The 142,238-nt window shown below is 43.4% G+C and overlaps 5 protein-coding genes across 12 annotated transcripts in view; 4 read left to right on the top strand and 1 right to left on the bottom strand.

The window, feature by feature from the left end:
• Window positions 1-33,205, top strand: part of Shld1 (shieldin complex subunit 1) — a 69,063-nt gene extending 35,858 nt beyond the window's left edge. For all 4 annotated transcript variants that reach the window (XM_050134417.1, XM_050134416.1, XM_050134415.1 and 1 more), the window contains exon 3: window positions 32,389-33,205. In XM_050134417.1, coding sequence (XP_049990374.1) covers window positions 32,389-32,831 — 443 coding nt within the window. In that variant the 3' untranslated portion in view covers window positions 32,832-33,205. The remainder of the gene's footprint in view (window positions 1-32,388) is intronic.
• An 18,707-nt stretch (window positions 33,206-51,912) lies between these two features.
• Window positions 51,913-63,758, top strand: Chgb (chromogranin B). Its single transcript, XM_050134188.1, has 5 exons — window positions 51,913-52,025; window positions 55,532-55,578; window positions 56,017-56,110; window positions 61,085-62,838; window positions 63,504-63,758. The coding sequence occupies exons 1-5, from the start codon at window positions 51,977-51,979 to the stop codon at window positions 63,579-63,581; spliced, it is 2,022 nt and encodes a 673-aa protein (XP_049990145.1). The 5' UTR covers window positions 51,913-51,976; the 3' UTR covers window positions 63,582-63,758.
• A 4,742-nt stretch (window positions 63,759-68,500) lies between these two features.
• Trmt6 (tRNA methyltransferase 6 non-catalytic subunit) lies at window positions 68,501-80,512 on the bottom strand. 3 transcript variants are annotated; one of them, XM_050132961.1, is made up of 11 exons: window positions 80,291-80,512; window positions 76,586-76,713; window positions 75,457-75,566; window positions 74,882-74,973; window positions 74,687-74,770; window positions 74,307-74,431; window positions 73,433-73,788; window positions 72,971-73,056; window positions 71,521-71,623; window positions 71,336-71,422; window positions 68,501-69,866 (listed from the first exon to the last, which is right to left on the bottom strand). In XM_050132961.1, exons 1-11 carry the CDS (start codon window positions 80,413-80,415, stop codon window positions 69,675-69,677), a joined length of 1,488 nt encoding a protein of 495 aa, XP_049988918.1. In that variant the 5' UTR covers window positions 80,416-80,512; the 3' UTR covers window positions 68,501-69,674. The 3 variants fall into 3 exon arrangements, with proteins under 3 accessions (XP_049988918.1, XP_049988924.1, XP_049988930.1); XM_050132967.1 differs by lacking the exon at window positions 75,457-75,566 and having other exon boundaries at window positions 80,291-80,439; XM_050132973.1 differs by lacking the exons at window positions 74,882-74,973; window positions 75,457-75,566; window positions 76,586-76,713; window positions 80,291-80,512 and having other exon boundaries at window positions 74,567-74,711.
• A 114-nt stretch (window positions 80,513-80,626) lies between these two features.
• On the top strand, window positions 80,627-112,554 carry Mcm8 (minichromosome maintenance 8 homologous recombination repair factor). Of its 3 annotated transcripts, XM_050132933.1 has the most exons (19): window positions 80,627-80,925; window positions 81,704-81,875; window positions 82,239-82,322; window positions 84,227-84,309; window positions 84,684-84,833; window positions 86,015-86,118; window positions 89,031-89,229; window positions 90,190-90,275; window positions 92,264-92,415; window positions 92,726-92,921; window positions 95,183-95,213; window positions 95,894-96,034; window positions 98,256-98,397; window positions 102,894-103,089; window positions 105,060-105,279; window positions 105,811-106,020; window positions 107,310-107,386; window positions 111,360-111,549; window positions 112,102-112,554. In XM_050132933.1, exons 2-19 carry the CDS (start codon window positions 81,728-81,730, stop codon window positions 112,192-112,194), a joined length of 2,502 nt encoding a protein of 833 aa, XP_049988890.1. In that variant the 5' UTR covers window positions 80,627-80,925; window positions 81,704-81,727; the 3' UTR covers window positions 112,195-112,554. The 3 variants fall into 3 exon arrangements, with proteins under 3 accessions (XP_049988890.1, XP_049988897.1, XP_049988907.1); XM_050132940.1 differs by lacking the exon at window positions 82,239-82,322; XM_050132950.1 differs by lacking the exons at window positions 80,627-80,925; window positions 81,704-81,875; window positions 82,239-82,322 and adding an exon at window positions 82,348-82,472.
• A 9,744-nt stretch (window positions 112,555-122,298) lies between these two features.
• Window positions 122,299-142,238, top strand: part of Crls1 (cardiolipin synthase 1) — a 24,374-nt gene continuing 4,434 nt past the window's right edge. Inside the window, exons 1-5 of the mRNA XM_050132980.1 lie at window positions 122,299-122,809; window positions 125,706-125,843; window positions 131,084-131,213; window positions 137,037-137,122; window positions 137,952-138,020. Of these exons, the coding sequence (XP_049988937.1) occupies window positions 122,501-122,809; window positions 125,706-125,843; window positions 131,084-131,213; window positions 137,037-137,122; window positions 137,952-138,020 (732 nt within the window). The 5' untranslated portion in view covers window positions 122,299-122,500. The remainder of the gene's footprint in view (window positions 122,810-125,705; window positions 125,844-131,083; window positions 131,214-137,036; window positions 137,123-137,951; window positions 138,021-142,238) is intronic.

The following is a 142,238-nucleotide window of genomic DNA, read 5'->3' as shown; positions in this document are numbered from 1 at the left end:
TGAGCCTACCGGGCCGGTCTGTACGCAGGGGCGCGGGCCGGGGGGGTGAGGGGGAGGGATATGGGGGGGGTGCGGGCAGTACTTGCTAGAGAAGTTATTTCTGATATTAATAAGCATGCTGGCTGGGCTCAAAGGCAGCCAGGGTTAAGATGGAAAGATGCCATTTAAAACAAATAGCAGGATATGCCATGGGGCTGGTACATCATGAGGAGTCCTCATGGAACAGAAGCTGTTTTCATGATCTTATCTGCTGCAAGAGGCCTTAAACACGTTACCAGTTAACATTTCAGGTATTTGCATTGGAGCAGTGGCGACTATGAGTGGATTGAGTGGGGGCTTCTTGTACCCTTAGGGCTTGAAGGGGACCCAGCGGGAGCCTGGGCCTGGAGAGAGGAAGTGCTGCTCGTGGCCTGGGCACACCTAGGAGGATGAGGAGGGCAACCACAGGTAACTGGCAGCAAGGAGGATTTTCTTTGCTATCTGTGGCTGTGAATTGGTTGTGGGTTACTTTTTCCTGCTGTCTAGGTTTTTGTTTGGATTCTCTTCTTGGTCTGGGGTCAAGCCATTTATTTTATGTAGCTACTGACAAAATCCAACTCTTCATTGTTGAGCTTCTCCAGGAAAAATCACCCAGTTGTTTTGTTTTTTTTTTTTTTTTTTTCAGTATTTTGAAGCTGAAATACCCAGTTTTTATCTACAGCCTCAGCTGGCTTTTTCCATGTTGAGTAGCTATTTTTAATGTTTCTTAATATTGTGAGGTTCCTTGGGACCGTAACCATGGTTTATAGCAGAGCTAATCATAATTTGTTTATATGTCTGTTTTGAGAGAGGCTGGCTTTGAGTGCTCTGTGTAGCTGAGGATGACGTTGAATCCCTGTCCTCCTATCTCCAGCAATTTTCATGGACACGGCCATTAGTTGAGCCTTACTGCTACTCAGCTGCCTGGGGACAGTTATTTCTTGTCTCTGAGGATAGTGAGGTTTTTCCAGGAGACTTCACTTGAACAGTCTGCTCAGGTAGCAGGTAGTCAGACTGTTTGGGGGACCCTTGAGTCTGTCCTTCCACAACTCTGCTAGTCTGTGGGCTGCTCACCTACTGAGTCATGACCTCTGCATCTCTTTCACCTTTCATACCTGTTTCCGTTCCCAGAATTCCCTACCTGTCTAGTTTGGAGAAATGGTGAGAATAACCACCCCAACTAGTCTCATTTCTGTAGTTTCCCCTGCCTCCAGTCGGGTATCATGATAGCCAGATGACTGTTTACGACCTCACTAGGTGTAGTTCTTGTGTTGACCATGCTGGTCCTTCTGAGAACTGCCACCCTATAGTAGATCATCCACTTATGGGCAGACAACAACATATTCTTTACATTTCTTTATGGTGCTCCAAAGTTGTCTGAATAAATGGGCAGGTGGACTCCCAAACGTAGAGGTTAGGAGTAAAATAACACTGAGGTATATAGCAAGAGCTCTTTGCCTAGCTAAGGACGGGACTGATGCTCAGGAACAATGGAGGCCCCTGCGTTTTCATTACTTACAACTGTGTGATGTGTCCTGTGTAGCAGGCTGTTCTTCACAGCCCTTCCTAATGCTCACATTTCATTTCTACCATGTCCTCACCTGATCTTTCCAGAGGGCATGGGGGGCAGAAGCCAATTTTGTGTTGCTTGTCATGGAATCTCCAGGTCTTAGAACAGCATATGGACCAAAACAAGTCATTCATAAATATTTTGTTTGTTTGTTTGTTTTTCGAGACAGGGTTTCTCTGTGGTTTTGGAGCCTGTCCTGGAACTAGCTCTTGTAGACCAGGCTGGTCTCGAACTCACAGAGATCCGCCTGCCTCTGCCTCCCGAGTGCTGGGATTAAAGGCGTGTGCCACCACCGGCCAGCATTCATAAATATTTTCACTTATATTTCCTATTTGTCCTTTTGAAAAATTATTTTCTTTGGTGTGTGTGTGTGTGTGTGTGTGTGTGTGTGTGAGAGAGAGAGAGAGAGAGAGAGAGAGAGAGAGAGAGAGAGAGAGAGAGAGAGAGAGAGAGATACATGTGGGGGTCAGAGGACAACTTTTGGAACTGGTCCTATCTCAGTTCCAGGAATCGAACTTTGGTCATCAGGCTTTTCCAACAAGCACTGCTATCCTCTGAGCCATCTTGCCAGTCCTCGTCCTCATGTATTTATTGTAATTAGTTTTTTTTTTTTTGTGACAGAGCTTCTCTGTGTAGCCCTGTTTGTCCTGAAACTTACTCTGTAGAACAGGCCGGCCTGGAACTCAGAGGTTCACTTGCCTCTACCTCCCAAGTGCTGAAATTAAAGCCGCATGTCACCATACCTAGTTTTATTGTAGTTTTTAAATTTGTGATGCAAGTAAAATATATTCAGCTATAATTTGGACTACTTCAAGCCTACTTAGTAATTTTGAATATATGTAAATAAGCTTTAGGTCTTATTGAAAATTGACATTGTTTTTTATATTACTATTATGACATATTTTATTATTAATGACTAAGGGCAAGGCTTTTTAAAGGTCACAAGTGATGTTTAATAACCTGAAAAAAAGATTACCTTGGGAAACAGGAAGCAGCAACATAGCCTCGAATTCTTGATTTATTTAAGCCCAGCATGGCCCAGTAATCTTTTCATCTGCCATTTCCCCAGGCCTAATATTCTGAAAAAAGCTCTGAGAAGGAAATTGAACATGAACTTTGAGATAGCAGAGCCCTATGAAGCTCATAAACCGAGCATATTAGGAAAAGATACTGATCAAATAGAAAAGCAGAAGGCAATTAGCTTGAAGGGACTAAGGAGGATTATATAAAGTGAAAATCTGGAAAAATAAAGTGAGCAGATGGTCCTAATGAGCCGGGAAGATTGGCTCTGCTGCCCCGTTGCAGCAGCTTTCACTGGCACATCTGCCACAGACTAATTGCCTCTTGTCTGCCTGGTCACCTAAGCCGAGATGTGTGGCGTTTGTAGCAGACGCTATTAAAAGCTCAACCTGGCTAATTTTTTCCCATTAATTTGCCAGTGAGTGGTCAGGTTTATGTGGATCATTTGATTTACTTTGAGTTAACTGTAATTATGTGTTGCATTTTGCTCAACAGTGTGTCCTTTGTAATATAATTTGCTCTTAACTGCAGTATTATTTCTTCTGCCTTTCTTGATCAATAACCTCTTCTTTAGGGGGAAAAAATAAGCGTAAGGAATATCTGTGAAGGGAACTGTTGTTATTTGTTTTGTAATCTGCTTCTGTATTTTGACTGCCTTAGCTGATATTGACCTGGAACTCACTATAGTCCGAGCTGGCCATGGACTCTTGGTGGTCCTTGTGTGTGCTGCCATTACAGGCATGAGCCACTGTGTGTGTGTGTGTGTGTGTGTGTGTGTGTGTGTGAAAGTAGGAGGTGGGGGAGCACACGTGTGGCACACAACATGCTTGTGGAGGTCAGAGGACAAGTGTGGAGTCCTAACTTTTCTACTTTCACGCGGGTCCCAAAGAAGGAAGTCAGGTTATCTCACTGACTCTTCTAGGTGATACTTTTAAGTTAGATGGGCTGCGTGCTTCTAATCCTGGATGATGAAAAATCAGATTTGTCTAAATCCTGGCGTGAGATAGCCTGCATCTTAACAATGCAGAAGAGCCAGTCCTTGCTCACATAGAAGCTACCCTTCTTGTGTGCAGTATCCCTAAAAGCTGAGCATGTATGGTCACCGGGGCACAGCCCTTCTACTGCTAGGTACACCCTAACACGGACACACCCGTATGTTCAGAGAGAAACTCCACTGACAGCCAGCAGCACTGATGGTGCTGATAACTGGAAACCGCCCAGAGGCTGCCACAGCTGAAGTGGATCATCCTGGGGCTTCCTCACAGTATAGAGTCACCATTGAAAACGCACACGTTGTCACAGCACACAACCTGAATGACTGTCACAATCCAGTGATAGGTGAAAGAAGCCAGACCCTACAGTCCTGTGTGACTTCCTGTTTGTAAGTCAGAAAGACAGCAATCTGGAGTGGTTGATGCAGAGGACCCAGGTTCCTTTCTAAGCACCCACATCAGGACAGGAGGCTCACACCCACCCATTACTCCAGCTCCAGTGACTCTGGTGACCTCTTCTGGCCTCTTTGGGCACCCCTCCACATACACATACACACATACACACATGTGGCATACAAATACACCCAAGTAAATGAAAATAAAAATACTTTCTAAAAAGACAAAGTGATGTGGGTGCTGGGAGTCAGAGTGGCTGTAACCACCAATAAGATCATAGATGGAAGGTGCAGTATGACAGTCTGGGGTTCTGGAGCCCTCGACCTCTGGGCTGATCATTCCAGTGTGTTTAGTTTGTGGAAACCAATAGAGTCGTGATGATTCTGTGTATATATAATGTATATGTGTACATATCTATATGTATGTGTGCATGTATGTTATAATTTAAGTGAAGTTTTAAAAAAATGTGGCGGTGCGGTCCCTTAAAGAAGGGCTGTGCTTGGCTCCAGGCGCTTTGAGCCACTTCATGAGGTAAAGCCGGTCTCCGCAGCTCAGTGACCATTTAAGATTTGCTTATCTAACATTAAGGGCTTGCACTGTCTCCAGATGCAACTTCATTCTCTGCCAAGAGTGAAGGAGGCCGTGCAACTCTTAGAATCCCGGGAACTTGTCCAAGTCCTTATTTCATTTGACTAGCTCCAGAGTCTTGGTTTAGTGTTTTGTTTTTCACTTTATTTTATTTTATTTTTTTAAAAAAGAAAACAGACTTCTCTTTTTTTTCATTTTACATACCAATCCCAGTTCCCACTCTGTCCCCTCCTCCCATTCCCTTCATATTTCCTCCCTCCCTACTCCCCATCCACTCCTCAGAGAGGGTAAGACACATTTCTTTGAGGACGGACCAAGGCCCTCCCTACTATATCTAGGCTGAGCAAGGAATCCATCCAAAGAAAATGGGTTCCAAAAAACCAGTACAACCAGTAGGGATAAATTCTGGTGCCACTGCCAATGGCTCCACAGTCTGCCCCAGCCATACAACTGTCACCCACATTCAGAGGGTCTAGTTTGGACTATGCTGGTTCCTTCCCTGTCCAGCCGGAGTTGGTGAGCTCCCATTAGCTCAGGTAAACTATTTCAGTGGGTATCCCCATCATGGTCTTTGCTTTAGTGTTTAAGCCAGGGTCTCATGTAGTCCAGGCTGACCTCAAACTTGCTTTATAGTCAAGGAGACCTTGACCTCATAATCCTCCTGTCTCCCTTCCCAAGTGCTGGGATTACAGGCCTGTGTTCACACCATCTTGGTCCTGTGAATTCTCCCTGGTACCTCTGACTCCTGGCGCTGCAGTCTGTGATTAGGGCCTCTGTAAAAGAACAAGGTTGAGCAGTTAGCAGTGCGCTGGCTTTTTTCATCTCCTTTGGTTATTTTGTGATGGTGAGTTTGTTGAAGCCAGCTCCCTCACCTGTCGTTTCTCCACCCAAGGTCAGGCAGTGTGGGCAGGCCCTGGACGTCTGACAAGACTGACTGTTGACTTGAAGAAAGAGGCAGTGGCTCTATTGCTGCCCTGTCTGTCTCCATTTGATTAATCCCTTTGACACCTCTCTCTGTGAGTCAGTCAGTCACTCTCTCTCTTTCAAAGTTTTCTGGTTCGCATGCCGGTTTGCAGTCCTGGGGTTGTGACTGCTCCTCTTACAAAGGCAGTGGTGCCTTCGGTTTCCCAGAGCACAGGCCTCTCACTTCAGGAGCCGCTTCCTGCAGGAAGGAGGTGGAAGGGGAGTTTCTACAGCAGAGGAGGAGCTCTGCCTCTGAGTCTTTCTCTCCAGATCTTTTTTAAAGGCAGTCCGAGTGTGTATATATTGGTTCATGTACATGAGTGTGTGTGCATACGCATGTGCACACACACTTGGAGGTCAGAGGAGGATATCAGTGGCTCTACCGCTGTCCACCTTCTTGCCTTGAAACAGGGTCTCTCGATGGACCTGAGGCTCACTGATGCCTCCCAGTGCTCAAGGCACAGGCATGTGAAGCCATGCTCAACTGTCTTTTTGTTTTGTTTTCTACGTGGTGCTGGGGATTCAAACTCAGTTTCTTCCTTATGCTTGCCTAGGAAGAGCCTGCCACCTTCTCAGCCGTAGTTATTGTCAGTTTATTGTTTATTTGTTAGCACTTTGGAACTTTCATCAGAGAACTGGGATAGGGACCATCTGTCTAGTGATACAGGCACAAAGCATCCCAAGGTCACTGGCTTGGTTCCATTCTAATTTGTCTAATATTTTGAGTGAAATAGCTTTCTTTCTTTAAAAAGTTGATGAGAAACATCTACAGAGTGTGATAGGACGGATGATGGTAATTAAGACAACAAAAGCAAAAAACCCCACAGATCAAAGCTGGAGTGATAAATGCCTGTAATCCCAGCAGGAAGGTCAGGAGTTGAGGGCCAGTCTGGACTGTATGAGACTGTGCCTCAATAAAACAAGAAGAACAAAATCCCTAGAGTCCAGCTAGGCAGCACTTCTCTTCGTCACTCCAGCCCGAGTTCTAACCCTGTGGGTAGAAGTCTGCGTAAATAGAGCAGCTCACTGTGTTCCACAGTCTGCCTTGCTCTGTTTGGGTGGCTATAGTAAACTAATTAGCATATAAATAAAAGAAGTCTGTTGCTTACAGTTCTGGAGGCCGGCAAGTCCGAGGCCAAGGGGCCAGCAGATTTGGTATATGATGAGGACCTGGTCTCTGGCTCAGAGCTGTGTCCTTAAGCAGTGGAAAGGGCTGTCTGAGCTCTCCTTTATAAGTCACTAATATGTCACAACTAATAAAGGCTCCTCCACTATGCCTCAGTCACTTCCCAAAGGCCCCACTTCCAACAGTATCACCTGGATGGGATTTCATCATATGAACCCGAGGAGACGCACACCTGCAGACTCAAGCATCCTGCTGTTTATTCTCAAACTTAGAAACCCGAAATCACCTTTTGTGTGTGAGAGAGAAAATGCAGGTGGAGGAGGTGGGCTCAGAAGCCAAAGCACTAGCTAGGGACTGAGCTGGGACCCGACATTTGCCTCCTACCCAACTACCATCTTTCCACGGCGATGGTTTTGATGTGTCAATGGTTATTTGGGATTGTCCTTTAGCATTAGAAACCAGGGTGGTGGCCCATTCAGTCTTTCTCACTTTCTAAAACACTGTAGCTAGGACAGGGTCCCTGTTTCCAGAAAGGACAAGCTGAGGAATACAGACAGAATAACCTGCTGAGTGTGTGCACTGAGTGCATTGGGACCTGGGGGGGGCACCAGCTAGCTCTGTTGGTGAGTTGAGAATGACTACCCAGGGCATGGGTACTGGCCATGGTGCTCTCAGGTAGCACCCGAGGCCTCAGGTAGAGAATGAGGAATGGCAGCATAGGGAACATGTCCAGCAGTGTGCAGTTCCTGGGCCTCTCAGCACGGTGGCTGGTGGAGAAAGGGCACAAATGGCTCCTAGAGCCAATTCAGGGCAGAGGCTTTGGAGTCCCTCTGGTCTCTCTAACTTCAGTGTGGAGCTGACGGAAGGAAGCTCCCTGCGGTACCGTGCAGGCAAAGCTGCAGAGTCCTGTCTGAATAGAGTAGTTCTCATCCCGAGCTTGTCAACTGCAGGACTCACTCCTCTTCTGTGCTTTCTAGTAAAGCATGTGACCCACCCGCAGTGTGTTTATCCCACATGCTAAAGTGGGGGTTACATGAAAAAGAAACCGGTTCCAGACCTTACAGGGGCCTGAGTTGAAAACTTGATTCATTATCGACCCCAGCCCTTAATCCAACTACTACTGGTTTAGGAGGTTTTGTTTTTGCTTTTAAGACAGTCTCACTTTTAGCCTTGGCTAGCCTGGAGGTTGCCATATAGCCCAGGCTGGCCTCAAGCTCACAGCCTGCCTCTGCCTCTGTTACTTTGCTTCTCTTTCAGCACTATGAGCTGCTTTTGTAGCTTAGCCAATGTTGTAATTGGAGCGGCGGGGCTGAGTCCCCAGTGCCCAGGCCGCCCACATGGCTAGCTTATGCCCGAAATGACAACACACAAACTGTATTCATTTAAGCACTGCTTGGCCCATTTCTATCTAGCCTCTTCTAGGCTAATTCTCGCACCTGGACTAGCCCATTTCTAATAATGTGTGTAAGCACCCCAAGGTGCGCTTACCGGGAGGATTCTAACCTACGTCCATCCTGGGTTGGAGCTTCATCGCATATGCCCAGGAGAGCGAAGCAGGGCCTCTGCTCCAGAGAGCAGAGCTGTCAAGTCTGAGCTCACTTCCTCTTCCTCCCAGCATCCTATTCTGTTTACTCCTCCCACCTATGTTTTAACCTATCAGGGCCAAGGAGTTTCTTTATTGCTTAACCAATGAAATCAACAGATTGATATATGACACTCCCACATCAAGCCGAGGCATGCCCGTGGAAACTTACTCAGGGACTTTCTAGTATGTTTATAAAGTATCATTTTTTTTCCAGGCTCTTCATAAGGTTGCATGAACACTGTAGAAAATTCCATGTAATTGTTACCCTGCCTGATTAACCAGAAGGAAATCAGAGGTGATTTTCTATGTCTGATGTAAAATATTGTAAAAATAAATTGGATTCCTTTGATAGAGTATTACAGAATATTTTAAGTTTTGACTTTGTAAATGCCCCTGACAAGAACTATAAAAAATTGCATTTCATAATCTAGAGCTGCCCTCCCTCCCACCTGCTGGTCCCGGTTCTCAGGGCTCTGGCTGCAGAGGCTGCTTCCCATCTTTGCTCACCTGTTACGTTTCAGAACCGTTTCCTTCCCTGTGCCTGTGATTGCTCTCCCTTGTTGTACTTTGGTCTCTGGTTAACTGCTCTCTCCAGAAAGAGGACCCTGAAGCTTCCTATCTGGCTGGTCAGGTGGTGGGAGGACCTTTCTACAAGCTCTGTCCATGTGAGAGCTTCCTGTTAACTTTTTAATACTCCCCCAATACAGACTCAACCATTCAAGGAGTCCTCCAGTAGGAAATGTGGAGCTATGGTCACCAGGAGTGTAGTGAGAATGAGGACCGAGACAACTAAGGAGACGGAGAAATCTGCAAACAGAAACAAAACACCAAAACCAGAATGGGCAGAGAATCAAGCAGGTTGGAGCAAGGAGGTAGAAGGTTCTGGACTGGGAGCATGGGCTGAGAAAGTGCAGTTTTATCCCAGTTGCTTAACAGAGGAAAACTGTCCTGAGAGGTTAGCACAGGATCGGGGCAGTTTAGTTAGCTATACACATGGCGGATAAACTGGGCACATATGCCTTTAATCTCAGGATTTGGGAGGCAGAGGCAGGTGGATCTATGTGGGTTCCAGGCCAGCCTGGTCTACACAGTGTTTTCCAGGTTAGCTGGGCCTATATAGTGAGACCCTGTCTAAAATCACAGCAAACAAATACAAAATAGAAATAAGAATGTACAAGTGATCAGTTTTATATAAACACTAAATACTGCTTTAATGAAATTGATGTGACCATTCTTAGAGAATGGAAAAGGGACGCCGTGCCCTCTACCCGAGAAGGGGATGAACAGGTGGTGTCCAGAACTGCTGTGTGGCCTTGAGAACATCCATAGACACAAAGATCTGACAAACTGAAGCAGTAAGTTGAAGTGGTGACTTTGGGGGATGCAGAAGGGATGGGAAGCCATTGCTTTTCAGTGTAAGATCCAGTCTTCTTTCAAAATTACAAGCAACTACTATGTCAATAAAACTAAAAATTAGTCATTAATTAAAATAAGCCTTTTGATGACCCTTCTTATGGACACGTGTCCGTAGAACAGTTGGATGCATGTTTGGTTACTAGGAAGTTTCTCCAGCATGTGGAAATGAATGTGTAGATCAGGCTCGTTACTAAGCCAAGTCTGTGTCTTCTTACTTTGGGAGTTATTAACTAGGCTTGCCTCACTGGAAGTCATGCTAAAGACGTTTGTCATTTCCCTCTGCACCATGGAGACAGATTGGACTGTGGTTCATAGTTGTTGATGCTGTAGCTTTATTAAAATTGAGTAAGGCTGTCATATGAAATTGGGTTTTTTGATTACTTTAGACTTGATGACGTATCTTTTCCATGCCTGTAATCTTCAGCAAACATTTACCTTTCCCAACTGGCAGACTTATAATTTATAACTTTTCATGTCTAATCAAACATTTTCTCTTTCCTCTGCCTTCATAGGGATCTCTGTTCACAGCTGTCTTTCAGAATAGTTGACATGTCCCCTGTGCGCAGAGCATTTGACATTTCCATTTCTCTACCCTTCGCAAACTCGCCCTTCTCATTCCTCCCGCTTGTGTTGGTCACATTCCTGTTCCAGTGACACAAACACCATGGCCAAAAGCAATGTATAAAAGGGCTTGTTTTGGCTTGTGCTTCCAGAGGGACACCGTGTCTGTCATGGCGGGGAAGTGTGATATGGCAATGGGAGTAAGAAATTGGGATGGAAGCTCACATCTGCAGTGGCCAGGAGGAAGCGGAGAGGGACCTTGTTTTTAGTCTCAAAGCCAGTGACATACTTCCTCTAGCAAGCTGCACCACCTAAACCTCCCAAAGAGTGTCACCAACTGGGGACCAAACATTCAAATGTCTGAGACTATGGGAAACATTTTGCTTTCAAACCAACACACAACCTTAGTCTATAGTCAGTGGTGTTTGTCTAAACAGTTTAATGTTTTAGTCTGATACTTTTTCCCACAAAGTCAGGGTAGTATGGACAGATGATTGCAGGTAGGCAGATAGGTGGATGTTGAGGACTGGCCTCTACAAAAATCACCTCTTACCAGGGTAGGGGTGTGGGAATTTTAGAAATATAAGTAAAGAATATGAAGGTGCATAAAAATAGTAAGACAGAAATAATACCGGGAGGGTATTCCAGTGAGAACTGAAGTCCTGAAATCACCCGTGTTTATTTTTCCACAGCTTTTATACCCAATGTAAATGGGGCATGCAAGACGGGGTGGAGGGGATGTAACAAAAGACTTTAACTCACACAGTCAATTGCTTTATCACTCTGAGACATCAAATCATTAGTATTCTATTGTCTAGGTAGCTAAGCTGCTCTAGATCTTGTATGCTGAAAGCGACCCCTCCCCAGGTGACCTCATAGTTACAAAAGAAAGAACAGAAGTAGGTTTGCACATGCTGACCATCTGTCAGGATTGAATGGAGTTATCTTAATGTCAAAAGAACCAAGAACCACCTCCCAAGTTGGGACTTGCAACTATGCTTGTCAACCTCCAACTTCTCTGACCATCAGGCAAGGTGGAAATTAGGCTCACATTTTGGGCCTCCACGGATGGATAGAGACGGAGATGGAGAGAGCAGACTGAGAACACTCAAGAGCAAACAGTAGTAGGGCTGTTGAGAAGCAGCTCCAGGTAACAGAGCTGCACAGCAAGCCTTAGCCTCTCAAGGTTCCCCATCTGTAAACTCTACATGTGACTATCTTTCCAAACAGAACCTAAATAATGATATTTCTTTTATATCCAGCATAGTTCACCAAACTAATTGGCAAATGTATACTCAGTAATGTGCCCTGTTAGAAAGGCCTGGAATAAGAGGGTGGGCCATGGCTTGGTAAAACATCTACCTAGCATTTTGAAGGCCCAGAGTTCACTCATTAGCACTACCTTCCTGCCCTGCACACTGCACGCCCCCCCCCCAAAAGAAAAAACTTCTGTGGTAATTTTGATTTGTACTGAACGTAGTCTTGGTGTGGTATTAATCCCCGAGTGTTTTAGCACTTCCACCCACTCCCTATCTGTTTCCCCAAGACATTTGAGAACACTTTTAGACCAAACCAAATATGGTCAAGAAAATTAATATTTTTAAGTTTGAAGATGAGAAACTGCAAGACTGAGTTCCTAGAGGTAATACCAGTATTGCGAACAGTGAAGACAGTTGGGGTCTAAGAGCAGAATTCTGTGTGTCATGCTGGAGAGCGACCTGTGAGCTTACCTACACACTACAGTATTGCTGTCTTACCTGCTTCTTACCATCTCTTCAGTAAGTGTACACCTAGCTGTGCAACTTGCAAATGCCTTCAAACAAGTGCATGTGTGCTTGTTTGTGGTGTTGGTGGTGGTGGGGGGGGGGGTTAACTCACCCAAGACCTTGTATTTGCATGCAAGCGATCCACCACTGAGTTGCTCTCTTATTTGGGTTTCTGTTGCTGTGACGAGACACCATGAGCACAGCAAATCTTACAAAGGAAAATATTCAATTTGGACTGACTTACAGTTCAGAGGTTTATTGTTAGTGGAGACTGCTAATTCATTCCTGGCAGCTTAGACCTGAAATAATCACACAGAAACTATATTATTTGCAATACTATTTGGCCAATAAGCGTATTTCTAGCTAGCTCTTATATCCTAAACTAATCTATCTCTATTAATCTGTGCATCACCATGAGGCTGTGGCCTACCGGCAAAGTTTTGGTGGGCTCTGATGGAGGTGTCTGTCTCCTGTGCCAACTACATGGCTTCTCCTTGACTCTGCCTACTCTATGTATCTTTTCTAGCCTGGCTATATTCTGTTAAGACATCGGCCAAAAGGAGCTTCTTTATTAACCAATGGTATTTACAAATACAGAGGGAAATCCCACATCACCTCCCCTTTTCTGTCTAAATGAAAAGGAAGGTTTTAAGATTAGCATAGTAAAATTACATATAATAAAACAGGTATTAAGCAAGAATTAGTTACAATATTTATATCTACTTTATCTTTTATTATAACTAAAGAAAACTATAATTATAACTATTCTTTAACTCCATCACAGGCTGGGTGGTGGTGGCGCACGCCTTTAATCCCAGCACTCGGGAGGCAGAGGCAGGCGGATCTCTGTGAGTTCGAGGCCAGCCTGGTCTACAAGAGCTAGTTCCAGGACAGGCTCCAAAGCTACAGAGAAACCCTGTCTCGAAAAACTAAAAAAAAAAAAAAAACTCCATCACAGACTCCAGAAGGCTATAATATTGCTTAAGTTAACAGGACTCTAAAATTGACAAAGACATCTCACTGACTGGACAGTTACCCAAAGTTTTTCTGTAATGTTGGGGTACTCATCTTCTGCCTACAGGCCCATAATATCTGGCAGACTCTTTCATGAAGCAGGAACTTCGAAGGACCATCTCACCTTTAGGCAAGTTCAGCAGTCATTTTTCTGTGGGCCCTGCATGTCAGGTTCATACAGCATAACATAAAGCAGTCCAGACAAGAACAATTTCTTGCCCAAATGCCTAACAAACTCCATAAGGAACCTCTTTGATGTCCATCGTCCTCTTGAATTAGATTGGTGCTGCCAGGAGCAGATGTGTCTCATTGTCATGAAAAGTTCTAGGTTCTTAAAACATTTTAAATGCCATTTTCTGTAGGTCTTTGAAAGAAGTGAAGATTATCTAACTGAAATATATCTTTATATATTTAGAAAACCTAACTAACATGACTACAAGTTTGACTATTATAAATGACTACCTATTAACTTGCATTTCTTAATTATACATTACATTTTTAAATGAGCTGCACAAACAGAATACCTTAATCAAGAGCAGAAATATACATATAACAAGATTGAACTTAAATTTGTACCAATAAACCAAGATCCATACCAATGCAAATCTCTATAGCATATTCCCCTTTAAATGTAAACAAACACTTATAAATAATATTTGGGGAATTTGGATGTAGTTCTCTCCAAACTGCTTCTTGCTTTTTGTTGGGCAAAATTTTTGAGGGTGTTCACGGCAACCTTTCAGGAGCTCTTGGTCTATCAAACCACATTAGTCTGGAAGGATTCCACAGGTTCTCATCTGTGGAAACAAAAGAAGCACCTTTTTTCCAAAAACAACAAATCCTTAGACCCAAATTCTGAAGACATGGTACCTTTAAAATATCTATGCTAGTTTAGCTTAGCAGCCTGTACAATGAAATGTCTCTCTGTACTTAGCTCTTTTACAGTCAAAAATTCAAAGAAAACACAATAATATACATAATCCAGACTCTCTATGTATATTCCATCTTTATGGCTTATTTTTCTCACTCTATTATTTTTTTACAAGTTTAATATTTATTTTGTTATCTTAACTACTGTAATCTATAGCTGTCTGTACTCTTTTATATTATAACTGTCTTTACTCTCTTTCTCTCTCTTTCTCAAGCCTAAATACATTTATCCAACACTGTGACCCATTTAGAGGTCTTTTTAATCTGGATTTGTCTTTATTGTGTAAGTATCTGTAATTATTTTTTGACCAGGAGCTTTTTATTTTTAAATGCTAAGCAGGCATGACTAGGACCAACTCCACAGTCCTGCCTGCTTGCTCTGTCCAGTCCAACATGGCAGAGGCATGTTCACTGCCTCTGAGACTGCTGGGTGGGAGCCGTCCTCACCACCTCAACTCTGAGAAGCAGTCATACAGCATATAAACCCTTTTTATCTGAGTAAAATCTAAATCTGCCATGCAGCGCACTGCGTAGCCTGGAGATATCTCTTTGTAGCTGTGGGAGTCTGCCATTGCTCCCCTTTCTGTTTACTCCTAGCACACCTGATTCTGCTGCCTGCCCAGGCAGGAAGCACTGAGCTGTGGGCACAAAAGCATCCGGACCCGAAGTGGGTGGCAGGCATCAGCTCCAAACATTTCAGACCATGTTGGCATGGTGCGCCAATCTGTTGGCAGAGTCTGCCCGTTTGTTCTTGGCTTTGTAGACCTGAAATAAATCACATAGAAACTATATTATTTGCAATACTGTTTGGCCAATAGCTCAACCGTATTTCTAGCTAGCTCTAAAGACTTTGAGGGCCATCATCTAATCTATTAAGTATGCCTGATTAAAAAGTCTTTACTGTTTTTAGTTACTTGCTTCTGGCATAACCTTGAAGACATATACAGAAGGCTAATGCTTGTCTCTGTAATGAAAGACTTTTGTACTTACTTGACTACAAGCACAGTTCCAAGGACATTAAAGAACTGACCTAGCCAGGCAGTGGTAACACACGCCTTTAAATTCCAGTACTCAGGAGACAGAGGCAAGTGAGACAGAGCAAGTTCCAGAACAGCTAGAGCTACACAGAGAGACTCTGTATTTTTTTTACTTTTATTTTTATTTTTGGTTTTTCAAGACAGGGTTTCTCTGTAGCTTTGGAGCCTTTCCTAGAACTAGCTCTTGTAGACCAGGCTGACCTCAAACTCACAGAGATCCGCCTGCCTCTGCCTCCCAAGTGCTGGGATTAAAGGTGTGCACCACCGCCTCCTGGCCCACATAACTTTCTTATGTCACCAAAATCTGGCCCTTACATAGCACAAATTTTAGGCTAAAAAAAAATTAATACAATTTAATTAGCCTGCCTCTGCCTCCCGAGTGCTGGGATTAAAGGTGTGCGCCACCTCCGCCCATCGAGACTGTGTTTTGAAAACAAAACAAAAAACCATTAACTTGCACGTCTTAATTATCTATAACAGTTTACAAATTAGTAGCTTTTATAAGATTAGGATTTTATAGTTTTATTTCTGTTTTGACCCTAAAATTTTGAATTGAAGATTTAATTGACTATCCTTTATCATCAAAATCAAACTTTAAATCATAAGTGCAGTCCACAGAGAGACGGGAACTTTCTGATTCTTTCATAGTGTCCTTTTACAGTTTCTTGTATGACTCAGTTTATGTAAATAGCTGAAGCTTAACAAAGTTAGCAAAGACTAAGTGGTTAGACATACAGCTATGAGTCAGTTTCATTAACCTGAGTAGACCTTAGCTAAGGAGAGACAGTCTATAACAGTGGCTCTCCACCTGTGGGTCACGTATCAGATATATTTACATTACGATTGGTAACAGTAGCAAATTTACAGTTATGAAGTAGCAACAAAATAATTGTATGGTTGGGGTCCCCACAACATCAGGAGCTATATTAAATGGTCACAGCATTGGGAAAGTTGAGAACCACTGCTCTATAGACTCTCTGCCAGACAGCGTGGGCCACTGGTTTGCTGCACCAGAAAACAGGAATATTCTGTTTTCTACTACATCTCCCTCAGTTAAAACAATTGGTGTCTCAGTTTCCGATGCCCACAGCTGTGACCCTAACTCTTTAGTCTCTCACACACACCCCACATTCCTAACTCCTCTTTTATCCCTTCTCATCCTAGAACATTTTCCTACTGCTTGAGTCTCTGTTGTCCTTCACCTAGAGTAATCCTGATGTCTGCCATCTCAGTCTGTCCAAAACCCTGACCAGATCCTGTCTCATGAAATTAAACCTCTGCTGCTCTTCCCTAAGTCGTATGTTCAGTCAGAAGACTCTCCCAGGGATACCAGTCCCTGCTAATAACTGCCAGGGTGGCATCGAAACCTGGCCAGAGGCGAGCAGCCCTAAGCCAGGAGGTGATATTGTCTCATCTGAGGCCTTTCCCGTTCCTACGAGAAAAGCTTTGTCTGATGCATAAAAGAAGAAAAAGGAAGGAGGGTGGGGAGAGGGAAGGAGGAACAGTTTTTTTGTTTTCTTTTTTTTTCTTTTTAAAATAAAGCTGTTAAACTCAAGAGTCTCTATTTTCTGTTCTCTGTTCGCCTAATGGCACAGAGACACCTGTGAATGGCCAGGAATCCATCTGGCTAGATTAGTTTCTGCTTCTGCTTTAAACAGTGTGGAGGTGGAGGCCTGCAACACAAGGGCCCCAGAGATGCAGCTCCAAGACAGCAGATCCAGGCTCTCAGTGGGTCAATGTGGGTACTGCAAGCATATTTTGTTCCCCCAGGAAATACAGAGGAGCCAAGCTGGAGTCCTCTGAATTTTCCAATCATGAGATAAGCCTGTCCCTCTTCCTGGAGGAGACCTGGGCTGACTTCTCCAAGAGAGCTCCTTTCGTCCCCTCTTCCACTTGGTTCTGCTTCTGCTAGCACTTTCTGCCTTGACCTTTTTTATATGGGTTTTTGGGGCCGAGTTCTCTGGGTCCTAAGCTGGTGCATTCTGTTAGCTCAGAGATATATCCGGCCACAACCCTCTACTTATAGCAAAAACTAGAATTGGCAAAATTACTAGAATTGCTGCATATATCAAACCAGTGCCGTTTGCAGACTCTTCAGTTGAGGACATTCAAGGACAAACATTCTAGTTCCATCCATGATACTATTCTGAGATAAAGCTGACGTCCAGAAGATCTGTTGTTCACACTGGCATTTCCAAGGACAGTAATAATTTTTCCTGCTGAGAAACCATTCATTGCCCTAGATAGATTTACTAAATATTTCCACAATTACATAACTATTTACATAAATATTTTCTTTGCTTCCTTAAAAGACTTTTTTTTTTTTAGATTTCTGTGCTTCCCTCAGTAACTCAGCCTTTTTCAAAAGAGCGAAGAATTACTAAGCAAAGTAAACGAAGCTTCATTTATGCTGCCCGGACTGCAGAATAGAAATCACTGAAAGCTTCCACTGGCGTCTCTAATCACCATAGCCTCTTCAGTGCTGGCCCCAAGCTTTTCTGTTTGCTCAGGTCTCATAGCGAAGAACACTACAGAGGTAAAGAGTTCCTGCATTTCCCCACCTGCTAAGTATTCTATTTCCAATCCTTGCATATAAATGTGTGTGGGTGCAGCTTTAATACCGTATTCATCAAGCTTATGTTGTTTTTAACTCCTATTTCTCATAAACCTTGTTCATGGTTTGATCCTCCTCTGTTATTTTTACTCTCAGGACAAAAATCATCATACAAAAACCCATTCTAATTCAAAATATCTTGGAGACCTGCTATTGCCTCCTTAGTCTAAAAAGGAGATACAATGATAAGCAGAGGGCTCAGGGGGACAGAAAAGTTTTATGGATGTTGCTTTAATTGGTTTATACCACGTGGTCATCTTAAGATGGTGGTAAAATCACAAGGCAGGTTCTCTCTTTAAACTTAGTAAAGATGGCTGCCAGCCACATGGCTGCTTCCATCCTGATGAGGTCATCGACCAAGATGGAGGCAATCCACATGCCTGCTGTTTACTGCAAGGTGAGCCCATCAGGTCCACACACCCTCAGGAAGGCTGAGAAAAGCAGCAGGCTCGAGCAGGCCAATGAGAGGGACAGAGACAGAGCAGAAGGCTCCTGGGGGAGAAGGGGAGACAAGTAGTTAGCCTGGGTTAGAGACAGAGTAAGCTACAGGAGGGAGCTAAGAGACAAGAGCTAACTAGCTACAAGGTCGCCAGGAGCAGAGTAAGAGGGACGGGCAGGCTCCACGAGGGACCGGGAGACAGACAGAGCGAGCTATGGGGGAGGCAGCCAGGAGCAGCTGAGAGGCCCAGAAGGGTGTAAAGAAGTTGCCCGCTATGACGTTTGTAGCAGCAGCAGGTTCTAGGAGCCAACAGAGCAGGCAACTCCGTGGTGACACAGGAAAGAGCAACAGCAAGGTACCCCGTCTGCCTGCAACTGGGAAAGATTAATGGGAGCCCCAAAAGGGACAGATACAGTGACAACAAATCCAGGACACAAATCGGTGACCACCAAGACCAACCAGATCCTGAGGATGCCTGGTGCTGTCCTGGCCACAGCCAGACTCTGGAATTCTCACACTGCATCCTTTTCTGCATGAATCCCCCATGATACCCCAGACAGAACAGAAACCTGAAACAGGCTTATCTTTAACCTGAATCCTAGGTTTATCTTACCTCTGGAGGTCCTGAAGGAGGCAAGTTGGTGAGGGGTATCCAATTCCTGGAGCTGAGGAATGATGACATCACGGTGGCCTCTGCTAGGACTGGCAACCAACTCTTTGCCTAGGAGTAGTTCCACCCCCAGACTCAGAGTCTTCTTATCAGGAATTTCAGTAGGACTCTCAGAAGGCCTGAATAAGTCAAATGGAGTCTTCATTTGCCAATAGTGGGGCTATTCTAAGCAGAGCAGTGGAAAGCAGTCTTGACCTCCAATTTGTTTGAGTTTTTAAAAGGCAAAACTGTGTCTGTGACAGATGTACAGAAAGGCCACTCTGGACATCTGCAGCAAGCAATCCTTGCTTACAGAAGCAGAAAGAAAGCAGTTAAGCAGTCAGGCTGTCCTTATAACCTTGAAGTCAGGGACACATTGTGTAGGAATTTAGGGCTGCTCTAAGTGACCAGGGACCAGTTTGTCCAAGATGGCTTTGGCATTTAAAGTTTTCTTAGGAATACTTCCACAAGATGTCAAAACTATAGTTCAGTTGCCCACTACAGATTGGCAAGCAGGAGGAAGAGAGGATTACCTGGGAAGGGTGGGAATCTTTTGAAACCTCAGGTCTGCCCCCAGTGGCACACCTCTTCCAACAAGGCCAGCCCTCCTAATCCTTCCCAAACAGTTCCACCAACTCAAATACTTAGTTCCTGGGGCTTTTTCTGAAGCCAAAGCCCGTGATACTCCTGCAGCAAAGACACTCATTTGTTGGTTCATTTGCTCATCTACTCACTCAGCCCCTAAGGAAATGAACATTTCTGAATATGTGTTTCAGTTCAGGCATGCTCTGGTTGCTGTAGCTGAACAGAAGCACAGTTGATAACTCTTGAATACACTTAATTTCTGTAGTGTGCCTGAGACAGCTCTGGCTCTGTTTATCTATCTCTATCTCTGTTTATATCTATATCTGTATCTCCCCAGACCCTCTAAGTACGCTCAACATTTATTCTGAGGAAAGGTTGCTCTGTGTGTGTGGGGGGGGGTAGATATTTCAAATTGAGATACAATTTACCTAATAGTAAAGTACACAAATGTTAAGCATTTCAGTTTAATATTTGTATAGACCCATGTATCGATGACCCTGAGCAAGATACAGAAAAATGGAACTATTAATAAAAATGGACTGCCTGCCTAGGTTTGGGTGCTCTTCTTAGGAGCTAAGGTTTCACTAGAAGTTTTACTATTTCAGGTTTTTGTTGTTGTGATCCAGAATAGTCAGTATAATTGAGTCATTTTTTTCTCCTTTATTGTCTTCTTTAAGTTTTGTTATTGTTTTGGGGTTTAGGTTGTGCTTTTATATATGAAATACAATTAATTTAACTAGGACCTTATGTTATAGGATGCTCACTCAGACATAATTTATAGCCAATTGAACATCTTTATTTCAGCTGGGACTACACCCAAGTGTTTTGGAACCTGGGTGTAGCCTCAAGTATCCAGAACACTTTTTTTTTTTTTTAAGGCAGAAACCATGTTCTGGCTGTGGGGGCTTCACAGAAGGAAGCAAGCAGGGTTTTTTTTTTTTTAAAGATTTATTTATTTATTGTGTATACAGTATTCTGTCTACATGTATGCCTGCAGGCCAGAAGAGAACACCAGATCTCATTACAGATGGTTGTAAGCCACCATATGGTTGCTGGGAATTGAACTCAGGACCTTTAGGAAAGCAGGCAGTGCTCTTAACCACTGAGCCTCTCTCCAGCCCCTGAAACAAGCAGTTTTAACAGAAACTAAGTTAGCTAGGACATCCTGACCTTTGTTCCTAGAACAGAGTTGGGTGATTTTCCATGGGATTCTCCATGACATGTTCTTTGTTCTTTTTTGTTTCTTTTTCTTGTTTACCTAGTCACTACTAACATTATTTATTTATTTTGTGTGTGCAAGCACACATTCACACACATCTGCCACGATGCACATGTGGAGGTCAGAGGACAACTTTAGAAAGGAGTTGATTCTCTCCTTCCAGTCAAGCAGGAGGACCTGAGTGTCACGAATCATTTCCCCCCTAAAAATCATTACAGGAACCATCACTCTGGGGAGTCTGCAGAGAACCCCACACCCATAATTATGTTCTATTGAAAGAACCTGTCCCACACCCAATTAACTTATCTGTTAGCAGAACACGCCTCACACTCCAGCTATCCAGGGAACCAGGTGTGGCAACTTGTGACTTCTTGGCCTACCTGTCCGTATGTAACCTCTTGGCCTACGTGACGAACCTGGCCTACGTGACCGGGACCACGCGGTGAGATCCCGTGCCCTGCCCACCAAGTCCTCATGCAGGGCCTATATAAGCAGCAACCATGATCCTAATAAACGGGGGCTTTGACAAATTTGCTTGGCCTCATTTTTCTGTCCTAGCTCATTCCCTTCCAGGTAGCGCCCCTCCGTGACCCTGGAATAACTGATTGCAGGGTGGGTTACAAACAGCATCCATGTCTAGGTATAGTGGTGCCTGTCACCCCTGCCCGGTGTGGGGAGGAGAACGAAGACGGGCAGATCCCTCCAGATTGTCATCCCGCAGGCCTGGCGAAAGCAATAGTTCCATATTCAGTGAGTGACTCTGCATCATAAAATAAGGTATAGAGTGATCAAGTAAGACCCTTGACATCAACCTACACACACACACACACACACACACACACACACACTGACATTTAGTCAGTCTTGGCTTGCACTTACTTCTCTGCTGCCTACAATGCTTTCTTCTTAGGTTGCATTATATAAGTTTTAATTCTGTTTGGGGCTTTTCAGCAGCTCCTATGGCACAGAAGGGAGAGCTAGAAGTTTCCTCAGATTTGCAGGTGAGTGGAGGAGGAGGGCCCGAGGAGTCTCTATTTCCCACTCTCATTGAGCTTGTTTAAATTTAACTCTCCACACAGTTCTGACTCATCAGCAGTCCTGTGACCGCTAGAGCTTTTTTGCCTCCTAGGGGAGGCAGAGGGGGCAGGGGCCACTCGGGGAACAGAACATGCCCAATGCCTGCTGCCCCCGGTTACTTTCCCATTGCTGTGGTAGTCTGCGCTAACAAAAGCGCCTCAAAGGAAGGGGGGGGTTTCTGGGATACAGCCCATCACAACAAGGACTTAAAACAGCTGCTCCCATTGTGCCCGTGGTCAGGAAGATGCCAGCCATGTTGGCATTCAGGTAGCATCCTCCTTAAGAGGTCCAGGGCCTGGTCCAGGAAATCCTGCGACCTAATCCCTCCTATATCCCTCCCCGGTCTGGAGAGATGACTCGGCTTACTGCTCTTGGAGAGGACTCAGGTTCAGATCCCAGCACCCACACGTGGTTCGTAACCATCTGTAACTCCCATGTCAGGGACTCTGATGCCCTACTCTAACCTCCATAGACACCAGGCACACCTGCAGTGCGTATCTATAAATGCAGGCATAACACTCATGCACATAAAAATTTATCTTTAATTTTTTTTTTAAAGATAACCTCCCACAGTGTGTCCAGGGGCTTGCTTCCTTGGCCCTGTCAATTGTCAGTATTAACTATAGTGATATTTTATTTATGTTTTATAAATAAAGCTTGCCTGAAGACCAGAAAGTAAAACTAGACTAGAGGCCAGGCAGTGGTGGTACACACTTATAATCCCAGGATTTGGGAGACAGAGGCAGATGGATCTCTGAGTTCAAGGCCACCCTGGGCTGCACAAGTTCAATGCAGAAACAGATCCAGGTGGTAGTGGCTCACACTATTTATTTATTTATTTATTTATTTATTTATTTATTTATTTATTAAAGATTTCTGTCTCTTCCCCACAGCCGCTTCCCCTTTCCCTCCCCCTCCCCCAATCAAATCCCCCTCCCTCGTCAGCCCAAAAAGCAATCATGGTTCTCTGCCCTGTGGGAAGTCCAAGGACCACCCACCTCCATCCAGGTCTAGTAAGGTGAGCATCCACGAAACTGCCTAGGCTCCCACGAAACCAATAGGTCCAGTAGAATCAAAAACCCATTGCCATTGTTCTTGAGGTCTCAGTAGTCCTCATTGTCCACTATGTTCACCGAGACCAGTTTTGACCCAGGCTTTTTCAGACCCAGGCCAGCTGGCCTTGGTGTGGCTCACACTTTTAATCCCAGCACTAAAGAGGAATAAAACCTGGATAAGACTGGAACTAGTTCTTTTTCAGTCTGAGGATTTCTTAGAGGTAAGAACTCTTTAGTGGCTTGACTAATTTGCTTTTCTGATGTTTGGGTTGAACCCCAATATCTGTCTCTGAGTTTTATTATTCGTGCTACAATTAACCATCACAACTACCAAGATGGAGGCTGTTGGTCTCTCTGCTCAACCCACCTTTTTATGTATGTATGTATGTATGTATGTATGTATGTATGTATGTATTTATTTATTTCAGTCATTCAGGGTGTGTGCATGTTTGTGTGTGTTCATCTGTCTGCTGCTCTCTGAGGCCAGAAGAAGGCATCAGGTCCTCTGGAGCTGGAGCACAAACTGCTGTGATCTGCTCAAATGGGTACAAGGAACAGAATTCAGCTCCTCTGCAAAAACCGCAGGCGCTTTTATCCACATAGCCTCTCTCCAGGCCGCTCTCTTTCTAACGAGTGTATCTTGCTTCCTGGCTGGCTCTAATTAAATTCCTAACTGCCTGGACTGTTACTCTACCCCATATGAATTCTTGGGAACACAAAAACAGAAATTGCTGCTGGGGTTGATACAGAGGAAACTTCCCCATGGTCCTCCTGGGGTCTCATGGGGGAAGTGACTCTCGGACAGCTGGAGGGCTCCACCAGCCTGGGTGAGTGTGACTCTCCCACACTCTAAGGCACCTGCTGTTTCCACCCACACTGGGATCACGATTGCTTTGCTGTGGGTGCTCTTGAGACCCGTCAGTCGCCGTAGTCCTCCTGCGGGAGCCGGGGGACGTTCCCATGACTCATCCCTTCATGGCACGGCCAGCAGCTACAGGGCTGCCTTTTCTTACCATAGCATCTGTCTGCCGAGGAGACATACACGGGCTTGTGCAGCTTACCTGTTAAGGTCCCAGATGTTAAATGACAGCCCCCCTGATTTTCAGTTGTAGCAACTCTGCTGTGGGTTCTGCTCTTGTTACTATGGCAATAATCACAAAGGATCTTTTATTCCTGGAGCACTTGATATGTCCTAGGCTTTATGTTAATGGTTCACTCAGTGCTTGCAGCTGTCCTGTTGCCTAGGTGATAGCCGGTACCGCATAGGTGGAAACATGAGATTCAGAGACCTCAGGTAACTTGCCCAAGGTCACATGGCCCGTCTCCTAAATCCGCAAGCATCTCTTCTGTCAGGACAGAGACATCCCAGTTCCAGACCTTTGACCATGAGCGTTTACAAGGCCAGAGCTGAAATCCACCTTGCAAGGCAACTGTTTAGAGATCTGTCCATATTGTTGCCTGGTGCTGCCCAGAACTGGTTTGGGGATTCTTCTGTGAGGGCTGCTTTTTAAATTAGTTCGTGAAACAAAGGAATCCGTCCCTTTCTGTGGCCAACCTGGCTTTTGCCCTTGACCACTTTGCCTTCCTGATGCCCTACAGTGCTTACCAGATTTCAGCACCGATGCCTCACGACACTTTCTAAAAGGGTGATGCCATCCTCTGGGGTCAAGATGTGTCACTAGTGGGGAACACTCAGAGGACTCTAGGATTGAAGACAGTTTCTGGCATTTCTGAGCAGGGTCAGAATTTTACAAAACAAAGCATTGGTCCCTGGGTACTGACTTTGGGGGGGACAGAACTCTTTAAGTGCTTTGTAGCATATTTGTTTACAGTTAAATCTGTCCCTGTAGATTTGAACCAAGATGGAAAGACAGGAAAATTATGGGGACATGGGAGAGACAAAGAGCCGCTTACCCTAGTCTGGATGAGCCTCTGACTAACTGGGAAGCATGGATTCCAGCACAATTAACATGGGCTGTGAAGGCTGCTGGCCCTTCGGAGATGAGTATTTTATGTTCAGACAGCCATCACCCAGGCTGGTGGTCTGAGTGTATATGATGACAGACAGGGCCTTATTCCTTTCCCCAGACATCACCTGAGACTCTCAAACTGGACTGAACTTGGCTTCAGAGATGTCCAACGTCCCTGCACCCTGGGCAGTGTATCAACTGTAATCTTTGGTTGGCAGTCATCCTGTGACCCTATATAGGTTTCTTAGCAACTGTTTAAAGACAGTAACTTTAAACCCCACAAATCCTATATATGACAACTGTAAAAATAATTTTTTTTATTTTTATATTATTTTTTTATTGTAACCGTTTTTTTATTTTTTATTGAAAAAAAATTTCCGCCTCCTCCCCGCCTCCCATTTCCCTCCCCGTCTCCCTTTTCCCCCACCTCCCTCTCCTCTCCCCCTCCCCCCACTCCTCTCCCCCTCCCTCTCCAGTCTGAGGGGCAGTCAGGGTTCCCTGCCCTGCGGAAAGTCCAAAGTCCTCCCCGCTCCATCCTGGTCTAGGAAGGTGGACCTCCAAACTGGCTCCCACAAAGCCAGAACATGAAGTAGGATCAAAACCCAGTGCCATTGTCCTTGGCTTCTCAGCAGCCCTCATTGTCCGCCATATTCAGAGAGTCCGCTTTTATCCCATGCTTTTTCAGTCGCAGTCCAGCTGGCCTTGGTGAGCTCACAATAGATCAGCCACTGTCTCCGTGGGTGGGTGCACCTCTCGTGGTCCTGACTTCTTTGCTCATATTTTCCCTCCTTCTGCTCCTCCTTGGGACATTGGGAGCTCAGTCCAGTGCTCCAGTGTGGGTCTCTGTCTCTATCTCCATCCATCTCCAGATGAAGGTTCTATGGTGATATGCAAGATATTCATCAGTATGGCTATAGGATAGGGTCATTTCAGGTTCTCTGTCCTCAGCTGCTCCAGGAACTAACTTGGGACATCGCCCTGGGCACCTGGGAGCACCAAATCTCTTGCCAACCCTAAGATGGCTCCCTTAATTAAGATGTGTACTTCCCTGCTCCCCTATCCAACCTTCGTTTATCCCAAACAACCCATTTCCCAAGTTCCCCCCAACCTCCCCTTCTCACTTTTCTCTCCCCATCTCCCCTTACCTCCCTCCCACCCCACCCCCAAGATTTAAACAAAGATGATCTGAGACTGTCCATGTGAAGACCCCATCCCACACTTGGCTGCATCTCACCATCTAGAACTCTTCTCTGGGAAGCCATACCCCTTGATTTGGTCTGTCTTGCTTTCTTCTGAGTGCCTCTCTTTCTCTTGATCTTGTGCTAAACCCTATATACGCCTTTATTAAACCCAATTCTTCTGGCTCTCACAGTCATCTGTACTCATGTGCACGTACATGCACACACACATTCACACACATATGTGCATGTGAATAAAAATAAATCTTTTTAAAATACTTGTTTTATAATTAAGATTAAAACTTTAAGCATCATCTTAATTAGCAGTTCGCATTTAACCTGATTCTGCTGAAGAGAAGTCGTCTCAGAGTAGCCGTGCTGGAGCTGGGGGATGGCTGTCAGTAGAGTGCTTGCCTAGCATTGGAGGTCCTGGATTCAATCCTGAGGACGCATAAACTGGCCATGGTGGTGCATGATTATGCAGCATGGGAACATGCCTCACAAAACAAAACTAAAAAATCTAGGATCCCAGTCACTTGCTTTTCTTCCTGCTCACAATGGTCCTTACTGCCCAAGCCAGGGTTTGAGCTCTTCACTGAGATGAAAGTTTGAAGATGTGCTTTTATTTTGTGTGTATGGTTGTTCTGTCTGCATGTATGTATATATATATAGTGCCTGCAGTGCCGGCAGAGGCCAGAAGAGGGTGTCAAATCCTCTAGAGCTAAGTTACGGATAGTTGGGAGCTGTTGTATGGGTGCTGGGAGCTGAACTAGGGGCCTCTAGAAGAGCAGCTGTGCTTTTAACTGCTAAGCCATCGCTCCAGCCCCTGAAAGGAAAGTTTAAAAGCTATGTGGGAGAACTTTTTTTTTTTTTGGATAGGGTTTCAGTGAAGCTTTAAATAGGGCTTCAGCTAAGGTTGCATTTTTCAGGGATTCCTTTCCGGGATAACTATATTTGAAAAAAACAAACAAACAAACAAACAGAACCCACTTCTCACAGGAACAAACATGCATATGAGTGTGTGTGTGTGTGTGTGTGAACATGCATACACATATGTACATCCCTGTGGAGTTCAGAGGATAGGGATCAAAATCAGGTCATAGGTTTATACAGCAAGCGCCTGTAGCCACTGAGCCGTCTCTCCAGTCCTAGGACATTTTAGTTTCTTAGGATTGATACTTAATTTTCCCAGATAGTTTACTATTCAGAACACGGTGGGATTCAGTTGCCTTAGCCCCGATGTGAGGCTTTATCTGCACACCTAGATTTTTTCCAGCTTTCACTGTCCTCCTCAGCAGTGACCTGTCACAGGGCTCTGTCCTTTGAGCATCTGCTTGTCATTAAGATGAAGGTGGCAGCATTTGCCGTTTCCCTCTGGATGATTCTTCCAGCTTTGGCTGTCAGATATAAACAAGCACCCACAGGGACGGCCTGGCTTCAAAAGCGCTGACCCAGAGGCAGCCATTCTCCCTGTGAAATGTTAATTTGGATTCAGTATCTTGATACCCACACACTTGCTTTGCGATTTCAATATCTTGATCTCCACACACCCTCTTTGTGATTCTGTCTCTGAAAGGAACTGTTGCAAATCCTAGAACGTATAAACTGTGGGTGGCGGGGTTGCTAGGCATGAAGGCGGCTCAGGCTTATCCATGTTTTTTTTGATTCATTTTATTAATATGGTAGAATATAAGTTTCTTAAAATTCCAGTGCAGCTGTTGTTATAGGGGGGAAGGGAGAACAAACCAGAAAGAGGACTCAAGATGCTGAGAGAGTGCCTAAGGGCCAATCCTTCCAGCAGTTTCCAGAAGCAGGGGAGCAGAAGAGCTGCCCACTGTGAAAAGGGGGAAAGAAGGACAAGTGGGATTCAGCGAGACAGGCCCAAACCCAACAAGCTTCAGCAAAGAGCCGTCTGAGGGCGCCATCCGTGCACACGGTCTTAACTAGGGTCTCTGTTGCTATGATGAAACACCACAACCAAAAAGCAAGTTGGGGTGGGGGAGGGTTTGCTCAGCTCACACTTTGACACCACTGTTCATCACCAAAGGAAGCCAGGACAGGAACTCAAACAGGCAGGGCCCATGGAGGAGTGCTGCTTACTGGCTTGCTTCCCATGGCTTACTCAGTTTTACTTCTTATAAAACCCAGGACCAGGAGCCCAGGGATGGCACCACCCACCATGGGCTGGGCCCTCCCTCACTGATCACTAATTGAGAGAATTTTTTATTTTTAGAACTCATAGAGGCATTTCCTCAACTGAGGCTCCTTCATATCTGATGACTCTAGTTTGTGTCAAGTTGACACACAAAACCAGGTGTATGTATGCATATGTACATACATCTTAACAAGCCTTATGTATGCAACTAACAAAATCACATTCCTTCTCTGTATTATGACAGCCTGTAAACAATCCTTGCCTTGAAACTGTAGGAGTGGGTAGGAATAGAATGAGTTAAAGTTTTACTTCTGAAATAGTTAAGAGGGAGGAGAGCCCCTGCATCAAGTACCTTTTGTTTGCGATGAGTGTGAGTGCCCAGCAGACCTTCCTCATGGCTTGTAGGGCTCCACTGGGGACAGCACCCAGTTTTGTACATTCAGTGATCCTGGTCACTCTTCCAGGAGGTGGCTAGTAAGAGGAACAAAGAAAGGAAACGGGTTCACGGTCTAGAACAGAGAGGTGTGGCACCACAGAGTGGGGTCCCTCATTTACAGGCAGTAACATCTAATATACTTCACATGATGAAGTTATCCACAGAAACAGTGAGTTCAGTTCTGTTCTGGCACATAAACACACACACACACACACAAATAAATAAATCAATAAACATAATCTTAAAAACTTTAAAATAAGAAAAGTTCCACTTAATTTAAATAGTAGAATCATTTGTTCCTGCTAAGGCTACTAGCAGTAATAAAAATCCCTAGCTCATTGCCTGAGAAAGGAAAACACACCGTATGCCTGGGTACCAACAGGAAGGGGGATTCATACTAAAGGTCCCATGGGGTGTTTAAGGCAAATCCACGTGCTGTTGTGCAGTGTGTCCATTCATCCTATAATCCATCCTTTGAGACAGTATTTCTCTTCTGGAAGGAGCAGGCTACTGGGGACATCACTGGCATCTTTGTCATCTCAGTCCAGGATGCTTATATCCTAGACCCTACTCAGTATCAGGGTTAAATATCATACAGGTAAATATTATATTTAAGTAATATAGACATAACCATTTAGTATAAGTAGCCTTTTGTAATTACTCCCAGACTCTTTGTAGAGCAGAGATTACTGTTCCCGGTTGAGAGCCCTATAAATCTGGGCTAGATCCACAAGCAGACGGGGGTGGTGTTTGGACATAATGGTAAGGGTACCGCAGTGAGTGGAGCTTTGAAGATCCACTGTTGTCCCAGGGTATCAGGAGAGGAGAAGGGACAACTTCACTTGCTGCCAAGGAATCAGTGACATCCCAAAGGCCACAGCAGCTGCATGCTGAGAGAGAAGCGTGTGGTTTGCAGCAAAGCACATTTGAGAGAATTGGAGACTGGGCGGCCTGGAGGCAGCATTCACTTAGAACTGAGGAGCTGAGTATACTCGGGCCATATGTCTTTGTTCCTTTGCAAGAGGAGGGATTGTTTCTTTGAAGATAAGTTACAGTCTGCTTGACATTTGCATGAAAAACACAGGAGATGAGCCAGTTTTTAGGCTCTTTTGTAAACACCTCATAGTCCCAGGCTGGAGAGATGGCTCAGCAGTTAAGAACACTGGCTGCCCTTGCAGAGGGCTCAGGTTCAGTTCCTAGCACCCACATACTGGTTCATGAGCATCTGCAACCCCAGATTTCCAGGGTTTCCAATGCCTTCTGACCTCATCAGGCAGCAAACACACACAAGTACGCAGACGGTATGTGCACTCAAACACCCATACATGTAACGAGTGAAATGCACATGAAAACATGAGCCCTGTGTGTCTGGTGTGTGTCTGCAGTTATTGAGAGAATGTGAGAGCATGCGCCATGTTCTTGGAGCTCTGGGTGAAAACCTCAGGTGGGAAGTTTCAGGAATTCCTCAGCTTCCCCACTGTCTTCTGGAAATTTCCATGTTCCGCCATCCTTCCCACTAAGACTTCTCTGCATCTTCTGCCTTTCCAGTGAGCAGCAGATTATCTGTAGGGGACACATCAAGGGGCTTTTCGTCCAACCATTGTGGCTCCCACTTCTCCCTTCTCTAGTTTTTAGCAGCAAAACCATCTATAGGACATGTACTTACTACTATCTGGGCTTTGTTTTTGTTGTTGTTTAAAGTGGGAAGAGGTAGCAGTTTTCTCTCAGGGTTTGCCTTAAAACGTTCTTGTCATGGTCTCAGACACCACCAGCAAAGACAGCACAGAACTTTTGTCATGCGTTATTTATGGTGGGGGTTCTTGTTTGTTTTATTTTTGTTGCTATTGCTGTTTTTGATTTTTCTACAATAGGGTGTCTCTTATTCCAGACTGACCCCAAACTGACTATGAAGCTGAGGATGACCTTGAATTTATGATCTTCCTGCCTCAGCCTCTAAGTGCTGGGATTACGTGGTGTACCATCAGACCAGGGTGGTGGAGGACAGAACCCAGGGCTTGGTCCACGCTAGGCAAGCACTCCTCCAGCTAAGCTACATCCCTAGCCCTCGTGAATTACTTGCGAGTAAACTCTGACCTGATCCCATCACTCCTAGTTATCCTATGAACTGAGACATTCTCCTATGTGCTAAAAAAAAGCTGTTATTATCAGGAAATTGGCAGCCACGCCTTAACAACCATCTACCCCACAGCCCTCATCCACAAAGCTCCAGCTGTCCAGTAATGTGCTTTATGTCCCAAAGATCCAGTTGAAAACTTCCTGATGCTATTAGCTGGCTTGTCTCCTGGAGGTATCAGTCTTTTATTTTTGGTTCGCATGAACTTGGCTGGAAAGTCATCCCCCTGTGTTCCTCCAACACTTGGACTAGAGAGGCCATGCCTCCCTCCATTTCTAGCCACCCAAGAGTTTCTGCCCATGAGGTTGATGGCAGGAACTCAGGGAGGATGGCTGGCCAAAGTCCTGGCCCTGTGAGTGAATGGATGTTTCCTTAGCTTTCTATTTTTGTCTTTCTTCCTCCTCCCTTCCTTCCCTGTGAGGAACACAGGATATAAAGAGTTATTTGTGCATAATATTTCCTAAATTCACTAATAGGAAAGAGAACTTGTAACCAAGCCTGACAACCTGAGTTCGATCCCTGGGTCCCACGTGGTAGAAGGAGAAGACTAATTTCTGTGGGCCGTCCTCTGACCTCCACATGCATGCCCACGTGCACACACACACACCAATGACTACTATATAAGATGTATAAGAGAGCAAATGAATGGTGAAATATACATCTAAATAAATGCAGAGACAACATCTGGTGTGGGATTAGTAGCTGGAATTGTCAAAGCAGTGTGCCTCGCTCTGTTCAGGATGCTGTGAAGTGCCATAATTAAGTGCAGTAGACAGTGGTATTGAAGGCTAAGAGCCCACGGTCTTCAGCAGTCCCCACTGCCTTGTCCACAGAGGCTGCTGCCAATTTCATCAGAGAAGGAAATGCTAAATTTCAGGTGGAAGGTAATAATGGTAGGATTTTTTTTTTCAGTCTCCATGAATCTACACACAGGACCCCCAGGCTAAGAGCTCTTGATCCAAGCTGGAAAGATGGCTCCGTGGTTAAGAGCACTGGCCGGTTTTCCAGAGGACTCAGGTTCAGTTTTTAGCACCCACATGGCAGCTCATAGCCATCTGTAACTCCATGTCTTAGTTAGGGTTTCCATTTCTGTGAAGAGACACCATGGTTTGTAAAGGAAAGCATATAACTGGGACTGTCTTCCAAGTTCAGAGATTTAGTCCATTATTGCCATGCAGGGAAGCGTGGCAGCACACAGGCAGACATGGTGCCAGAGAGGAGGCTGAGAGTTCTACATCTGGATCAGCTGGCAGCAGCGAGAAAGAGAGATTGGGTCTGGCTTGAGCGTCTGAAACCTCAAAGTCCACCCCCAGTGACTTACTTCCTCCAATAAGGCCACACCTACTCCACCAAAGCCACGCCTCCTAATAATGCCACTCCCTATGAGCCTATGGGATCCATTTTCATTCCAGGCCCTGGGGAGCTGACACCCCCTCTGGCCTCATTAGGCACTGCATGCTGGCGGTGCACAAACACACAGGCAAAACTCCCATACACATATAAGAAAAGGGACTCCTGACCCACATGGGCATAACCTGAGGACGCTGGGAAGGCTTCTGAATCAGATGATTCTGCCTGTCGTTAGCGTCCCGGGAGTAGTAAGTGTGCTGAGCTGAAGAGAGACATTTGTGCTTTTGGTTGCTTTCTGGTCTTAAAAATTTACCATTATTGTGCATGCTGCTGTAGGAAGTCTGTGCCACCATGTGCAAGTGGAGGTAAGAGAGTGACTTGAAGGAGTCCGTTCTCTCCTTCCACCTTTACTTTGGTTCTGGGGATCCACCTCAGATCATTAGGTTTGTGTAGCAGAGACCCTTACCCACTGAGCCACCTCACCAGCCCAGTTTCTCATGGTGTTGACTGCCTGTTTGAGGACTGGAATGTGTTGTGTCTTGCAGAGAGCAGTTCTCTAAACCCTGAACAAAAGGGCTCCTGGGACTCCGAGAACTTCTGGCTTGATCCTTCCGCGAAAGGCCAGTTGGAGACCAGTGAAGAGGACGATGGACTCCGGAAATCACTGGACAGATTCTATGAAGCATTTGCCCATCCACTGCCGGGCTCCGGGGATCAGCTCTCTGCCCCAGTGTGTCGGTGTCTGTCTCGGGCAATCTCTGAACTCGAGGGCCAGGAGAGCCAGAAGTACACTCTCCGCAGTTTCCAGATGGCGCGAGTTGTCTTCAGTCGGGATGGCTGCTCCATCTTACAGCGGCATTCCAGGGAAACCCGCTTCTACCCTCTGGAACAAGGAGGCAACTCTTTGGAGGACGAAGAGCCCACCCCAGGACTGTCTAGAGAGATCGTTCATTTCCTCTTGGAGCAGAACATAATGAAGGACTCCTAGCTGGAGCTGGTGTGAAAGTGGGCAGTGCTGGAGGGGAAGTGCTGTATCTTGGCCCTCAGAATCCCTGAGGGGTCTCCTGGTAGCTTCCTGTTTCCAGCCGTTAGCTACAAGCTTTGCAGGTAGAGGCTGGCACCAGCGATCAGGTGATGGAGCTAGTAAGTCTCTAGGTGTGCCACCCCACCACTCACGTGGGCGAAGGCTGCTACGGACTCAGCTAGGGTTCCTTGCCTTAGTCTGTGTTCCAGACTGTTCTGCTGGGCTCCAGACCAGGGCTGGGACTTTGGCGGGAAATCACTTCCTTGCTTGGTTCATCCCTCCTCCCACCCACCTCCTGGTGTCTCGAGGCCTTTTCTTAATAAACTTTTATATCCGCATCCTTGACTCAGTCTACTCCTGGGAGAACCGGCTTCTGGGAGGTGAGTGTTTTGAGGATATACATTTCTGAGCTGAATTAAGGGTAACAACTATGCAGAGTTGTCAATGGAGACCAATCGATTGGCCTGAAGCAATGGGAAGATTTAAAAACTCTTCCAGCTACCACATCACGTCCTAATCATACCTTTGGCTCCTCCCCAAAGCCAGAATTCCCTGTTCTATATTGACGGTGGGGAAGGGACATTTGGACCATCTACAAAGCTAAAATTCACACACGAAGAGGCTTCTTCAGGTCCACTGATTGCAGTGTGCAAGGTGAGGAGACAGCACTGGACCATCCACTCGGGATGTGGGAACACAGGTCTAATGTGTAAGGGAGGCACTGCGTGACCCTGCCAGTTTGTGCTTAAAGGGAGTAAGGAATCCTTTGCCAGCCAGCTTTTCCCTCTCCTTGTTACTTTTGCCCTCTGTTCACTGCCAGCATCCCCTGTCCTCCTCTGAAGGGTTGCCCCTCATTCCTGCCCTGTTCTCGCCCCCAGCACCCTGAGCTCCAGGCATATGCTTGCCCTGAGCAGGGCTTTGCTGTCACCTGTGCCTGGCCTCCAGGCAGGTGCACAGCCTGACAGGGAGCTCTTTAAATAGCTGGTTCAGGCTTGCACTGGCAGATGCTCCACTCTGCGGGTTGCGTCCTGAGCCCCAGTTTGAGAATTACGTCAGCTGGCACCAGGAACTCTGAAACAGTAATTGGAAGCCTCATAGAGCTCTGCAAGCAAATTACATCAGTAGAAAGGCCCATTTCCCTCGCTTGGAGGAATAGCAAAAGCTGGTAACACTGCACAGTTGGATTTTGTGAAACTTGAGGTGAAGTTTAATTGGCATGAGACGCCAAAGCTTTTCAGAAAGTGGATTATGCAAATTGGGCAGCCGACAAGTGCACCCTAAAAGTCAGTACATTGCAGAGTCTCTTGGGGATTCTTGTGTGGAAAGAAGCCTAAAAGGAAGTAGGGGTGTGAGCAGGCTTCCAGTTCAGGGAAGGTCTGAGGTGAAACACTTCCACACGGAAGCGTCGAGGGACAAGTAGAAGGGGTTCCATGTGGTAGGAATCCACCTTGAGGGGTGCTCACAAATGGGGCTCCAGCTCTCCCTCTTACAGGCAGTCTTCTGCTGCTTCTTCCTTTCAACAGCCCATTCAGTAATCATGAAACCCGTGCAATTTCAACCCTGCAGGTCAGATGTGAAGGCTGTTGGTCTTATTGTTTTCACTTGAAGCATAATACCAGGAGACACCCGTGAAGAATGGTGAAAATAATCCAACCAAGGGCACGCTCACAGTTCGTCTCCAGGGCTGTCAGTGGAGGGAATCTGGGTTATTCTATGCTTGTTTTTAAAGGACAACAGAAAAGGTATTTGACTCTTCAGGTTAGGAGGTGGTGGTTTCTATTTTGAAGGGAGTTTTTAATATCAAAGCCTGCCTACGCTTCCCTGAGGTCAGCACTGAAGGGGTTCAGCAGGAGGAAGCCTCTGATGGTACAGCACGGGAAAGTAAAAGCCAGGGTTGCCCTGGGGGAGCACAGTGAATGGTGTGTGTTCACTTAAATCTGCGTAAGTGTTTGTGACAGGCCAGCACAAGATACTTGATTCCCTGGGGTCCTGCCCCTTAACTCAATCTCTGGGAGGATAGAGTGGCTTTTTCCATTTGTCTCTGTGAACCTTTAATAAAGACTAAGATAAGACACTGCAGCCCAGGCCTTTGGCAGGATTGCCCATTTCAGCACCGAGGGTAAGTTCACGACACCCTATCAGCTCCTGAACACTGAGGGGACTTAGGATAGCATCTGTGATGTTTTCCAGAACCACAGAGCCTTTGTGAGGGTCACTTTGTTCCAGAAAAGTCAAAATCCTGAAGATGAGAACTGCTGGCCGAATCTGAGGTTCGTGTCCTGGGCTCGGGTCATTAGCCTGTTTCTCCAGATGACTCGTGCTCAGGACTGGAGCCCGGGACCTTGCACTAGCTCAGCCTGCAGTCCTCTATTGAGTTCTACCTGAACCACACTGATTGCTCTTTGGGAACATGTGACCGATCATATTATCAGTAATTTCAAAGCAGTACAACAGCAGCCGTTCTCTTTAAATTGGAAAGGGTTTTAAAAATGCTGTATTGGAAAAAAAAGGAAAGGGTTTTAAATACACACAAAAAAGTGTTGTATTGGATTCACAGTTACACACAGAAGTGCATGCATTCTATATGTGGATGTCAGTAATTCTCACAGGCTGAACCTATCTGTGCAACCCGAATCTTCCTTGAGCGATAAGACCCAGTGCCGCCCCTACGGGAAGGGTTCCTTCTGCAGAACTGATGAGAGCAGTGGGCACTGCCCTGTTTTCTCGGGGTGCTGGCAGCACACAAACAGAGCAAACACGGACAGTGTTTCATTGCCAACCTGTTCTATTCAACATGCTAGGAAAATATGAGTACTGCATGTAATCCATGGTTTTAGATGACTGTTCATCTGAATATAAGTTTAATATAAATTTAAAATGTAAAGGGCTAATTTAATAAAATTTAATCATAGAGTAGGTGACACCAGATGCTCAAAAGTGAGAACTATGGTGTGCCCCCAAATCGCTGAAATCCAAGATACAGTAGAATAGATTATTCTCTGGGCTTGTGGCTAACTACAGGGGGGAATAGTGCAAACACATCCATGTTCAAAGCTACCTTTGCCTCTCTTTGCCACAGTGAAAGTTATTTAAAAAAGAAGAGCATTCATGGATGATCAGGCAATATAAAAGACTAGTGATATCAAAATAGGAAAATAGTTTCTGTCTAGTAATTGAAGCAGTACCAATGTAAAAATGGATACATCAAAGGAAAGGGTTGAGTCCATAAAGCAGTGTGGTGGTTTGAAAGAAAATGGCCCCCACAGGGAGTGGCATTATTAGGAGGTGAGGCCTTATTGGACGAAGTGTGTCACTGTGGAGGTGAACTTTGAGGTCTCATGTATGCCCAAGCCACACCCAGTGAGTCAGCCCACTTCCTGTTGCCTTCTGATCAAGATGTAGCCAGCACCATGTCTGCCTGCAAGGCACCGTGCTCCCCACCATGATGATCACGAACTGGACCTCTGAACTGTAAACTGCCACCTCAATTAAATGCTTTTCTTTGTAAAGTTGCTGTGGTCATGGTGTCTCTTCACAGCAACAGAAACCCCAACTAAGACAAGCAGATATGCAACTTGGTTACCTAATGAAGGTGGCATTTCAAATTAGGCATGGCTGGGGATGTCGCTTGGTGTAGACCTATGTAACATGCACGTGGTCCTAGGTTCATCACCAACACAGGAAGAAGAAAAGAAAATGTAAGACAATGACAGCTGTCAGCCGTGGTTCTGGAATGACAGACTCCCAGCTTTGGGAGAGGGAGAGTCAAAATAGAAAGCTGGGTTCCCCATCTCATTTCTTATATCCAAATGTCTTCTAGATGGGTTTCGGGGTAAAAAAAAAATCTATATAGTAAAAGTGTAAGAGATATATATGTTTTATATATATAATACATATACACAGGCATATGGGGAGAAAAGGATATCCTGGATTGGGGGAATCTTTCTAAGAATTGCTTTAAAAAAGCAAATCCTTAAAATTTCAAAGAAATTTTGATGAAATTGTCTAAAAACATACCTTCTGGTTGGCAACAATGATTCAACAGGTGTTTGCTGCCGAATGCGGTGATCTACCTGGGTTTGATCCCAGGTCCCCATAGCAGGAGGAGAGGAGAGAGCTGACTCTAGCGAGTTGTCCTCTGACCTCTGAAGTTGTCCTGGTGCACACATGCGATTTCTTTCTTTCTCTCTCTCTCTTTTTTTTTTTTTTTTTTTTTTTTTTGTCAACTTGACACAATCCTAGCCATATGTAGGAAGAGGGAATCTCAACTGAGGCATTGCTCCATCGGGTCAGCCTGTGCACATGTCTGTGGGGCATTTTCTTGATTATTGATTGATATGGTAGGGCCTAGCCCACTGTGGACGATGCCATCTGTGGGCCTGGCTTGCTTTCTTTTACAGCCAAGACCCACCTGCCCACAGATGGGCTTCTTGCCACCGCTCTCTTATCCTCCTTCTGTCTTTGTCCAACCCATACAGGACCTTTCCAAATATTCCCCCACAGAGGCTCCCAAGTTCCCGAATGTCCACAAGGTGAAGGCCATGCTGGTTTCCAACCCAGTTATTCTGTCTTTTTTTTTTTTTTTGGACCTGAACTTCCAAAGCCATCCTGTTCTGCCCCCGTCATCAGGGTTCCACCTAACTACTCAGCTACAATAATCTACACAGCAGAACCTCGTTCAGCTCTTAGCTCCTGCACATTCCTTCCCTAGTTTACCCCACCAGTGCCCGGCAGGGACCGGAGACAGCAAAAGCTAATCAGGACATGAATTTTATATTCGTGTCTCTTGTTCAGCATCAGGGAGAAGCATTACAACAGCTCAGTTCTATTCTTAGCTGGAACCACAGACATTTAAAGCTAAGAGCAGCAGCTACAGTAGGAGGTAGGTTTGCGCCTTCTGAACACCAACATGGCAGAAGGAATTGTCCAACTCCAGGCGTGAGGTAGTGACACTCTGTTAACAGGCAGGGTGTCCCTCTAAACCCTCCGGCCCTCTTTTCTGCCTCTGCCAAGTGAGGTTATTAGCACAGCTCCAAATCCTCTCAAGCTCAAACACTGATGCATCTCCAAAGAGGTTGGATCTGGGAGCCTGGTTTTCCAGATTGATTGAGCAGCATGGAGCTAAGTGCATGGAAAATTAAACTGCTCTTCATAACAATTCATTGCCTGAGTTTAGTCCATTAGCCCGCATTTATTAAACATCACTTACTCTGCAGCCCTGGGTCGAATGCTACGGAGACAGGAGGAGCATCTCACAGGATCCAGGGCCTAAAGCAGTTCGTTATGTAATCGGAGTTGTTTATATAATACAGACTTATCAAGCTCATTCTCCAGCTTATTTACCCAGAACTTCTTTTGTCAAACCCAGTGACTTGACTTCAGTCATTGCATACAATCCCTGTGTCAGCTGTGGGCTCTATGTGGCACTTCTATGCTATTTTAATGATATATTGATGTGTATATATACATAGACATGTGTGTGTACTCTAGATGTAAACATATGCATTTCATAAAATGTTTACATTTGAAATGTATTTGTTTAAAATATATTTATTGACAAATTGGGGTTTTTGGGTTTTTTTTGGTTTGTTTGTTTTGTGTTTTGATACAAAGTCACTATATAGCCTCAGCTGCCCTGGAGCTCCCTATGAAGCCCAGGCTAGCCCCAGCTGGTTATGTGGACCTGGAGTCAGGTAGGTACTCTACCAAGATACAATGCAGCCTTTCACTAGGGTGCTTTGTAACAAATCCCAGATGTTGCTCTATTGCATAAGTAAGTTTAGCAGAATATATCCTATGGGTGAAGCTTTTGGAGATGGAGGATAGGGTCTCATATAGCCCAGGCTAGCCTCAAACTAGGTATGTAGCTGACGATATCCTTGAACTTCTGACCTCCCTACCTCCAGTGCTCTGATTACCTGTATGCACCACCACACCCAGCTTCTTTCTCTTTTTCAGTCACAACACCACTAATATTCCCGAGGAAACAGTCCATTCCTTGACATCAGTCAATCCTCTGTGTCCAATTTCCCCCAATTCTCTCAAGAATACCTTCTCGCTACTGAAATAAGGATCCAAATAAGGATTAGTGTTTCCATGTCGTTGATGTACTCCAGAAGCATCTTTTGAACTGTGGTCGTCTTCCTTTCTTTTCGGCACTGTACTGAGGGCTGTCACCCTATGCAGATACACAGTGACTTAGGACACTATAAGGTTTGACATGGACCGAATCTCTAGTTTTTACATAGGACATTTCTTTCCCAATCTTCCCATCACCACTGACTATGATAGCTGTGAATCTCAGCTGGCCAGCGCAGCACGTGAAATCAGGGAACTTTAGAACAGGAGCATAGCCTGGTTAGTACTTGGATGGGAGACCGCCTGGGAATACCGGGTGCTGTAGGCTTTTAAAATAAATAAATAAATAAATAAATAAATAAATAAATAAAATTTAAAAAAAATAAAAAAGTAGAACAGGAGCATAAACTAAGCATTAAGCAGAAGGGACCCCTAAAGGAATGAGCAAAGGACCCCACCATGACCTTCATCCTCCCTGCACAAGACCCTGGAAGAAGCTGTATTCTCGGATATCAAGTTCCCTGCCAGTCGACGTTCTGGGTTTCGTCAGGGAGAAATGAACTCGGACCGACTTTAACAGAGGGGCCATGAGTTGCTAAAGGAATTAGTCAGAAGGATGGATACCAGGTTTCTAAGGCACACCTCAGAGACACTCCAGGTAGGATGTCCCTAACTCTTGCCCTCCTCTGTGGAGCAGTAAATGAAACGAAAAGTCCTGCCACTTGAATTTGGCTAGCAGAGCCTTCAGTCGCGACCAATCAGGGCATTTCTTACCCTCTGTCTGATGCATTCTGTCTCCAGACAAGCAGTGATACTTTGAGCTTGCAAAGGCTTTAACCTCATTAAATAGGAAGCAATTTCTTTTTGTGTATTGGTGGCACCTTTACTGTCACCTGGCCCGATTCTAAAGAGAAACCAAGCACAATGGATCTACCTGATGTTGCGCTAACCTCAATGTGACCATTCAAATCTCTTCTCCGCGGTTCCGTCAGCGCTTGAGTTGCCCGTGAAAGTGTGCCAGGCTACTAGCCCGCAGGCTGGGCGGGGCAGACGTGGACCTTAGATTTGCTGCCCTCTGCACTTCGGTGTACTTCTGACGACTCTCGGATTCCATAATGGAAGATGGGGCTGTGTGGTTTAGTAACACGAGGCCGCAGCTGACACTGTGACCGCAGTTCCCTGAGGCTCAGAGCTTGGCTGTTGCTGGGAAAAGGTGCCCTTGACTTTCCTGGCTTGGCAGACACGGTCTCCTCTGCTTTTGGATTGCCTCAGTGCACGGCACGGTGTAAAATAACGAGCTGGAAAGACCTCCAGCGCCTCTGAGTCCAGTTTAGGTTCCTCTCAGAAACAGATCCTGGGGAGCAAACGCAAATGAAAGCAGTTTTTCTTCCGACAGAGATGAGGCGCTGGGACTGAGACTGGAAGCCAGGAAGATGTTACCACGTGAGTGGGCACTAGAGGGGAATCCAGCTGGGAGAGGCTGGCAGCCAGGGCAGAAAGTAAGCGCATGGAGTGGGGGTGGGAGATAGTTGGGTTCTTTGTTTTTACTCTTTGGGAGCCCACCACCCAGCTCCCAAATAAATACACAGAGACTTATTCTTACTTAATGGATGCCCAACCTTAGTGAGGCTTGTTTCTTGCTAGCTTTTGTAACTAAATTATCCTGATTCCCTTTAACTACGTTTTGCCTCTGGGCTTTTTACCTTTCTTTATCTTTTCTTCTTACTCCTTAGCTGGTTGTGTGACTGGGTGGCTGGCCCTGGTATCCTCGTCCTCCTTCTCCTTTTCTTTCTTTCTTTTTTCTCCTCCTCACTCTTCCCTCTCTCTTCCCAGCCATCCTTTCCCTTATCTAGCTATTGGCTGTTCAGTTCTTTATTAGTCCAATCAGATGTTTTAGACAGGCAAAGTAACACAGCATCACAGATGCAATATAAAAGAATGCAACACATCTGTGCATCACTAAACAAACGTTCCACAGCGTAAACAAACAGAACACATCTTAAACTAATACTGCACAATGGACAGGTGGGGTGGGTGCTGTAAACACCAGTTCCTGTCAGTCTGGTTAAAGTAGAAGCTAGGAAGACACTTGTTTTCGGTACTACACTGCAGTGGTCAGACCTTAGCTACCAGACAATTTCCTTCCACATAGACAGTTGCTGCCAGTTGGAATAAAGTCTGGAATTCACAGAATCTGAGGACCCAAAATGGCTGGAAAAGTCACCCTCATCACCGGGTACCCTAAAGTCACTTTCTTCCTCTAGTCTAACAATTTGGGTAAGAGCAACAGCTTGCCGTACAGGAAGACTCTTGTATGGTAGAAACTAATGAACACTTGTTTGTAGTGGTGTTAAACCTTCGGCTTCTAAGCAGCCACTCTACCACTGAGTTTTATCCCCAGAATCATGACCTTGATGGAATAGAATGTTTCTCTACTCTTAGGAAGGAGATGGGCTTCCTTCAAGAATGTGGAGTATTTGCTAAACTGAGGGTCAGCTGTGAGTAGGGAATATCTAAGAGAGGTTGGTGTGTTGGTTAGTATAGAAACACTTTGTTGGTATGTCTGGAACATGGACATCCTGACCTTTCCTGAATGAGTTTAAAGATTCATCCAAGGTCTTCATGTAATCTTACATTGCGTGAATAGTCTGGTTTGTTTGTTAACGGCTCTAGCTCTGCAGCCCAGGCTGGCCTTGAACTCCTGATCGGCCTGCCCATTGGTAGCATCACAGAAGTGCATCACCATCCTTGGCTTGAAGTCTTATGTCTTTCTGGCTTTCATCGCTCTGGAATGGTGTGGGAGGCAGGAAAGACCAAATTCAGTAAATGTTCTAGCATTTTCTTTACGCCTCATAGGATCATATGTCTTCTAAAGGTCAGAATGGAGTGTGCTGAGAAGAGCATCTGCATTGGGGATATGCCATTTTAGACAGTGGCATGTTTATGCGGCAATATAAAATTTGTACTTTTTCTTTTTTACCTTTATGAGAGAAGGTAAAAGAAATGAAAGGCAAGTAGGGACAGAGGAGCAGGGAAGTGATCCTTTAACAAAAATTACATTTGCGTATTTGTTACTCAAAACTAAAACGTGGGCAATTATATCTTGAGAGCACTTACTTAGGGTATGCATATTTACTTAGCAATAATGGTTCCTCAAGGGCCATTATGAATTGTTGGGAAATGAAATATTCATAGGTAGGTAAAACTGTAGTTCTCCCATGTAAAGTTTTCCCTGGACATTCCACCTACAGAATGCAGTTTTGTTAGGGGAGAGCTGCCCGGGGCTGTCGAGCTCTCCAGTCCCATCAATAACTTTCTTTTCAGCATCAGCAGGAGGAGACTGCCTCACAGAGCAAAATCATCAAATCTCAAACTCACAAGGCAGAACCAATTGACATTTCCTGGCTCCTTGGGATGAGAGCGGAGACTGGCAACAGAATTCAGCAGCCGGGGGGGGGGGGGGGGGGGGGGGGGAATGGGAAACCCAAAACCATCAGAACAGAACTGCTGGGGAATTCTCCCTAAGGGCTCTGTTAGCCAGAGAGTGGCATGACTTAGAGTCATGGCCACCCATTCTGTTGGGTACTGGAAATGTCACAGTTTAAAGGGTTGTTTTATAATGTAGCTGAATATCAAATCTCCTTAGGAAGATGAGTGTATCCACAGGCTTCTTCATAGCTAGGGGATAAAGAGGCTGTGGGCAGGCACCAGGGACACAGAGAAGTGGTACTGGGAGATGGAAAGATCCCCCAAGAGAGCAGGACAGAGGTCTCAGCCTCCCGCTGCTCAGCACTCGAGGACTATTAGAGTAGAGAGGAAACACGTGCACAAACCTGCGCTTCCATCTGAAACCCCGTCAGACTTTCTTTCTCTCTTTTTTTTTAACTTAGACTTTTTTTTTCATTTTACATGGCAACCCAAATATCCCCTCCCTTTCTCCTGCCCCACCTCTCCTCCTTCCCACCCCCCATCCACTCAGAGGAGGTAAGGCCTCCTTTGGGGAGTCATCAAATTCTGGCAAACTTTCATTTAATCTGACTGGGGATTGAATGCAGGGTTTGACACATGCCAGGCTCAACCACTGAGATACACCCCAGGTCTTTGTTTACTTCTTAAGTCTGTGTCAAGATCTCAATAAATTGCCCAAGCTGGACTGGAACTCACACTGTAGACTAATTTTGCCATCTTCTTGTCCCTGAATCCAAAGTGAATGGATCTACGAGCTTGGGCTCTCGGGACTGGCCAGATTTTACAGTTACTCCTAGCTTCCTTCTGCTTTGTGACTAGGAAGAACCGAAGGCCACCCAATCTTTGCATTGATTCTACCTGGGAGACTCTTTTTCTGTGTTGCTGTGCACCCATCTGCTTTATACAGCATGCAAATGTTTTTAAAAGAAAAAAATCTATCTATCTATCCATCTATCCATCTATCCATCTATCCATCTATCAATCAATCTATCTATGTGCATTGATATTTTGCCTGCATGTATGTCTGTGTGACTTGGAGTTACAGACAGTTGTGAGCTGCCATGTGGGTGCTGGGAATTGAACCCAGGTCCTTTGGAAGAGCAGCCAGTGCAGTGCTCTTAACTGCTAAGCCATCTCTCCAGCCTCATACATGTGAGCATTTTTCAGCCTGTGCATCACACACAACATTTTGTTGAACTGGGAGGGTACACTGAGGGAACAGCTTCCATCTTATCTCAGGTTCTGCCAGCTGTCCCTTCTTGGTCGGTAGACAATGTCCCAGGCCTCTCATTAACTCCAAACCCCCCAATAGACTATTTTAAACCTGAATCCCCACCTAGGTGCAGCTGTGGACAGTCTCTCTCTGCTCTCTTGTGAAGCTTGAAGTCAAAGAAAACTGAAGTGTCCTCTCACGTGCCCGCACTGGTCTGGTCTTTTCGCTGGAGTTTCTAGGGAAAAAAATACCAAAATTAAGAAAAATTAGTGTGATCTGAGTGGAGAAAGTGTCCTCCCAGTGAGGTTAATCCCTTTCCTGTCTTGTCTCTGGGGTATTACCAATGAGTCAGCAAAGTATAAACTCTGTCAGACTTTGTTGACTCCCCAAGGGAGGCCTTACCTCCTCTGCGGAGTGGCTGTGGGGTGGAACGGGGAGAAAGGGGTGGGAGAAGGGGAGGGAGGGGGAACTGGGGTTAGTATGTAAAAATGAAAAGACCACTTTGTCTTTGGGGACAAACTTTACACAGACGAGGCAAGGAAGTGACATGTGCTGGCCTCAATGTGTCCTGGTACTAAGATGGCGATCCTGCCAGCTTTACGGAGTTTGTATTATGTGATGTTCACACACACCCATTGAAATCTCAGTCCCGGAAATACTCATTTCAGAACACTAGAAACGTGTACAGGAGCTGATGGGACAGCTTCAGCCAAGCGCTCACAACATATTGATTCACAGTTCTAAGCTGGGAACAATCCAATCCAAGCACTCACCAACAGCGGTGTGGATAAACTGTTCCACACCATAGTACAGAATCGGAGAGCATGAACACCGCTATCTATAGACACACGGGCAGATCTCAGTGGTCCCACACTGACCTTAATTTTACAAAGAGAACGAATCTCAGCCCTGCCTTTTGCCACCGCACCATCATGGATTTTTTTTGTGTCTTTTATTTTAGTCTCATCTGTAAAGGGGGAACTGAACATTTGGTCCTACAACATTAATTTAAAAACCTGATTGTAACATATAAAAAAGTGCTTTGTAAACCAAGTCACGTTGCCCAGTGAGTGTGTATCAATGGGAGGATACACAAAGGTCATAAACACCCTTCAGTTTAGATACTATGGTTACGAACTGCATGGTTAGTAATATCAAGTGGTAATTTGTCAAAAGCACGAAGGGCTCGTCAAACTTACCAAACTCAAACATAGGTGACCCTCCACCCCCTTCTGTCTCCTTCTCCTCCTCCCTCCCCCTCTTCTTCTTCCTCCATTTATTAGCTGGGACAGGGACATCATACAGAGGACAACTTGTAGGAATCTGTTCTCCCTTTTTGCCTGGAGATTGAATGCAGGCTGTCAGGATGGGTGGCAAGGAGCTTTACCCAAAAGGGCATCACACACACACACACACACACACACACACACACACACACTGTCAGTGTTTTGCTTCCTCTCAAATGCATTAAAGAGTAAATGAATCGTTTGACATGCCTCATCATATGTAAGCCTCAACTGCAGAACACCCCTGCTGTGTTACACAATGACATGGCTTCACCTCCTGACTTTCCTTGAGAAATGTTCAATTTATTAATATATATCTGCATGAAAGTTGTGTGGTGTTACATTATCCAGAGTTTGGTGAATTTTAAAAAAAGTAAAACATTTCTTTCTTTTTTTTTTTAAAATAAGATGGCTACGAAATTAAGGAAGACATCTTTTTTTAAAAAATATTTATTTATTATGTATACAATATTCTGTCTACATGTATGCCTGCAGGCCAGAAGAGGGCAACAGACCCCATTACAGATGGTTGTGAGCCACCATGTGGTTGCTGGGAATTGAACTAAGGACCTTTGGAAGAGCAGGCAATGCTCTTAACCACTGAGCCATCTCTCCAGCCCAAACATTTCTTTCTTGAGGCTGGAATGGTTTTGCTATTTCTTAATTATTTCAAAATACATCAAAAATCTTACCTGCTAGAGAAACTGGATATAGTAAGTATTCCAGAATCAAATTTATCCGGGGAACATTACTAGCTGACATAAGGCTTGGGTCGGGGAGGGGGGGGGTGAAGTCGGAGTCACTAGAGATAAAGGTCTATCTTGGTGGCCACTAACACAGGGAATTCTGTGGACATATACCTGCAGGGCAACAGTTTCCATGGTTGCACCATCCCCTGGCTCTCACCTTTAATCTCCAGCCTTGTGGCGCTAATGCTGTGATTAATCTAAGGCTTTACCAAAGCCGCAGTCAGCTAGTCATACAAACAAATGAGTTCGTGAATTGGAAAACAAGAATCCAAAGTTAGAGCCCAGACTCCAAGGTGGTTTGATCTGTTTGCCCTTTGTTTGCTTGCTTTCCAATTTTCTCTCTGATCTTATCTGTCTCATTGGGAGACTGGCTTTTGTAAATGATTTTTCCCGGTTTGCCCTGCTGTTTCCAGGTAGCTTCAGTTGCTAAGCTTTGAAAAGAAAAAAACAAAACAAAACAAAAACCAAAACGCCGAGTAATTCTCCCCCTCTTCCTCTTTGGAAAGAAAACATTGCATCTCTTGCAGGAGTAGCCTCTCTCATTTCCAGCTGCTGCCCAGCAGCCTTCTCGCCTTCTTATCCCTATGTATTATTTTCAGTACCAAATTCCCTTTGTTGATTTCATTTTCAAGGCTGACCATTTCAGAAGTCATGTACAAAACCACCTTGTTAAATACCGGGCCCTGAAGCTGTATTTATTCTGCCACAGTTCTAACGAAAGAATTCCAGGGAAACACTGTTTCCCATGACTTCTTTTTCTAGTATTTTGTTGTGTGTTATCTGAGATAATATTATATCCAGAATATCATCAACAATCAAAGAGTTAAATCTTACCAGGCGTGGTGGTGCACACCTTTAATCCCAGCACTCAAGAAGCAGAGGCAGGTGGATCTCTGTGAGTTCAAGGCCAGTCTGATCTACTGAGCAAGTTCCAGGACAGCTACCCAGAGAAACCTGTCTTGAAAACCAAAAACAACAATGACAAAAAAGCTAAGTCTTTCCAATATTGTCAAGATGCCAGCTGCTCCTATATTGATATATGGTTGGTGTCATTCCTGTTAAAATCCCAGCCGGGTTTTTAAGTGAAAATTGACCATTGATTTAACACTTTGTTTGGAAATATAAAGGACTGACAAGAGCCAACCAGCTTCCTAGCAAAAACGAGATGAGATGGCCTTTGCCAGCAGATGAAGACAGTCTTTAAGATGACGCGATGCGGAGAAAGTGAGTGCCCAGTCAGGGAGAAGACAGGTCTGGGATGGAGCACAGCCGGGCCAAGCAGTCTACAGAAATATCCACACCCACAAACTCTGGTTTCTTTTTCAAGGTAAAATCGTAGGGGAGTTACGAAGGGCCATCTCAAAGCAGGATTCCCAGGGCAGCTAAACCACGATATCGTTAAAAACTGTGACCATGTCCCTCTCTCAGAGTCTTAGCCCTGGTTCCTGGTTAGTGTTCCTCCTTCCCTCTGTCTCTAAAAAACGCACACGCTGGCAGTCTGCTCCCGGCATCCGTCACTCCCGCACAGAGAAATCGAAAAGTGGATGTCGAAACTGGCTGTTGGCCAGGGCTGCCCCTTTGCCCCCAACTAATTGGCAATGATGAAAATAGCGTTCCTTCACCAAGGTTGTCTTAATAAGCAAAAACCCAGCCCAGACCCACCCCGAGAAGCCAAAAGAGGGTTCTAGCATTGTTTAATCATGGTCTTCTAGGGAAAAAGAAGAAAGGGAAAGTATTGGGAAACCAGGATGCAAATACTTCAGGAACATAGCAGTTGTAAATAACTACAGATAGTTAGCACATTTTACCGAGTAGTATTAACCCTTGTGTAATGTCAACAACAGAGAGAACCTCTCACGGACGCCCCTTCCCTCCCTCCTGCGCTCTTTTCTTTCTAGCCCAGGCTGGCCTGGAATTCTACCACACCAAGCACAGCTCCTGTTTCCGGTCTCCACTGCTTAACAGAGATTCTAAGCAAATTCTTTTGAATCACAAACATTCATTTTTGTCTGTTTTGATAGAATTTCAGGTTTCATTAAAAATGCAAAAATAGTATGCTATTGTAGCATACTGTTTATCATAATTGCCCAAATTTTATTATTAGTTTTTCTTTACTTAGCCAGGCATAATGTTGCTCATTTTTTTTATATCAGCACTTGGGAGGCAGAGACAGGAGGATCTCTGTGAGTTTTAGCTTACCCTGGTTTCCATAGTGACTCTCAGGCTAGTTGGGGCTACACAATGAGATCCTGTCTTAAAAAAAAAAATCTTTTCTTTCTCTTTTGGTGCCAGGTGCTTCGGGAACTACAGGTACAGTTCAGACATGGCCAAGTCCAAGAGCCACACCACACACAACCAATCCCAAACACAGAAATGGCATCAAGAAACCCTGGTCACAAAGATATGAATCTCTTAAAGGAGGCGACCTCATTCCTGAGGAACATGCACTTTGCCAAGAAGCACAGGAAGAAAGGCCTGAGGAAGATGCAGGCAGATCAGTGAGAAGGTGGTGAGCACAGGTGCAGACACCATCAAGGTTCCTGTGAAGCCCAAGGCAATGTCAAAGGGCTCTGGCTACGAACTCAGCTGTCTTGCTTCTATTGTTCATCTTAAGTTTGGAAAGTGGGTTAGAAGCTTCATGGCCAAGGGTGGTAGACTTTGCCAAGCAAAGTCCAAGCTCAAATCAAGGTGGAGGCCACATCTCCAGTTCAGGCTCCCAAAGGTGCCCAGGCCCCTGTGGAGCCCCATAGGAAAGGTTTCTATTGACAATGTGAAGACAGATGGACTGGCATGACACACCTACACTATTTTCAGATGGTCAAAACCCTATGCTGCTTTTACAAATAAACTTTGGGCAAGATCTGTTTTTAAAAAAACTTTAAAATATTTAAGTGATTTTTTAAAATCTCTTTTCTTTATATTTTTCCTCAAAATTTGAGACTTGAAATCTTGATATGCCTTTTCTAAAAACAAAGAACATTTTTTGAATATTCAAGGGCCTTTCTCAACATCAGCAAAGAATTACCAACACAGCTATAGGTACAGGTCACGGTGGTGGGGGTTCAGGGAACATGGCAGGATGACCCACTAAAATGTGACACATGGTTGAAAACAGAACTAGAACTTGGCAGGCAGAAGCAAGTGGATATTTGTGAGTTTTGGGTCAGCCTGGTCTACATAGTGAGACCTTGTTTCAATAAGTAAATGCTTTAATAAATTTGTAAAAAGCCACTCCTGAGCTGGGTGGTGGTGGTGCATGCCTTTAATCCCAGCACTCGGGAGGCAGAGGCAGGCAGATCTCTGTGAGTTCGAGGCCAGCCTGGTCTATAGTGTGAGTTCCAGGATGGCCAGGGCTGTTACACAAAGAAACCCTGTTTTGACAGGGGGAAAAAAAGCCACTCCTGAAAATGGAAATGGTGTAATGAACTGGGAAAAGCATCTGGTCAAAAAGTCCTGGGTCACAAGACTTGGGGCTTTTGCAGGTCATTTACACAGCACTGGCCTCTCTAGTGTAACATGCTGTCTCTTCTCACACATCCCCTGTGTAGCCTGGGGGGGGGGCAAGAGTTTCCAGTCTGTCTTTGTCAATAAGCATCTCTCATGTTCTCATTTCACTTTTAAAATTTTTCTGATTTATTTACTTTTATGTGGATGGATGTTTTGCCTGCACATGTGTCTGTGTACATTTGTGCAGTTCCCAAGGGGTCCAGAAGAGGGGTCAGATTCCTTGGAGTTGAAGTTACAGATAGTATATTGTTATCCGCAAAGTGGGTGCTGGGAATTGAACCTGGTTCCTCTGGAAGTGCAGCAAGTGCTCTTAACCATTGAGCCATCTCTCTAGCCCCCTGTTTTGTTTCGTGTGTGTGTGTGTGTGTGTGTGTGTGTGTGTGTAGTGAGGTGCATGAGTGGAGGTCGGAGGACAGCCTTGCAGAATTGATTCTTCCCCTCCACCTTTAACTGGGTTTGAATTCCAGTGAGCAGGCTTGTATTGTTGTGGTTTATTCACTAGAGAAGACTGCTCAGACATGGCTTTAAGCCAATAGAAAGTCTTTATTAGATGACTGGGGACCACACTGGGTGTTCAGGATCCCAATGTAGCCCCAAGCCTTTCTCTGGGTGAACTTTTAAGCACAAAAACCATGTTCTGGGTTGACATCCTTCAGTTAACAATAATTTAGCCAGAAGTGGAACTACAGAAGCCAGAAAGTAAGAGATTAAGACATTTAGAGACTTTCCCAGAACCATGGACTTGGATGGATTAGGCCTGTGCTTTAGTTTTGGCGGTGGTACTGTCTATGTGCTGGGGTTTTTAGCCTGAATGACATTGCCATCACTGAGTCTGGGGTAGGGTGGGTACTTAGGTCTGGGGCCCTGTATCAGCATGGCAAACACTCCCTGCTGAGCCAAATCCCCAGACCCTCACATATCAGTCTTGATGTTGGTTTCTCCAGTTTCTTCTCCCACCACAAAACAGTAGGGTCGTGTGATCTTTACGCCTTTTCAAGTTTTACCAGTTGTCTCGGAAATATAATTTTCAAGACAATTCTGATCTTCTGGGGTTGATGATATAGAACTGTGGTAGGGTGTTCACCTGCATGCCCATGGCCCTATCTTCTCTCTGCCAATGCAGAAAAACACAAATAACAATTTAAAAGCATATATTCTATAGCTGCGGTCTTGATAAAAATAATCTTCCAGGAAGATGCATCTATCTATATATTCAGCACATGCAAGAAGAATTTGAGACTCTTCAGGAAAAGGAACTGGAAATCCCTTTTTGGTTCTGTCAGTAGACAGCTTCATCACCTAACCGAGGAGATCACTGTTCCTCAGAATCTGTTATCAGAGCAGATTGTAGCTCTTCTGGGCAGGAGGTTTGCCTGTGCTTTCTCCTGATTCCTTATTAGGCTAACAGAATCCATGTCAAAAAATAATCTGGAAGATGTTATCACCTCCCTTGCACACATAGCTTAAAAATGCATTGCTATCGCAATTTAAAAGTAGGCAAAGATGAACAGGTTTTCTTTTTTTTATTTATTTATTAAAGATTTCTGTCTCTTCCCCACCGCCGCCTCCCCTTTCCCTCCCCCTCCCCCAATCAAGATGAACAGGTTTTCAAGGATTTACTAGTTCCTACAACATGGTTACTTCATATCCATACTCTGGCCTCCAGCTATGCCCATGTTATAAAGGAGTAACTAAAGGCCAAAAGGGGGCGGGGAGTAATAAAATAAATGTCTATCAGGAAGAGCTAGTAAAATACCAATATACCCATTCAGTGCAACACAGTGTGGCCATCCAAGAGGAATAGGAAGAGGGCTGAGGGAAAAGGGGAGTGAGAGAGGAATAGTGCCAGTTACATATATGTTCTAAACTAAATTAGGCCTAAGCCACAGAAAGTGCTTACAGAGGGAACTGAACTTAGAAACTGCAGTTAAAATAGAGAGATAATTTTACAGAGCTTCCTTTTGGTCTGTCTGATTTTTTGTTTTGTTTTGTTTTTCGAGACAGGGTTTTTTTTGTAGCTTTTGGAGCCTGTCCTGGAACTAGCTCTTGTAGACCAGGCTGGCCTCCAACTCACAGAGATCCGCCTGCCTGTGCCCCCCCCCCCCCCCCAGTGCTGGGATTAAAGGTGTACGCCACCACTGCCCGGCTACTGATTTTTTTTTAAAGCCCATCTGAATAAGCTATGTTTGTGGGGTGGGAGGTGTCCACTAATGGAAGACAGAGGCATAGATGGGAACGCAGATATACGGACCTAACATCTGGATCAAGAGCAGGTTATAGATTCCTAGCTGCACACTCTAGGTTTACAGCCATGATTCTCTTGTAAAGGCGTAAGAACCGCCTGTGTGTCCCAAGCAAGGATCTTCCTAGCTGGGCAGAGGAGACACAACGCTGTCCTCGTCGTGTACACACATCAGAATCACACGTATCCACAGTCTCAACCTCGCCTCTGCAGGCTCTAAGATGTGTGAGGGGGAGCTGGAGCGCAGGCGCCGTGCAATCCGAGTTGGACCCTTGCCCCTCCTTGCCTGGGACAAACAACACCTGGCATCCCCGCATCCCCGCCTGCGCCTGCTGGACCCAGCGCAGGGCCACGCTCACTGGCTGAAGTTCCGCCCGCTGGCACCGCCCCGGGGCTGCTCCGTGACGTCAGGGCTGAGCAAGGGGCGCCCCCGCTTGCCGCTCGCCCCCGGGCGCTGCACCCCGCCTGCCCTTTATAAGAGCCAGGCTTGCGTCCACCGCGCCACAGCTGCTCTGCAGAGCCCGCACCCGCTGTGCTCCTTCTGCATACAGCAGGCGAGAGGAGCCATGCAGACCGCCGTGCTCCTCGGCCTCCTGGGCGCCGCAGCTCTGGCCGGTGAGTGACTTTCAGCACCACGGACAGCTACTGGACTTGGTCCCAGAGCCTGGGGATGGAGACGCTAGGTTTCATCCTCTACCTGACTGGCCTCTTTTCTCCCTTGTATCCCTTGCCTCACTGCTGTGAGCTGGGGGGAAACAAGAGCCTCCCAACCTTTTCCTGCTCTCCCCGCGGGGTCTCTGCGGCCCTTGCAAGCAAAGCCGCCTTCTGTGTTCTCCGCAAAATTGTCAAGCTCTCTACAGGGCTAGAGAGAGCCTTGTAGTCTGATTCTCTCTGTGTGACTCTTGACAGCACTGCGGCCGCAGCGGGATGGGAATGCAAGCAGTTGGCACCTGCAGAATTTCCTCTATTATTATAGAGATGCCGCGTTAGAACCAGACCCGTGTGCATATAAGGCATTTTCCTCAGCACGTCATGTTTGAGTCTGTGTTTACCGGGCTAACATATTTATGCTTTGTATTTATATATCTAGATAGAGGTAATTCACGCCTAAGCCGACGGGTTTTTAACTTATGAATGGAAACCTCACTGGATATTTATTTTGTACTCTAGAAGTAAAAATAACAAGACTGTGTAATAACTATAAAAGTGCCTCCGGAGTAGTAAACTAATGTTTCAGTCAATTTCGGAGGATGAAAACAGAAGGAGTTAATAAATGATGATTTGTGTGTAGAAGATTGTGGTGTTGAATTTCAAATTACACTAATTTTACTCAGTGATCTCTGATGACTTGAAGAGTGTGTTTGCCTTGGGGTACTGATAAGCAAGTACAGCACCAAATAAAGCTAGCATTTTTCCTTGGCTCTTCGGCCTCAGAAAAGTGCTGTGTTCAGAGACCGAGACTCCTAACTAGGCTTGACTCTATAAATATAAACCTTTGATTGACAGGAATTCAATGCTTGACAAAAACGAAAGCCAAAGGTAATTTATTTTATTGCAGCCACAATGTTCTCAATTTTAAAAACATCATTCCTGTGAATAGCCAATACGTGTTCTCAATGTGATTAAAGAAACCAAACTGAATAATTCAGAATTCTGAAAGTCCAAAGTATTTCAGAAAAGCCTTGCTGAAGAGGCCACAGTGGTGCTATACCTTGTGTTCTAGATTACAAAACAGCAATATTTTTGTAACTTAATGTGGTGGTTAAACATGTTCATGCCCCCTATGAAGGGATAAAGCTCATACTCAATAGTGACTAAAATGGGGTTATGGTACCCTCTCACATTTTAGGCTATAATTCACACATTATGTAGCCAATCTCTTGAAAGTGTCCGACTCAGTGGTTTATAAGCTATCTACAGACAATAACTGTCTCCACTACCAAATTTTAGTACATGCTCATCACCCCAGAAAGACACCCCGTATCTTAATAATCACCCCCCCTCATTTCTCTTCCCCAAGTCAGGCCATGAGGGACTCCAAGTAGTTTGTTATTTAGCAAAATCTTGGTTGGCAGGGAGCCCTTGGGAAGTTATCTCGTTCATCTTCTACCACTAAGAGCTTCTAGAAGGAGATCCACAGCTGTGTATGGATCATGCACTCTAAAGATTCATATGAATGAACTAACTGTAGGATATCCATACCCTTACCATACACAGAAGGATTTTTTTTGCTATGCAGATCTTGTTTGACTTGCAACTTAGTCGAATTTGGGGGTGCCCATGGTTTACTAGCAGAAGGACATGATTAACTTATTTTGCAACTGTATAGTTCTATGGATGCTGACATTTCAGAAGTGATTCCCAGGTTTGTTATTGATTTTTTTTTTTTTACCACTTGATTATTTTACTTTTTTGTAAGTGTTAAATTTATTTCTTATTTGCTACAACATAAGTTGAAACAGTTTAGGGAGTTCAATATATCTTTAATTATTACTTTGCTATCACAGAAATGCGTGTGACTTAGCAGTCTCACCAAGGTACACACTGTGCCTTCATAAGCAAACCCTAGTTTTTTTTTTCTATTAAGAAGAGTCAGAGGAGCCTCCCTGGGGGAAACAGGGATGTTCTATAATAGTAAGCCGTAAACTGTTAATTGTCTAGGACGATAGGGCATCCCTTGACCATCAAATCTGACAAGGGTTAATACTTTGGCTGTATGGGTAAGTACTGACTTTACGTTGGGGCAAACAATAGACAACTGTATTGTGGAGTGGTATTGCTACAGATGGTCTGGGGCTGAACTGGGAAAGGGTGACTTCTATGTCATCAGGGGAGTAATTCTTCCACAGTTACTTTCCAGAGAATCTCACAGATTTCAGGTGGAAAAAAAAATAAAGTGCCAAAGTGAGGATGTTCTCAAAATAGCAGTCATTCGGAGCATAAAGGACTGGCCCAGGGCAGGGGCTGCAGTTCAGTGTGGGGGCGATTAGGTGATTATCTGTCCTGTGTGAGGACCTGGTCCCAATCTTCAGCACTAATGAAAAGGGAAAACATCAATAGAACCCCCACAGTCATACGACCCTGAGCGCCAAAAGTTGACCTACCAGGTCTTATCTAACCTGTGTTCGAGGAAGAACCTAGGGTCCTCCTCATAGCTTGTTAGGCACTTTTCAAACATTTTTTCAATGACCCTAAAAAGCTAGATAATAGTGGGCTGGAGAACTTGATACTTCTAGTGGTGTTTACACAATTGTATACAATGCAGGGAAGCATAATACTGAAACAAATGTAGAAGAAACTGTTTAAGCAAGAGTCTTGAGTGATCAAGGATCCATAGCCACGTTTTTGGTTGCTGTTGTTGAGGTTGCTTTTTGTTGGTTGTTTTTGTTTTATTTTGTTTTTTGTTGTTGTTGTTGTTTGTTTGTTTTTGAGATAGTGTCTTTCTATGCAGTCCTGGAAGTTAGGTAGACGGAACTGGTCTTGAATTCACTCATGAAGATCCTTCTACCTCTGCCTTTAGAGTGCTGTGATTAAAGCTGTGCATCACCATGCCTAGTCTTTAGTAGCTGTGTTTTTATAAAGTGAGTTTAGGGGAGATTTCCTTGGTAATAGGAATAGCAGATAGGGCCATAGATCTGTAGCCACTCAGTGTGGACAGAGGGAAAGACAGAGGATACCTGATTCTATTTCAACTTAAAAAATTATTATAGCACAGAACATAGATACTACACAGAGTGCTTATATGGCCTAACAATTTTTTTCACAAACATAGGACAATTGTGTAACCAGCACAAGACATGGTAAGCTGCCAAAATTTAAGAAGCCCCCTCATTTGTGGTCTGCATTTGATTTATATAGGCTGTAAGGCAGCATTCCTTTCCAAGTGTTTGAGGCATTGCTGGGAGAAACAGCTGTGTATGTTTGTGACTCCACACAAGTCTGTGCATGTGCACATGTGTGTACAAGCAACTCGGAAATGATGACCAATGTCATCATGCCAACTGTGGGTTCTGCTTAGTATTCATTCTGCAGTCCCCTCAAAGAAGGCAGGTGTTTTGCAAGTTTGGCATCAAGCCTCCAAGAAGTCAATTCAAGACATTTTCCATTTTTCTCCTTCAAAGCTGTCAGCTCAGCTCCAGTGGATAACAGGAATCACGATGAAGAAATGGTAAGTTGAAATGTTGGCCTAGAGTCTCGACTTGTATGTACAGCCCAGACTGTATCACTCCCTTTGACAGCTCCTTCCCTGTGTTGTCTTGCAAAGCCAATGTTTTGTCTCTTAGAAACAAGAGATACCCCTCCTGTAGTAAGGACACACATTCTTCCCAGAGGGTTTAGTCCTCCTGAGGACAGAAGCAATGTCCCCGTAAGCATTAGACATAGGTCTTTATTTCCCTTCTTTGGGCTATCACCAGGCAATGACTTCTTTCATTTTGTAATGTTGTACCCTGGGAGGCTTCCTCATGGCCCTGTCAGCCTGTGTCCCCACCCTGAGGGTCCTGCATCAGTTCTAGGCACACACTCAAGCCTCTTGTGACAGAAGCTCCTGGTTGAATTGTGTTCTTGTGACACCAGCTTCCCAACACCCTCTTATGTTTTCTCATAGGTGACTCGTTGCATTATTGAAGTCCTCTCAAGTGCTCTGTCCAAGTCCAGTGTTCCAACTGTCACCCCCGAGTGCCGGCAAGTCCTGAAGAAGAGTAAGTGTGCCATAGTCCAGAAAGACCTTTGTGTCTGTGTGAATCTTTTTCCTGGAGCCTCTGCCTCACCTGCAATTGCACCCTTGTGGTATAATTCTACAGCTAGTGTTGATGGACTAGAGTGGTACCTAGAAAGACGAGTCATATTACTTCTTTCTGATAGTGGGAAGATCATTTTTTTTAAAAAAAAAAAAAAGTGATTTTTTTTCTAGGCTTATTTTTTTCAAAGAGGGAATTTTAGTTGACTGTAGTCTTTGAGCTGTCCCATCAGTTCTTAAATTCCTTGGTTTCCTATCTTTAAAAAATGTAAAGCAGGTCTTCCTTTGGGTGGAGAGGGGTGTGGGAAGTGCTTGCTTGTGCGTAGATGAGGTGGCTGAGGAAGGGTTGGAAGCTGAGAGGAGGTCAGTACTGGAGAACTTCTCTGAGGCCAGTGGAGTATTTTCTCTGTGCTAGCCTGCTTCTTTGGAAAACAAAAGTTTGAACAGAGGTGTAAGCAGTATCTACTGTTACCAGATATTACAAAACTAGACAGTTCTTGTCATTCGGGAAGTCACACCAGTTCAAACAAACGCTGCCCTTGTGAACACCTCCTACTGCTTGGGAGTTTTTAGTCTAGCTGGAAACAGTGAGTTCTTTCTTTTTATCTCTTGGATCCTTCATGATAAGACAGACACTCTTGTGGCTGCTGCATGTGGAGTTTGTACACAAAGTGATACAGCAATAACCATGGACAATTGGCTCAGAGTAAGCTGGGTTAACTTACCCTGCTCAGAATCATCAAAGTTATGGGGGTGTGTCCTGAGACATGAGAATCCCCATTAAACTGTGAATGGAAGCTTCCCTACCACTCCAGGAAAGGTGTTTCTCTCTCTCTCTTTTTTTTTTTTTGTTTTGTTTTTCAAGACAGGTTTTTTTTTTTTTTCTGTAGCTTTTGGAGCCTCTCCTGGAACTCACTCTGTAGACCAGGCTGGCCTCGAACTCACAGAGATCCACCTGCCTCTGCCTCCCAAGAACTGGGATTAAAGACGTGCGCTACCACCACCCAGCTGCTGTTCGTTTTTCTCAAGTTTATTTTCTGCTTATACAGGCAGCAGTTCTAAGTCATCACAGGAAGTACTTTGCTGCTACCTTTCCCTGTCCTCATTTGTCAGATGAATTTTGTGAAAGGGAAAGGTCTGTCATAGAAGGTCACCTGATATCCAGGATTACTGAGAGGGATGAGAGGTGTTACCAAATGCCAGACTCTCCTTACCTCCAAAGTCAAGTACTCAGCCCTCAGGCTGTAGTCATAGTAATTCCAGCTTGCTGATTGTGTGTCTGTTAATCCTGCACCCGAGAACAAAACAACTGGTTCAGATCTCTAACAAGGACACTGGACAGATAGAGATAGGAGGGGCAGGAAGATGGAAGGGTTCCTGCAGGGTTACAGCTTCAAATATCACTCAAGCATGAAGAAGCAAGAAAGACTCAGAGCGGAAGAGAAGCAGTGCAGTGTGGGCCCCTTCCGAGGATCCACGGTGCAGCAGCAGCAGCAGCAGCAGCAGCAGCAGCAGCAGCAGCAGCAGCAGCAGCAGCAGCAGCGTGGTCCCATTCTTAAGGCAGCAGTGCAGTCCAGCAGCCTTGAGGGCCCTTTCATAGTGGAGCGTGTGCTGCTTGGCTTTCAATCTTCTAGGGAGGACTACGCACACTCTCTGTTACCAGATTTTGCTATTTAGACGTTGCAAATTTCAGAGGAAGTCACAGAGATCCTCCTGCCTCTCTCTCCTATGTACTGGGATTAAAGGTATGCACCACCACCACCCTGCTTAAAATCTTGATTGTTTAAAGTGGCATCTGATTTAAATATTGCCTCTGAAGTATAGGTCAAAGGGAACTCAGTTCTAGGCCACACCATCCTTTCCTGTTGTAGTTTTATCTTTCCTGGCCTCATCTTCTTTCTCCTGAGCCAACGGGCAGACTCACACGTGCAGCTGAGTGGAGGAAATGCCCTGCCTGGCCTGTGTCCCGCCCCAAGTCCAGGCTCCACCCCCACTCTCCTGCCCTCCTTAAAACAAAGAAGTATTTGGGCAGAAGGGAAGAATTGTGGGGTTTTTGTTGTTGTTGGTTTTTCTGTTTTGTTTTGTTTTTGGCTTAAAGCGACTTTAGAGAAGTTCAGTTTCTTACCAGGTACAAGCTTTCTTTGGCCAGGGTTGGCCAGGTTGATCTGGTCAGCTTTGAAACAGGACAGATGAGATGTACTCCCTTTTTAACCTGGAAGCGAGGGTGAGCTGCGTGCGCACTTCAGTGTTACAGAGTGCCAAAGCCTTCATGGGCTAATCAGCCCTTTTCCAATCTCACCTGCTGGGCATAGAGCTAAATTTAGGGCTAAGTGCTTAGCTCCAGGTACCAGCTGCCACAGGCAATACACATTTAATTCAAAAGAGATAAAAATATTTCTGTTCTTGACACTCAAGACACCTCACCCCCTAAATCAGGTAGGAAGAGGAACATGTGGCCTCTGTTGTCCTCCAGTAGACTCTGAGAATAACATGAGCATCTGTCTGAGTCAACTGTGAGAGCCTCAGGCCCTCCTCCTAGATCCATCGGCTTAGACAACACACAGTAACTTCTCACAGTAGGAGCAGCTCGTGCACAAGACCAAGGTGCCTGGTAAGCTCCCACTCCTTGGCTACATGGTCACCTTCTGACTGTGTCCTCCTGTGTGAAGGGAGGTTGTGTTTCTCTTGTGTCCTCTTGTTAGGACCCTGCTCCCAGCGTGGGGGCTCATCTCCCTAAACTAACACAGCATTGTGTTATTTAGGATTTCAGCTTAAGAATCTGGAAAGGCAGCACAAGAAGTCAAAGGTACCACCCAAAGCCTCCTTGCTTTCTTATGCCTGCCTGATTAGCCCTGCCCCAGCACTGTATATAATACAAGGGGCCACCTTTTCTCTCCTTCCTTCCTTCCTTCTTTCCTTCCTTCCTTCCTTCCTTCCTTCCTTCCTTCCTTCCTTCCTTCCTTCCTTCCCCTTTTTTTTTGGGGGGGGGGACAAGGTTTTGCTTTGTTATTTAGGCTGTCTTAAAATTCACTTTGTAGCCCAAACTGATGTAGAACCCATAATCCTCTGGGCATCATCATGGTCTCTTACATGGCACAGGGCTGTGACCAATGAACTGTTTCTCAGATGTCCGTAGAAGACAAACCTGCAGCTTTAGACATGAGAACATTGTCATCATGCCAAGCTGTGCTTCAATAGAGAGGTACAAACCAGTTGCAATTTATTTTTATTTTTTATTTCTTGGTTTTTTTTTTTTTTTTTTTTTGAGACAAGGTTTCTCTGTAGCTTTGGTGCCTGTCCTGGGACTAGCTCTTGTAGACCAGGCTGGTTCTCTCAAACTCCCAGAGATCCTCCTGCCTCTGCCTCCCGAGTGCTGGGATTAAAGGCGTGCGCCACCACTGCCCAGCTGCAATTTCTTGATGTTTTGTAAAATACATAAATTTTGTCCTTTGTAAATATCAGTTCATAATGACTCATGTAATCTGCTCCCGGTACGCTTGTCACGTAATCAACTCCTGTCTAAAAACAAACAAAAAGGCCCATCAGCGCTGTTCAAAAGAAATGTAGTATGAACTACAAATATAATTTCAAATTTTCTAGTGGACACCTTAAAAATACTTAAGAAATGCAAGTGAAATTAATGTCAACATTCTATCTAATTTTGTCTAATGTACCTATTTTATCCATTTAGTATTACCCAATCTATAAAAATGTTATTTTAACACATTCGCTGGTTTTGTATGAGGTCTCAGGCCTCAGGTCTCAGTTTGCTTGAGCTGTATCTCGAGTGTTCCACAGCCACAGGGAGCTGGTGGTTCTCATGACAGGTGGTGCTGGTGTTGACCCTTAGCTGCCAGTGACCTTGGCTTCGGGTCTTCTATCTGAACTGGTGAGAGAGGTTGAAACCTAAGCCCTCCCAGCTAATAACAAAGACAGCGTGTTCTCCACATCTCTTTCCATAGGGTGTCCTTGGGGAGGATGTAGTAAGGACTTACTGACATTTGGGAAAGATGGAAGAGCGCAGCAAAATGTCAGCTATGTCTTCTGCTGCTGACTTGTGAAATGTGGAGACAACCCCGCGGCCTGAAACTTATCCGCAGCATCAACGAACATGTGGACTGGGTGGGACCCGAGCGAAGAAAGAAAGAGGCCCTTTCCATTCTTAGCACCGGTTACAGCCATGCATCATTTAATGATGCAGAAAAGGCTCTCAGCAAGCCTTTTTGCTGCTGTACAAATATCAGTGATTGTATTTGCAGAAACCAAGAGGGTTATGACTCATATGATATGATGACATTATATGATATGGTGGTGTGGGACCACCGTGAAATTCTCAGTCCATTGTGGGTTGAAATACACAGCGCACATCTGAGTTAGGTTAAGCTGTCATTTCCTGCCGGATAGGGTCCACACAATTGACTAGATACCAAAATCTGATAATTAAATTTTAAATCCTCCTTTGAATCTTAATAGTCCCACTATTGGCTACTTAATGTTTTTTAGTTGGGATTATAGTCAGAGCCATTCAAGTCTACAGTGCTAACTTTTCCACCTTACTCAAATATGGATAGAACGGTCCTGAGTTATATCCCTCTGAGTTTCCATATCTTCTATACCTGCAAAACAAGGAGGCTGAACCAGATGAATTCTAAGTTCTTCTGGCTCTTATATTCCAGTCTTCCATAAAGTTCTATCTGGGTTTCAGTTTGATCATTGACAATCACAAGTTGAGATGCTGGGTCAGTACTGTGAAAACTTAAACCTGCAGAGAGCTCATTAGATTTAAACATAGCCTAAACACCTCCATAGCATCAGCTTCTCAATATATCCTCTATTGTGGAACTATTTTCCAGCATCCTCGGGATTTTTCGCGATCACCGAGGCTAGTACTTGAGGCTCAAGCATGTCTGCAGTTGTGTTTATATTTTCATTACAGGTGGGAAAGAGGTCCAAGGTGAAGAAAAAGGTGAAAATGAGAACTCAAAGTTTGAAGTACGGTTGCTAAGAGACCCAGCTGATGCCTCAGTAGCCCACTGGTCCTCCAGCAGGGAGGAAACAGGAGCTCCAGGAGAAGACACTCAAGGCCAGACAAAGACAGACAATGAGAAGTGGGTAGAAGGAGGAGGACAAAGCCGAGAGGGAGTAGATAAGCCCCAGGAAAGCCTCCCTCCCTCCAACCAACAAGAGTCCAAAGAAGCAAAGATACACCATTCGGAAGACAGTGGGGGAGAGGAGAAGGAGGAAGAAGGCAAGAATTACCCAAAAGGGGAGCACAGGGAAGATGCTGGCGAAGAGAAATACCTCGAAGCTCAGGGAGAGAAACAGAGCACCTTCTCCAACAAAAGAAGCGACACTACGGGTAAGAAAAAAGAGGAGTCCTGGAGCAGAGCAGATACACACTCTGCGGGGCTCTATGAGAAGACACACAGCCGGGAACAAGGCAGCCAGGAGAGCGGAGAGGAGGCAAGGAGGCAGGAGAAACAACCCCAAGAGCTTAGCCACCACGACCAGAGCAAAGAAGAATCTGAGGAAGTCGAGGAAGACGGGACCTCTGAAGTAACCAAACGAAGGCCCAGACACCACCATGGGAGAAGCCGGCCCAACAAGTCTTCTCAAGAAGGGCATCCTGTATTGGAGGAAAGGAGACATGGCCCCGAGGAATCGGAGGAGGCAGATGTGACCACAGCTAGTTTCGGGGAAAAGAGGGGCTACCATCCAACCCACTACAGGCCTTCAGAGGAGGATCCTGAATATGGGGAAGAAACAAGAAGCTATCCAGGCTTTCAGGTTCCCGAGGGCCTCCAGGGACCACAGTACGGGGGCAGAGGAAGTGAAGAGGACAGAGCCCCAAGAACTCAGAGTGAGGAGAGCCAGGAAAAACAGTACCAGAGAAGCCACGCCAACTCTGAACTTGAAAGCACGGCAAACAGACACCGTGAAGAAACTGAGGAAAGGAGGGGCTATGAGGGAGCAACGGGAGGCCAACACAGAGGTCGGGGAGGTGAGCCAGGTGCCTATTCTGCCCCTGACACCAGAGAAGAGAAAAGGTTCCTGGGTGAAGGACATTACCCCGTTCACGAAGGCCCAATAGATAAGGCAAAAAGATATCCACAAAGCAAATGGCGAGAACAGGAGAACACCTACCTCAACTATGGTGAGGGAGGGGACCAAGGGAAATGGTGGCAACAGGAAGAGCTGCTAGACCCGGAAGAAAGCAGGGAGGAAGTGAGGTTTCCAGACAGACAATACGCACCCTATCCCACCGCTGAAAAGAGGAAGAGGTTAGGGGTGCTACTCAACCCCTACTTTGACCCTCTCCAGTGGAAGAATAGTGATTTTGAGAAAAAAGACCACCCAGATGACAACTTCCGCGAAGGTGAAGACGGAAACGGGTTGACCTTGGCTGAGAAGAATTTCTTCCCGGAGTACAATTACGAGTGGTGGGAGAAAAGGCCCTTCTCGGAGGATGTGAACTGGGGATACGAGAAGAGAAGCTTTGACAGGGCCCCTCATCTGGACTTCAAAAGGCAGTATGATGACGGAGTGGCTGAACTGGACCAGCTCCTTCACTACAGGAAGAAGTCGGCCGAATTTCCGGACTTCTACGACTCGGAGGAGCAGGCGGGGCCTCGCCAGGAGGCAGAAGATGAAAAGGGCAGGGCTGACCAGAGAATTCTGACCGAGGAAGAGGTACAGTATGAGGCTTTTGCTTAAAATTAGATGATGGTGATGATCAAGGTTGATATTAGCATCTTCATGGCTGATAATGGGGAGAAACTGCTCTGGGGAAATGTGGGTACCCAGGTCACACAGCAGGGCTGATTTTCAGCCCCCGGCCAGCATGGTGCCCATTCTTGCCCTTGTCTCTCTTAGAGAACTTGCTTAGAGAACTTGGAAAACTACTGTCTGGGATCTAGCCCCAGAGAGTCTGTCTGGTGAGTGCCAGGTGCTGCCTGGGCACGCAGTCAGCCTTAGTTCTTAGGCACCTGGTGCCCACAAGGGGTTCCAATGCTCATGCTGGCCGCCCAAAGAGTGCCTTTCCCTAACCTGATCGTGTCAGATGGTGCTTCTCAGCTTGAAAGCATATCAGAGTTACAGGAATTTCTGATCCCCCAACCCCGCCCCATGTTTCTCATACGGTAATTTGGGATGGGACCCAGGAGTCTTCATTCTTGGTCAGTTAGTTGCTTGGGGTGCCCAAACTACTGATCAGGAGAGCACACTTTGAAGACCCCTGATGTTGGCTGACTCAGGCAGCCTCTACTATACCTAAATCTCCCCTCCCCCTTTTCCTTTGAGCTCCCTGAACTGGAGCGTAGGAATTGACTTCAGCGCTCCACTTTTCTGTTTCCCAGAAAAAAGAACTGGAGAACCTGGCTGCCATGGATCTGGAGCTGCAGAAGATAGCGGAAAAGTTCAGTCAGCGGGGCTGAGACGGTCGGAGAGTCGGGGTCGGAGAGACGGAAGGATACCACCGATTCACCCCAAGGCAGAAAGCTGAGCTTACTATTTATTAAATATTTGATGCAGTTGGAAATACCTTTTATCTTTGCCAGAATGCTAATGCTGTGTGACTAGAGTGACTTGTAGCATATTCTCTGTGAAATAGATGTTCACACGCCGGTGGCGATGACCATGTAACTGGCTCTGCAACAATAAAAGATTTACCTGAAACTAAATCCTTCTTGGTGTTTAGCTTTTCGGGGGGGGGGGGGTTAGTTAGGAAGAGTGCGATTATGAAATTCATTCTTCTAAGTATATTCTCAAAGATCGCTTTAGGAGTTGTAGGCCTTCAAGTGAGTAACAGAAAAAAAAAAAAAAGCAAAATTTCTGAAGTAAAATATTGCAAGATGCAAAGAAATATATTGAGAATAAAACATCTGATTTCTACCCTCGTAGAGATCAGGCAGATTTGAAGAACCCATCTTTAAAGAAAACATTATTTAATTATCGGATTATCTGATTAAAATTGCATTTGGTTTATTCAGTGTGTATGTGTGCATGCACGTGTGCGTGTGTGTTGGGTGGTCAGAAGACAGCCTTCACGACTGGTTCTCTGAGATCACAGTCAGGTCGACCAGGTTAGCAGTAAGTGCCTGCCATTTCACCAGCCCAAACCACGGCTTTGAAAATTCTGCAAAGCCGAAGAGAGAAGACAGGTCAGTGTAGAGGGCTTTCTGGCATGTAGGAGGCTCGAGGTTCCCTAGCCAGGACTGAAAAGACTGGCAAAGAGCATGGAGTGAGACAGGACAAAAGAGAAATGCAGCTGAACCCCCTCTTAAAAAGCTGTCTGCCATAGCCTGTGTCTACAGAAAACTTCCCGTGAGGCTGAGGCAAGAGAACAAACCCCGGAGCTTGAGGCCAGCCTAAGCGATGTATTGAAAACCCATCTTAAGAGAAATACAAACAATTCGATTTCAACAAACCGGAGAGCTTCAGGGTAGGTGGTCAAGGACTGGGCTGAATAGAAAGCCTGGATAATGAAAAGAACTCTGGATTAGGAATATGAACACCTGGTGAAAGGTCCTCCCAGGGACCTGCCTGATTTCTGCCAGGTATGCAGAGCTCTGTAATTGAGTCTGAGCAGCTATGTGGCGTCTAGTGCATTATTTTCCATCTCTAGTTCTCGGGTTAGATAAAACAAAGGTATCGTTCTCAGGTTATTTCTAACAAGAGTTCAGGCAAAGACACCTGAGAGTCACTCACTGTCCTCTGTGCTCCAAAGGGCTCCATTTATCCAATTCTGTCATTGGTAGCACACACAACATGTCTCCTAGGTGCAGGCTGGCTCAACTCCACCACTATTGCCCTTTGTGGCTGTTCCATGGTACTGGCATCTTCAAAATGCTGGGGTCTTTGCATGGGTTGCACCTTTACGGATGCCCTCTTCTGGACTCTTTTCAGGGACTCTGACATCACATCACACGGTGCCAAGCCTCAGGTTGTCTCGTGACCACTTTAGTCCTAGGTAGGACTCAAGTGTACTTGGTCTACACTTTCACAGATGGCCTCTCCTGGGCTCTGCTCAGGGACTCCAGCCCCGACATAGAGTGCCAAGTCTCAGTCTCCACAACCCCTTCAAGCCTTCAAAACCAGTACCTGGCTAACTCCTACTTGTTAACAAGTTTGGCTGCCAGCATAAGAGGTAGACATAGACTCTCTCTGGACCATTGCTTCTGGGTGCTGAAGTAAGGGAATACTTCCAGAAATATGATACTCAATGATGCCAATTGTTTCTTTCTTTCTTTTTCTTTCTTTCTTCCTTCCTTCCTCCCCTGCCCCTCTCTTTTTTAAAACAAAGTATCACCACATAGGGGTTCTTAAGATTTATTTGTTTTGTATACAGTGTTCTGCCTGCAGGCCAGAAGTGAGCACCAGATCTTATCATTGGTGGTTGTGAGCCACCATGCGGTTGCTGGGAATTGAACTCAGGGCCTCTAGAAGAGCAGTAAGTGCTATTAATCACTGAGCCATCTCTCCAGCCCCAGAACCACAAATTCTTAATTCAAAATATCAAAGAACCCATACAGAGTGTTGTAATATGCTGGCCTGGTCTGTCACCTGGGTACCCTGTCCCTTTAAGAGACAAGCTCTGCCCACTCCCAACCTCCCCTCCCCGTTCTGCTGCAGCAATTGGATCTCCCAACTCCTCTCCATTTTCCTCTCTCTCTCTCTCTCTCTCTCTTTGCCATTCTTCTAGAAAGGCAACTTGTGCCTCACTCCCCCCCCCTTTTCCTCCATAACCCACTAAATAAATTCTATATCCAAACTCTCTCTGCATGGCTTATTTGTCTCTCTCCTGCCAAGGCCTCAGGCCACCTGCCAGGGGACCTGCTGAGGCCTCGGGTGGCCTGCCACTGGCCCTCGTGGGACTGTGGGCCCCTCATGGGACTGGTCCCCACCTCTTTATAAATGCTAACATAAAATCTTAAAGCAACTCTCCAACTTCCTTGTGAAACTCCACGAGGCTGACCTGAACCTGGTACTCACTCTATAGAACAGACCTTGACTCAGATTTACCCACCTCTGCCTCCTGAGTGCTAGGGTTAAAGGCACATGCCATCACTCCCGTTTTTTAGTTTTATAGAAGCTCATAGTCAGAGATTACTTTGAGTCTCAAATGAGACTTGGACTTTCCAACAGTGTTGGAGGGCCAGAAAGACCGTTCAGCAGATAGAGGCTCTCATCCTCAAGCCTGATGATCTGGGTTCAGTTCTCAGGATCTGCATGGTGGAAGGAGAGTCACTCCTGCAAATTGTCCTCTGCCTCCACATGCAGTGACACTCATGCCTGTACACAAACATGCATGATCACACACAATAAACAGTGTGCATTGCTATGTGTACATCCTGTGAGTGTGCATGTGCTATTGCCAACATGTGGCTGTCAGAGGACAATCTCAGCCATTGCTCCTCGACTTCCATTCTGTCACAGGGACTTTGTTGTTTGCCACTATGAACTCTAAGATGCTTAGCCCTTGAGCTTCTGAAGGATTCCTGTGTAGTCAGGTTTTCTTTGGACCACCAGCTCCTAAATAATGACACAGAGACTTATTATTAAGCATTAAAGCTTGACTTTAGCTTAGGCATATTCCCAACTAGTTCTTAAAACTTAAATTAACCCATATATATTCATCTATATTCTGTCTCATGGCTTGCTACCTCACCTCCATCTCGTACGTCCTACTTTCTTTATGATGGGCTGGTGAATCTTGCCTCTTCTTCCCAGAGTTCCTATCTCTGCCTGAAGTCCTGCCTAACGATTGGCTGTTCATTTCTTTACTAAACCAATTAGAAGGTGCCTTGGAAGAAGACACATCTTCACAGCGTACAAAAAGATTATCCCACAACATTCCTGTCTCGGCCTCCCGTTTTACCATATCAACACTGTGATTACCTCGTCTGGCTTTACATTGGTTCTGGAACTTCAAGCATCATACATGGGTCGCAATCACTTTATCCACTGTGCCTATCACCCCAGTACTTACTGTTTTTGTTTATGCTGCTTCAGGGCTGGCAAGATGGCTCAGGGGATGGAAGTACTCGCTGTCCAGACTGACTACCCACATGGAGGAAGGAGAGAACTGACTCCCAAGCTGTTCTCTAACCTCTACATATACACTGCGGCACGCATATGCCATTACTGACATACATCAAACACAGAACACATACAATAACATGTTCAAAAACTGTTTTAAGTATGTGGCATGAGAACATTGGACTGTGACCTCTGGTGTTAGTATAGCTTTATAAGGCTCCCATTTAAAAACTTGGTATGATTAAAATTTTATTCCAATGAATAAAGGATAAAGGCTTAAAAAGCTATGGGTACTTTATAAATGTTAACAGGATCGCTAACAGTTTGTTCCCTGCTCTTTAACTAGCTGTCCAGTCTTAGAATCTGACCTGTGCCCACAGTTAAGTCCAAATAAATTCATAATCTAAGTGAAACTAGTTTAAGTATGATGTGTAGGTGTGAGCATAGCTGTCACATGTGAGATCAAAGGAAGGTCTTGTGGACTTGGTTCTGTCCTTTCACTTACTTTATGTGGGCTCAGGAGGTCGCCAGATTTATGCAGCAAGCACCTTTACCCATCAAGCCACAGCTCAGGATTCCTCTGAGTAGCCCTGCTGTCCTGGAACTAACTCATCACTCTGTAGACCAGGCTGGTCTTGAACTCAGAGATCCTCCTGCCTCTGCTTCTGTGCTAAGACTAAAGGCGTGTGCCACCACTGCCTGACATCTTTACATCTTTTATTTTCTTTAAATAAATATTAGCATTATTCTAGAACTACTTCAAGTAAGGTGGTTAGGTCCACTCTCTTCCCTGGCAGTGCACACCATAGATCCCAGGATCAAGTATCTGGATGCTGCAGATCTGGGATTTTTAGGATAGTCTCTAGTATTTGTATTGTTGCAGTCCTTACGACCTATACTTTCAAATAACACCCGAATACTCTCATATTTTCATATGTATCAAAACTACATCAGGGCTAGTGAGATGGCTGGCCTGTAAAGGCACACAACCCAAATTCCAACCCTAGATAGAGGCCCGTCCCCCGTCTGAGGTATTTGCTAGCGTTCTGAGGCATGCAGGGCTTTGGTAGCTCAGACCCTAACTCCCTACCTCAAGTGCAGACTCAGCGATTCAGAGGCTGGAACATAACCAGGACACCAGCTGAGGTCATTTTAGCAGTGACCAGCCCCTACTGAGTCTCCTCTGTGCAATCTTATGCTCTCCTTAAATGTGACTTGCACGTGGCACATTCCAGTGCATTCTCTACCACAGAGAGCGTGTCACTGCCAGCTCAATGTGGTAAACGTGGCATCATTGTCATTAATGACACAGGGCTCAGAGTAGGAAACTTTTATTCTTTAAAAGCAATTATTTAGAGGAAAAGGATTAAAAACCATAGTTGGCAATCAGAGCAGCCATTATTAGAACAGCACATGCTACTAAAACAATCTTTTTCATCTAAGATGCTCCTTGTTGGGTAGGCGTCTATGACACACACACACTATACACGACGGAGCATGTTCTAGTGAGCAGGACTTAAGATTCTCAAGTGGACAAGAGTCTTGAGTTACTCTAGACATTTTTATTTCTTACAATGGAAATGGTAATTTGATTAGACTTTTTCAGAGCTGATAAAGGCCATCCACCTCACTCCAGCAGACAGACCTTCAGAGACCAGTGTGAGTAATCCCAGAAAAAAGGCACTTGAAACACACTTGACAAGGAATGATACCAACGCACTGAGAGCTGGTCTGTCTTGTACAAGTCTTTACCACAGTTCAAATAAACTGTGCATTCATTCTCTCTCCCCACTATAGGTAGTACATACATTCTGTCCGTGCTGATACATACAGACGTACCAACACTGGTACACATTTCTAGAGAGGGAAAAAAATCAATTGTTTAAAAGTTCACAGAAGTTCTAATCACTTTTTTAGAACAAAGAAGATGCATGAACCACTGCAAAAAGCACCCACTAAACCTTTCTATGTACCAAAAAGGGGAGAGGCAGTAAAAGAAATACCTGGATCTTCCTCAGGCTATCAACTATTAAAATAATAAAATCTAGTATTTAAAAAAGCTTATTCCATTGCAGGGCACAATTTTTTGGTACTGTAAATCTCATAGGCGCACACATCCATATTGCTTAAGTAGAGGAGGATGGATGAGAGGGAACTTCCTTTCTCTGCTCATCATGTTAGCTAGCTTGTATTATTCATCTTTGCTTAAAATATAAACAAAGTCTTACATATCAACATTTTCAGGATATTGACATTAGTTTTAAGTACTCAAAGTCTGTTACAGAAACAGGACTGCTGTACCCACCCATTACCGCATGTTGGAGCTGCAGTGCTGACTAACCCCATCTGCATCAGAAGCAAACAAAGGCTTATTTCTTCCCAGGAACAGGGAGGTGTACACACATCCTGAGGATAGGAAAACACATTTAGTGATGTCATCTAAAGTGTAACTGCCGGCTGCAGAATGCCTCGGAACAAAGAGCAATCTCTTAAGAGCCAGATCCCACGCATTTCTGTTTTTTAGCTGCTGGCTCCTCAGCCGCGTGTGAGTCTAAAGTGCTTGCACAAGACTTGAGGCTGGGGTCCGCTCGAAGGCTGTCTGAGACAACGGTGATGCCGGACAGAAGGTATCCTCCTCCTCCACTCATCAGCAATTTGGGATGACTCCGATCCGGCAAAACCTAACCAAGGCAGAAAAAAACGGACATTCATATCTTTCTGAATTCTTATAGACTATATCAACAATGTAATAAAAATCAGAATTTAAATGACAAATTCCCTTGATTTAATATGACTAACTTTTAAGAAGACCACTTCTTCATAGCACAATGTGGAAGGTATAAAAACAAAGCGATCTATTTGTCTTAAACAAGAATAACTGAAGCCCTGTTTCTCTCAAATTGAATGCTAGTGTGAGGGGGGACGGTGAATAGTTTCTGTAGTAATTCTGGCTCTGGGAAGCTTCATGGCAACAATCGAGTGTGTGGTATATGGAGAAACAACACAGGATGGACACTCCCCTGAGGTTAACTCCTGCAAGGGCTCTTCTCACTTCTTACTCTGTATTCAACAGCATCCTTACCATGGTAGGAACGGATACCAACCAGCAGGACTGACGGAACACCTGGTAACACAGAAGTGCCCCCTCCAACCTCCCTTCCTGAAGGAACTCACTATGAGGTTATTCAGGCAGCAAAGTCTCCAGCTGCTGTGACTTTGGGATCTGCTGCAGGGATCATACTGAGACCAAACTGAGCCCAGGCACAAGAGCCGACCACTCTTACTCAGTTCAGGAGGTCCCTTTCATGGGCAGTCTTTACTCCCGGCTCCTCACTGGCCTGCCTGAGACTATCTCAGCGTACAGATGTAGGCTGTTCCTTTTCTCTTTTCTAAGTACTAACCTACATAATTCCATTCCCCTCCTGCCCCCGCCCTCTCTCTCTCAATATATATTTAAAGTCCCCTTTGCCCTAATAAACCCTCTTATAAAATGTCTACCTTGGCATATTATCTGAGGATATGGCTCAGCGGCAGAGTACTTGCCCAGCCTGCCTGAGATGCTGATTCTGATCTCTAACACTGCCAGAGAGGGGGTAGGTGAGAGAGAGGGTGAGCACTAACAGAGCTCAGTATGTGAGTTCTGGAATAACACACCTCCCACCGGTGGATCCTGAACTGGCTGGGAAGATGCTGCAGCATAGGACAGGGTCACTTCATTTGCAGTGACCCACCTCCATTGACAAGGTCTTGAGAGTAGTATAATCAGGTATTTGCATTTTAAATACTCTGGACTAGTCAGGCACAGAGGCAGGTGGATCTCCCTGAGTTCAAGGCCAGCTTGATATACAAAGGGAGTTATAGGACAGCTAGGGTCACACAGAGAAACCCTGTCTCAAAAAACTAAACCAATTCAACCAACCAATCAACCAAACCAACAAACAAAAAAACCCAGCAACCCACCTCCCCCTTCCTCTGGACCAGAGTCACAGAACAGTGCACCCTGATATGAAAAGGTCAGGAAGCCACGGTATTTTCTGAGTGACAGGCAGACACTTCCACTATTGCCACTGTAAACCATGGTTTTATTTAACAACTTGCAGTATGGTGGCAAAGAGCCAGCAGCTCTGGAGCCTGTGGTGAGAATGCTTACCTGGTAATTTCTGAGCCAGGTTTCAGACAGTCTCAAGTTGATGACACCTCCTCTCTCCCGAAGCTTTGTATAGCATTCCAACAAAGGCTAAAGGCAAAACCAGAATCCTGTTAGGTATTTTCTGAGCTCCAACAGGGGGATCAAAATTCAGGTGTAGGAATTCTGCATTTTGTCTCAGCATTTACCTCTTTATACTGACAGTAGACCACAAACGGTCTTGATGGGGCCACAAAGTCTAGCAAAGACAGCAGCAGTGGAGTGGGGTGGAAACGACTGGCCACAATCAAACTGCAAGGGAAACAGAGACAACATTCCTCTAAACATTCCTCCACATCCTCCCAGTGGAACACGGCTTTTAAGTGTATTTAAAATGATCACATATAGCCAGGCAGTGGTGGTGCACACCTTTAATCCCAGCACTTGGGAGGCAGAGGCAGGCGGGTCTCTGTGAGCTCAAGGCCAGCCTGGTCTATAGAGTGAGTTCCAGGACAGCCAGGACTGTTACACAGAGAAACCTGGCCTCTGGGGAAAATAAAACAAAAATAAATAAATAATAAATAAAATAAAAAAATAAAATGATCACCTAGTTATGCATGGTTAAAATCCTAACACTGAGGCCTAGGCAGGAGGATTGCCTTGAGTTCCACAACTGTATAGGGAGTAGGCCAGTGTGACCTATACAAATACAACATTCTAGAAATTCAAAGCAGAATGACATCATGAGCTATTTATTTCTAAGAAACTGGATTATAAGCATTTGTGTTGCCTGGCAGCTAAATGTAGGATATTCTTGTATATTTGCTTTTAGATTACCTGGAAGCAAATCTGACACCACACTTCTGAATCCACCTCCCATTGACAGAGGCATTGTTTCCCTTTATAGACGTATTTTATTTTAGTGTGTGTGCCCACAGAGGCCAAGTGTCAGATGCCCTGGAACTAGAGTTATAGACAGTTGTGAGCTGCCAATATGGGTGCTGGTTACTGAACACCAGTTCTCTGTAAGAGTAGCAAGCACTCTCTTTTAACCACTTAGCCATCTCTCTAGCCTCTGACAGGGGTTTTCATTGGCTTGTTTTTGGCCAGCATTACAGCCATATTAATGCTCCACCCCCAACACCTAACAACTATTCAGTCCTATCTGATATCATTGCTTAATGTTCAGATTTCCTTGAAACTCAAATTACACCTCCAACTTACCCCTCTGCTAGACTTGGCATTTCTTTAAAAACAATCAACCAACTACTTATTTTACTAGCCTTAAAATAAAAGTCTTGATAAACTGTTTCTTTTTTGATTATGAATGTGTACGCCTGCATGTAGATATGTGTATGAGTGTGCAGGGGTCCAAGGAGGCTACAGGTGTTGGATTTCCTCCCAGACACTGAAGTCACCAGGCAGGGTGCTGGGAGCCTAACTCTGGTCCTTTGCTAGACCAGTGTGTGCTCTTAAATGCTGAACCTTCTCCCTAGCCCAGACCCAGTCTCTCAAAAATCAAAACAATCAAAAGAAAATCTTCATCTCACTTCCCACAAGAATCAGGACAGGGGAAAGAAAACGCTGATGCACTGGAAGCAGAACGCAGCAAGCACCGCAGCAGCACCGAGGAGTGCCCCGCAGCCCTCATCAACATACCCATCTGCATTTCTTTCTCCCAGCAGAGCGGCAGCCTCTAAATGTCTTTTCCTCTGCTCTTCTTGTCTTCTTTGCTTTTCCTGAATCTGAACAGCAAGAACCCAATGCACTGAGGTCATTCAGCCAGATTTATCAAAATGCTCTGTTTCATCAGAGCAGAGGTATTCAGAAGACAACAGAGAAAGGGGCAGTTTATAAGGACGATGAGGATGCCTGAGGAAGTTATACTCAAATGTCAGCCCTAAGTCACCTGAGCACTGCTGAAGCTGCTGCTAAAGTCACCCAGAGTTCCAGCCCACAGACTAAGTCACACAGCTGTGTATAAACACACCCATTTCCCCCAGTTGTTTCTGACAGTTATCATCTAGGGACCTAATGTTTCAAAGTTAACTCAAATCTCACAACTTAATGATTCACTGGGTCTGCGGCTATTACAAGGATAAAGACTGTTGACATTCTTACATAATCTCTTTTGTTTCCTTTTTCTTTAGGCTCCTTATTCTCTGGGTCCCGAGGAACAGTTTCCTTTGTTCTCTGTTCTTCTAGGTTACTTTCTGGGGCTTCTGCTATGCTGTCCTCATCGGCTTGTTCAGATATCTGTTGTTCCTCATGTTCACCATTACTCTGTTCAACCGGAGTGCTGTCCTTAGGCTCCGAGGACAGCATCTCAGCAGAAAATGTTCCATTTAGAAGACTGTTTATTTTGTTGAGGGGGAATTCATGAAGACCACTGAGGAAAGATTTGGGAAATCCAAAACAAGCTGTTGCTGCCCGAACAGGTCCATCTCCAGGGTACAGCTGAATAATGGAGCCAAAACCTGAACAGACAAAACAAATGGAAGGAATCTAGACTGTGCAATGCCCAAGTCCTCACACAATTAATTCATGACTCTTCTCCAGTGTCTAGAGGGTGAAGAATGCTGCAACCCATCTGGAGGTTCTTGACCGCTATGAATATTTCATTCCCTACAGAGAGAATATAATTCCAAAGCAAACAGGGAATTTTAAAGAAGCTTATCTCCTCAGGACACTATGGCAGGGAGACCCAGTGATCCTGTTTAGTTACACGATTTAGGTTCATCCACAGAGAGGGTAAATTCATGCTTATCTTCCACAGAGTCAGAGAAACCCAGACAGATCAGCTTGTGTATTCCAAGAGAGGATACCTCCTGGGAAGCCTCCCTATTCAGCCCTTAGTGCCTGACAACACAGTAAATCATGAGCCAGCTGCATTCCAGAGTCATCCCCACACACACCAAAGCAGGAAAGGCCAGCATTTGGACGTCTTTCCTCACATCAGGGCAGTTTACAGTATTTGAAAAACACTGAAGCTTACCTCCCATTCGCTCCATCATGGCACCTAGCACCAAGCCCGAACACGTTTCCATGACAATCATTTTATTGCCAGCACGGATATTTCCCAATGTCAGCATCTGGGCTAGTGTATCATATCTCATGTGGCTAAGGGAAAAAAGGATGATCCATTTACTTTTAGTTAAGTAAAGCCTGATGTTTAATAATTGTTTTTCTAGCTGTTTCATAAAAATTATGTTGATAAGATTATTGTTTGCTTGAGGCGACAGTAAAAGGACTTACAATTTATGAGGAAGGAGGACACTTTATGCAGGTGAGCAAGCTTTTCATTTTACTTAAAATCATGACTCTCTTAAAGACATATTTTCCCCCAATTATACTTTGAAAGGAAACAAAGCGTACTTAATTTTTCCAGGTTCTCTTGCATAATACATAATTGAAAGAATACGGGTAGATGGCTTCAAAATAGTAACGATGGCTTCATATCTAGGGGAATTAAAAGCAGAATAACAATTTAAAATACCTTATTTTTAGTAGTATTTACTTAGTAAATAAAAAAATGTGCTATTTTCAATCATTTCAAACAAAACGACTTACTTTTTCTTCTTCTTTTTAATATATTTATCTTGGGCAAATTCTGTCTTGTCGCGGAATGTTGTACTATTTTCAATTAGCTGCTGAACTATTTCCTGTAAGAAAAGGAGGAGCAAGCAGATTTCCTGAGGCTTCACTGTCTTACCCCGGCACTTAGCCAAAGGTCTCATCTCCAGTCCCTCCTCCACGAAGTCCAGGCGGCTCAACTGTGTTTCTACACTCTACTTAGGACTTGCAATGAACACATTACAACTCCATTTAGGTTTGTTTTTTTTCTGGTGTTGGGGATGGAACTCAGGGCCTTGTTCACACAACTCCTTTAAACCAAGCTAAAGGAAGAGAGATATCCAAGAAGGGGAGACGAGATGAAGATCAGCCAAGATCAAAACAAACAAGCTGTTCCCTTCTCTTCCACTAACACTTTTAGTGCTGCCTCTCACCCATTATCCCTATGCATAAAAAACAAAATCCCTGTGGGTTCAATTGCGACATATTTTAACTGACACCCCATTTTACCTCAAGATCGGCATTAGAAACAAGTTTGTTACACACAAACGAAGGGAAAGAATCCTTTTTACCTCTCCTTTAATGCCCTTGTCTTTCAGAGCCTTTATATCATCTTGAGTAAGTTTCTGGGACTTTCCATCATCAACTATATTTCGATTATCAGTGCCCGCTTCTTTAGTCTCTAAAGAAAGAAATGGCTTCATGATAATTGTGATATAAAACTACTATTAAAATTATATTACTTAATTTTACATATATTTGTATATGTGTGGGCTCACACGTGGTGTGGTGCACATTGGTCCTAGGACATGGTTCTTTCTCCCCTCCCACCAAATAGGTCTCAGTGAATTCAGGTCGTCAGACTTGGTAACAGGTCCTTACCCACTAAGCCATCTTGCTGGCCCTCATTTGAAATTATTTCACAATGTTTTCTTTAAAAAAAAAATTTTTTTTTTTTTTTTTTAGAGAGTTGGGCATAGCAGCACAGACCTTTAATCTCAACGCTAGGGAGGCAGAGGCAGGAGAATCCCTGAGTTTGAGGCCAGCCTGGTCTACATGTCAGGGACAGCAAGGGCTATGTAGAGACCCTATCTCAAAAATTAAAAAAAAAAAGATAAGATTTAATTTTGTTATGAGTGTTTGCCTACATGTATGTATGTGTATCAGATGCATGCCTAGTGCCTGGACTCAGAACAGGGTATCAGATGCCTGGAACTGGAGCCACAGGTGGTTGTGAGCATCATACGGGCATTCAGAACTAAACCTAGGTGCTCTAGAAGAAACAAGTCGGCCTACCCGCTGAGCCATCTCACCAACTCCTCAGAGTTTCTTTTTGGGATAAGTTCCAGGTAACACAGGCTGGCCTCAAGCTCATGATATAGCTCCATATGAAGCTGAACTCTGATTCTCGCACCTCAATCCCACAAGTACTTCAATTACACGCTCATGGTGTGCTGCAGATGAAGCTGGGGCCTTGTGCACACTGGGTAAATGCCCTACCAACTGAACTACATGCCCGCATCTGCAACCCTTCTTTTCCCAAGTTCCCTTTTACACCTAGTCCATCAGCCCCTCAAGTCAGCTTTGGCTTTTTAGGATCACCTCTTGTTTTAGCTAAGTTTTCTGGAGAGCATCCAAATTAAATGGAAGTCTGCCTAGCTAACTGTAGACCGTCCATCTCATACATCCCGCGTGGGGTACCTGAAGTAGGCTCTTCCTTCTTCTTCTTGAGCTGAAGGCATCCTCCATTGCTCACTTCAAATGTTGACCCATAACTATGGCCAATGGCATTATCCAGATAAAACCACTGTTTCTCAAACGTTACTTTCCTGAGGAAGGAAAAGCGACCAGTCAACTGACTTCTTTTACATCCGTGCTACAACAGGGGCACTCATTCTCACGATGCACAGTGAACAGCACTGCTTCTAGGTACAAACCTGACAAATGAACTAGAGAGAACCAGGCTGAGGAGAGACAAACATTCATAAAGAAGCTAGGAAAACACTGACTTTTAGAAGAAAAAAGATACTCCTTTTATGGGGCACAGATCTGCTTGCACTTTGCTTAAACTCACAGATTCTGAAGATCTCGACATGCAGTTGACTGTCGAGATTCCCAGGCCATGAGGATGTAGAGATATCTCTTGTCGCTGGCACTAGAAAACCCCTAACGAGATAACCGCTGAGACGACAACAATTTTTCAAACTCCCTGGTCTCTGTCTAACTGGCTATTCTACTAGAGAAGTGGCAAATCCTAATAACCCGTATTAGAAATAAACATTAGTGGCAATCCAGACATCTGAACTGAAGTGAACACTGACGGTGCACTGCTGAGGGCGGGGCGTTGGGCTCTCCTGTCACTCAGCCCTGTACTTACTTTCAAAGGGAAGCACACAACAAAATCCCTTCCCCTTCAAAGAAAGGAAATGAATCCCTGCTGAGTAATAACTAGATGTTAAGCAGCCTGTGTACCCTTTCCATCCTCACAGTAATCCTGGGATGCCCTTTTCCAGGACAGAAATCTGAGACCCTGGGAAAACTGTACTGTTTAAGATGCTAAATTCCAGGCCACACTGGCCTTAGCCACAGTGTTGAAACATGGTCTTCTGAATTGCAGTGTTCCCTCCAAACTGAAATACTTCCTCTAGGTGGGGACGAGACACCAGCTTTCAAGCAACAGGTCACACACTGGAGAACAAAATCTTCAAATTCTTGAAGGTCTCCTACCCATCAACATTAAAAGGAGTAAACACGCTGGGTAGAGTGTGTGGGGGACAACTCTGACCAGTCAGACTGCTGAGAGAAGTTCAACTCTGGAGCTGCTCTACAGCCTCTGGGTTGCACGTGTGTAATGACTCCCCAGAAGTATGTCACATAACACACAAGGACACCTGCTGTGTGTGCTTGCTTGTGTGAGGAGCTAAAGCTGGGGGACTCATACAGGTCTGCAGTGTTTTTCCATATCATCCAGCCAAAGTTGACACAAGAGCGTTGTACCCGAGGAAGCGCCAGAGCCCAGCGGGCACACACAGCATTCTGAGTTCTGAGACTGGCCCTGGTGAATTCTGTTTGCGCCCTCTCACTCCTCCCTTGTTTTCTCTGTTTCTACAGGCTCGCAGAATGGGCTTCCCACTGCTGCTGGTCCTCCACGTGACAGGGTTCTCTATCCGGTCACCTCTTTGTGCATCACATCTTTTAGTAAAAACGGTTTCTACTCTTAGTGTGTGTGCGTGCGCGCACATCCGTGTGGTATATGTACATGTATGTTTCAGGACCACAGCGTGCATGTGGAAGTCAGGAGACGAACTCCATCTTATTCTGAGGCAAATTCTCTTTTGTTTACTGCTGAGTATGTCAGGCCAGCTGGCCCTCAAACTTCTAGGGCATCTCCTGTCTCTGCTTCCCTCTTGCTGGATGAATGCTGACATCACAGATACATGTATACCACTATATCTCATGCTTGTGTGCTAACAGCTTTACTCACTGGGCCATCTCCCTAGCTTCATTCATCAAATGCCAATTGAACCATATGACCCTCAGGCCAGCTTCAGTGTTTAACACCAGGTGCTTTAAGGGGCTGCAAATCTGGCCCAAGCTGAGCAAATATTTTGAGTCTTATATGTTGGTTACTGAAAATCCAGCAAAGGATAAGAGTTGTCTCTATTAGGAGCACTTTAAGAGCCCACCTGAGTTCACAAAAATACAGTGGCAATGAGGACAGTTGTTAAGACTTCTCTAATTTCAACTACCAAAAAAATCTTATCAATGGAGAATTTTAAAATGCTCAAAAGATTTTTGATTTTAGCCAGGCGGTGGTGATGCACGCCTTTAATCCCAGCACTCAGGAGGCAGAGGCAGGCGGATCTGTGTGAATTAGAGACCAGCCTGATCTACAAGAGCTAGTTCCAGGACAGGCTCCAAAACCACAGAGAAACCCTGTCTAAAAAACCAAAAAAAAAAAAAAAAACAAACAAACAAACAAAAAATCAAAACAAAAAAAAAATTTGATTTTAGCTGAGAATGAACATTCCGCCCCCCTGATCTTTTTTTTTTTCTTTATCAAACTGTGCTTGTGCCAAGAAAGGTTGGTTACAAACTGACTTGATGCACTGGACACTGCTGCCTGTCTAACTGGTTTTATTTTGTTGAGCCCTTGGTCAGGCTGCCCTCAGACTCTCAAGCATGACCCTGAACTTCTGATCTCCCTTTCCTCCGCCTCCCAAGCACTGGAACTGCAGGCCTGCACCAACAGTCTATCAATGCAGTGCTGGAAACTACACCTAGGGCTTGGAGCACGCCAGACACGCACTCGAGCAACTGAGCTACATCCCCAGCCCTTAGGATTTTTACTGTTTCCTGCTCCATTTCAAATACTACTCAATGGTTTGAATCAAACAGTAGCAAAAATAACTTAATGCCAAGTGAGCATTAGAAGGGGTTCCAAATTTCATGATACCCAGTTTTCTGACCCACAAAGAGTTGTTCTCCTGATCTTGTACAATTTACTTATTTTCAAGGAGTAGCAAGTGAATGGCAATGTGACTCAGCGGCAGAGCCCTTGTCTAACATGCAGAGCCTCTGCACTACAACAATCAAGCAAATAATGAAGCAGTATGATACATACGTACAAAAGAAAACTTCACTGTACCAAAGTAACCTAATATCCCAATAAATTCTAACCATCACTAAGCTATCAGGATTAAGTAACTTAATCAGCTCTGTCACAAAGTTATCAAACCCAATTAAACCCAATTATGTATGAGCTCTGAGCTCTTAAGTGGAACTGTTTGTGAACAGTTCGATTTTCCAGGACCTTTAATACCTTGATATAAAAAGAAGGGCTCACAGTAATTGCACACTGTAGGAATTTGGATTTTCTTATTCATAGAAGACAGATTTTTCCCGCTGAGGTCGAGAAGAGGTCTGCCTACCTGAAAGTCAGACTAAGTGTAAGAGATTTTTTTCTCTCTCCTCCCTCCTCTCTCTTACAGAGGAAGTCAAATTTATGGGAAAGGTGGGGATGAGAGTCAGCCATAATGAAGAGATCTCAATGTAAAAGGCTGGAGGAGTTCCGTAATAGAGAAGACCCTAAGAACCTAAGGAAAGCACCCTCGGGGACGGCAGTACCAAGAACGGAATTCCTGGGAAGGGAATCCGGCGCTGAAGGTAGAAGGTTGGGGAATCAAAGGTAGAGGCGAGTACTGTAGAATGAGAAAGGGGCAAATGAAGTCCTAGAGGCCAAGGATGCAAAAAGATCCCAGTGGGAAACGGCCTCTGTGGTAGGAAGTTCTGAGTGATGGCAACAACGGTTGGGGGGCCGGATTTAAAGAACCAAGAGTGGGACACTGGAGGGGGTGATTATTTAGGTGATGGGGCGCGCCGGCCAAGGCCAGTAACTTGACTTACTTTCTCCGCTGGACTTGCACTGCTTTGAACACATCTTCCCGCTTCAGAACCACGAAGTCGCCGTCACGGATGCAGTGCTCCCCGGGCTGCGGGCTTGGCTGCTCCGCTGATGCTTCCATGGACATCAGACCGTTTCCAAACTCCGTAACCGGCTCCAGCCGTCAGCAGCACCACACGACCCAGAGGAATCTACCCTTCCGCCAGCACCGCCCCCACGTGCTGCGCGCCGCTTCCGCTTTCCGGCTCCCGCTTCCGGGAGCCCCGCGGCTTCCGTCTGGCTGAACTCTTTGATTGGCTACGCTTCGTCCCGCCCTCCCGTTCTCGTGCCTTCCTTAAGCGTCATAGACGCGCCAAAAAAGAACTCTGGAGTAACCTGGAGTTTAGCTTGTGGTGTTGGACTCGGGCTTTACCCGCCTTGCGTCTCGCGTTCCGGTGCTCGGCGACCCTGGCACCCGGGCTGCTCTGGAACCTGAGTGTCCGCGTAGCCCTGCGTGCGCGTGCGCACCGCCTAGGCCCGGTCGCTGGCTGGGAGGACTCGGGGACTCCGGCAATTAGGACGACGGGACGCGAATGAAGTCAGGGACTGCGGGTGGCTTACTTCCCTAAATATATGTTGGACTTGCCACCGTTCCCCCGTATGTTATCCTATTGGGTCGATGTGGAACGTGGTGTTGTGATGGGATGTCTCATCTTGAGGGTCCTGAAGGCTTGTGTTTTTGTCTCAGTGTTATTACAAACAAGCTTAATTTTTATTAGTTTGCTTCTTTGCGAACCTTTTAGCTATTAACTAAACCCTTTCGAGATTAGAATAGGCTCCTTTAATGGATTTCACCGCAGTTTATGAATATATCATTAGTACTTTTTAGCAGTGGAATAGGCATTTTTAAGTGGATTTTTATTATCCTTTAGAACAGTTTAGGACAGCTTGCCACAGAAAATAATACAACAAAGACTGAACTACGATATAGCCCTAGAATCTTAGAGGTGGGGATTATGCTTGCCTAATAATAGTCTCAAACACTGCAGACAGGTTCAAGTTACCCTCTTTATTTCACTCTTGGTGGTTCTTTGAAAACTGCTGCTGAGTAAACGGCTGTAGTGTACCTTAAGTCGTGATGGGTATTAAATTCTTGAGGCCAGGCGGTGGTGGCGCACACCTTTAATCCCAGCACTTGGGAGGCAGAGGCAGGCGGATCTCTGTGAGTTCGAGGCCAACCTGGTCTACAAGAGCTAGTTCCAGGACAGGCTCCAAAGCCAGAGAGAAACCCTGTCTCGAAAAACAAACAAATTCTTAAATAATTACACAAGACGTAAGCTTTCTACTGTGGCATGAAATTTTGCAAGCCTATGTGCAAGTTCTCAAACACAATACTTAATGTATTTCCTCCTTTTACTACATTAATACATTTTTAGGAGTGCTGTTGACCTTTAGAAGACATGAGTGGTGCATATAGAGGAAGAGGTTTTGGACGGGGAAGATTCCAAAGCTGGAAGAGAGGAAGAGGTGGCGGGCGCTTCTCAGGAAGCTGGAGAGAAAGAGAGGACAGAGCTGACCCGAGTAAAGCCACAGGAAAGCACACTTCTGGTAAGTGCGTTCTCGTGAAAGCAACAACTCAAGGGCCAGGAAATGGTGGAGTGGGAAAGAGTGCCTGCCACTATGCCTGGTGACCCTCAGGGCCCTAGGAACCCACATGATGGAAGGAGAGAACTGACTCCTGCAAGCCATCATGTGACCTCCACATGTGCACATTGGCATGTGTTGGCCCACACGGACAACACACACATGCATAAACAAGTGTTAAAAGAAAACAATTCATGCCTAGAAGACAGCAGGATATTATTTTTATTGAACTGTCCAGTTTAGACTCTATTAATAGACCCTGGGAGGAGGGACTAGGAGTGAAAACAGTGCTTTGTTTTTTACTAACATCATGTTCTGCTTTTTCAGAACAGACTTCACAGCCTTTAAGTCTACAGTCAACGTTGGATCAGTTTATACCGTATAAGGGCTGGAAGCTTTATTTCTCTGAAGGTAGAGTTAAAGAGCTTAAACGTACCAGGAGTTAGATATCCATTTCTGGATGCTACCGTGATTCAGTTGGCTGTCTGATAACATGCCTTCTACTCTCCCAAACATTTGTTAGGAGTGTTGTTTTTATGCATGTATCAGGAAAACAAACTGGTGAGTGTCTCAAAGAAGGATTTAATACAAAGAATTAGATGTGTATGTGGAAGACTCAAAAAGCAGAAAGGGAACACTGAGGTAGCCGCCTGGAAAGCAGTGATTTCCAGACACAGCAGTCTGATCCCTGTGGCTGAGGGAGAACAAACATCTAGACATTCCAAGGCTGCCAGAAGTTGGGAGTTCAAAGGTGGAGGAACAGTAGAGATGTCGCTTTAATCTCAGGGCACCCTCCAAGGCTGTGCTTTAGGACTTAGGAAGGCACCCTGCTTTGTGCTCAGAACACAGATGAATGAAGCTGGTTGAGCCCAGCAACTAAGGACTCATCAGATGTTGGTTGGATCCTGGAGCTTGGAACTATAGTTGTTCTGTGCAGTAGGAGAGATACTGAAAAGAACTGGAACAAGAGGCTGGTGAGGTGGCTCAGAAGTTAAGCATACTTATTATTCTTCTGGAGGGTCTGAACTTGGGTTCCAGAAGAAAGTTCGCTCTGAAACCTCCTTTTGGCCTCTGCAGACACCTGCACATGTAACATACTTAACGCAGACACACATATGCATAAAAATAAATCTTAAAAGAATGAATAAAAACAAGAATAGTTTATTTCATACTTCTTGCCGCCTTACAGTGTCTCCAGTTGGCTAAACCTAAAGGTTGTCTGGGAACTTGGGCAGAGATGTCAGTGTCCCAACAAGAAACAGAGTAATAGGCTTGAAACCAAGAGTTAGATGCCACTTCAAGTCTGTGTAGAGAAGAATACCATCTACTATCAGACATTTTTGTGAACTGTGGAGATGTTGTTGTTCTTCCTTCTTTATGGTATCTACATGCTTGTTATATCTTTTATGAAATGTGTTTTTTGTTCTTTTTATTTAAAGCTGTGGATTTTTTTTGTTTGTTTCTGTTTTTCGAGACAAGGTTTCTCTGTGTAGCTTTGGATCCTGTCCTGGAACTAGCTCTTGTAGACCAGGCTGGCCTCAAACTCTGCCTATTTCTGCCTCCTGATTAAAGGCGTACGCCACCACCACCCAGCTAGAGCTGTGTGTTTTTCCTCCCTAGTATACTATATTGCTGTGGTCAAGGATCCTGTCTTTGTGACTTTCAGTATTCATTCTGTGAATGAATTCTTCTTTCCTTCCCTATTAACTTGATAGATGTGTTTCACAGACAATCTTTTAATTCCTTTATGATACATTAACCACCAACATTTTTATTATTGTCCTAGTAGTTAGCTCAGTGACCTTTAGATTACTAAAGATGGGACTTAAGAGATACCTTGCTTGAAGTTGACCAGCTCTATTTCACTAGACTGAAGCAGCATTATAGTTTTGAGATTACAGTTAAGCATTGGTCTGTGATCTGTCTTCAGTCCTCAGAAATAATTTGAAAGGTGGCAGTCTGAACAAGTAGAATTTACTTTGCAAAGATAGTGATTATGTTTAGCTCCGTTCATGTGTATGGCTTTACATTTATTATAATGACTAGTTTAAGCTTATTGTATGAGATATTTTGAATTGATATACTCAAGACTCAGTAGAAAGTTTCTCAGATGTTTGGACTTTTATAGATATTTCAGGTTATTCAGATGTCATTTTCTTTTTAGAATCTCAAGTATTCATATCAGTATTCAGATATAATCACAATACAAAGTAAGTAAGGGGGGAAATTTGTGGTGTTTCTAGGGATCTGTCTCAGGAAAATATACATGCTTCTGTGTTTGATTATTGGTGTTAATGCTGTATTTGTTGGATTAGTTTACAGTGATAACTCTCCTTTTATTGAGAAGATTCAAGCTTTTGAGAAATTTTTCACAAGGCATATTGACCTTTATGATAAGGTAAGTGCTTTCTACAACAACACTGACAGTCTGTCTGTCTTTAAGTGACAGCTAACTGGACATTGTATTTGAGGTGCTAGTGAGTGTGACGCTGGAGTTGGGTGGGTGTCACTTAGATCCAGCAGTGTGGGCCTAGGCGAATTATGTTCTCTCTACGTAAGCTTTCTCGTCCTTAGAGATACTACTATAAATAGAAACTTTAAAAGTTCGTTAAGTGTGTACATGAAAATATTTGCAATTTTACAGCTATGTAAGAAAGCTTAGAACTACCACTGTGTTGACTATTCCATGCTTTCTCAAAGTGCATACTAAATAATTATGATAGTTGACTTGCAAAAAAGCAATTTTTATATTTAAGATTTAATCTTTTATAGGATGAAATAGAAAGAAAGGGAAGCATTTTGGTGGACTTTAAAGAGCTGACAAAAGATGATGAAATAACTAACTTGATACCAGATATAGAAAATGCATTAAGAGATACCCCTGAGAAAACCTTGGCGTGTATGGGTATGGCAATACATCAGGTAAATTTAGCCAATGTTTTAAATGGAGATACCATAATGTCAGTACTTTTTTAAAAGGTACTTAGCTTTTACTAACAGAAGTTGGTTAGAATTTAAGGATTGCGGACTTCCCCTAGGAGATAACAAATTCAGCCTATATACAATTTCCTTGAATCAGCTTAATTTTACTCAAGATATAGAAGTTATGATTTCTTTTTGAGGAGATGTCTGATTTAATATGAAATATAAAACAAGCATGGTGTCAGGAATTTGGAGCACAAGGACTGACCTCAAATGTGAGTTCCTTAAGCATCAGGAAAATCGCTTCTTCGAGGGTCCCATGCGTAGACTGAAAGTGACAGTTGTTCTGTGCTTGTATCAGTTTTCCTCAGGGACAGACGACACAGCACCTGAAAGCACCCACCGAAGTGCTTCCAGGTAAAGGGAAGCAGATCCCAGGAAAGGCACAGATTAGTGCTGGGTGCCTTCAGAGGTGGGGTAGAATGGGGAAAGCTCAAGGGAAGATGTGGGCTTAGGATAGGTCTTAAATGAATACGTAGAATCTGGACACTGCAGGGGAGGTCAGGCCATCCAGGTGCACCGCTGAACACCCTGCACTGGGAACCCTGCCTCTTGCCTTCAGACTCATCCAGTCCATTATTTCCCTAGCCAGGCAGCTGTGCCATCTCCTTACTCATCTAACATGCTCTTAAGCACAATTCCTTTCCATCCTTCCTGCTCTGGCTCACGCTGAGGCATGCCCTACAGAATGTTATTTTATGTGTATGAGTGCTTTGCCCACATGTATGTGTGACTAGTGCCCAAAGACGTCAGAAGAAGGCATGGGTCCTCTAGAACTGGACTTGGGCCACCATGCAGGTGCTGGGAACTGAACCTCAGTCCTTTGCAAGAACAGCGAGTGTTTTTAACTGCTGAACCATCTTGCCAGCCCCCAATGTAAGGACTTTTAATGTTAGGTTTATTTGGGACAAAAGGTAGGGATGCTGAAGTTTTCTGGTACAGGTACAAGAAGATCCCAAATGAAATAATATACTGCAAAATAGTCATAATCGGTTACCAGTCTCTTAACTGACTATTACAGTACTGTTTATTTATTTATTTTTTTTCTGAGTTCTTCATGAACTTTGGGTTCTCTCTGAGAGTTCTGCTTAAAGAGTATTGTTTTTCAATTTTTGACTAAGGTATTAACCAAGGACCTTGAACGGCATGCAGCTGAGTTACAAGCTCAAGAGGGATTGTCTAATGATGGGGAAACCATGGTAAATGTGCCACATATTTTTGCAAGGTAAGAAACTTGATGCTATTTTTTTCTCAATAACTTTTGATTGTTGTAAAACAAATGGATTTCATTGTGAAACATTTATGCATACATATATCGTGACTTTTTATTTTCCTCCCATCCCTCACTGGCCTCACTTATTTCCCCTCTCAGCCTTTGACTGGATCCCTTCCTCTCCTTAAATAGTCCTTGCTTCTGTTTTCATGGCACAGAGATTCTGTTACCCTCTCTTGTTTACCCCTCCTATCTCCCTTCAGACTTGTTCCCCCACTTCTATGACCCTTTCTACGTTCATGTGTGTGCCTATAAATCTATAAATCTGTACTTCATCTATGAGAACAAGCATGCAGTGTATATTTCTGAGTTTTGCATATTTCACTTAATGTAATCATCTCTGATTCTATCCATTTTTATAAGTGTTATAATTTCATTCTTTTTTACAATTTAATAAAATTGTGTTATGTACCACATTTTCCCTATGTATTTATCTATTACAGCTATCAAGACTAGTTCATTATCTTGGCTCTTGTGAGTAGTACAGCAGTAAATGTGAGTGTACTCACTTAGAATCCTTAAGGTTTATACCCAGTAGTGGTATAGCCGAGTCATATAATAATTCTGTTTTCCATTTCTTAGGGTTACTGATTTTTTTCAGTTTACATTTCCTCAGCAGTGTAGGAAAGATCCTGACAATGTTTCTTACCATTTTTTTTTCTTAATGATAGTAGTTTTTACTGACTGAGATGAAATCTCAAAGCAGTTTTATCTTGCTTTTCCATGGTGCCTAACTGACAGTGAAATTCTACAAATATCTGTTGGTCATTTGTATTTTTTCCCTTGTGAACTATATTCAGTGTATTCTTTCTTGCTCACATGTTTTTGTGTAGTGAAAAGTATTTAAGAACAAGAACCTTGGGTTGGTGAGATGGCTCAGTGGGTAAAAGATGCTGCCACTGAGCCTGATGACCTGAGCTCAGTCCCTGGAACCTGTATAGTGGAAGGACAGAGCCAACTCCCACAGGTTGTCCTCTGAGCACCACGTGTACGCCATAGTACACTCATGTGTGACCTTGTACACACTAATCGGTAAATGCTGAAAGAAAAGGAAAGGAAAAAAAAAGCCAAAAACAGAACGAGAACCTCCGTTTATATAAACAAGGAAACCAATGTTCCTTGCATATTTAGTACCATAACCAAATGACCTACTGAGGATTATTCTAACACATCATGATAAAAGTTCATACTTTTCTACCCCAGTAAGCTGATTTCCTGACCTGAAAACTTTTGTAAAGGTTGTTTTTTGAACCTGTTAAGACTACTATATAAATGTGATTATTTGTGAAGTATACTTAACTAAATTCTTAGAATTATATTAGACACAGGGGAGTAAATATTCTCTACTTCATCATTTCCAGAGTTTTTAAATTCTTTAAACTTCAGGGTTTTGTTTTTCTCTTCCAAAAATTTATAGGAGATATTTTGTAGCAGCTCTTTAAAAAGAAGTTAGGCCAGGAGTGGTGGTGCACACCTTTAATCCAAGATCCGAGAAGCAGAGACAGGCAGATATCTGAGTTCAAGGCCTGTCTCTGTAGGGAGTCTTTCTCTGTCCCTCCAGCCTGCTCCCAAATAACCACATAGAGACTTCTTATTAAATTATGAAAGTTTGGCTGATAGCTTAGAACTTGTTTCTCACTAGCTCTTATAACTTAAATTAACCCATTTTTATTAATCTATGTGCTGCCCTGAGACTTGTTTACCTCATTTAATATTGTCCATCCTGTTTTCATATTTCTTCTGTGTCTCCTGGCATCTTCACCCTTCTTCCTAGCATCTTCTGTGCCTGGAAATTAGCTATTGACCATTCAGCTCTTTATTAAACCAACCAGAGTGACACTTCTTCACAGTGTACAAAATGTCTCAAAACAGCAACAAAACTAAGCATAAAACACACACACACACACACACACACAGAGAGAGAGAGAGAGAGAGAGAGAGAGAGAGAGAGAGAAACATGAAAAACGTTAGAAACTCTAGAGTCACTTTATCTATAGAATTTTCCTTTTGAAATTATTTTTCCTTTCTTTGTTCTTTTGTTTGTTTTGTTTTGTTGGTTTGGGTTTTTTGTTTTTGTTTTTCTTTTTTTAAAGATTTTATTTATTATGTATACAATACAGTGTTCTGCCTCCATGTATGACTGCATGCCAGAAGAGGGCACCAGATCTCATTGTAGATGATTGTTAGCCACCATGTGGTTGCTGGGAATTGAACTCAGGACCTCTGGAAGAACAGTCAGCGTCCTTAACCTCTGAGCTATCTTTACAGCCCTGTTTTTTTTTTTTGTTTTTTGTTTTTTGTTTTTCAAAACAGGGTTTCTTTCTTAGCCCTGGCTGTCCTGTAACTCACTTTGTAGACCAGGCTGGCCTTGGACTCAGAGATTTGTTTGCCTCTGACTCCTGGGTTCTGGTATTAAAGGCGTACACTCCACAGTGGCTTCCTTTTTTTTTTTTTTCATTAATTCTTTCCTTCCCGCTTTTTCCCTAGATGGCAATATATGAGATTAGCAATTTTTATTTTTTTTTTTTTTTTTTTTTTTTTAAACATTCTTTTTATTATTATTATTTCTTATGTATACAACATCCTGCCTCCATGTATGCCCACACGCCAGAACTCAGTACAGATGGTTGTGAACCACCATGTGGTTGCTGGGAATTGAACTCAGGACCTCTGGAAGAGTAGCCAGTGCTCTTAACCACTGAGCCATCTCTCCAGCCCCCAGCAATTTTTATTTTTAATAAAATTTAGCTCATGTGAAATTTCTGGGATAAATTCTACAGCTGCTCCCAAAGGAACCTGTGAAAATACAACTCTTTCTGTTCATCATAAGTTTATAGATAGGCACATTCTTGCTTTATTTTTAGAGTGTACAACTATGAGCCCTTAACACACCTCAAGAGCATCCGAGCAAACTGCTATGGGAAGTACATCTCTGTAAGAGGGACTGTGGTTCGAGTCGGTAACATCAAGCCTCTCTGCACCAAGATGGCTTTCCGTTGTGCTGCATGTGGAGAGATCCAGAGCTTCCCTCTTCCCGATGGGAAGTACAATCTTCCTACAAAGGTGATGTGTTCCTTAACCAACTTTACTTTCTGTCTCTAAGAAGGCACATCCATTTACAGAAAACCTTTCCCAGAGTCTTTGATCAGAGCTGTTGCAGAGCAAATGGCCTTATACTTAGAACTCAAAACCACAAGACTCTTATTTCTCATGACTTCTTGGTTTAGAAGGCGGGAAGAACTCCCACCTGGGTAATTCTGCCTCTGTGTCCCCGTGGTGTTCCAGCCCATGATGGCTGGAACTGGTAGAGGTGCACCTTCCTTATGGGCTGCTTTTGGCTTTTCACACACGTGATGGCAGTTGAGAGCTTGTAGTCTGCTCTTGGCTGCTGACAGCTGCTGTGGAGAGAACAGTTGGTAGGCAGAATGCTGCCTTCCATATGCCGGCCTTGGAAATCATGCACCATGACTTCTGTCACAGACGGGCAGATTCCAGGAGGGGAAACTGACTCCCGCTCCTGATCAGGGAGTTAGTTACACTGTTCCTATCTGCTACAGTGCCTTAGGTTTATAAACGCACCTGGAGCTTCAGACACACAAGTGACTTAGGAAAACTTGAACACATCCTGCATATACAGTGAGAATCACTTGTCAAGTGAATATACCACACAATGCAAAGGGGCTAGAGGAGACCTGAGGGTTAAAACGAAGGTTCTTAATAAAGACTTTCCAGAAGAAGAAGATTGGGTCAAAGCATGTAGACTGAAGGAGAAGGGGCAGGCAAGGAGCCTAAGACTGGGAGAGTTCCTGGGCTTAGAGAAAGGAATAAGTATACAGTCGGGAGGTGAGGTGGGAGCTTTGGCTACTCATAGCAAAAAGGAAGTACAGGCAATGAGAAAGGTCAGCTAGAAAAGGGCCAAGAAGGATATCTGAGGATTATAACAGGAAGTGGGTAAGATTGTAACTTAGTTACTGTAAGATGTGATTATGGCTTACCAGAGTCCGTGTGAATCTCCTGTTGCAGTGTCCTGTGCCTGCCTGTCGAGGGAAGTCCTTTGCTCCTCTGCGCAGCTCTCCGCTCACAGTTACAGTGGACTGGCAGTTGATCAAGTAAGCACTCAGAACATAAAGTAAAAGAGTTGTTGTTCTGCCGAGGAAGTCTATGGTTTTATTATATATATCATGGCATCTGATCTACAAACAGTGCTTATTTGATGAGACTTTTAAAATGCTAATTATCTCTTTGACATTGATTGGTTACTGGATTCTAGAAAGGATACAACTATTAACATCCCATTGCTACTGAGAAGTGGTTCATCTTGTACTTAAATGTCGTGACTCATTTCATACTCCATGATCGGCTGTGATAATATTGAAGTTTTAGATAATCATCTAAAAGTGGGCTATTTTATGATAGGTGCTCATTTTCTGTTCAACATTTTATGCCATTTACTATTGGTTTATTTTACTTTATTTGTTTTGCAAGTAAGGCATTGGTTTTTTGTTTTGCAAAGAAGGTTTATTTTTATTTATGTGTAGTATGTCTACATGAATGTGTGCCATGAATGTGTTAGTGCCTGTAGAGGTCAGAAGAGGACATGAGAGGCCAGAAGATTGGCATGGGATTGAACCCCCAAGCTGTAGTTACAGGCAGCTCATGAGTGTTGGGAACTGAACATGGGTCCTTTAGTAGAGCAGTAAGTGCTCTTAACCGTGCAGCCATCTCTCCAGCCTCCTCGTTTACGTAGTTTTCATCTAGTCATTCCAGCTTTGATTTTATGTCCATGACAGCTCCTTAAGTCTACGTAGTTTTTGTCTTCCCTGCTGTTAGTGGGGCGCCTGATGCTGTCGGACTCTCATTCCCTTTAGGGTGCTGAACTCCCCCTCTTTGTAATCTCTTTATTTGTGCACTTATGAAATGGTGAAGGATACCTAGTTATCTTCATGCCCCTTGATACTTTTTGTCCCTGAGTTATCTTCTCTTTGGACTTCAGTCATGTGTGTCCCTATCATCACCCATTGCCTTGTGTCTGCCCCACCTTTTCATTTCTCGCTTGCTTTCCAAATTAAGTTGGTGGTGGTGTTCCATTTCTAGAAACCTTTGCTTTTTATGTTGCTGTCATTGTATCGAGACTAACTTTGTAGCCCATAACCTGTACCCACAATTCTCTTAGCCTCTCGAGCACTGGAGTTACAGACATGCACCACCCTGACTTACCCTGGTGATTTTAATTTTCTGATTTCCCTCTGTTCCCATCTCAAAACACTTTTTATTTTGTTCTTTGGACATACTCTTAGATTCCTGTTTTTTTAATTTTCTCTTCCTGAACCTCTACCATTTCAGAGATGAGGTGAGAAATTGTTTGCAGAGGTGGGGTCTTCTTTTCTGCTCTCTGTGGGTTGGAGTTCTTCCTCTTCAGGTCTTCTTCCCAAGTAAGACAGTTTTGAGTGTTCTTGTATTGGTTAGAGCTCCTAAAATGCTGAACTGAGGAGGTTTTATTCTGGAGTTGAGGTAGCTGTGTGGACATCTTAGCGCCCTCTTAGAAGGAATTTGCCCATTCCTATAGGATAGTGTTCTTGCTCCTGATGGTAAATTCTTGTTCTTTCCCTACTTGATTGCCAACTCCTTCCAAAGAAATTCTAAAAACTTATTTTTGTACTGTCTGTTGCTGCCTGCCCCCAACTTTGAGAACCTCTTGGGGCTCTGCTGAGACCCTGGGTTGCTGCTTCTCTATCCCCTGATGAGTTTAGTCTGTGCATTCTGGACAGCATTGTGCTTCATCCATCACTATTTCACTGTCTGCTCTTTTCAGAAGTTTCACTAATACCTCATTTGTTACTGCCACATTTGCATGCTCCAAACTTGCCTTCACTTCTTTGGTGACTCTTATTTGTTGGATTCTTGAGGGATGCTAGGTGAAATGAATACATATATGTTCATTCTGCCATCCTCAACTGGGAACTGTTAAAGTGATTTTTGAAATACCATTGAGCTCCTTAAAAACCAGTTTGCCTTCTAGAGCAGCAGAACAGTCACTGTACCGAAGAAACAGCTGAAGGGAAGATGTATTCTAACTGGAAACTGTTGAATGCCTTAGGATACAGGAGCTGATGTCTGATGCACAGAGAGAAGCAGGGCGGATCCCTCGAACAATCGAATGCGAACTCGTTCATGATCTTGTAGATAGTTGTGTCCCAGGAGATACAGTGACGATTACTGGAATTGTCAAAGTCTCAAATACCGAAGAAGGTATGTTGTAACTTTCTTCATGACTGTCTCTCAACAGTGATATATTAGCTTTTTTTTTTTTATCTATAAGATACTTCTGCATCTCAAATAATTTAGGAATTCTTTTTTTCTATGTAAAATGAAGTGTTCTAGTCCTCAGGAAGCTGAGGTAGAAGGGTTGTCACAGTTTGAGGTTCCTCTTGAGGCCTTGTCTCTAAAAAGCCTCAAGTGAATAGTAAATAAAGTTACTCAGTCATAAATCTTGTTGAACACTCTGTCAAGTTCTTGTATGGGAAATGAAAACAGTACATTTAATGTTTTGAATTTACAGGTTCTCGGAATAAGAACGATAAGTGCATGTTCCTTTTGTACATCGAGGCAAATTCTGTTAGCAACAGCAAAGGACAGAAATCTCAGACTGCAGAGGACGGATGTCAGCATGGGACACTGATGGAGTTCTCACTTAAAGACCTCTATGCCATCCAAGAGATTCAGGCCGAAGAGAACCTGCTGAAGCTCATTGTCAAGTATGTCTTAGTGACCCGAGGCTTTGCCACAGATGTGCATGGCAGTATGCTCTTGGTTACTTGTCAGAGAAACTAGTCAGAATGCGCAACAAACGAGTCCGTAGAGCACGTGTAGGCCGCTATTTGTTATTTCATGGTAGGGGTGTTTATACTTAGACCTTTTTAGGAAAAATGATGCCTAGCTTAAATGATGACTGTCTCACACAGAAGTTTCCTGTGTAGTTATTAGTTAGTAATGTACTTGTCTTACTTGATATAGTATGCTTTTGGCATTCTGACAATTTGAGGGTAATTTTGAAGAAATGAGGAAAATCAAGAAGGAAGAAGACTCGGAGTACATTCTATAAAAAATTGATCAAGGTTTCTGGCTCCAGAATTGAGTCTTTTCTTTCTGTTTTTTTTCATATGTCAGTTTGCCAACTGAGGAAAGTCTTGAGTTACTTAAGTTCTTGTCTTTAAATGTGTGAGTTTCCCACCACATAGCCACCCTGACCTACTCTGGGAAAGCTAGTGCTGTGATAGGATCAGCATGTGTGAGCTACAGAGGGGTCGTCTGGGCAGGCAGGCAGGTAGGCAGGCAGACGCCAGGAACAGCCACGTGGAGCTCAGGCAGCTGTCACTCCTCACCGGCTGTAAGTGAAGCAGCCTCTTAGTGGCCCGTCTTCGGCACTGCTCACCAGTTTGCCTCTTTCTCTATCTTCATGTTTGTGATTTCATCATCCAAACTGAAGTTTTTTAAAGAATTATCTTTCACTTTATTAATCTAGCAGATTAATATTAATAGATGTAGGCACACTGTTTTTCCATCCTGGACCTTTAGTTTATTGGCCAGTACTAGATAAGAAATGGACTGTGAGAGGACAGAGAAGAGAGAATTAGAATTGTCAGTACACAGCAGTTATGCTTCAGTTTAGATGCCTTTGGAGGCAACGGTTTGGCTAAATGTCATTTATTTGGGAGAGGAGCTCAGAAGCAACAGCAAGGCAGGGGTAGTACAGAGAAGGGATGGCAGCCGGGCCTGGTGCCCTAACAAGAGTGCCTCCTGGGGACCTGGATTTGAGGAACAGCCCAGCACTTCTGTTCTGCTCTTTGTCTACTGACGATGCTTCTCTGGCCGTAGAAAAGTCACAGGCACAGGTGCTTGGTAGGAAGCTGGTGGCAGTTAGACTGGGACATGGTAAACATTAGTTTCAAGGGACACCAGGTTCTGTTTATTAAAACAGAAGGAAGATTCACACTTTACTCCTGGCTACTACCCTGGCCATTTTTATTTGTTCCTTACTTACTAAATGGACACATGCAAATACTGTCTGTGTGTGTGTGCGCGCGCGCGCGCGAGCACACACATTATGTTGACGTCAGGTATGTTCCTTGTGTTTATTGCTAAGCATCTTATGTTTTGAGCCAGTCTCTCAGTGAATCTGGAGCTTAGAGATTGGCTAAGCTGGACAGTGAGCACCAGGGATCCGTCTATCTCTACCTCCCCAGTGCTAGGATTACAGCTTCCCACTATATCTGTGGGGTTTTTTTTTTTGGAGGGCGGGGGTTGTTGCTGTTGTTTTTTTACAGGGCTTCTCTGTGTAGCCTTGACTGTCCTGGAACTCACTCTGTAGATCATACTGATCTTAAACTCAAGAGATACCCCTGCCTCTACTTCCAGAGTGCTGGGATTAAAGGCGTGTGCTCCACCATCTGGCTTATACTTGTTTTTTTTTTTTTTGTTTTTTTTTTTTAACATGGTATACCTGTGCAGCAAGAACTCTGTAGGTTGAATCACTTTCCAGCCCTTGTAGGTCTGTTTCCTTATATTCACATTTTAATCTGACCCTTCTGAATTGAACTGAAAAGAAATGAAATTCTATACTATCTTCAAATACTAATATTTGTACTGAGCTTAGTTATTAGTGTCCTCTTTTCAGTGACTTAACTACACAGATTAAAGATGTCTGTTCAAATAAAACAAGAAAGCTGGAATGTGGAAAACCTGATAATAGTTCATTTTAAGTGTTAATTCTGTCAGATCAGTTGTGTTAAGATGTTTTTCAAGTACTCCCTCAGAGAAGCATGGGTTTTAAAGCATCCTTCTCTTTATAGATTAAATAAAGTTTACTGTAAAAATAAAATTTGTGGGATTGAGGAGATGTAAAATTTACTCCCTTTTTGGATACTAAGTAAAGAAAATTAAGCCAATTGTAAAGTAGACCTTCTAATGGACCTATGAAATTTAAGTTAGAATTTATAAATTGTCTTCTATTTTTCAGCTCACTTTGTCCTGTCATATTTGGTCATGAAGTAAGTATATTACTTAACCTTCATTCAAAAAGCATATCAAGTTATCAATATTAATACTAAAAAGTAATTAGATTCTCTTACCAGTTATTAATATTTTGAGTCATCATTCTCTATAAGTTGATTATGTTTGAGGCAAATAATAGCCCTCGGGAGCTGCCAGCAGCTACTGGGAATGCACCCCTGTGACACACGGACAAAGTAATTAGACACCAGGTTAAAGTCGGCACCACAGGTGCTTCTTACTTGGGAATGGGTTCTTGACGTGCAGAGTTGTTCTTAGCAGTGTCTAAGATACCACTGATTTATATACTTTCAGTCTTTGTTTTTAATTGTTGTGTTATAGAAGTTTATTTGTAGATGTTTTTACTTTTGAAATAGGCTTTTGCTGTGTTGCCCCACATAGCCTTCCTGTGTCGGTATCTCTAAGCTCTGGGATTGCTGACATGCCTGGCTTTGTTTCTTGACTTCATTGTAAAGAAATAAAGTTCAGTTCATTATCCTGGCTGGTAGCATAGATTAGGGATAGAGCTTCTGACTAATTAGGTACCAAGCCTTGCCCTCCATCAGCACTGTGAAGAGAAAATAATCTCCAGACAGACAAGTCATACTGTAACCATGCAGGAATGCCTCCTGCTAGTCATCTTGATGGTTCTCTTTTTTGTTCCCTCCTTCTACACGAGCTTGTTAAAGCAGGTTTGACGTTAGCGCTCTTTGGCGGTAGCCAGAAGTACGCAGATGACAAAAACAGGATTCCTATTCGAGGAGACCCACATATCCTGATTGTTGGAGATCCAGGCTTGGGGAAGAGTCAGATGCTGCAGGTATTAATTATTTAGTATTTTGCCTTCTGCTTATATAATGTATGAATAATTGACAGGTGACATTTCTCAACAAATGGCATTTGGGGTTGCAGAGGATCTAGTTTGTCTGGGGGTATAGAGGAACTGGAGTTTGTATGAGTAATATGTATTATGTATGTGGCTCTATTTTCACATCAGGCTAGTCTTCTGCCACACAGACCACATAGGCATCCTGGTCTCTGGCGATATTAACTATGATGAAATGCTATTTTTCTTAGACCGTTATTGCACCTAGTAATGCTTTGCTAATCTCTTGTGATGTGACTACAGCGATGAACAGAACAGAGAAGGAAGTAAAGCTGGTCATGTGTTCTCTCCTTACAAGTGTATAGGCATCTTGCTAGGGCTTCAGAATATTCTGGTAAAGGTAAGGGATCGATATCTGTGTACATTGCCACCGTTTCTCTGAATCCAAAGCAAAACAGCTTTTCTCACCAGTCAGTTGTTAGCCACCAAGGAAGATTCTGTCTCTGTCAGCCAGAGCCTGATGGTGTGTTCCTCTTGGGTTCGTGATGGCTCTAGAAGGTATTTTGTTGGAAGCTCGTAGTTTTCCCAGAGTGGTGCCCAGCAGTGTCCTTCTTAAGGATGTCCACAAACCCCCTCCTTGCAGTCACTCCTGTGCTGATGAATCTTTGTCTAGCAGTTGAGCGCTGGTTGTGTATCACAGTTGTCTTTGAAACTCTTTGAGGATAGTATAGGCAGCCTGAAGCTAGTACTTGTCCACATGTAGTGCCCCAAGGTGATCCTGGTGTGCAGACAGGATTACTTTGATCTTGCCATTGCATCTTCATCCCACCACCCTTCACACGTGCCATCTTTATTCCCTATGGTTGAATAGTAAACCTGTCTTTTTCATTCCTTTAAAACTTTACATCCTTGTTTGGGTCTCTGGCCAGAAGAACGTACTTTAATCTGTTCTGAACCCTTGCAACAGCCTGATAGCAAGGCAAGGGTTACTAGTTATAGTAAGAGTGAAAACAGAGGCTGAAGAGATGGTTAGCTGATTAAAAGCAATTGGCACTCTTGTAGAGGACCTGAATTTGGTTCCCAGTACCCACATAGCAGATCACAGCTATCTGTGTTTCCAGTTCCAGAGGATATGACGCTCTCTTCTGGCCTCCCCAGGCACTGCACACATGTGGTACACTTAATACATTCACGTACTACACCAATATACACACACACACCCCAAAACAATAAAAAGCAACTTTAAAAAGCTATAATATTAGAGGCCATGTTTTAGAACAGCACTACTGGGAAGCACTTAGCATTTATATTCCTACTTTCTTCTGACCACTTAGTAAACCACCCCACTCTCAGATCATGGTGAGACTTCTCAAAACAGACTAACAAAGAGGCCTGCGAGTGTAGCTCAGTTGATAGAATGCTTGTCACACAAAGGACAGCTGTGGTTGTGTACCCTTGTAAAACCAGCACTCCAGGGTCATCCTCTGTACCACATAGTGACTCTGAAGAGGACAGCCTCAGCTATGTGAGACCCTATCTTGGGGAGAAACAAGTGGCTCAGCAGTTGAGAACATTTGCTGCTATTCCAGAGGACCCAAGTTTGGTTCCCAGTACCCTTGTCAGGTGACTCAGAATCACCTGTAATTCCATCTCCAGGAAACCAGTACCCTCTTCCTGGCTTCTATAGGCACCAGTGCATTTGTGGTGCATACACAGAAATATCCATCAGGGCTGGAGAGATGGCTCAGCCATTAAAGGGTAGGCTCACAGCCAAAATATAAGAAATATCCATCAAAAAAAATTCAGGGATAGAGCCCTTACTTAGCATGTACAACATTACCAGGGTTTGAACCGTTGACTGTGGTCAGTGATTCCTTTTTAACTCTGTGTGTGCGTGTGCCTGTCTGCCTGCCTGTGTGTTACTGTGTGGAGGCAGCCAGGTGTCTTCAATCACTCTGCACATTACTCTTTGAGATGGGGTCTCTCACTGAACTTTGGAGCTTTTCATTTTGAGTAGAATGTATGGCCAGCAAGTCCCTAGGATCTGCGTGTTTCCACTCCTGAAGCTCTGGGATTCTAAACGTTACAGCGCTTTGACTGGCTTTTACAAGGGAGCTGGGGATCTGGACGTAGGTTCTCATGCTGCATGGCAACAAAGATGAGCCAGTTTTTCCATCCCTCTGAATGATTCTTTTAACCCTTTTGTTTTTAATAGGCAGCATGCAATGTGGCGCCCCGTGGTGTGTATGTCTGTGGAAATACCACCACCAGCTCTGGTCTGACTGTAACTCTTTCAAAAGACAGTTCCTCTGGAGATTTTGCTTTGGAAGCTGGTGCTCTGGTACTTGGTGACCAAGGTGAGAGACAAAAGGGATTAATAGTTCTGGGCTTAAAAACTTCCTTCAGATGAGCAGTGGTGATGCACGCCTTTAACGTTGGCACTCGGGAGGCAGAGGGAGGCGGATCTCTGTGAGCTTGTGAGCAGTCTGGTCTACAGAGTGAGTTCCAGGATAACCAGGACTGTTATACAGAGAAACCCTGTCTCAAAAAACGATAAAAACAAACAAACAAAACAAAAAACCCTCCAAAACAAAACAAAAACTTTACCTCTTAGGATAGTGGGCTTGCTGTGTAAATGGGATTACCTCCAGTCTCTGTCACCTAAGTGCTGGAATTAGAGGCACATGCACCACCTCTGGTGTACTTTCTTCATTTCGATAAATTTACTGTAGTTTGAGAGCCATTTAGACAGCACTGTCCTAACCAGTAGATTGACAGTGAGTGTTAAATAATTGAACATACAGTACTATCATTTTTATTTCTGTTACACAATTGAAACTGGTTTGTTTTCAGAATCTTACAGCAAATATATGTTGTAATTAAATAATCAGATAAAACATGGACGGTTTCTACACCTCCCACCTGATATCCCTGTCACATCTGTGATCATTTCTGTAGAGTTCTGTGGTAAGTTCCTTATGGAGTGGATTGAATTAGCCTGTAGACGGCCTTGTTTTCATTGCTTAGTGTGTATGTGTACAGTGAGTACCCAGTGAGAGCCTTACTGTTACTTAGCTCAAAATTGTTCTAATTACCTTGAAACAGGAAAGAGACGGATGCCGTCTTGTGTTCTAGAAGAACTTAGAGCTGTGACGTAAATAGTCTCTCCGTCTCAGCCTTCTTCTGCGGCAGAGCCTGTTCTCATCGGCATGACTGCCTTTCCCTTCCAGAGCGGGTATCACCACGTTTCCAGTTGTCTGCCTCTTACTGGCCAGATAAATTCACAAGGGGAGGGCGATGTTATCTCTGGTGCTGTTCTGCATGCGTGGAGCGTGCCACTGGTGTACAGCTAGTAATCAGCAAGTACCTGCTGAAGCAGGTGGTCGTCGGGTGCTTGTCAGAGTCACAGTGCTTTCCCTGAGGTCTCAGCTGAAGGAAGTAGTCATGTAAGGGTAGTTAGCTGTCAGACTGCCAGGCTACTTCTTAGAAGGCGGGGTGATTAGAGGGTTAGGTGTACAACCACTAATGAAGTGTAAGATGTGAAATGTTAGTTCCATGTTTTGCATATATTTAGATTAACTAAACACTGTGAGGCTAACTAGCACAGTTAGGTAGGAAGGAATTTTACAAATACCAACAGGACTGAGTTCTAGCAACAAACAGGATCCTGCTAAAATCTTTACAAAGGCTGTGAGGTAAAAAGGAAATATAAAGCTTTTAAAAAATAGTCTTTCTAGTTAGATGGTAGTGGTGCGCACCTTTAACCCCAGCACTCAGGAGGTGTAGGCAGGCAGATCTCTGTGAGTTCAAGGTCAACATGGTGTACAGGGCAAGTTCCAGGACAGGCTCCAAAACCACACAGAGAAACCTTGTCTTGAAAAAGGAGGGGAGGGGAGAAGAGGGGAGGAGAGGAGAGGAAAAAGGAAGAAAGAAGGGTATTTTCCTTCAGCATCTGATGAAATGACCAGAAGAGGTTTACGTATTAAATTTTGTGACTTAATGTTCGTACTCACACAAGCTGAAGAGTTGAGGGTGGTTCTAGTTCATGGTTTTCACCATGGGCTGGGACTGGAGAGATGGCTCAGCAATTAAGAACACTTGTTCTCTCAGGGGAGGACCTGGGCTCATTTCCCAGCACCCACACGATGCCTCATAACTATCTGTAACTCCAGTTCCAGGGGATTTGACACCCTCTTAGCTCCTTCGGTGCCAGGCACACTTGTGGTACACTTAATATACATACAGGCAAAATACTCATACACATAAAATAAGAAAAAACAAATAAAAAAAAGATCCCAGGGATGAGAACATGCCTGTGATCCTAGCCGTCAGGAAACTGAGGAGGAGCCATGATTCTAAGGCTATCTGATGAGACCTTTAAAATCAACCGACATTCCGGGCAGTGGTGGTGCACGCCTTTAATCCCAGCACTGGGAGGCAGAGGCAGGCGGATCTCTGTGAGTTGGAAGACCAGCCTGGTCTACAAGAGCTAGTTCCAGGATAGGCTCCAAAGCTACAGAGAAACTGTGTCTCAAAAAACCAACCGATAGAGACCTCAAGAACAATGGCAACGGGTTTTTGATTCTACTGGACCTATTGGTTTCGTGGGAGCCTAGGCAGTTTCGTGGATGCTCACCTTACTAGACCTGGACGGAGGAGGGTTTTCCTTGGACTTCCCACGTGACGGAGAGCCCTGATTGCTCTTTGGGCTGACGAAAGAGGGGGACTTGATTGGGGGAGGGGGAGGGAAAGGGGAGGCGGCGGTGGGGGAGAGACAGAAATATTTAATAAATAAATGAAAAATAAAATAAAATAAAATAAAAAAAAAAAAAAACAACAACCGATACCAGGGGACAGCAGACTTCAGTCCATAGGTAGAGCCCTATATAAAGCTAAAACTTTTAAAAATATAGTTATAAAGAATTGTACAGAAAAACCAACCAACCAACCAAATGAACAAAAAAAAAAAAAAAACAACCATAAGTGTATGTAAACTATGGCCTCCTAAACCTAAGATACTTATGGATCCTTTCAGAAAAAGTTGGCTGCCTCGCTTTATACTTTGTGAAGAAGGAGCCGAGAGAGGGAGTTGCTTGATTTTGTTCCCACCTCATCCCCGCTTGGGAGGAAATGTGCAAAAAACTAAGAATTTCCAGTAACATCGTTGTCAGAGGCATGGACAGGACAGCGGGGCAGCACAGGAAGCGTGATGTACACACAGCCAACCCTGGAGGGAGGTTCACTGTCCTAGTGCTCTGTTGAGCAGCCTCGTGCCTTCCTCATGGATGGGTGAGCCCTCTCAGCAGAGGAAGAGAGGGGGCAGAGTCCAGTCACTCTTGTTTCCCCTTCCTGAGTCGCTTGCAGGTTACCAAAATGTAGTCAACAACCTAGTCTATAAACTAATACACCAGGGGATAGGGTGGATCACAGTTAGAGAAGGAAAAGTGCTGGTAGGAACGACAGTATAAACAGGCCTGAGCAGAACAGCCAGTAAACATGAACAGGATAAACAAGGTAACAAAGTTCCCTGTCTGCACAAAACTGAAATCCAAGTGCCAATGAAAAGTTCCCAGGAAACCTAACGAGAACATGAATTTAATGAAATAAAATGAGACAAAGAGATGAAATAAAATGAGATAAAGATACTAGATTAAGAAATTGCTGCATGGTGGTGACACGTGCTTGTAATTCCAGCACTCAAGAAGCAGAGACAGGCAGATCTCTGAGTTCGAGGCCAGCCTGGTCTACAAAGCAAGTTGCAGGGCAGCTAGGACTATTAACACTGAGAAACCTTGTCTTGAAAAAGCCAAAAACATAAAAATAAAAATTAACAATCAACATAGGAAATTGACCCTGCCAAATGAGAGGATGTAGAGGAAAGGCTTCTACTAGCTTCAGTGAATATGAAGAAAAGAGCAAAGGTCTAAATAACTAGACGTGGGCATCTGTAGAGATGACGGAAAGGAAATGCTGTACAAAGGGAAATGGGTTCCATGAAGTAGGAACCCAGAAGTGGCACTGGATTGAATTGAAGGATGTGAGAGAGCTCTGGTTCTAATGTGCCTTAGGTTCAAGCCCCAGCACCACAAACTAGATGTATAGGTCTTGAAACATGAACAAGCTAAAAAGCAGTTATTTCTCATATGTGCTTAGCTGGCAGGGATTAGGTGACCGCAGAGTATAGATGAGTCTAACCATGGGAAAGCCCTCCAGAGAATCCCCCAACTGGTGTGCACAAGTGGGAGAAAGCGCACTACCAGATGTGCTAATGACCCCAGTAACTTGTGCTTCAGGCATCCCTGGTACTCAGAAGACCTTCAGTGGTGGTACTATGTGTTAAGAGTCCCTGCAAGTGCCATCAATCAATACCTCCCTTTACTGAGCCATGTTTGCACCTTCTGACTGGAGCTATGTTCTTCCACCTGAATCATGTTGCCTACAGTCCCCCAAAGACTCAGCTGAAGGCATACCTTTTCCTTCAGCCCTTTCAGTTCTCCTAGTTTAGCTAGACTGTGCTCCAGAAAGCAGGCACTTAATCTTGCATATCCTAAGTGGTTTGAGAAGTACATTTCTTAGATGTCTGGGTCTTTCCTGACTGATTAGGTCTTGATGCATTTTAAGACTTGCGTATCTTCATATATGGAGCCACCACATAGTGTGTTACCCACAGGGAATGGTGAATAATGCACAAGCTTTAGTAATAAGATAAAACAAATGGCAGTTCTCACTAACTCTTGATATTTTAAGTTCTAGAAATAAATGGAAATAATCATTGTGCAGTAACCTCTGCCTTACAGATTTGAAACCTGACCAGAGAAAGATGTTTTTGTCTATTTTCCTGTTGTGCTTGTAGGCATTTGTGGAATCGACGAATTTGATAAGATGGGGAATCAACATCAAGCCCTGTTAGAAGCCATGGAACAGCAGAGCATTAGCCTTGCTAAAGCTGGTGTGGTTTGCAGCCTCCCTGCAAGGACTTCCATTATTGCCGCTGCAAATCCAGTTGGAGGACACTACAATAAAGCCAAAACAGTTTCTGAGAATTTGAAGTAAGTCTCTTCAAATGTGTGCTGTGATCACTAGGGAAAAGGTAGCTGAGCATATCAGTGGATAGCTCACACAAGTTACAGGTCTCCAGTAAATGTCCAGAAATGCGCTAAAGTCCTGGAAAAACAGTGAGGTGCCACATAGCCTACCAGACAGGCCAAGGTTTTAGATGCAGTTATCTATGTTAAAGGAGTGGGAAAGAATCCTCATGTCCTCCACATGTTGAAAACCACCTTGTATGATTCTGTAATTCTGTTTATTCTAAGTACTCTATGCTTAGGAAATCCTGATCATAGTTAGCAACTCCAGAGACGTGTGTGGAATGTGCATTGCAGTGTTCACACCATCAAAAATCAGAAATTGTTTAAACTCAGTAAGGCCGAATAGTGGGAAGCAGCAGTGAGAAGCTTTGCACACCCTGATAAAGGATCCCTGTCTGCTTAGCTAAGAAGGCCCTGCTGTGTACTTAAGGGGTGTGCTCTCACTCTTTCAAGAACACAGTTCACCTTGTACTTCCTCTTTTTCTGGTCTTGTTTTTTGTTTGTTTGAGACAGGGTTTGTCTGTGTATACTTGACCTGGAGCTTTCTCTAGCTCAGGCTGGCCTTCAACTCACAGAGACCTACCTGCCTCTATCTCCTGAATGCTGGGATTAAAGGTGTGCACCACCACCTCCTGGCTTGTGCTTCCACTTGTAATTCACTTTGTACAGGGTGAATGCAATGTGTGTAAGAGAAAAACAGACGTAAGTGACAGACAAGTGAGAAGACGGTGTCTCCGGGAAAACCAGGCCTGACTAGAGCAGCTTATTTCTCTTTTCTTCTTTCGGAAATTTACTTTTCTTAAAGATTTATTTGTTTTTATTTTATGTGTATTGGTATTTTGCCTGCATGTCAGAAGAGGGTATTGGATTCCCCTGGAACCTGAGTGTTATGGGTACTGAGCCATCTCTCCTACCTCTCCCATTCCCCTTTGTTTTTGAAATGGGGAATCTCACTGTGGTACTCATTGCTAGTCCTAAATCCATAGGTTTAAGTGGGCTCAGTGTGATGCCTAAAAGAGTGTAGCATCTTTACTCTGTTGTGTGTCACTGTACACGAGCACTGGAGAGACAGCGTTTGGATGAGACAAGCCATCAAAGCATGGCTGGAAATACGGCTCAGCAGTTAAAGAGCACTTGCTGCTCTTGTAGAGGACCTGGGCTTGGTTCCTAGCATGCACGTACCGGCTCACAACCATCTCTGATTGTAGTGATGAGGCGAGCAGGCCTGCTTTTCGTCCTGCCCAACTCCCGCACGGCTAGCTTTACACCCGAAATAACAACACACAAATTGTGTTCTTTTAAACACTGCCTGGCCCATTATCTCCAGTCTTTTACTGGCTAGCTCTCACATCTTGATTAACCCATTTCTATAAATGTGTGCAGCACCATGAGGTGGTGGCTTACGGGGAGATTCTAGCCTATGTCCATCTTGGGTCGGAGCTTCATTGCATCTGCCTCACTTCCCTTCTTCCCAGCATTCTGTTCTGTCTACTCCGCCCACCTAATTTTCTGTCCTATCAAAGGGCCAAGGCAGTTTCTTTATTAACCAGTGAAAGTAACACATAGACAGATGACCCTCCTCCATCACCTCTTCTGACTTGCACAGGCACCAGGCACACCGCTGGCTCATAGACACACATGCAGGCAAAAACCCCATACATGTAAAAGGAAAAAAATGTCAAAAAGAGCTATGAAAGCACTGATAGATAGGCTCTGTGTCCATGAATATGTAGGTCTCAGTGACTTTGCTGTATGAGGAAAGACCACATCCACAGCTGTCCAGTGTATGTGAGGAGTAGGAACACGCAGCTATGCTGAAAGCTTATTTCTTGAACCTGAAGATTGACTGTTCCTTAGAAGTTGTGCATGGAACTAGTAAACAAGTCAACACTTTCTTAGGCTTTTCTGCTTCTTTCTTCCCTACTTCCTAGGATGGGGAGTGCCCTACTGTCCAGATTCGATTTGGTCTTTATCTTGTTAGATACGCCAAATGAGCAGCATGACCACTTACTTTCTGAACACGTGATCGCAATAAGAGCTGGGAAGCAGAAAACCATTAGCAGTGCCACAGTAGCTCGGACGCTCAGTCAAGATTCAAACACTTCGGTACTTGAAGTAGTTTCCGAGAAACCATTATCAGAAAGATTAAAGGTATTCCTATTTCTTAATCATTTAGTTTCATTGTGCTTAAATGTGCAAATTCTCTGTGTGATGGGGGCTTGGAGTATGTCATAGTGGTATATTATGTACTTAGCATGTACAGAGCTCTAGATTTAATCCTCAGCATCTACCCCTCCCCCAAAATAAAATCCACCTTCCTCCTCATCCCTAGATATTTACCTGGTACTCTGAAATTTGAGGCAGTGGTTCTCAAACTGGGTCACGACTCTTTTTGGGGGGTTGCATATCAGATATCCTGCATATCACAAATTTACATTACGATTTATAAGAACAAAATAAGTTATGAAGTAGCAATGAAATAATTTTATGGTTGGGTGTCACCACAATCTGAGGAATTAAAGGGTCGCAGCATTAGGAAGGTTGAGAACCACTGATCCAAGGCTGGGATTGGAAGCTGTAGCCATAGTGTTTGGTTTATTTGGAGAAGTTTTGGAACTTCCTAATTTACCTAAACAATGTAACTTTTTTTTTAATTTTTTTTATTTTAAAATTCTACTCTAGGTGGCCCCTGCAGAGAAAATAGATCCAATTCCACATCAGCTGTTGAGGAAGTATGTTGGTTATGCACGGCAGTATGTCCACCCAAGGCTGTCCATAGAAGCTGCCCAGGCTCTTCAGGACTTCTACCTGGAGCTCCGCAAGCAGAGCCAATGCATGAGCAGCTCACCCATCACCACCCGGCAGCTGGAATCTTTGATCCGTCTCACAGAGGTTTGCATTTCCCTACATTCATGCTTTCTGTGACTTGAGGAAGAGGGAAGGAGCTCAGCCTATAAGTTCAGTTACTTAGGGTGCTGAGGCAGGAGGATTGCAAATTGAAGGCACGCCTAGACTACAGATTGAGTCCAAGGCCAGACTGTTACCTAGTATGTGATATGTCTCAAAAATCAACAAAGAGATGACATAGTTCAGTGGTCTTGAGTGCTTTCTCAGCATGTGTAAGTCCTAGGTTCAATCTCTAGTACTGTAAGAGAGGGTGTGTGTGTGTGTGTGTGTGTATGAGAGAGAGAGAGAGTGTGTGTGTGTGTATGTATGTGTCTGTGATACTATGATTTCTTTTGATCAGTTTTCTTCACTATTGAACTATTGACTAGATCTTCTGTCTAGGAGACATTAAAAAATTAAAAAAATATAAAAGGATGAATAAAAGTTTTTTTTTAAAGAAGATTTAGTTACTTTTGTAGCATATTAAAGCTATAGATTTCTTTCTAGGTACCAGTTATGCCGAGCAATGTCAGTTTTTTTTAATGACACTGTAGATTGCTGAAGTGTCTGAAAAGTGGTTAGATTACCTAGAATCCTAGGCTTCCAAGTTGAGCATATGAGAACATGGAATATGTCGAGTGTCTTGACTACTTGATTTGATTGTGTGACAGGTTGGTAGGTGTTGGCAGCCTTTCTAAGAGCACTGTTTGTCACATTGCATGGTGCTCTGAGTACTGTTGCAGTTAAAATTAGCTGCAGTGAATGGTAAGGTTCTTTTGATTCTAAAATATGATTGACACCTCTGTTATTTGAGTTTAAATAAACTGTGTTTTCCTGAAAATAAAAGGCAAGGACAAAAACATTTTCATAACCAAAACTCATAAAACGAACACTCAGAAAAAATATTAGTAGGTAAAAGTAAATTTTGGTTATATTTTAAGCTATTTGTACATTTTTCTAATTTTTTGTTTTTGTTTTTTGAGGCAGGGTTTCTTTCCAGCCTGTTCTGGAACTCTCTCTGTAGACCAGGCTGGCCTCAAACTCACTGAGATCCGCCTGCCTCTGCCTCCCGAATGCTGGGATTAAAGGCGTGCGCTACCACTGCCTGACTACTTTTCTAATTTTTATTCTTTGAGAATTGCACACATGCATACAATGTATTTTGAGCACACTCACCACCAGCCCTTCCCATACAGTGAAATACAGTGAATAATGAAGCTTAGGTACAACGCACCAGCACAATCAATGGTTACAGTATTTATCATTTATTTTAAAATAGTTGTTTTCTTTCATAGGCACGAGCAAGGTTAGAATTGAGAGAGGAAGCAACTAAAGAAGATGCTGAAGATATAATTGAAATTATGAAACATAGGTAAGATTAACACTAATTTTACATTTGGGGGCAGTGCATACACATGTGTGGTCATCAGAGGACAGCTGGAGTCAGTTTTTGTTCTTCATCCATGTGTGTCCCATGGATTGAACCAATGCTGTCAGACCTGTCAAATGCCTTTACCTGCTCAGTTATCTTGCTGGCCCCTTAAATTTTGTATTTTTTACCTTTCTCTTTTTCTTTCTCAACTTTCTCCCCTAGTCCTCACTCCCTCCTTCCCTCTCTCCTTTCTCCCTATCTCCTCTTTCTGTCCTTCCTTCTTTCCTTTCTTCCTTTTGGTGTTCTTGACAGGTAACTTCTATTTCTTCAATGGCAAATTGTATAGATACTGAATTTGCTTCATGTCAGGGTGCTTTGCCAGTTCCTCTCTGACCCTGAACCAGAGTTCTGTATAGTTGAAGAACAAGGGTTTTACAGTCCAACTTAAGGCTGCTATGGCACGTTATATCAAAGGGACTACAAGGTGGTCAGTGCAGTAAAAGTTCTTGGCATACAAATCAGATGATTTGATTCCTGGAAACAACATAAATGTGGAAGGAGAGACCCAACTCAACAAAGTTGCCTCCCACTCTTGTGCTGTGGCATGCATGCACACAGTAATAGTAGTGTTCTGTCAGTGCTAATGTAGTGCATGCTGGCGGGCACTGCTGTCCTCTACATCTGATGATATTAAAGGCTGCACAGATCCCCTTCCTCTGACTCATGCCATAAGCTGAGATCAGATCTGTTGTGCATAGCCAATAACTAGGCGGGGGGAAGGAGTATAGACAGGATTTCTAGGGAGAGAGAGGAAGAGGAGAAGTGTAAGCAGGAAGATTCCACCAGAGAGACACCAGGGACACACTGAAGTGGTAGGACATATGGTACAAAGTAGAGGTAGCTGAGCCACGGAGAACATAGATTAATAAAGCACATTAGTTTAAGTTATAAGAGCTAGTGGAACAAGCCTAAGCTAATGGCCAAGCCTTCATAATTAATGTTTCTTTCTTTCTTTTCTTTCTTTCCTTTCTTTCTCTCTTTCTCTCTTTCTTTCTTTTTCTTTCTTTCTTTCTTTCTTTTCTTTCTTTCTTTCTTTCTTTCTTTCTTTCTTTCTTTCTTTCTTTCTTTCTTTCATGTATACAATATTCTGTCTGTATGCCTGAAGGCCAGAAGAGGGCGCCAGACCTCTTTACAGATGGTTGTGAGCCACCATGTGGTTGCTGGGAATTGAACTCAGGACCTTTGGAAGAGCAGGCAATGCTCTTAACCACTGAGCCATCTCTCCAGCCCCCATAATTAATAAGTTTCTGAGTTGCTATTGGTGAGCTTTGCGACCTGATGAGAAAGTACTACTGCACAGATGAGAAGTCACAGAGATGTTGTGGGGTCTGGCTCTTGTGCTGTCCTTGTGATTGTTCAGGAGTATGGCATTGATGAATGACTGCTCTCACCCCTTTCCCAGGAGGGAGGCTTCACCTTGCTTTGCTGTGGTCATGATGGCTCTGTGCCTTCTTCCCACAGGTACATAAGCAGACTTATGTAGAAGGGCACCCTGCTGTCCACTAGAGCTTGAGCAGTAACTGTGCTTGTTCCCTGCTTTTATAACCAGTCTGTGGAAGCACAGCCTTCTCTTTCATTCAGTGTGTCAGCAACAAGGGGAGAGAATAGTTCGACCAGTGCTTAGGATTGCCTAGCATTATCAGAGATTGAGACCGGCTAACACATCAAGTTCAGATCTGTTAAACTAACATGCTTTCTTAGTGCATGAGAGGAAGGACCTTATCGTGTTTACCAGTGTCTCTCCAGGGCCCACAGTCATGGCTAGCATGTGTTATTAAACATACTTCGTTAATTCATCAATTAAAGTACTCTTTAAAAAATTTGCCCTTTTTAGTTCCTATCTCTTCTGTGTCATTGAAACCACCATTAACATGTTATTCTGTGAAATTATACTTTTAATTTCTGGGAAGCAGAAACCTGAACAAGAAAAATATGAACCATGACATAGTTCATCTGAGTTAGCATAATATGTACTTGGACATTTTTTGAAAAGTAAATGTTTTTATTTAATAAACAGCTTATATGAGTATTCTTACACAATTGGAAATATTCTAGAAGTAGTACTGCCTACTGAGACTAGGTTGCTATGAGCTTTTCCAATTCAGGGGAGTATGTCAGATATTTTATGTATCTTTTTTTCAAATGAAAGCAAGGGAGCACGGATCAAAATCCCAGGTGTCACTCATTAGTAATGTTAACATTCGGAAAGTCATTTGTTTTTCTGCCAAAACTGTCCTTGTCTGTAAAAGGAGTAAGGATAATTCCCAAAGCACAAGGTGACTAGGAGGATGTCTGTGGTAAACAAGAAGAATTGCCATGTCAGTACTCAGAGCATCTCCAACAATAGAGGAACGTCAGCTTGTTATGTGAGTCAGGTGGGTTAAGCCTGAAGGTCGTAAATAACGTGCCCTGTTCTGTCATGTGCTCCTGTCTTCTTGAATGATACACATTTCTGTGTGTACAGTTTCTTCTCTAGTGGAGGAACAGACCATGACCTTTGACGGTCATTCCTAAGGACTCCTTAAGAAGGAACAGTGATTAGATTTGTTTACCACCTGGAGCCCACTTCCTAACAGGTGACCAATACATATTTGATAATTCCTGAGTAAAAACCTTCACTTGTTAAACTGGCAATGAGTTTTATGTGTCCCATTGTACAGATGGACTCAGCAGTAGAGCTGGATTACATCGTGGTTAATTCCGTCTGTAATAGGTGTTTACAGACTCCAGCCAAAACTCTCTGTCAGATGTATTTCCCTTTTTTGGTGATACTGTAAAAATCAAACAGAAGAGAAAAGGGACTAGTGTCTGTCATCACTGCAAGTCAGCATGAGCTTAAGCTTATTCCTAGAGAATTTATTTTTAAGCTTTTTATTTATGGGTATGTGGAGGCAGACTTTCCAGCTGCTTCCCAAATAATCACAGAAACTTATTGTTAATTATAATAAATGTTTGGCCGACAGCTCAGGCTTGTTACTAGTTTTATAACTTAACCCACATTTCTTACTACACTCTGCCACATGATGGCACCTTTTTTCAACACGACAGTTTCACCTTGTTTCTCCCTGTCTCCTTGCAACTCCTAAGACTTCTCTTTCTTTTTTGTACTCTTTTGTTGTCTACAAGTCCCTCCTAGCCTCTACCTGTCTAGCCGCTGGCCAGTCTGTTCTTTTATTAACCAGAGGGAGCAATGCATATGTACAGCGTGCAAGGATTGTTCCACAGCAGGTGTGGGTGTTTTGCCGGCACACATCTTGGCACCATGTGCACAGTGCCTTCCAAAGCCAGAAGTGAGAATTGGAATCTCATGGAATTTCAGGTGCTTATGAGCTGCTGTATAGGTTCTCTTAAACCAGGGCCCTCTGCAAGAGCAGCCTGTGATCTTACCCAATTCTCCAGCCACTCTAGAGTAGTTTGAAACATCTTTCCTTTGCAGATGCTGTGGAAGTCAATAACACATGTTTACCTGGGAAAGCCAAAAATGCTGTAGTCAGAAATTTTAGTTTTATTAATCAGAAAGAATGTTTTTGTTATTTGTAATACTGTTTTTCAACTCTATACTTTTGCATTTCATGTTTGCAAATTTGTTTTGGTGTTTTGAGATAGGATCTCCTTCCTTAGCCCTACCTGACCTGGTACTTGTTATGTTGAGGCTGTCTTTAAACTCAAGGAAGTTCTATGCCTTAGCTCCTGAGCACTGGGATTGTAGGCATGTACTGTCACTCCTGGCTGAAATGCTTTCTTTATAGCCGTAATTGTGTTCAAAATATGTTTCTGTCAGTGTATATCAAATTGAATTCAAAGTAACTAAGTCTCACAGCCATTCCCAAATTTCTATTATGACTTGGAAGCCCAGTCCAAAAATGTCTGTAGCCATACCATGTGAGATAATTCTTTTTTCTCCATCTTTAAGCATGCTAGGAACTTACTCAGATGAATTTGGGAACCTGGATTTTGAGCGATCCCAGCACGGCTCTGGAATGAGCAACAGGTCAACAGCAAAAAGATTTATTTCTGCTCTTAACAGCATTGCTGAAAGAACTTACAACAATATATTTCAATATCATCAACTTCGTCAGATTGCCAAAGAACTAAACATTCAGGTACCTGAATACTTAACAGATAGTTTTTGTAATTTCAGAGGGTCCTCATTACTAGAGGTCTACATTAGTTATAAACTTATTGGCCCATTAGCTCAGGCTTCTTATTAACTCTTATAGCTTATATTAGTCCACTATTTTTATCTGTGTTAGCCATGTGGCTCGGTATTTTATTAGGCAGGGAAGTCACATCTTGCTTCTTCGGTGGCTGGGCCAAGACTTTGGAAAGGACTTCCTTCTTCCAAGAATTCTCCTGTTCTCATTGACCTGCCTCTGCTTCCTGTCTGGTTGTCCTACCTATACTTCCTGCCTGGCTACTGGCCAGTCAGCGTTTATTTAAAATATAATTGACAGAATACAGACCTTTGTCCCACATCACTAGTCTAAGTTGGGTTTTTGGTTAAGACAAAGTATTCTTTGCTTTTTCGGTGTGCTATAGAAAGCACATACTATTTTATTTGCCTAGGATACTTGTTGGGAGTCTGTCTAGAGACTGATGTGAAAATCATGTTTGGCGTGTTCCTAAATGGGCTGACTCTGGATGTTTGCTTCTAGGTTGCCGTTTTTGAAAACTTCATTGGATCACTGAATGACCAGGGTTACCTCTTAAAAAAAGGCCCAAAGATTTACCAACTTCAAACTATGTGACAAACTTACCAAGTCAGGGCCACCTGTAGTTTATTATACCTTAAAATCATCTTAATTAAAAAACTGAAAATAAAAGGTCTGAAAAATGGCATATAACTCATAATGAAAAAATGTTAGTTATGGTCAGCTGAGAAGTGGTGAGATTGTACATTAGTAATCCATAATTTATCCAGAAGACTAAAAGTAAAATGTTTGTATTATTTTATCTAAATAACATGAACATTATTTATACTTTTTCTTGTCATTTTTTATTAGTGTTTCATAGTCTTGTATATCAGGTGTCTCTCAGGCATCCAGGTAATATATAAACAAATGAGTATTATTTTTGTGAAACTTTATTTATATTAAACTTTGAATTTCATAAAATGTTTACGTCAAAAAAACTCTTCATTTGTTTCTAACCCTTATGGTCATGGTTATTGTGGGTCTGACTTGGTTTTTCATTTGGAAGTAGTAGAAATCTTTTGACTTTAGCAAAAATCCTTTCTGGAAAATAATTGTTTACAAAATTGTATGAAGACTGATAAGAGAAATGTAAACCTAGCTTGATGCCATGGTGTCTCAAGCACACCCACCTTCGTGCCTCACAGATGCCATTCCTATACCAGGAAATGCCTCTGTGGAAGGTGGCAGCAGCAGGGAACATCTTCATTCAGCCTCTTTCTGTTGCGAGTTCAGAAGAAAAAGCACAACAAGAAACATTGGTTTGAAAAAGCTGGATTAACTAGGGAGTTTTCTGAGGTCTGCTTCAAGAGGGAGAGCCCATAAAGTCAAAATTGATGATAATAGATTGTGAGAAGCTTCAAGTGAAACTGGACCTCTAGCCAAGACACCCTTCATATCTGTAACCATCAAACACTTCCCACATATAAGCACTCAGGCATTGTGAGCCAGTGGTTGGAAATATACTAAACTTCCAGGAAACCGGATAAATGAAAAATTGAAGAAACAAAATGAAGGGGGATTTTTCTGTCCTGCTAGCCAGTTCCCAATAAATGACAAGGAGACTTCTTAATGATGAAAGCTCAGCCAGTAACTTAGTCTTGTTTCTAACTAGCTCTTATAACTTAACCCGTTTCTTTTCATTTACTTTCTACCTTGTGGCCTTATTAACTCATTTCTATAGTACCCATCCTGCCTTGTAGTGAGGAGGTGAGCAGGCCTGCTTTTTGTCCTGCCTGGCTCCCGCACAGCTAGCTTTACACCCAAAATAACAACACACAAATTGTATTCATTTAAACACTGTCTGGCCCATTAGTTCTAACCTCTTACCGGCTAATTCTCACATCTTGATTAACCCATTTCTATTAATGTGTATAGCACCACAAGGTGGTGGCTTACCGGGAAAGATTCAGCATATCTGACCTGGCGGCTGGCTACATGGCATCTGCCTCACTGCCTTCTTCCTCCCAGCATTCTGTTCTGTCTTCCCTCCTACCTATGTCCTAACCTATCAGGCCAAGCAGTTTTTGTTATTAATTAACCAATGAGAGTAACACATAGACAGATGATCCTCTATCATTTCCCCTTTTTCTGTTTAAACAAAAAGAAAGACTTTAACTTTAACATAGTAAAATTACATATACCAAAACAGTTATCAAGCAAGAATTACAATTACAATATTTATATCTATTTTATCTTTTACCATAACAAAGGAAAAGGAAAACTATAACTATCTATCTATTCTTTAACTCCATCAAAGACTCCAGAAGGATATAATATTACCTAAGTACACAAGAAGTAAGCAACTTCCAAAACTCTAGAAATAACAGAGACAACTCGCCTGTACAGTCACCCAAAGTTCCTCTGTACCGTTGGGGCATCCATCTTCAGCCTTCAGACCCATAGTATCCAGCAGACTTTTCCATGAAGCAGGAAATTTCAAAGATAGTTCAGTCACTATCTGCTGTGTCCTGCAGAATGTCTCGCAGACTCTTTCATGAATCAGGAACTCTGAAAGACCATTTCACCTTTAGGCAAGTTTGGCAGACCTCTCTCTGTGGGTTCTCTGTGTCCAGTTTATGCAACAGTCCAGGCAAGAGCAGTTTCTTGCCCGAATGGCTATCAAACTCCATAAGGAGCCTCTTCGATGCCCATCTTCCTCTTGAAGTAGATTGGTGCTGCCAGAAGCAGCTATGTCTCATTGTCCTGAAAAGCCCTAAGTTATTAAAACTTTAAAATGCCATATTCTGTAAACTTTGAAAAATATGAAGAATGCCTATCTCACTGAAATATATCTCTACATATCTAGAAAATCTAACATGACTACAAGCTTGACTATTATTAATGATTATCCATTAACCTATATTTCCTAATTATACAATACATTTTAAATGAACTACACAATCACAATACCTTAAGATCAGAAATACTTATACATATAACAAAATTGACCTTAAAATCCATACCAATGCAAATTATTCATATCTATATCATAAACATTTATAAAGAATATTTGGCAATATGGGCACAGTTATTTCTCTCAAAACTACTTCATGCTGAATGGGGCACTGCTAATCAGATCTTTCATGGTATAACCTGTGTGCTAGATTCATCTCAGCAGATGAGTGAAGTAATTTTTTGAAGGTGTTTACAGCAATCTTTCAGGAGGGTGAGGTCCATCATACCATATTGGGATAGACACAATCCACAGGGTTTCATCCTCTGTGAAAACAAAAGAAGACCTTTTCCAAAGCATCATAACCTTAGATCCAAATTTTGAAGTCAAGGCATTTTCAAAATATCTATCTTGGATTAGTTCAGCAGCATTTATAAACAATATCTTTTAAAGCATTTGTTGTTTCTTCCTCAGCATTCAAACAGTTCAAAGAGAACATAATAGCATATAGTATCAAGATTCTCTGTGTATTTTCCATCTTTGTGCAGCTTTGTTTTAACCTCTATTTCTTTTATTTTTACTTTTTGAGACAGGTTCTCTGTATAACTTTGTCCTGGAATAACTCTGGACTAGGCTGTCCTTGAACTCACAGAGATCCACCTGTCTCTGTCTTCCCAAGTGCTGGGATTAAAGGCGTGTGCTACCACACCTTGAAGTCACAGAGGTCAATCTACCTCTGCCCCTTGAAATCATAGAGGTCAATTACATCTGCCTCTCAGGTATTGAGATTAAAGGTGTGTACCACCACACCCAACTACTCTTTCTTTTTTACATTTAAAAACTTTAACCTTTAGCCTGCATATATTTTTAACACACTGTAAACCATTTAGAGGTTTTCTTTGTCTTTGAATCTCTCTTTATTGTATATCTCTCTTTTTCTAACTACATGAGTCTAAGGAGAAGATTAAAGCCATGGCTTTGATGTCTAGATCCAGCCCATTCTTTAGGTTTCTAGCCTCATGGTGGAGGTAATGGCTATAGCCATTTTTATTGCCACAACTCTATGGCATTTCAAGGTCCCTGCCAGCAAGCAAGCTGCAGCATTCTACTCACAGACCACACTCAGTCAGACTGCCTGCCTGAAAGAGTCAGAGTTTGCCCTGGCAGGACAGCCCAGAAAGCCGGCATTTTAAAACAACTCAGCTTTCTTTTTTTTTTTTTTCTGCTACGGATGAAAACTAAAAAGCAAGCATTCAGCTTTTCATCAACACCATTTAGGAGTTTCGTGGCAGGACCTCTTAAAAGAGCTGCAGGGTTTTGCAGATAAAGCTGAGTCAGGAAGCCTCTCTTAGATGAGAGTACTTGCTTGCCTCTAGCAAGCAGAGCAAACCCAAGAAATTGCTGCTACCGAGAAAACATGCTTTATTCTTTCCCAAGTTTTCTCAGGCATTCTGTGGATTCAGTTATCCATGTCTGGGCACCATTTGTAGTGAGCAAAAAGTGGGCAAGCCTGCTTTTTGTCTTGCCCAGCTCCCACACAGCTAGCTTTACACCCAAAATAACAACAAAAAATTATATTCATTTAAACACTGTCTGGTCCATTCGTTCTAACCTCTTACCAGCTAATTCTCACATCTTGATTAACCCATTTCTATTAATGTGTGTAGCACCATGAGGTGTTGGCTTACCAGGAAAGATTCAGCATGTCTGACCTGGCGGCTGGCTCCATGGCATCTGCCTCACTGCCTTCTTCCTCTCAGCATTCTCTTCTGTCTTCCCCGCCTACCTATGTTCTGACCTATCAGGCCAAGCAGTTTTCGTTATTAATTAACGAATGAGAGTAACACATAGACAGATGACCCTCCTCCATCGCTGCCTGTTCTGCATCTCCTTGAGACTCTGCCTTCTTCCCAGCATTCTCTCTACCCTGAAATTCCTGCCTAGCTATTGGCTGTTCAACTTTTTATTAAACCAATCTCAGTTACATATCTTCACACAGTGTAAAGGAATATTCCACATTTTACACTTTTTGTCTAAAAAGGAAAGGTTTTAACTCTAACATAATAAAACTATAAACAATAAGTATCAGGTAAGGATTATATTTACAATGTCCAGTCCATTTGTGGTTGGCATATTTGGAGAAAATACGCCATTATTAATTCTATCCTGAAAGTCCAAAGCTCTGTATGCAAAATTCAAGAAGTCCTTGTTTTTTACTGCTGAGTAGTACTCTAATATGTATATATTCCATACTTTCTTCATCCATTCTTCCATTGAAGGGCATCTAGGTTGTTTCCAGGTTCTGGCAATTAAAAACAATGCTGCTATGAACATAATAGAGCATATATTTTTGTTGTATGATAAGGCCTTTCTTGGGTATATTCCCAAGAGTGGTATTGCTGGGTCCAGGGGTAGGTTGATCCCGAATTTTCTGAAAAACCGCCACACTGCTTTCCAAAGTGGTTGCACAAGTTTGCATTCCCACCAGCAATGGATGAGTGTACCCCTTTCTCCACAACCTCTCCAGCAAAGGCTATCATTGGTGTTTTTTATTTTAGCCATTCTGACAGGTGTAAGATGGTATCTTAAAGTTGTCTTGATTTGCATTTCCCTGATCGCTAAGGAAGTTGAGCATGACCTTAGGTGTCTTTTGGCCATTTGAACTTCTTCTGTTGAGAGATCTCTGTTCAACTCAGTGCCCCATTTTATAATTGGGTTGATTAGCCTTTTACGGTCTAGTTTCTTGAGTTCTTTATATATTTTGGAGATCAGTCCTTTGTCAGTTGCAGGGTTGGTGAAGATCTTCTCCCAGTCAGTGGGTTGTCTTTGTGTCTTAGTGACAGTGTCCTTTGCTTTACAGAAGCTTCTCAGTCTCAGGAGGTCCCATTTATTCAATGAGGCCCTTAATGTCTGTGCTGCCGGGGTTATACGTAGGAAGTGGTCTCCTGTGCCAATGTGTTGTAGAATACTTCCCACTTTCTCTTCTATCAGGTTCATTGTGTTTGGACTGATATTGAGGTCTTTAATCCATTTGGACTTGAGTTTTGTGCTTGGTGATAGATATGGGTCTATTTTCATCCTTCTACAGGTTGACATCCAGTTCAGCCAGCACAATTTTTTTTAAATATTTATTTATTATGTATACAATATTCTGTCTGTGTGTATGCCTGCTGGCCAGAAGAGGGCACCAGACCTCATTACAGATGATTGTGAGCCACCATGTGGTTGCTGGGAATTGAACTCATGACCTTTGGAAGAGCAGGCAATGCTCTTTACCACTGAGTCATCTCTCCAGCCCCCCTGGCAGCACAATTTGTTGAAATGCTCTCTTTTTTCCATTGTATACTTTTAGCTCCTTTATCGAAAATCACAGCCTTTTGTTTTCTGTGGAGACGAAAGCATAACCTCTTTTGTAACATTTTTTTAACTACCATTTTGAAGTTAAAGTATTTGTAAAATATGTAGGTTGACTTAATTTAGTAGATTTTGTAATTCAGTGTCTCTCAGCAGCTGTTACTTGCTCATCAGCAACAATCAGAAAATTTGAAGTCAACACACCACCATCCAGACCCAGACTCCCTGTGCATTTTCTTTTCTGTTATTCATAAACAATTTACTCTTTTCTATGAGTATATGAAAATGTCTACACCCATTTTCTTTTCTTTCTTAAGTCTAGGCACATTTTAAAACACACCATACCCTGTTTAGAGTTTTCCCCCAGTCTAGATTTGTCTTTTTTGCATATTTGTCACTTTTTCTGTCAGCATGAGCAAAATTTTAAACCACTGCGCAACTTAACTCATGGTATGTGGCAGCTCAGGCCCTCAGGCAGTGGCTGGAAGACACATCTGTGTAGCATGGCCCTTATGAGAGAATGGGAATAGGAGGCCACATTTGTCTCCACTTTTGTGTGTTTTAAGGAAGGAGATCTGGAAATTGTGTTAACTTTTATTAAATCAAAATCCATGCACAGTGATTCCACAACAGAATGAGGGATCCAGGCTGTGTCACCAGCCGCTCTGCTATTTTCACCGGGGAGCCAGCTCACTGCTTCTGCTCTACAACCCCGTTCCCAAAAGGCAGTGGGGAAGCTCCAAGCTGTGGCTTGCTGTCAACTCATCCACCATCCAAGAGAGCATGTGACTGTTTGCCCCTGGTTCTTATTGGGTCACGTATCCTAGAGACGACCACACCATTGGGCCGAGCTGCTCCAATACAGTTGACTATCAGACTGACTTCTCACAACAGTATTTGGAATGTTTTTTTAAGCTTTCTCAGGTCTTATGTGAAAATACTTCCATCCCATTGGATGCCACACGTAGGAGATTTTTCTGTTCCACCAGCCAGCTCCCAAATAAATAAGAAGACTTGTTAATTGTGAAAGCTTGGCAAATAGTTTAGTCTTGTTTCTAACTAGCTTTTATGACTTAAGTCAACCCGTTTGTATTAATTTACTTTCTGCCTCATAACTTTATTATCTCCATAGAGCCTCTCCTGCTCACTCTGCATCTCCCTGAGACTCCATCTTCTTCCCAGCATCCTCTCTGTCCCCCCAAATCCTGTCTAGTTATCAGCCATTTAGCTTTTTATTAAAGTAATCACAGTGACATATCTTCACACAGTGTAAAGGAATATTCCACCACAACAAAATACACCCCAAACTGGGTTGGAGAAATGGCCTTCTTAGTTGGTAAGGCTTGACATGCAAACATGAGGACCTGAGTTCAGATCCTCTTACAAAGCCGAGAAGGTTTGCAACCCTAACATGGGGTGGGTAGGACAGAGGCAGATCCCTGAAGCTCACTGGGCAGCCTCAACTAGGGAGCCCCAATCAAAAAAGTAAGGGGAAGTCACTCAACATCAACCTCTTTCCCTGACCCCTGAACACCTACACCACACACATACACACACACATTGAATAACGAAAAACAAATACTCATATTTTACAATGGGCATTTAACTGATAATACATCCAGAATGAAAATAAAATGTGGGATAAAATGCCTCAAAATATAAAAATATTAAGGCCTGACTTGAAGCAAATGGTAGTTGTTAGTCTAAATATAATGATGTAGTGAATTGAACCTAGGGACACTGAAATGAATCTACAGCTTAATATGGTGATGTCTACTTTTAAAAGATGTTTTTCTCTATGCTTATTTTGGGGGGAGGGTGGCAGCGGGTGTCATAGTGTTCTTGTGTAGTCAGAGAATTGAAGTCAGTTGATCACAGCTGTAAGCACCTTGATCAATTGAATCATCTCATCAGTTGGGGATTTGTTTGTTTGTTTGGTTTTCAAGGCAGGGTTTCTCTGTGTAACAGCTCTAGCTGTCCTGGAAACTTGCTTTGTAAGCTAGGTTGGCCTGGACCTCAGAGAGCTGCCTGCCTCTGCCTCCTGAGTGCTGGAATTAAAGGCGAGTACCTGACCTTGTTCAGCTTAGAGTGTTGAAGGGCAAGAAGAGCTGGTAATTTGTTAATGGAACGAAAAGCCTATTTCAGAAAAGTCAATGCATAGTAGCTTTTCGTGAAAGAGGAAGATGACATGCACAATCGTTGAAAGAAAGATGGGCCTATCAGATCCTTGTCTAAGGTTAAGACTGTTACATAAGAGACTATATAAGCCTAATTATGAGAAACCGCTGAATGTTTTCTTATATTCTATATGTTTATTTGGTATCTGTTGTCACAGTACCAGACTAACAGCTAAACGTGGGGTGGCTGTGGTACACACCTTTAGTCCCAGCACTTAGGAGGCAGAGGCAGGTGAGGTATCTTGAGTTTGAGGCCAGCCTGGTCTATATAGTGAGTTCCAGGATAGCCAAGGCTACACAGAGAAACCCGTCTCGAAAACCCAAATAAATAAATAAACAAATAACTAAAGTGGTTTACATCTTCCAGCCAGGCAGCTTTTGTAACTCCAAAGAAACCATCAGGTACCCGCCAGCCCAAACCCCACGGGTTTCATCTCTTGCTGGCTGCCACCCACTGCTATCTCACTACCAAGGCTCTGGTCTCTGCTTCGTCTTCCCTCTGCCTACTTCTCACCGGAATTATCCCAAGTTTTTGAGAAACAGATGAACCGTTCCAGTGGTAATTTAAAAATAAAGTCTTAACATTGTTAAAATAACATTCTTAGATTTTCTTTTAATGTATAATGTGGATTTTTTTTCTATTTAACATGTTTGGAATTTTAAATATTTTCTTAATTTTTAACGTTTTTCCTGAATATATGTTTGTGGCATCTGTGTGCCTGGTTCCATGGAAGGCAGAAGAGGGAATCAGATCTCCTGGAACTAGAGTTAGGTTGAGAGCCACCATGTGGGTGCTAAGATCTAACCTGGGTCTTTTGAAGAGCTGCCAGTGCTCTCGACCATGGAGCCATTTCTCTAGTCCCTAGCTTTTTCTCTTACTAGCAGTGTCCCAATAGGTGCACAAGAAATTAAAGATAGCAGGGCACGGTAGTAGATGCCTTTAATCCTGGCCCTTGGGAGACAGAGTCAGGCATATCTTTGAGTGGAAGCCCAACCTGGTCTACAAAGCAAGTCCAGGACAGTCAGGGCCACACGAGGAGATCTGGTCTCCAGAAACAAAAGAAAGTTAAAAATGATCTTGATAAAATGCTCCTTAAATCTATAATCGTCAAATTTAATTCAAGCTTTAAGAACAACCTTAAGATGATTGTATGCTTTCAGACTGGACTGAAGGAGGATAGCGGAAAGAGTGCAAAACTGTTGATTGCCATTTGACAGGAACTCGGTGCCCTTCCACTGGTACTGCCCTTGCCTGGGTGGCCTTGGGTTCAAGTCCAACACTGAAACAAAAGGTAGAAGTATGTTTGTAAGGTTAGGAAGCCAATGTATCAGTAAGGTGTAACTTGTAACAACAGGTTCATTGTTAGAACTAACTAACTAACTAACTAACTAACTAACTCTCTCTGTCTCTCTCTGTCTCTGTTTCTCTCTCTCTGTTTCTCCCCCCCCCCCCCAGGCCTGTCCTGGAACTAGCTCTTGTAGAGATCTTGAACTCAGAGATTTGCTTGCCTCTGCCTCCTGAGTGCTGTGATTAAAGGCATGTGTCACCACCGTCCTATTTGGGATTTTGTTAAGAATAAACTTTTGGGGCTAGAGAGATGGCTCAGTGGTTAATAGCACTGACTGCTCTTCCCAAAGGACCCAGGTACGATTTCCAGCACCCACACAGCTTTCTGTAACTCCAGTTCCAGGGGATCTGACACCTTCACGCAGACATACATGCAGGCAAAACATCAATGCACATAAAATAAAAATAAGCTTAATAAAAATACTTTATAAAAGAAGAATAAGCAAGTTTCTTTTGTACACCTATTTCCATACCTATAAAAGTAAATAAGAAAACTTATGTTAGAGTTGTTAATAGGGTTAAATGCACAATAGCTTATACATTAGACACTTTTTCCAAGTAAATAGTGGTTGCTGTGATTGACATTTTTCATTGATTCTTTGGACCTATTCATAATGTTATTACTTTTAATCCAACACAAATATTTTAAAACTCCTCCGGTAGTCATAGAGTACCACGCACACCAGCGGGCCACTTGGCACCAGAGGCTTTCGGGCTGAGGCCTGAGATGACTGGCTTCCCATGGCCACGTGGCACTCGCTCCAGGTTTTCCCTGCCTGTCATTCTTCTTAGCCCAAAGGCGAATGAGCTGCACCGGCGCACGAGCTCGCCGACCTTAGCTGCACTTGCTTGCCGCTGCCGCCCGGAGGCGCTGGGGAGCCGAGCTGCTGGGTGTCGTGAAAGTGTCGTGAAAGCGGCCTTCCTTGACGGTTCCGGGCCACCTGTAATAAGCGGGTCGTGCTGGAGTGTGGAAATTAGTATGGGGACATCCTTGCGGCTTGGGCATTGCCGGGTTCCCGCGGAGAAGCAGGCGGCCGGCGCCTGGGACTGCTGAGTTCTCTATCGGGACTGCACGGCGGCCGCAAGGCCATGCTGGCTTGGCGCGTGGCGCGCGGCGCGTGGGGGCCCCTTCGCGTGGCCGTTCGGCCGCCGGGGGCGCGGCTCGGCAGGGGCGGCTCCCGCAGGGCCCTGCTGCCGCCCGCGGCCTGCTGCCTGGGCTGCCTGGCCGAGCGCTGGCGCCTGCGTCCGGCCGCCTTCGCCTTGAGGCTGCCCGGCGCCGGCCCGCGGAACCACTGCTCCGGTGCTGGGAAGGCGGCGACCCCGGGGCCGGCGGCCGGAGGAGGCGCCACCGCGCAGGCCCCGGGCGCCCCTTGGGGCCCGGCGAGCGCCGCCAGCCCGGTACGTACGAGAGTCGGCCGAACAGGTGACGGGCTCGGCGCTCTGTCGCGACACTCGGTGTTCTGGGAAGTTATGGGCAGGCGGCGCGTTCGGTTGCCGTGAGCTTCGGGGGGGGGGGGGCGGCAGTCGGGTACAGTCTCTGGCCAAATTAGAACCCACTTCAATCGCCGTCTGTCTACACCCGTTGCTGGGAGGTGTGTCTGCACGTTGCATTAGTAAAACAGCTCTTGCTCGTGTAGTTAAAAATCTATTTTTAACTTTTTGAAGCGAATCTTGAGTGTATAGGGTAAATTCGGAAGCGTCTAAGAACGGCCCATCTGTTAGCTTGTGCAGGTTTGGTTCATCAACCTTTGGCCTTTGGTCATCATATACAGTAACACGGAGGATAATTACTTAGCGTGGGTTGTAACGAAAAGATCCTTCAACTTTGTATTATAACTTAAGTCTGTTTTTGCGGTGACAAAAGGAGCTATTTGTCCACCTTACCTGCTAACATCACGTCCTAGGCAGGAGACCCCAGAGCACGAGTGTGGGACACCTTTTGTTGTCATGTTAGCAAAGCTCGTGCAATTATTACATCTTCAATTGTTAGGTCTTCAGAGGCCCCTGTCCTGCTCCGCCTTCATCAGTTACACAGCATGGGCTGAGGTGGCCACACCCCGGCAGGGGGCTCAACTTGAGGAACAGCTTTAAAGCCCTTGGAGCTTGAACGCTGGATGCCTTGAAGCGGCCCTCAACCTGGCTGAAGCCCTACCCAGCACAGTTGGCCGAGTATGCCACAGGTTATCTGGTTGGGTAATCTGAGATTTAGCTTTCCCAGTGTTGACCTGTACAGATGTATGTTATAACTAGCTCTCGGTGAGCGTTTCTTGTAGGGCTCGAGCCCCTTCACTGGCCCGGTAGCTACCCATCCAGTTGTAGTGTGTTTGCCGCGTGAAGTAATAACGACTGCTGGCCGCAGCTCTGACTTAGTCTTGCCCCGTGGGCACATCAGACTAACTTTGGAGCTCTTCATTCCTGGCTTTTGCTTTGTATCACATCTTCTCCACCACGGGCCATCTTCCCCTCTTCCCAGCCTTTGTGAGTTGCTGTGATATCGGATCAGTGTTTGACTGACCTTATACCACAGTGTGCTCTGCAGGCTTGTCCTTCTTACCCGTACAAAGGTCAGGACAGCGACCCTGATCCGTCTCACCAGCCTGACACTTTTCCTAAGTTTCAGGAATGTTCTAATATTTTGAACCTGAGTGTGAATGAGCATGTTTTCATACAACTTTATAATGTGATCTGACTTTGAATAGAACATTCCAGAGTAGAGGACTGTATTGCTTCTGACTTGCTGTAGTAGGATTTGAAGTTCTACAATTTTCTCTTTTTTTAAATTTACTTTTATTTCATTTGCATTGATATTTTACTTGCATGTGTGAGGGTCTAAGGGTGTCAGTCAGATCTGGCAGTTAGAGACAGTTGTGAGCTGTCATGTGGGTGCTGGGAATTGAATATAGGTCCTCTGGAAGAGCAGTCAGTGCTCTTAACCTCTGACCCATTTCTCCAGCCCTGAAGTTCTATAGTTTTCAGTGACAGTATTTTGTCATCGGATTTCAACAGCCGCCCCATTATCCCTCTATACCAGTATGCGTTCTGTTGGATTCTTTTTGTAAAATAAATGCCTTTTCTTAGGAGGTAGGTGGCTCATGAGATTTTAAGATAACTTGAGAAATGAACATTGACACTTTTCCCCTTTGGTGTGTGCACACATACTCACTATGAACACATGCAAAGATGAGGACAATTTTCCTGGTGTGTCTGCTCTCTTTCTGCCGTGTGCCCTGGGAACTCAGGTTGTCAGAGTTGGCAGCAGGTACCCACATCTGTTGAGCTCACTAGCCTGCCCCCCCCCTTTTCTCTAAGAAGGTTAAGGTTCAGGTAAATTGGTTACTAATTTGTCGATTTAAAAAGATGTTAGAATGGTTCTTTGAAGACAAAGTTCAGCGGGCGAATCAGCTTTCAGGCTTCAGGGACAGACATTTTCTTGCTGTCTCTGTCCCATGTGGCGCAGGGCAGGTCAGCTCTGCTGGGCTGGAGTTGTAAAGTTGCAGTGCTCTCGTGAATCTCCTGTTTGGCACAGGAGGGCTGTTCTTCAGTGCAGCTGCCAAGGGGCCCTTTTTGTTTTTGTTTTTCGAGACAGGGTTTCTCTGTGGTTTTGGAGCCTGTCCTGGAACTAGCTCTTGTAGACCAGGCTGGTCTCGAACTCACAGAGATCCGCCTGCCTCTGCCTCCCGAGTGCTGGGATTAAATGTGTGCACCACCACTGCCTGGCTTCAACTTTATTTCTTGATCTGTTTACTGTGCAACTGAAATCTTCCAGTTTTTCCCATTATCCATCATAGTCTTGAAACTCTTTTCATTAGCAATTATCCTTTCTAGTTAAATACTTCATCAGAAAATATTGACCATGAGCCAGGTCCTTCTATTCTAGCAACTACAGATCTGCAGCTGGGAGTTTCCTTTTGTTACCATTGTTTCTAATGAGATTGTCTGTATTTGGTGATGCAAAATTATTCTTCAGTTAATTTTCAGTCTGACAGATTTTATCAAGTGCAATTTCCCCGTTGTCAGTTTCATTTAATGATCTTTAAAACAATTTGGGTACAGTCTTTTTTTTTTTTTTTTTTTTTTTTTTTTTCCCGAGACAGGGTTTCTCCGTAGCTTTTGGTTCCTGTCCTGGAACTAGCTTTTGTAGACCAGGCTGGCCTCAAACTCACAGAGATCCACCTGCCTCTGCCTCCAGAGTGTTGGGATTAAAGGCGTGCACCACCACCGCCCAGCCTCATTTCCATGTGTTTTAAAGTATGAATTTGTATTTTATAAAAACTGTGCTGTCTTTGTCTTTCAGTATGAAAATCCATGGACAATCCCAAATATGTTGTCAATGACGAGAATCGGCTTGGCCCCAGTGTTGGGCTATCTAATTCTTGAAGAAGATTTTAACATTGCACTAGGTGTTTTTGCTGTAGCTGGGCTAACGGATTTGGTAAGTTATGAATATATTTGCTTTTTGCTCCCTTCCAAATCCCACACTATCCATAATTCCCCTGGAGTGCTGGATGGACAACCTCAGCATGAATGTGATCTAGCACTTTGTGTAAGGACTTATCTTCAGCGTCCATGTGGAACTGCTTTTCTGAGATCTAGAGGATCTAGAAAAGATGATAAAGATCTAAGAGATCTACAAGTGTAAAGGTCGTGGAGTGCTGTAGGAGAGGATATCTCTACCCTTGGTTTTTAACTTCTTTAAAAAAAAAAACACATGTAGAAATGTTCAAGATCCAAGTACTTACTGCAGCGGTAGAATAAAGAGAAGTTCTGGCACTCTGTGTCTACTGTGAAGGAAGTAGTCTGATCTGCAGGGAAAGTGGAGGAGGATGTGGCCTGGGAGCTGGTGCAGGTCCTGTTCTGCTTGGAACTGTCATTCATCAACACACCTCCGGCTGCTGTGCAGTGAAGGCCTTGGGCATCCTTTTTCCTGCTTCCTTAGCACCTGGACAAGGAGAGGCGTTCTTTGGTTCTGTCGGTTTGGGGAGTGTGATATCAGATTAGAATTGGGAATATAATGCCATGATAGAAGGCTCTGTTGCTTTTGCTGACCAGCACTGCTATCGTAGATGCCTGTATTTATTACCTACCTTTTTACAGAGGGTTTAAAATGGCTTACAAAATTTTATGCCCACAAACACAGTTGAGAGAAGTGCAGGATAGAGGAAAAACTTGAGGTCAGCATGTGGAAATAGAACCAATATTTTCTCAGACAGGAAAACTGGGAGATCTGTTTGTACCTGGATAGGAGATAAATTATGTTTTCAAATCTATTTGTTTTTGAACAGTTTTGTTCAACATTTATTTAATGAAAGTAGAAAACTGATTTCCCAAAAGTAAAGGTTGTATGGAAGTTTAAAAATGTTTGTTCTGGCCGGGCGGTGGTGGTGCACGCCTTTAATCCCAGCACTCAGGAGGCTGAGGCAGGCGGATCTCTGTGAGTTCAAGGCCAGCCTGGTCTACAAGAGCTAGTTCCAGGACAGGAACCAAAAAGCTACAGAGAAACCCTGTCTTGAAAATCAAAAAAAAAAAAAGTTTGTTCTGGGCGGTGGTGGCGCATTCCTTTCATCATAACACTTAGGAGGCAGAAACAGGCAGATCTCTGAGTTTGAGGCCAGCCTGGAACAGAATGAGTTCCAGGACAGGCTCCAAAGCTACTGAGAAACTCTGTCACATAAGACCAAAAAGTAAAATAAAAAAAAAAGTTTACTGGGGCTGGAGAGATGGCTCAGTGGTTAAGAGCATTGCCTGTTCTTCCAAAGTTCCTGAGTTCAATTCCCAGCAACCACATGGTGGCTCACAACCATCTGTAATGAGTCTGGTGCCTTCTTCTGGCCTGCAGACATACATGCAGACAGAATATTGTATACATAAATAAACAAACAAACAAACAAACAAACAAACAGTTTGCTTTTCTGTCTGTGGTTCATAGAGACACCTATTAACAGTAGTGTTAATAATGAATGAAGTTAACAGAAGGCTTTGAAGAAGATGGACAGATGTGAGCATTTGTGTTGTCTTAAGTGTTTCTGAATATGCAGCAGGTACAGCCTTACACGAGTCTTGCCTTTTCCTTTGTCAGCATCTGTTCGCATTCTCATTTCTCCTCCTTCCTTGGGCCTGTTTGTCCCTCTCCTGAAGCTCTCTCCACTCACATTATTGGTGTGGTCTGAAAATCTGTCCTAGAACATTAGACTGATAATAAAATATTTTAGATAGTAAAGTTGTTTTTTTTCCCCAGATATTAAATTTACCTTTTATATTTATTAATTTGTGAGGGCTTTGTGGGGTAGGGGTTCAGCTGCCACATGAAATGGGCTTATTAAATGAGAGAGGCACCCCATTAACAAGCATGGCATGATGTGTATAGAAACCGGAATTAACTGGTACCATATTGTGCACTTTCCCATGGAGATTTGGATGCCTCCTCAACTGCTGGTTTTAAGCAGGGGAATGGCAGGATCTGATTGTGTGGGAAGTAGGCTCTCGGCCAGCAAGAGTTGGGAGCCAAAGAACTGGTGAGGAAGTAGCTTAGACTGAGTTGGAGTTTGGAGTTAGAAGTGGATGGGTTTGGATAATGTTCTGAATAAAGTATTGATATGTTGATATACTGGGCAGATTGACTGGAAATAAAACAGGATCACCAAGCATCCCACCCACATCCACACCCATCTTCAAAATCAGGTTCTTGGTGGTAACACTGGGGGATGGGGAACCCTTGAGACAGGACACAGTTTTGGGGAAACCACCAAGCTCCTGATAGCTATTGCTTTAAGTTGAATGTGGGAGTGTAGACCAGAAGATGGCAGACTGGGAGCTGCCTGATCAGAGGAAATATCTAAGTGTGGTAAATTAGTCAGTGAGAGGGAGAAGTGACCATAAGTACAGGAACAGAAGCCCGGCAGGGACGTTAGGGATGCTGAGAAAGGAAGATGAGACAGTGCCAGAATGTCCCAGAGAGTAAGCCACAAAAGTGCTGCTAGTGTGAGGTCACATGGTCTGAAAATGCAGAGCACATTGGTCATCTGCATGAGAACTTTCTAGAGGTGTGAGGATGATTGGCTCAAGTTGGTAAGCAAATGAGGGATGGTGGTGGCTGGCACTGCTTTTAGGGTAGTTTTGTTTTGTAGGGGAAGGAGGGCCAAAGGAAGGTTGTTTTAAAGACGGGTGTGCTGAGGAAGATTTTGGATTAGCTGAGTAATAAAATGAGGAATGGAATTCCATTAGGGAAGACAGAAGATGAGTGCAGCTGGCTGTGTATTAGGTGCAATGCAGGGAATACTGCTGGTTGTCTTTTTACTGTTTTCTTCTAGGAAAGTAGAGACATGGCCGTGGGCTAGAATGAGAGTGTTTAATAGGCATGAAGTAGGTTGGGGTAAAAGCATAATATAATACTGTTAGTAGATAACAGCTAGGCATTGAGTGCACACAGAAGGCTATGGTCATGAGTTTGTGACATCAGTCAGCCCACTTATGTATTTTTTGGAGCACTATTTAACCACTTGCATGCTGGCCTGACGTGCATGGTGCTGGTGTTGTAGGAGGAATGAAGTGCTGTGAGAGAAGTATGCTTGTTTGCACAGGAGTGATGTGAGTTAGAGCAATAGTGCAGACGGGAGTAATGCCAAAAAGTGGGAAGTGAAGAACAGAAACTGTAACAAAAGCTGGGTCTTCAAGGCCTTAATTCCCTATTACTGGCAGTTTGTTAATAAACCTTACCTCCAGTCCACTTAAAATAGCAGCACCAAAGGCAGGCTGATGACTGCAAGTTCTGGAACAGCCAGGTCTAAATAGTAGGCTCCAGGCTGCAGAGCAAGAGAATCTGCCTGTGAATGAGTGAATGAATATTACAGGGTGAGGGGAGGCAAAGGACAGGGAAGAAGAAGAAGAAAGCTGATTGTTCTAATAGTGATTAGAGTCGTTAGTAACTGCTCTTTTGAGGTCTTATTAAGAGACTGAATGAATTTAATCATATTATGTGCTGAAGGCAGCCAAGGCTTTGAGATAAGTGGGTGTTACCTGTTTTAAGCAGGAAGAAAAGCTAAGTCAGAGGCCTTGTTCAAGGTCACGCAAGAAGGGAGTGCAGAGCAGGACTTGCTGCAGTCTGTTCTGCGGTTGTGTCTGTGTGGGTGCGGGGGGGGGGGGGGGTGTTGTTTTGTTGTGCTAGGGATCATCTGGCCTTCTGTGTGTGTCAGGTGAGAGCTGTGCCCTGAGCCGCATCCTTAAACCAGTGACTTAACCACTCCTGGGACTTTCTCCTTAACTTATTGGAATATTTGGCAATACATGCTTAATTTTACATAAGTTAGTTTTATATCGTTTTCTTAGAAATAAGAATAGATTTCAAACATTTGTTGAAGTATAAAGTTAAATAAAACGAGTACTATACATTGGAGCTTGTCTGCCTTGTGTCATGCGACTAGGCAGCACCTGGTTTTGATCCTTTTTTTGGCCCTCGTGACCAAGTCTGGCCCCTCTCGAATTAGGCTAGAGATTCAGTTTTTATGGTAAAAGAAAGCTTGGAAACCTAATGTGATCTAGGTTAAAATATTGTTTCTAATCAAAATAAGTAATAAAAGAAGTAATTTGCTAGGTGTGGTGATGTATTTCAATGTATTTCTTTAATTCCAGCATTCAGGAGGCAGAAGCAGGCAGACCTCTGAGTTCCAGGGCAGCCAGGGCTACATAATAAAACCCTATAATTTAAGTATTACCATTTTAACTAATAGGTACAGAGGATTACGGTTTTCTTTCATAGAATATTGAGTTATTGAATTAATAGTGGTACTAAACAATGTATGTATGTGTGTGGCACATTTATTTCTTTGCGTGTGTGTGTGTGAGAGACAGAGAGAAAGAGAGAGGGAGGGAGGGAGGGAGGGAGGGAGGGAGGGAGGGAAGAAGGAAGGGAGGGAGGGAGGGAAGAAGGAAGGGAGGGAGACAGGTCATCAACCCAGGGCCTCATAGAAGCTAGGCAAGCGCTCACTGAAATACACCCCAGCTCTCTAATGAAATACATTTTAATATTGTATTTATAAGATAAGAGGCAGAGAGATGGCATAACTGTAGAGTGCTTCCTGCTCTTCCAAAGGTCCCGAGTTTGAATCTCGGTACCCACACAGACAGCTCCCAGTTGCTCAGTTCTGGAAGATTTAACAGTTTCCTCTGGCCTCTGTGAACACACATGTACACACACAAACACAAAACTAACAGTCACACATATACGTAAGTTTTAAAACAGGACCCACAAGAGTCAGCCAGTACAGGAAAACAGATAGAGATGGGAAAGATGGGAAAGCTGCGTGTCTCTCAGTTTAAAAGTAGTCCTTACAGGCAACAGCAGCCGTTTGGCTCTTAGTCCCAGCTCTGTCAGTCACGCTTTCTGTGAGTTGTGTGGGCTTTATCTCTGCATCTGTGTTTGCGCTCATTTCACGTGGGCATGTTGTAGAATTAGAAGTCAGTAGGACCCCTTGGAGAAGAAAAAACAGTACTATAAACGTGAAATTTGTTTAGATAATTGCTGTTTTAAAAGCTAAAAGACTAAGAATGTTTGGGGATAAGAAACAAGATTTTGTTGGCATTTTCTGAAAGCATAGTTGTCTCTGGTATCTCTTAAGCTACAAATTACCTACTCTGTTCCTATGATGATATTTATTTAAAAAACACTTTTATTTTCAGTTGGATGGATTTATTGCTCGAAACTGGGCCAATCAAAAATCAGCTTTGGGAAGTGCTCTTGATCCACTTGCTGATAAAGTTCTTATCAGCATCTTATATGTTAGCTTGACCTATGCAGATCTTATTCCAGGTAAGAACACTTGTGTGTACTTTAAATAACAGGGAAGAACAATGGTAGTGAGCTTAGGCCTTCTCTTGAGAAATAGTTTTTCTTCAAAAATGTTTTCAGCTTTAAACTGTTTCCTCAATTTAAGCTGTTTTGCTTGCCACACTGTTTATTGTAGAATTGTATTCTTGTTACACTAGAAGAAACAGTTTCTTTATAACTTTATTTAAAATTAATTGAGATAATAGTCCACAGTGCAGATTCTTAATACTCTGGAATTTTTTGGTGATACTTTATGTGTTTCTAGCACACAGCTATTTGGAAATAACTTAAAATCCGCATAAGTCGCTGATTTGTTTTTTTAATTTTTATTAAAATTATTTATATATGTATATATATATTGTGTGTGTGTGTGTGTATTTTGCCTCCATGTGTGTCTGTGCCCATGGAAGGCAGAAGAGGGTATCATATCCACTGGGACTGAAGATAGAGACAGTTGTAAGCTACCATGTGGGTCCTGGAATCTAACTCAGGTCTCCTAGAAGAGCAGCTGGTGCTCTTAACTGCTGAGCTATCTCTCCAGCCCCCAGGGTTACTTTTGTTAAGTACAGTTTATTCATAATGGGAACTCTGATACTCTAAAGATATCTGTAATTTTTACCTTTTTTTTTTTTAAAAAAAAAGATTTATTTATTTATTTATTCGTATGATTGTTGGATTTACATGTGTGCTTGCATGGCAGAAGAGGGCATCAGATCTCATTACAGATGGTTGTGAGCCGCCATGTGGTTGCTGGGAAATGAACTCAAAACCTCTGGAAGAACAACCAGTGCTCTTAACCACTGAGCCATCTCTCCAGCCCTAACATTATTTATTATTATTCACTTTCAAATTATATACATACATAATGCATTGTCTGAATATTGTGAATCTTTATGGTCTCTTGCTTTATGTGTTATTGTGCCTCTATGGTTCTTCATTTTGTGCTTTGGCTATATTTGTCAAGCAGGTTTTCTTCCTCATCCCCCCAAGAGTTAGAAGTGAGGTTTGAGAACGGAAGCTGGTTCATTGTTTGTGTCTGGTAAAAGAGGTGTAGTGGTGTTTTATTGTATTGTCTGTTAGTGTCCATTGTTGGCATTTGGTAGGTGAAGTGTAGTGATGCCTCATTCTGGTCTCTACGTAGGGTCCTTGAGTGTCCATTGTTGGTATCTGGTAGACATGTGTAGTGGTGCTCGTCCAGTTTGATGCAGGTTTTTAAGTGTTCAAGACACATTAGTTATAACTAATAGCATTAATTATTAATAACTAACATTATTAGTTATTAGATATTCTTAGCTGTTTCCAGTGTGTCTGATCTTAGAATCAGCTTTTTTTCCAAAGGGAAAATAAAAATCTGTTTGATTTGATTGATTTGGTTACACGGAATTTATAGGTATCTTTGACAGATTTATTCTCAGGTATCTGATAGTTTGTAATGTTCTTGCCATTGGAATCATTTAAGCATTGTTGTGTGATGATCATTGTTACTGATGTGACAGCAGTCAGGTCTTTTCCTATGTTAGCCTGTGTCTAGTAAGGCTTACTCCCTCTGATGTTGTTAGTCTGCTGGCTTGTCTCCAGGCCCAGTATGCACTGTCTGTGGTTGTGACTGTTTTATCTCTCATTTCCTCACTGTGTGTCTCATGCTGAGTGGGAGCAAGCCTGCCTTACCTCAGCTCAGACGCAGCTTTTACAACCATTTTGTGGGGTGATTCCTCTAGGGATTCATAGGTCCTCTTTGCAAATTAAGTAGTAGTTTTTCTTGGAAATTTTTTCCAAGTGTTCATCATGTCAGAACACTGAGAACTCCTTCTTGGCATTTTATGGTCTAGCATGTTTTCCCTTTAAGCTGCTATTGAGGTGAGTTGTAGTACTGTTTTTCTAGTGTTAAAACAACCTGTAGTCCTGGTGAAAATCAAGCTTGGCCATGATAAATAGAGATATTGTTGGATGTGGTTTGATCATATTTTGTTGAAGATTTTGCATTCAGATTATGAGATTAGCCTGTCATAATTCCTTGTGGGAGGCATTCTTTGTGATTTTTGTCCCTACCTTTTACTTGCTAGGCATTGTTCTACCACTGAGCTAAATTCCCAAGCTGTAGCCTGGAATTTGTTTCTTGAAAAGTCTTTGTTGGTTTTTTAAATTAGCTTTTTAAGTTACAAAGAAATGGGTTTCATCATGGCATCTTCATCAATAGGTGTCATTACACATTGTTCCCAGTCATTCCCCTTTGTCTCTAGTGGACCCTTTTCATTCTCTAGTAGATCCCTTCTGCTTCCTGTTCCACATGATGATTACCTGCTCTGCAACCACCTTGCAGATCTTGTTCTTTGAAGGATCCCCTTTATGGCTTTATGACCTACAAACGTGTAAATATGCACATACACGCACACATACATGTGTACATTTATACATTTTAAATTTAAGTTCTACATGAGAGAAAATGTGATTTTGAGTCTGACTCAAAATTATTATTTGAGCCCAATAATGATTTCCAGCCTATTTGCTGTAAACGTCCTGACTTCCGTTTTCTTTTAAAGGTGTAAAATTTTTGTTCATCCAATCATTTATGAGCATCTAAACTGTTTGAGTTTCCTGACCTTTTTGAATAGTGCAGCAATAAACATGCAGGTCTCGGAGTCCTTCTGCTGTGTACTTGAGTGGCATAGCCGGGTTATATGGTGGCTCTGTTCTGTCTCTTGAGGAAGCTCCGTATAGCTCCCTCTAATAATTGCATTCTCATCATCAGTGAACAAGGCTCCTCTTCCCCACAGTCTCCTCAGCATTTGTTGTTGGTCCCTGTTTTTAATGCCAGTGTTGTTACTTATCAAACAGGTTAGTGACTTTTTTCTTAAGTTCTTGAGTAGTAGTTATGTGACATTACAGTTTTTCATCTTGAATGTTTGATAGAATTTATTGAAACCATTGAGAAGAATTTTGAAAGGTGATTAATTTTTAAAATTGTTTAATTGTTCCAGGGTAATTCAGTTTAATAATTCATCCTTTGTACCTTTGCAAGGGGTGATTTTTTTCCCTAAGAACTTATCTATTTTATTTATATTAAATTATTATTTTAGCACTCTTTGTTGGTACCTTAAGATTTATGGTATATAACAATGTCTGCATTTTTGTCTTGAGTCTTACTCCCTTTGCTTTTCTCTTGATTAGTTCTGTCACTAATTAGCTTGCCAGTCCTGTGAGTCCTAATGAACCAAATAAGGCTTTGCAAAGACTCAGATTATTTACGTTATTAAATATCGCTCTCCTCCCCTTCTGTCTTTCTCCTTATCTTGGTTTTCCTTGATCCTTTTTTGTATATCAGTTCTTTTAGTAGAAATAAAAAAGACACTGCATATAATGAAACATTTTTAATAACTATATTAAAAATAAGAAACCAATTAAAATTTTGATGAGGCATTTTATTTAATGCACTGGATTAATGACATTCTTCTGGGCCATTGACAAGCTAGTAAGGTGTCCCCAAACCTGAGGATCTGCTTGATCCTCTGGACCCACATAGAAGAGAGAGAACTGATTGTGAAAATCACTTCTGACTCCTGTGCCAGCACACGTGTACCCCACCCACACGCTCACACACAATACGTCTTTAGGTGGAATTCAGAAGTGATTCTAGCATATACTCAATGAGAAATTACCAAATTGAAGTATAAAACTTCCAAATCAAGTGTTTATCTCCATTTCCTGCCCCTTCCTATTTTGGTGAGCTTGTGGCTGTGGTATTGACAGCGCCGTCTATCGATGAGCACATTTCCCTGAGGCTGCATTTTCTGCTTGTGTACCATTCCACTGCATTGTGTGTGTTTTATGTCATTGTCCAGCACAGAATATTTTCCTCATAATCTTCTGTCTGTCTGGCTAATAATTATTTATTAGGGTGAGTGTGGCTCAGGGTCAGAACATTTCCCTAATATACATAAGGCCCTATGTTCAATCCCCGGTACAACTAAAATAACAATATTTTTTAGTTGTCAATTTGTAGGGATGTTGTAGGTGTCTTTTTAATGATTTCAAGCTTAACTGCATGTTCAGAGACTATGCTCCATTGCTTTAATCTCGCAGCTTGTATACAAACAGATTTTACAAATGTGTGCTTCAGTGAATGGATACTCTGTAGTACTATGCTGTGATGTTCTCTGTATAAACTCAATAAGTGTAATTTTCAGTCTTGTTGTAATCTTTCACATCTGGACTCCCCATTCCTTCCCCCCTTTTTGGTTTGTCTGAAAGTTAGTGAGAGATGATGTTACAGTTTTTTCTTTGTGTCTTGTTTTACCCCTCTCCCTTCCACCCCCTGCAATTCTAATTTTGCTTTGTTATTTCTTTTTAAAATTATGATATTAAAAACACATAAGTTGGAATTGTATATTTATGACAAATAGAGTATTTTATTTGGAAGTGGCCCACCAGATGGTTGCAGGTAGTAAAGTGACTGCCGAGACACTGCCAGGTCCCGTGCCGTATTGACTCCAAGAGTATACTGCCCAAGTCTGCATTCCCTAGACCTCCATCCCAGCAGATTCCTCACAGCTAATGGTTTGACTTGCAGAGGTTTGCTGCTTTTAGACTATGGTTATTGTTTAATTTATCTGCTAATGCTTACTGTGGAAATGCTTGCTTAATGATTAAGGAAGTGCATCTAAAAATCATGGTCCACATGGTTCATTGTAGCCTGGCTACTAGAGTCACATGCTCTGCTAGACACCTTTTCTCTTTGAAACAACACTGTTGTGGAGGGTGAGACAAGGCAAATCCAGTTTGCTCTGCAATTGCAGGTGCAGAGTCAGTAGTAGTCAGGACTGGAGAGGGCCGCAAACACTGCTTCAGATTACCTCTGAGCTGTTTGAAAGTACCACAGGAAAGATTTCGGTAAACTATGATTTGAATTTAGGGTTTTTCCCATCATATTTATCTTGTGAAAGATATAGAATTGTATGTTAAACTTTGTATGGTACAGAAGTAAGTTCTCTGTCTTCCCATCTAACACAACCTCCTGTTGACTGTGGTCCTGGGACCATGCTGGATAATCTGAGGAATATGAGTTGAGTATCCCCAGTGGCAAGCAACTTGGGGTTTTGGATTGTTTGGGGGTTAGTAATGTTCAGCTGGCAATGTGCAAATATTCCAAAATCCAAGAAACTGAAATCTGAAACATCTCTTGTCCAAGCACATTGGATAAGGGAGACTCAGCCTGTGATAAGAATTGATTGACAGGCGAGGTAGGGAGAAGAATAATAGTTGTGTGGGGAGGAACTAGCCCAACAAGAGTGAATACATTTTGTATTTCTGTAAGCTATATATATGTAAACGCTCTCTAGAGAGTAGACTACAATTCAGATACAAGGACCTCAGGATATTTTAACTTCCCTTACATCTCCATTCAGCTCCCTATCGTTACTTTACATTCATTTCCAGTGACCAGGACATCTTTTTCCCAGAATCACAAAGCTGAGGAGAGTGGGGACGGGGAGGCTGAGTGTGGCTCGCCTATGTGCAGGCTTGCAGTTTATAGACAGACACAGGAGAGAACGGAAGTGGTGAGCGGGTTGGAATTCTGGAGCAGAGAAGTCACAGAGCCAGAGTCTGCAGTTCATTCTGATCACAAGAAGGAATAAAAAGAGCAGAGCTTCACTGTAGGGGCCTGAATCATTAATAAGTACTTATTACAAAGATTTTACTTACGGAAAACATCAAATAGTATGAGGCTGATTGAGGCTTTTCTGCAGTCAAAGTATCTATTTGTAATTTTCCGACTCCTCATTTCTGGTTTTTATATTTGATTTTCAGTCCCACTCACTTACATGATAATTTCAAGAGATGTAATGTTGATCGCTGCAGTGTTTTATGTCAGATACCGAACTCTGCCAACACCGGTAAGTTTCACAAAATACTCCTTTAGCATTACTTATAAATATTCACTCTATTGAATGTAATTTTGCTTTATGAGAATAATTTATAGTAATTATTTTTTAATGGGAACTTGAAAAAAATTACCCTGCAATTTGAACACACTCATAGTCTGTTTTGAAAGATGGATTTCTTTCTGGGCGTGATGACACATGCTTTTTATCTCAGCATTCCAGAGGCAGAAGTAGGTGAATCTTTATGAGGTTGAGGCTAGTCTGGGGTTTATGGAGCTACAATGAGATCCTAATCTCAAAGAGAACAAAAACTAATTTTAGTTGATGGTATATATGAAACCCAGGGCAGCTTGCCAGGCACCAAACAGCTCATTCTTAGAGGTGTTTCATAGCTCCAAGCTATATATTGTTTCATTTAGCCTCACCATGAATGGTCCAGACATTATTTTTTAATATGCCATAGAAGAATGGAATGGTTTGCTTACATCCTAGTTTATTAGTTCTATAAATATTTGAGTGCATAAGTATAGCATTATCTTCTTTGGTTCCCAGGAAAGATAGAGCTATAGTTTATTTATTTTGTTTTTTAACCTGTAAAAGAGAATAACATAAGTTTTTTTGGGGAACATATGTGATGAAGCAAACTTTGTGAGAACAATTGTATGTAATTTTGTAGGACTTGACAAATGTACAGTTTGAAGAATCTTATTTTCAATAGCCTAGAATGATTAGGAAGGTATGTAAATAGTGCAGTACGTTGGGGCTAGGCATAGGGTAAGCACTGAAAACTTTTGTTTGAAGCCTGAACAGTAAATTGAAACTTTTTTTTTTCTTTTGGCAGCGAACACTAGCTAAGTATTTCAATCCTTGCTATGCTACTGCTAGGTTGAAGCCCACATTCATCAGCAAGGTAAGAGACTCACAGCAGCCTTGTAAAGAACTCTGTCCTTTATGAACTTTTATAAAATGCATATAAGTCTCAGTCAGGAGCAGCTTAGAATGAAAGCATTCTTAAACATTTGTGTGCAAGTGTGTGCATGCTCATGTCCAGAGGGCAGAGGCATCTTGTGGGGGTCAGTGTAACACGATTAGTAAAAACCCAGAGACAGATATTGGGGTTCAACCTGAAGGTCAGAAAAGCAAAGCAGCCAGCCACTTGCTCTTACCTCTATCTCAGTCCGAAATGATGATCCTGCCTTCAGGAATCTCAGAATGGGACTGTGTTTGAGAACTGTCTCCTCCCGTTCTATATTCTTTAGGGCTGGGATTAAAGATGTATACCACTACTGCCTGGTTTCTGTGGCAAACTAGTGTGGCTGCTGGGATTAAAGGTGTGTGTCACCATTGCCTGGTCTGTAAGACTGACCAGGATGGTTGTTTTACTCTCTGATCTTCAGGCAAGCTTTATTTATTAAAATACAATGAAATATCACTATAGGTCAGTTTTCTCTTTTTGTCTGTGGGTCTTGGGAAATGAACTCAGATTGTCAGTCTTGGCTACAGGACTGGTCATCTTAATCAATTTGAGAATGAGACATTTAAATGCATTGAATGTCTAGAAGAAGGGTCAGGCAGACAGTCTGAAGTTAATTCTTCTGTCTTCTAAATTTTTTTTAGATCTTTGGTATATGCAGTTTGTCTTTGTTGATGGGATAAGAAATATATCTTGGATGAGATCATAGGTCAGATAAAAGGTGACATTTAAGTGCTTCTTGAGATGCAAGATTAGAGTCTTTTGTGCTTTTCCTGGCTCCATATGATCAGAACACCACATCTGAGACCCTTTCATTCATTCATTTTAATTGCAGGTGCCTGTGTGTAGTATGTGTGTGAGTGTGTGTGTGTGTGTGTGTGTGTGTGTGTAGGCTGTTGGTAGTCTTCCTCTCACTTTACACAGTTATTGATTGAGGCAAAGTCTCAGCTAAACCTGGAGCTTGCCTTAGCTCTAGGGATCTCCTGTCTCTTTACCCTGCTGAACTATTTCTCTAGACCCAATCCTTTCAGGTGTTAGATGAGAAGGGAATAGACAGTTTTACTCACTAATAAACATTACTCTTTAGTTGCCTATATGTTTTGTTAAGTTTTTTCAGGATCATAAATGTGCATCAACTTTTGCATAGAAAAAAAAGATAAGTCATCTTTCTGTTTCTTCTGACAGATATAATAGATTAGATATCCTTGGGACAGAGGGACCATTGTGTTTGTACAGGACCGTTGTCCTTGTACAGGTATAGAGTATTACCAGCTAGAGAGAGCTTTTAGCTTCTTGTGACTCTTATTTGTGTCAAATGCAACAATTTGAATGTAGCACTCCATAGAAAATCACTTGAAGTGCTGGGACAAATGCACCAATAAACCCTGTTCTTTTTTTTTTTATTATTGATTTTTATTGAGCTATATGTTTCTCTTGACTCCTCTTCCTTCCACTTCCCTCCCCTTTTATCTCTCCCTTGGTCCCCATGCTCCCAATTTACTCAGAAGATCTTGTCTTTTTCTACTTCCCCTGTAGATTAGATCCATGTATGTCTTTCTTAGGGTCCTCATTGTTGTCTAGGTTCTCTGGGATTGTGAATGTAGGCTGGTCTTTCTTTGCTTTATGTCTAAAAGTCAGCTATGAGTCAGTACATACGATACTTGTCTTTCTAGGTCTGGGTTACCTCACTCAATATGATGTTTTCTAGATTCATCCATTTGCCCGCAAATTTCAAGATGCCATTATTTTTTCTGCTGTGTCGTACTCCATTGTGTAAATGTACCACATTTTTTTTTTTACCCATTCTTTTTTTTTTTTTTTTTTTTTCCTTACCCATTCTTCAGTGGGGAGCATTTAGGTTGCTTCCAGGTTCTGGCTATGACAAACAATGCTACTATGAACATAGTTGAGCACATATATGTCCTTGTGGTACACTTGAGCATCCTTTGGATATATACCCAAAAGTGGTATGGTTGGGTCTTGAGGAAGGTTGTTTCCTAATTTTCTGAGAAATCGCCATATTGATACCCAAAGGGGCTGTACCAGTTTGTACTCCCACCAGCAATGGGGGAGTGTTCTCTTTAACCCACATCTTCTCCAGTATAAGTTGTCATCATTGTTTTTGATCTTGGCCGTTCTTACAGGTGTAAGATGGAATCTCAGAGTTGTTTTGATTTGCATTTCTCTGATGGATAAGGATGTTGAGCATTTTCTTAGGCATCTTGCAGCCATTTTAGATTTCATCTGTTGAAAGTTCTCTGTTTAGGTCTGTAGTACCCCGTGTTTTTTGTTGTTGTTGTTGTTTGTTTTTTTTTGGATTATTTGTTCTTTTGATGACCAATTTTTTGAGTTCTTTGTTTATTTTAGAGATCAGCCCTCTGTCTGATGTTGGTGAAGCTCTTTTCCCATTCTGTAGGCTGCCGTTTTGTCTTACTGACGGTGTCCTTTGCTTTACAGAAGCCTCTCAGTTTCAGGAGGTCCCATTTATTGTTTCTCTCAGTGTCTGTGCTACTGGGGTTATATTTAGGAAGTCATCTCCTGTGCCAATGCGTTCAAGTGTACTTCCCACTTTCTCTTCTGTAAGTAAGGTTCAGTGTGGCTGGCTTTATGTTGAGGTCTTTGATCCATTTGAACTTGAGTTTTGTGCATGGTGATAGATATGGATCTATTTTCATTCTTCTGCATGTTGATGTCCAGTTATGCCAACATCATTTGCTGAATATGCTTTCTTTTTTCCGTTTTATATTTTTGCTTTTTTGTCGAATATCAGGTGTTTGTAGGTGTGTGGATTGATATCTAGGTCTTCGGTTCCATTGGTCCTCCTGTCTGTTTTTATGCCAATATGAGGCTGTTTTCAGTATTCTAGCTCTGTAGTAGAGTTTGAAGTCAGGGATTGTGATTTCTCCAGAAGTTTTTTTATTGTACAGGATTGTTTTGGCTCTCCTGGGTTTTTTGCTTTTCCATATACAGTGACTATTCTTTCGAGGTCTGTAAAGAATTTTTCTGGGATTTTGCTGGGCATTGCATTGAATCTGTAGATTGCTTTTGGTAAGATTACCATTTTTACTATGTTAATTCTATCTACCCAAGAACATGGGAGATTTTTCCATTTTCTGGTGTCTTCTTCAATTTCTTTCTTCAAAGATTTAAAGTTCTTGTCATACAAGTCTTCCACTTGTTTGGTTGAAGTTACTCCAAGATGTTTTATGCTATGTGTGGCTATTCTGAAGGGTGATGTTTCTCTGATTTCTTTTTGTTGTTGTTGTTGTTTTGTTTTAAAAGAGAACAAACTCATTTTTCATTATACATACCAATCCAAGTTCCCACTCCTTCCCCTCCTCCCATTCCTGATTTCCTTCTCAGCCCATTTATCATCTGTGTAAAAGAGGGCTAGAGTTAATCTTGTATCCTGCTACATTACTGAAGGTGTTTATGAGTTGTAGAAGTTCCTTGATAGAATTTTTGGGGTCACATATGTAACTATTATACCATCAAATAATAGTGAGAGTTGACTTCTTTTCTGATTTGTGTCCCCTTGTTCTTACTTTGTTGTCTTATTCCTCTAGCTAGAACCTTGGGTATTTTATTGAATAGGTATTGAGAGAGTGGACAACCTTGTCTTATTCCTGCTTTTAGTGGAATTGCTTTGAGTTTCTCACGATTTAGTTTGTTGGTTGTTGGCTTGCTGTATATTGCCTTCATTATGTTTAGGTATGTTCCTTATATTCCTGCTCTCTCTAAGACCTTTATTATGAAGGGATATTGTATTTTATCGATGGCTTTTTCAGCATCTAATAGGATGATCATGTGGGTTATTTTTCTTTTCCCTCCAGTTTGTTTATATGGTTGATTACATTGACTGATTTTCATTTGTAGAACCATCCCTAAATCTCTGGGATGAAGCCAACTTGATCATGGTGGATGATTTTTCTGATGCATTTTTGGATTCATTTTGCCAGTATTTTATTGACCAGTTTTGCATCAGTGTCCATGAGTGCTATTGGTTTGTAATTCCCTTTCTTTGTGTGGTTTGGGAATCAGGGTAATTGCAGCCTCATAAATGTTCCTTCTGTTTCTGTTGATATTAGTTCTTTGAAAATCTTGTAGAATTCTGTGCTGAAACCATCTGGTCCTGGGCTTTTTTTTTTTTTTTGG

Source organism: Alexandromys fortis, unplaced genomic scaffold, assembly GCF_014885135.2.
Source record: "Alexandromys fortis isolate MF-2015 unplaced genomic scaffold, M_Fortis_MF-2015_v1.1 scaffold_6, whole genome shotgun sequence".
NCBI classification, from domain to species: domain Eukaryota; kingdom Metazoa; phylum Chordata; class Mammalia; order Rodentia; family Cricetidae; genus Alexandromys; species Alexandromys fortis.
Note: the sequence above shows the minus strand (reverse complement) of the source record. Positions and strands in the feature narration are given on the sequence as shown.

What these genes read in the sequence shown, in the direction of transcription:
- Trmt6 (XM_050132961.1), bottom strand. Translation starts at nt 80,415, where the DNA reads ATGTCCATGGAAGCATCAGCGGAGCAGCCAAGCCCGCAGCCCGGGGAG. An exon ending in GAAGGAAGAGCCTACTTCAG is followed by an intron (nt 75,567 to 76,585) that starts GTACCCCACGCG and finishes TTCTTTCTTTAG; the next exon opens with AGACTAAAGAAGCGGGCACT. An exon ending in AAGGAAACAAAAGAGATTAT is followed by an intron (nt 73,057 to 73,432) that starts GTAAGAATGTCA and finishes CTTGCTGTTCAG; the next exon opens with ATTCAGGAAAAGCAAAGAAG.
- Mcm8 (XM_050132933.1), top strand. Translation starts at nt 81,728, where the DNA reads ATGAGTGGTGCATATAGAGGAAGAGGTTTTGGACGGGGAAGATTCCAA. An exon ending in CACAGGAAAGCACACTTCTG is followed by an intron (nt 81,876 to 82,238) that starts GTAAGTGCGTTC and finishes CTGCTTTTTCAG; the next exon opens with AACAGACTTCACAGCCTTTA. An exon ending in ACAGTTTCTGAGAATTTGAA is followed by an intron (nt 103,090 to 105,059) that starts GTAAGTCTCTTC and finishes CCTACTTCCTAG; the next exon opens with GATGGGGAGTGCCCTACTGT.
- Chgb (XM_050134188.1), top strand. Translation starts at nt 51,977, where the DNA reads ATGCAGACCGCCGTGCTCCTCGGCCTCCTGGGCGCCGCAGCTCTGGCC. An exon ending in GGAATCACGATGAAGAAATG is followed by an intron (nt 55,579 to 56,016) that starts GTAAGTTGAAAT and finishes GTTTTCTCATAG; the next exon opens with GTGACTCGTTGCATTATTGA. An exon ending in GAATTCTGACCGAGGAAGAG is followed by an intron (nt 62,839 to 63,503) that starts GTACAGTATGAG and finishes TCTGTTTCCCAG; the next exon opens with AAAAAAGAACTGGAGAACCT.